The sequence below is a fragment of the Strix uralensis genome, chromosome 1 (assembly GCF_047716275.1).
Source record: "Strix uralensis isolate ZFMK-TIS-50842 chromosome 1, bStrUra1, whole genome shotgun sequence".
NCBI lineage: Eukaryota > Metazoa > Chordata > Aves > Strigiformes > Strigidae > Strix > Strix uralensis.
Genome location: NC_133972.1, coordinates 120,955,548 through 121,099,163, shown reverse-complemented (window position 1 = coordinate 121,099,163; position 143,616 = coordinate 120,955,548). Strand labels below are relative to the sequence as shown.

General features: G+C 38.4%; 2 protein-coding genes across 9 annotated transcripts; both read right to left on the bottom strand.

Annotated features, from left to right (window-relative positions):
* Window positions 1–2,866: 2,866 nt before the first annotated feature.
* LPIN2 (lipin 2) lies at window positions 2,867–48,892 on the bottom strand. Of its 4 annotated transcripts, none has more exons than XM_074878897.1 (20): window positions 48,743–48,892; window positions 34,334–34,534; window positions 31,057–31,152; window positions 27,382–27,680; window positions 24,012–24,119; window positions 19,968–20,091; window positions 18,998–19,319; window positions 18,657–18,756; window positions 17,333–17,520; window positions 16,063–16,156; window positions 15,622–15,691; window positions 15,431–15,520; window positions 14,603–14,685; window positions 13,344–13,488; window positions 12,313–12,461; window positions 11,402–11,488; window positions 9,482–9,634; window positions 8,345–8,459; window positions 7,565–7,668; window positions 2,867–7,241 (listed from the first exon to the last, which is right to left on the bottom strand). In XM_074878897.1, exons 2-20 carry the CDS (start codon window positions 34,523–34,525, stop codon window positions 7,097–7,099), a joined length of 2,664 nt encoding a protein of 887 aa, XP_074734998.1. In that variant the 5' UTR covers window positions 34,526–34,534; window positions 48,743–48,892; the 3' UTR covers window positions 2,867–7,096. The 4 variants fall into 4 exon arrangements, with proteins under 4 accessions (XP_074734998.1, XP_074734990.1, XP_074735006.1 ...); XM_074878889.1 differs by lacking the exon at window positions 48,743–48,892 and adding an exon at window positions 40,335–40,665; XM_074878905.1 differs by lacking the exons at window positions 8,345–8,459; window positions 48,743–48,892 and adding an exon at window positions 40,335–40,665.
* A 5,104-nt stretch (window positions 48,893–53,996) lies between these two features.
* Window positions 53,997–133,001, bottom strand: MYOM1 (myomesin 1). Of its 5 annotated transcripts, none has more exons than XM_074878842.1 (40): window positions 132,861–133,001; window positions 128,863–129,341; window positions 119,402–119,539; window positions 114,989–115,199; window positions 113,133–113,290; window positions 109,136–109,228; window positions 108,108–108,196; window positions 107,924–107,983; window positions 106,165–106,329; window positions 105,413–105,574; window positions 101,810–101,951; window positions 99,717–99,916; window positions 98,021–98,077; window positions 97,523–97,647; window positions 95,810–95,993; window positions 94,625–94,799; window positions 92,232–92,353; window positions 90,969–91,295; window positions 89,203–89,399; window positions 88,300–88,426; window positions 87,368–87,552; window positions 86,208–86,322; window positions 81,236–81,392; window positions 80,212–80,318; window positions 80,056–80,100; window positions 76,248–76,384; window positions 75,218–75,362; window positions 74,543–74,602; window positions 74,219–74,286; window positions 73,547–73,660; window positions 72,780–72,867; window positions 71,997–72,035; window positions 71,798–71,903; window positions 69,842–70,005; window positions 68,392–68,428; window positions 68,058–68,080; window positions 66,414–66,469; window positions 61,154–61,369; window positions 58,147–58,270; window positions 53,997–56,953 (listed from the first exon to the last, which is right to left on the bottom strand). In XM_074878842.1, exons 2-40 carry the CDS (start codon window positions 129,285–129,287, stop codon window positions 56,742–56,744), a joined length of 5,355 nt encoding a protein of 1,784 aa, XP_074734943.1. In that variant the 5' UTR covers window positions 129,288–129,341; window positions 132,861–133,001; the 3' UTR covers window positions 53,997–56,741. The 5 variants fall into 5 exon arrangements, with proteins under 5 accessions (XP_074734943.1, XP_074734961.1, XP_074734969.1 ...); XM_074878860.1 differs by having other exon boundaries at window positions 91,278–91,295; XM_074878868.1 differs by lacking the exon at window positions 90,969–91,295.
* Between the last annotated feature and the right edge of the window lie 10,615 nt (window positions 133,002–143,616).

Sequence of the window (143,616 nt, the reverse complement as noted above, 5' to 3'; positions counted from 1 at the left end):
TCTCTAGGAAGCCTGTTCCAGTGTTTGACTGCCCTCTCGGTAAAGAAATGCTTCCTAAGGTCCAGTCTAAACTTCCCCTGGCACAGCTTTGAACCATTCCCATGCATCCTGTCACTGGATACCCAGGGAGAAGACATCAGCACCTCCCTCTCCCCTTCCCCTCCTCAGGAAGCCGCGGAGAGCAATGAGGTTGCCCCTCAGCCTCCTTTTCTCCAAACTAGACAAGTCCAAAGTCCTCAGCCTCTCCTCACAGGACATGCCTTCCAGCCCTTTCACCAGCTTTGTTGCCCTCCTCTGGACGCATTCAAGGACCTTCACGTCCTTCCTAAATTGTGGGGCCCAGAACTGCACACAATATTCAAGGTGAGGCCGCACCAACGCTGAATACAGCGGGATAATCACCTCTTTTGATCGGCTGGTTTTTGATGCGCCCCAGGATAAGATTTGCCCTCTGGGCTGCCAGGGCATGACAGTCCTGACTCATATTGAGCCTGCTGCTGACCAGCACCCCCAGATCCCTTTCTGCAGGGCTGTTCTCCAGGCACTCTTCTCCCACTTTATACTTGTGCCCAGCATTACTTCATCCTAGGTGCAGAATCCAGCATTTAGACTTGTTAAATTTCATCCCATTAATTGTTGCCCAATGCTCCAATCTATCTAGATCCTTCTGCAAGGCCTCTTGTCCCTCAAGAGAGTCAACAGCACCTCCCACTTTGGTATCATGGCAAACTTAGTAATGGTGCATTCAACTCCTGCACCCAGATTGCTGATAAATATACTGAGCAGAACTGGGCCTAGAATTGAACCCTGAGGAACACTGCTGGTGAGCAGTCCCCAGCCAGATGTAGCCCAAATCACCACAACCCTTTCAGCCCTGCCCTTCAGCCAGTTCTAGACTGAACAGTTCAGGCTACGTTGCTTATTCTCACCAGAACACATACAGATGAAGTACCATCGGAAGTGGGGAATGTAAGATCAAAGAACAGTGAGATAGGAAGGAGAAGGGAAAGAAGGCAGAAAAAGACTAGAAAAAAATAAATGCCTAAGAAAACATAAGGTGCACCAGCAATCAGTGCTGGGGTAAGCGAGACTGGCAGCCACCCAGTCCTTCAAGCAGAATTCAGATGAAATCAGAAAAAAAATGAACATTTAGTCAAAACCATATCTGGCATACTTCCTTACAAGCAAAGGCTTCTGTAGCACTCCTGAGGAGGTGGCTTTGCATCGTTTGTAATTAGCCCAACACACAGTTAATTGTGCCCCGTTCAAAGCACTATACTCGCTCTGGTCCTCGGCCAGCAGCCACTTTGGCCATGAAGGAAAATACTGCGTGGGGTTATAGCGCTGGAGTCTTTCTGCTACTCTTTGCGGCAGCCCCCTGCATGATTAGAGGGGTCTTGGGCATCTCTGGTATGGGGCAGAAACATCACTGTGGGTTTGATTAATTTGTCTAAGGCGAGGGGAGAGGAGGAAATGCTGCTGGTATTGTCATGCTTAGAAAACACATTGCATGGAAGTGGCTGCCCCTGACAGGCCCTTGCTGTGAAACAGTGAAAACCTTCAGAAGCTCTGAACCATCCCCCTCCCTCCCATGCAGGACATCTGCCCAGAAAACCCTTCTGAGCAGCCAGCTGACTCACAGCTCAGCTCACCCCTGGTCCGACAGCTCGGCTGGCAACTGCAACAAGTGCGAGTGCACACGTACTTCCCACCCACGTGGTGCAGGGATGCACACGCAGCCCCCAGGCCCCTCGGTGTCCAAACTGCAGGGCACAACTCTAGACACGGTGCCCTGCACACACACAGGAAAGTCCCCATTCTTGGAAACTGTGGTTCTATTCTTTATGCATTTAAGACAGTTGCTTCAAGACCAAAAAATCCATCCACCATGACCAAGATTACCCCCAGTAGGAGTCCAACGGTAAGATGGACACAGGAGAGACAACACCAGCTCAGAAATGTTTTTGCAACAGATCCGAACATTTGGCATGCACAGGACACGCCACCCTTCTCCTGCTTGCACTGGCATAGTTGCTCACTGCAGGGCAAGCAAGTAGACAGGCAGTGAAGAGAGTGTGGTGTGAGGAGTGGAGTGCCCCCGGTGTGAATCAGAATCACAGGGGAAACCCAACAGAAATGCAGGAGATGATAAAACACCAGCAGAAAGCTCTGTCTAGGCACAAGGAAAGCAAATGGGTGCTGGGAGTAGCAACACAAGTGACACACACTGCAGAAGGATCAAAAGGTACAACACAGTTTACACTTCATGCAGATCTGCCATACTTTTATGTGTTACTGAAATGGTTGAAATTTCTAAGGTAGGCTGCTAATTAGTTGCATTTACCAACAGCAGCAAGAGACCAGGAAGAATAAGTTTCTACTGAAAGCTTGAGGCCCCTTTTTCAAGATGGTCTCACAGTAATTGCCTTAAGCAATTTAACTGTAATGGAAGACAACACTCTCTGCCTTGAAAGGAAAAAGTTAACTTTGAAGGAATTAGGATAAAACTCCAAATAAGGGCAGATGCACAAGAGCTCAAACTGTGCAGTTGCAAGATTTTTTTCAAGGCAGCTTGTGTATTCCCAAACCATGCATCTGTTACCTGATAATCTGTAGTATTAAAACATGTTTGCTTTTCTTTATAGTTATAATCCAGTATTGGTACTGGCACACAATGTAAATTTGATGACAGCAATTATTTATCAGTTGTATCAATACTCTGAAAAAAGTAAATCGAGTGCGAGAGAAAGCAAGTGTATCATAGTCCTTAGAAGAGCAACTTGAATTCCATGTAAAATTTAAATAACCCCACATTTATTAAATTAGCAATACAAGAACGGAATTCGCAAGTACAAGAGAAGAAATATTTTAGTTTATGTTTGTTTATTGTGATAACATTGTTCTGAACATCAATAAACATTGCACTGAAGTGTGGGTTACTGTACCCAAGGTAGTCCAGTCTTAACAAAAACCACTGTATTGGTATGATCACAGATTTGACAATTTTAAACACACTATCTTATTAGTGATTGGGTTGCTTAACAATCAAATATTCCACATCTTCAACATAAAAATGAAACAAATGATTGAAGAGAGTTTTCCCACCCTCAAAATAAACCAACATTTTAACTTTCATCTGGAAGTAATTAACACTGTAAAAAAAATTCAAAACAATTCCATTCTATTCAGCAGATTTTCACTTTGGAAACTAAAACTTCTTCAGGCAAAAGTGACACTTCAAAGGCATCTCAGATTCACTGTGTATTTTTGATGTTTCATTATGAATTTGCATTACAGTCATTTAAACAACTCTCATTCATATGACAGCATTTTCTAGAAGACTTGTATGAAATATTAACATGAAATCTTATCTCTTTTGTCTTTACCATAAGCGGATTCAGAGTTTGCTTCAGAAGTTCCATAACGGAGTTGACACAAGTGTTAAAACTTCTCCAGTTGACAAAAGAAAAAAAGTTTTAGAAGGAATATACTGATGACAGGAAGCTAAGGATACGTGAGCCAAGATTGCACGTGCAATTGTATACTGTTAGGGATGAGAGCCCCACCTGTCGAAGTGCAAACATGCTCGGTACAATAAAAAAAATAAATATCCAGAAATGTGTACCACTTAAGTTACTGATCATTAAATCATTATAGAAATGGGTAATGTCCAAGTCTCTAAAGTTTTGAATTGCAATGTTTCTCGTTTATTTCCAGATAGGTATCATTGACTCAGCCTTTGACATGGTTCCAATGCTAAGAGGATCTGCATCTTCAACAACACAGTCTTAACAGGGGTGTGCATGTGCCTACAGGCACATACACTTAGAAGTTCCTCTTTCACAGAAAGAATGATTTAGCTTGCGCTGATTTTAAGTAAGCGTAGCACAACTTGTTCTCAAACATCAGTTTCAGGCCACTTCTCTCGGCTAAGGTAACAAAGGGCAGGCTAATGCATAATTCTTTCTTACTCCAATTCATATTAATATTGCAGCACAAGCCTACGGGTTGATAGTAATGAGATGTCTTTTCTAGAGTCAGTAAAGTGCCCAGCAGTCCAAATTACATAGGTATGCAATGACAGGTACAGTGCCCCCCTATTCTGTCCCTAAACAGGGTTAACAAACAATCTGAAAAGCTTCAAATACAAGCCAGATTTAGAAAAACAAAACAAAACCCCGCCCTACTCATATCAGAAATACTAAAGAACACCATTACATTTTATCAAAAAACATATATCAAAACTGTAGCTGTTACAGAGCAGAAAAAGCAAAATTTTAAACTAAGCAACTTGTTGGACATCCCTATAATGCAAAATAACAGGTTAGCAGAATGGGGAGCTCTCTACAACCACCCAACCCCCGTATTCAGACCATCTTAAATTAGATGTGTTTTGGGATACACCTGATACTATTTTTCTACACTGCTCATTTACTCAAGTGCCCATCTTAAAATCCACAGCTTGCCTTTATGACAAGCTGAAAAGATGAATGGAACTGAAGAGAAAAAAATTAACCAAGAAAAATACAGACAAATCTTGGTAATAATCTGTCCCATTTGGAAACTCATCCCAGTTTCATGAAGTGCTCTTATTTTTAGAAAAACCCCAGGTAATATCAGGGCCACCAAGAAGAAGTTAAGCGCAGTAAAGAAAATTTTGACATCCACTGTTTTAGGAGAGGCAGCTTCACTCCCTTTATGTAAAATATAATCTTTAGATAGAATATTTCATCTTGTAATTAAAATATTTTATGTTGGATTCCTATTTAAAGTATTTAAATGACTTAAAAGCTCAAATCCCATTGATATTCAAAGCACTTGGTGATCATGAAAATTTCAGTTTCTAATGAAATCTATGGAATAAAAGGTAAGAAAAGGAAAAAAAAAAGGAATTATGTTTGTAAGGAAAAAAAGAAGCAGTAAGAGCAAAATATCCTTTGAGTTGAATCCTGTGAAATCCACTTGAACACTGAGTAGATTGGTGACAGGACCAAGAATATGCTGAAACAGTCACAGGAAGTATTGTTCTCACTGTACAAGAACAATGATGCCTTTCAACCCACACCATGACAGATAGGTATGTTTTCTTTCCCACTCTCATACTCCTGCTTTGAAAAAGAGGTTCCATGTTGGTTTTGCTTGCCCCCATTCTTTATTTAATGTTATATAACCACAGGAATACACTAGAGTTTTAGAATGGGGGGGGGGGGGAAGTTATTTCATTTATATAGTGATCTAAAAATTACCCCCCCGAGCAGTTCACCAATTGTCTAGCACTAGCTGGTGTTACAACAGAACTGTGGGTTAAGACTACTCGGCCTGATAGAAGAAAAATATTCCTGGGGCTGCGGTGGGGGGGGTAAAATCCTCTAAATGTGCCCTTTTGCAGGTAGTGAAACGGAGAGCTCCTTTCCTACATTCAGCCCAAGTAAGCTGAAGCAGAAGGGCCTGCTCAAGCTGTTTCCAAGAAGAGCAGCCCTGGTGCAGGCACCGCAGCAGGTAACCATACAAATGCCCTCTAACGATCACTCGTACTTCCCTGCTCCCACTGGGAGGTGCATATGGGGAGCAGTGGGGAAGGTCGCCCCAGAGCCTGGTGAAAATTCTGGGTGTTGCCCCTGGAAGGATCTTTAATGTATGGCCCCAGCAACTTGCTTAAGGAGCGACAGAAAAGACTGTGTGCCCAGAAAGCCCAGGATTGATGTTTAAATGACTGTAGTCCTTAAACACTCTAGGCTGGTGGAATGATACATTCTCACCATAGATTTGTCCAAAGGAGGTTAAATGCACTAACTCAACTTAAAAAGCAGAACTACCTTTGACTTCAACTATTTTTGGAAAGAGAAATGCTAGCTGCTTTTACAGCTGATAAACACTAGACTTGGAATGCAGTTTGTTCACAGGCTCTGATCTGAACCTGAGGAATGACCAGCACAATGTTTATGAATAACCCAAAACTCTTTTAAAAAAAAAAGAAAAAAAAAGGAAAAAAAAGAAAAAAAAAAGGTTTATTCTGCTCTGCAGCATTTAACCATTCTCATACCTGGAATCTCACTATTGAGCTGTATTTCCTTCCAGCTACTGAAAACCTGCAATACAGAATTCTGGAAAGACCTGCAGTAGACAATTAAAAAATTAAATACATAATTTTTTTAGTATTACAATTCCCTGAATATAATCTGTACATACGTTTTACTGGCCTACACAGCATACACACACATATGCATCAGCTCTGTGTTGAAAAAGGAAATAAAAATGCCAGCTCCCCAACTCTTACAGAAATGTTCAAGATTTTTCTTGATGGAAATTTTACATGACATAGTGCAGCCTGAAAACAAAAGCCATACAAGTATCTGAAGACAACTTCCATTTTAACAAGCTCATGAAATAGTTTAAACACTGCATGTAAAAAAAGCAATAAGCAGAGTTAGTTTGAGCGTGAATTGTAAAAGCACAGTCTTGTACATGTGACAAAAGGTATATTTACATTTAAAGAGGCATTTTATGTCTTCAGAGTCTGTCAGGCTAGTAACCTCTACACATTTTCTGTATTTTAGCTGAGAAAGAGCACACTGGTCTTAGGTTCTGGCTCCTTTCAAAAATGGCCTAATTGCCCACCTGAACATTAGACCACACTTTTTGTTAATAGGTCTGACATTCTATTTGGCAGTTTCCATACACTTTTTGGCTTCATTTTAGAAAATACACTATTAAGACTAATAAAAAAAAATAAAATCTATGTTTACAATAAGGTCTGTATTGATGAAAATGCAAAATCATAGTTTACCTCAGCATTTCGTTGCCTTAAAGCACTTGGGTACCATGACCATCAATGACAGGCCAATCTCAAGTGCCTTAGAACAGGTATATAAAGACAAGCGATAAACAAACAAACAAAAAAAAACCCCATACACAAAAAAATAAGACAGTAGCTTTGCATTTTCTTTGTTTTAAACCAACGGGGTTAAAGTGATTTCTTTAGTAAGACTTACGGTACCAGTATATAAATTAGCATCTTCATTAAGAAAGTTCTTCACATTTAAACTGAAGTTGAGTAGCTGAATATGAAATTCCATCTCTAGGTGAGAAGTATTTTTCAGGCCAGGTCGTCCATGTTAAGGTCAGGAAGAGGCTCTCTCCAGTAGCAAAAGGAGCTGAATTCTGGGCACGGAAATGCAGAACTCTGTTCTTTATTAAGCAATGGGAACACATGTTCCACAAGCTCACTTAGTCTGTAATACCTATATTAAAAAAGAAGAAAGACCAATATTTAACAGTCTGGTCACTGTTCAACTGTAGCCAAAAAGGAGCTTTAGAAGTCTAGACCAGAAAGCTATAGTCAAATAAGGCATCACTACTGCAGAAGCAATTTTCAATTTTATTTTGCCAGTTTACTTTTCTTTTTGAAAACTTTCAGTCAAGTATCCAAAGCTGTAAGTCTCTGGCAAATAAGATTTTCATGTGTTGTATGTAATAGATCAAATCACCACAGTCACAAATGCAATTATTTTGTGATCTCATTCCTAAATACTTTCTTTAGTTGAAATAACAAAAATGATCTTACGAAGATTTGTTTCCCTTAGTCCGTTCTTGGATCAGTTCACCCTTTGGATTCACAGTGAATATTCTGCAGTCTGGAACTCCCACTTGCATGTAGGCATACACATCCTGCAAAAAGCATGAACAACAGCACACGCTTCAACATCTCCTTATTGAATGTATATCACAAACAATTTCTTGAAGGAATGAAAAAAGCTGATCCAAAAGGGGTGCAGTAAAACTGCCCCTTAAATAAAAGTCCCCTAAACAACAGCCAAAAAACAAAACAAAAAAACCCCAAACATCATACACACACCATAACAAAACAATCCCCCCGCCTCCAAACATTTAATTCCTGTTCCCAAGCCTGGGACCACAAATGCACCCAAAATCTATACCACACAATACTATTCCTTCTGATAATATTCCTCTTACAATTACGAAAGCATTGAGCTGCAGAAAAAATACAGGAACCGTACAATAGGAAAAAGGATTTGAGACTGAAGAGCATTGAATTAATACGCTTAGGTTATAAGGCTGTCAAAAATGCTGGAAAAGAATATGGCATATATTTAATAAAATTCTGAGAACACTATCACATCCTTGTAACCTGTCTCACATAAGCAGTTCTAGCAGCTTTTATTTAAGGTATCTGCATGTGGGCTTTCCTGACCAAACCCATAAGAGCACCAGTGTCCTATTTCCTTATTCAAATTTAAATAGAAACAAAAAGAAAAGCTTATTTCTTTTGCTTCCCAAGTACTTCATGCATTTTAACCCTTCAATTAGAAAGGGGCAGACTTACATTGGGTCTGTTTCCAAAAGCAGCATAGAAAGGCTGTTTACTGGGAGCAAACAAATTCTTGATATCATTCAAACATTCGATTTTGAACTTTTCAGGCTTCTTTTCTATTACTTCCCTAAAATAAAATTTCAACAGTCAAATTGTAAATCATGATTTTATAGAGGGTATCCTCCTTCCCCCATTTATCTGACATTTATAGTCTCATTGCTTCCTGTTGCTAGTGTTGGTAGTTATATAGACATTGGTCAGTAGTTATCCAAGAATGATACGAGACAATGAAACAATAAAACATTTGCTGTTTTCCAACATCCATAGTGAAAAAAATAGGTGAACAACCTGTGCGTAGGCTACATAAATGGGATGAAATTCCCAGTTGTGAATGCAGTTTGTGAACAGCTTTTATTGTAGATGACCATATGAATCAGAAGACCTGATCAAGTACGTGTAAGCTCGTTACACCTTCTGTCTCTGACAATAGTACGGAAGGCCTTAGTGACTTTAACAGAAGTTGCTGTTATTGCTAGCCATGAATCAGTTGTTTTTACTAAAAATCAAGCAAAACCAAAAAGACTTTTCCCCTATTAGCTCTTCCCATCAAGAACAGTTGACTATGACTGATTCAAAAGATCAGCTGAGTTGAACCATAGCTAAACTCCATATTGCTTTTTAAGTAGTCATATACAGAGCACTCCCAATACTGCAAGATCATTTAGTATGACAGTCTATAATATTCCCGAGCTTTTCTTCTTTTCCCTCTATCTTGTGTAGTAGCACTGCACTACAATCCTTACAGCTATGCTTAAAAGGACAAATTTGTACTGATATAAACAGAACCTAACAGTAATCAGTCATGGACTGGAAAAATGAATAAAAGGGAAAATGAGCTGCTCTACGATATTTTGTGTTTTGTGGCCACTTCTAACATGCCCTCAGAAACAGAAGTACACAACAAGGGAAATTCAGACAAAACAAAGAGCTTATAAATGATCACTAGAGGCACATCAAGTCTCAGTAGCAAATCTAGCACTGAGTGGAACGTTTGGTTACAGCTGTAATGGTCAGCATGCCAAATCTTTTTATTTTGCTTCTTTCTCTGAGATGGGGAGGAAACGGATGTATGAAATCCCACATGCTTACCTATGCAAGGCAGAAAACAAACTGCTGGGGGACAACATGAGAGGGCCCCTGGGGAGAATTGTTCCTTTGTCATTCACCCAGTGTAGGTATCCTCTGGTCATATCTGCCATCCCAATGGCACGAGCAGAACAGTACAGAAACTTGTAGCCATTTCTAGAAACGAATTATCAACTTAGTTCATATTCCTGCTGAAGAATTTCTTTGCAACTAAGTATACGGTTATATCAATGTCCAGAGGCACCAGTTTAGGTATTGACCCATTGCAGTGCTCTGCACACACACAAGGAAAAGACTGTTTCACTGTTAAAAAATCTGCAAGGCATATAATAGTTTAAATGCATAACTCAATCAAAACCAAAAAACAGGAAAGTAAAAACAAAACCAAAAAAACCCACAAAAAACCACCCAAAAAAACCCAGCCAGGGATGGTAATATTCAGATGACACAATTAGATGGACTAAATTGTGTTTAAACAAGTGCCACATTGGTTTTATCCTGCTTCTTTCAGCCCAGCTGCAGGATGATAGCAATTTTTTAAATTATCTGCATCACATAATATTGGATGCCAGATCTCCTGTCTTGGTTGTTGGACTTTTTTCAGCTTGTTGGCAGAATTCGCAGTGCAGAGTGAAGTATGGATAACAAGAAGCATTCATCAAGCCCCTAAATTTTTCCTGCAGACTTCATAGGTTCATCTGTTACCCAGATTTGTACAGTTACTTTATGCACAAAAGTCTTGAGTGTTATGTGAATTTTCAAAGACTTGATTCAATTTGTCAAATAATTCCAAAACTACTCTTCTATTATGCACTGAAAACAAAAAAAAAGTTCAGGTTATCTCCCATGGACTGCAAGGAGCCACAGCTGAAATTTAGCCACAGAATGAAGGCCAACAATAGATTCTAAGATCCCAAATATTTTTGGGGGAAAGAAAGACTACTAAACCTAAAAACAAAGATAAGAGTTGATTGTTTCAAGTGGATCATTAAGTGTTTAACAGTTGATCATCCTGTGATCATCGTCAGTAGCAGGTATTATTTCTGGCATCACTATATTTTCGAAAAAAAGTTTTCTAAAGGATCAAAGCTGAAGGGGAGGAAATATGTAAGTCTATTCTGCCCTGAGTTACTGGACATAAATATTACAAGGCTCTTAGATGAACAGTACATTTATCAGGGTGTGGTTCACGACACTTTCGAACTAAGCAAACACCTCACCACTGCTGCAAGGGCACATGGGCTGCCTCTGCAGGTTCTTGCAGATCACAAGGTGAGCACTTTCACTTGACTAACCCAGAGTGGGGAAGGGGAAATTGCCATTTTGCTGAGTTACTTTTCTACTGTTTTACTGAACTGCACAAGTGACAGAAAACTTGAGTCAGGTCACCAACCCTCCCTTTGTGGCAGTGGCAAGTTGTTCTGAAACAAGCCTAATTAGGAAAGTTTTCATGTTAAGGAGCATTCAACTTGAGTTTGGTAGCAAACACATTAAAACATAGAACATTTATGCATTGGAAGGACACAATTTAGGTTTGAATTTACACTGTATCATGTTTGTAATAGGCTTTGTGATCAATCCGAGCTGGTGGAAACAGAGATATGCATGACTGTCCAAGAAATTATTGCTATTATGGTTCTCTTCTGTAGTCACACCAATATTACACACAGATTTTAAGAACTAAAATGCAGAATCAAACATTTGAGAAGGGAACTAGTAGAAGTGGTGGCTTCCATTCCTGTAGAAGTATACATCTGGGGAAAGAACTTAGTTTTGTTTGTGAGTGACAGAAGTAGCTCACTTCCCCACATTTAGACCAACAAATTGTAATAAATTGCATAATTATTAACAACAATCCAATTACCTGCCCATTAATTCCCAAATTCCAGAAAACCCTATCTGTTTCATAGATTACATACTCACTCATTTATGGAATGATAGAGTTTTGCAATGCCCTGATGAGTCCAGTCCTTGCCAAGCTGAGGGAGGATCTGTCCTAAAGCATCAGACCTAAAAGCAAAATCAGAGATAGCTGATACTAAGTATATGAGTTTTGTTAAAGACAACCACTAATGAATATACAATTTATAATAAGTATTTCTGGAAATATCTCTGCAGACAGTCCTAATGATTTCAAGTAACTACTCCAGACAGAGCAATTAGTGGGGCCATACAACACAGGTCAGTTTCCAAGTTAACCTATGGCTGCTAAACCTGGAGAAGTCTAACTGAAAGGGCAATAGTCACATAGTAAACATTATCTCCTTTGCACTATTCTTTTAAAAGACATTTTCTAGTTTGCTGTAAATGCAAGTACAAATTAAAATCAAAGCAGTAAGTTTCTTTCATGACTGTTAATGAACATTCTTTAATAGTCTTCTTAAATCAAGTTTCTTTAAGTTGTGGTGGTTTAGCCCCTGCCGGGGTCTGAGACCACGGGGCCGCTGCCCCTCCCCCACAAAGGGAGTGAAATACAAAGCCCCGAGGCTGAGATAAGGAGAGGTTTAATACAACAGTGCAACAGCAACACAACAAACAACAACAATAACAATAAGAATAACAGTAATAACAATGAACAGAGCAAAATATCTACCAATACAGCAGTGAGAATAGAGCAAATCCCACAGTACACACGGTAACCCCTTGTCCCGCTTCGGCACCAGGATGTGAATATGGTATCTGAATAACCTGGCTAGAACCACCCCCCCACTGCTGGGGAAACTTAACCCTATCCTGGCTAAACCAGGACAATCTTATTTTGAAAAGCAGGATAGGATCAATAAAGCAAGATTTTAAAAAAATCAAAGAAAAGAAAAAAAAGCAATGATACTTACTTGGTTATTGTTCCATCAATGTCTGATATGATGATTTTATCATTCCAGTTCCAGAGATATATTGTTCCTGCACAACGGCAGGTCCCTTGATACTGGGTTGTAATACTAAAAACAACATCATTAGGGCCATCTCTGAGCTTCAACTTTGCCTTTAGAATAAATCAAAATAATTGAAAAATATAAGTTACCCTTACTATAAAATTGTTAGAATCATAAATGATCTACAGAAAATGGCTCATATACTCTTCCTTGTCTATTTTAACTCATCAAAAAGTGAACCATAATTTAACGCTGGCACAGCTTTGCTAGCAAAGTCTGTTTTGTAGATTGGGAACATGTATTTGTCCATAGTTCCTATATCTGCTTACAGCAGCAGATATTTGACTCTCTGCTACTGTAATTCTTGCTATTACAAGAGACTTACAGAACTATCAAATGGAACTCCTAGTTTGCTATAGGATGCAATAGTATTTTCTACTTAGTGGATGCTTTCCTCAAAATTCTTCCCTGATGAAAGTCACATTTACACAGTAGCAGAACTAACTTGTAAATTAGACTGCAATGAATAAACTGCATACCAATTTAAATGTACATTATTGGAATGTTCAGAACCCAGGATATCCAAATTGTAGAAGCCAATAATGCCACTTTTTTGGCAACATCTATTGTAAAGTTTGATTATAGAACTTTGTAAGAAATTATTATTTTAAATCAAAAATTAAGAAACTAATAAATTATTATTTTTAAACCCAGAATCCAGATTCTTGAAAAACACAAAAGAAAAAATTAATCAAAAATTCCCTGCAGCTGCCCACACTAGCACAGGAAAATCCTTTAAATTTTTTAAATTTTAAGTTTCCCTATTCTTTTTTCCTACCGCTGTCACATCCCTTAGGAGAGTAACCCAAAGATCGTTTTTTACTTTGTGAAACGTACTTATGTACCACTTCTAAAAAGTGGAAAAAGTCCAACTCTTAGAACCAGAGTGGAATTATGAAGCATCCTATGTACAAGAAAGGCATGCCACTTACTATTTGGTCTGAAGAGAGTCTAAGTGACTTCTTATAAGATGTAATGTTTCCATGGGTTGGATGCTCTACTGGGGCAGAATCTATTTTCAGGGATTCCTTCAACTCCTGTGATGCTTCATCACTAGAAGAGTCATCTTCTGGAGGTCTAATGTGACATCAACCAGAACAAATATAAGCTACAGAAAATCCTTTAATGGTGTAACATTCTCATGCAAGAGTAATTTCTGCTTATGTTGAGGATGTGCTACTAGCCTGATAGCACAGATTAACAAAGTCCATGGTCTAGTGAATGCCCAGATAAAGCTAATATATGCCAGTAAGCAAGTAAGACTTGTAATGCACACTAGTATTGGTGGAGCTCTAAACATTACTACTACTAGCTGGCTCCACACATGATGGGTTTAGTAAAGACACAGAGGTCACAAATACTGTATTGATGAATTAGGTAAGCTACAGATGAAAAGGGATACTGAATAAGTAAGTGTTTTGTTTTTTAAAAAAAGCTGCCAGTTACTACATAATTTAAACTGTGGGTGATAAGTTAGTGGAGTAGCTCACCTTTTAAGGTTATTCACAGACTTATTTTTCTGCTAATTAGAGATTTCAAGATTAAAAGCAGCATTTAATTTCCCTAAAGTATTCAATCACAATATATTTAGTTTTTTAAATCTTTAAGACACCAACAACATTTACAAGTATCTTCATAAAATCAGGGGAGAATATGAATATGCATAATAAATTACCTAGACTGGGACAGTTGTGTGCTAAATACTGCTAGTTTTCAACCACAATCTTGGGCAACTTGTGCACTGTAATTAATACTATTTTATTGTTTCGATTATTTAATGTTACAAAAAATTTCACATGGTTTAAATTATTCATACAATATTAAGCTTTTTTTTTTTTTTTAAGACAAACAGTATCTCAGAAACAATACCACTATATTTACAGAGTAGTGGCCCATTGCTAAAGGTTACCATATATGTCTTTGTTGTTCTGTTAGTTATGTTATGATTTAAAAAGTAAACACAATAGGATTTAGGAAATAACTGTAGTGTATCTGTAGTTCCTACAGTGTTTGCTGCCACATTATTTTGCTGAATGTTTGCTAAACACATCTGGTTTGTCTTCGGTATCTTAGAGGCAAAGTTTCTTCCCACAGTAAAGTCCTACTGAATTCTTCATTCAAAAAAAAAGAGAAAGAAACAGAAAAAAAGATGCTATTCAGTCCACAAAATAGTCTTCAGACAGGAACACACCTACTATTAACTTGCTCTTTTATAGTTGCTGGCAGCTCATTTGCTCTTTGCGTCTCAGCTTTCCCCTCTTTTGCCTCTGGTATCTAAAGCAACACGATAATAAAAAACATATTGACATTTTAAGCATTTTAAACCAAACCAAGTGAATTCATAGTACACACTTAAACAAACACTTATCAATATAGTACATAAACTATATTAAGTCTCAGAACCGTTCATTCTGTAAATTATTGAACAAAAGGATGCTTAAGAAGGAATGACCCATTACAGCTTTTTATTATTTCAGGAAACACAACTCTGCATGCCAGAAATTGAGAACTGCTAGTTTAACGTGATGAATTTAGCAGTAAAGGAGCTGTCAAACTCTAAGCTTATAAAATTCACTTTTTTGGGGGGCAAGTAAATTTAAGGCATATACAAGTTTAGCAAACTTAATTTAGTCTAAAATGGGGTGTCTCAGTATAACATCTATTATGCAGCACAGCACCTAATTACTTACTTGTGTATACATTCCTAAAATATACTGCAGTGAGTGAAAAGTAGCTCTGAAAACTGCTTATGGCTTAAAAGAAAGAATTTTAAGAATATTGTGCAACAGCTGAATGCAATAAATTTTGTTGAAGCAATCAGTAACAGCAAATAAAGATGTGGTGTTTAAGACTAAATATACAGAAGCAGGTACAGCAACACTGAGTAACTCTCAGCTGGCAATCAGTGACACGGAGCTGTATGAGCAGTGTTCTGAGGCATTTCTGACAAATTACAATTTTTTCATCTTTTAACATCTAAGGAAGGAAAAAAAAAAAAAAATCAAAATAGGCCTGTTACCTGTTTAGTCATGCTTTCTCTCTTGCGCCAGAACCACCACCTTCCAGACTTCTTTGGCATCTTTTCTTTGACCCAGGACTCAACAGTAGCCTGAAAAATTAGGTATGTTTTTAAACAAAAACAAAATAAAGAGATAATAATTTGTTACTACATACAAAAATCTTAAAAAAAGTATACATGTATCTATTTACCTTAGGCAAACTCTTCTGAAACACCTGCAAACTCAGAATCATTGGAGCAGCCAACGCCCAGTTATAATACCTGTTTTAAAACATGTTATTGATAAGATATTACAAAACCTGACTAGAGGTCAATGAATATCAGTGTGCAAACTGCCCTTTCATTGATGAAAATATGTATTTGCTGCCAACAACTAATATTTACATTTTCTGCAACCAGGGTTATTTTAAATATATACAATTCAACATCAGTGGTAATTGCTGAAAAATATCTAAATTCAGTTAAAGCTAAATTTACTGCAAGTCTTCAGTTCAAAATTATTCTCTTTGAGACTGAGAAACAGATCCATCAAAAACACGAATTGCAATGGAAGCTGAGAAATGCACTCACTTTAAAGGGCAGATTTTAAATGAGACCCTCTATGACCTAATTACATGATATAGAGAATTTACCTGTTATAAATCCTTATTACCAAATTAGGATTGTCTATGAGTCCAGGGTTTTCAGCAAATTCATGATAAGTAATAATATGTTCCATGAATTTTTCTGCAATAGAAGCAGATTTTAATTAAAAATAATAATATAAAATCCCAAGATGCCTGATTAGTTTCTATCTAGGAAAATGCTTTCTGTCATTTCAGAGTCTTTGCTGATCCTGCAACATCACTCAAGATATGTTAATATGGCCTACCTGTCAAGAGTCTTGTGACTGCCTCCTCAGTGACAGGGAAAGCCTTGTACTACTTCAACACTCACAGTAATGAAAAATAAGGAATTAGAAGAGGGAGGATAAGGAGGAGGTGGGAACTTATTCAGTTCGCAGGCTGGAAAAAGAGAGCCATGGTTGTCTAAGCAAGTTTTCTTCAAAAATTATGGCAGGTAAGGGGCCTACATAGTGCAATAAAAGGGGAGGGGGAAGGATGTTGTCAGCTTTTCACGTTTGTTTAATCACTGACTACTAATAGCATTTTCACAACTAGCAACTACAAGTTTGCAGAAATTCATGATTTACTGTAAGACTCCTGCAAGGAAGACATAATTTTTTCAAATCAAATCCAGTATTACTGTCACATTACAAAGAGAGCTATTCTGAGCCTTTATTAATAAGTATTTAAATTTCACTTGATGCATTAGAGACTGGATGACCATTAAAAAAGTAATACTAAAAATGTTGCAGTTCATGAAGATTATGTGCTCTAAAAGCTCCCTCAAAAATGCATACAACTTCAATATCATGATTAACCAGAGCATTAAGAAAGAAGAATCAGCTGGTAAAAATGTAAAGGTTAACAAACATTTAGGATAGGAAAAGTACAGCAGGAGAAAACATAGTCCAACACAATAGTAAAACTTTTTTTAATCGCTTAAAAAAAACTAGGAAAGAAAAATTATCAGGCATTTGGAAAGAATATGAATTGTGAAGATTTATATAGGACTAAGCAACTAACTGCAGTCAGAAACGAGTCATTGGTCAGATACGTAATATGTGGTGCAAAAAAGGAGACAGAAAGCTTCTCAAGACATCAAGTGCTCTTGATTAATTTGAGGTTAAATTCTGCTATCTCTGCTTGAGAATTTCAGAAAATGCAAGATTATCCATTCCCTTTTTTCAACAGGAGCATAATAATAAGCCAAAGCTTTGCTAGTTAGAAGTCAAACCATTCAAGCCACTTCATTTGTTTGCCTGCCTGAGCTTTATTACTGTCATAGTCTTTCACATACCTTTAGAAATCTCTCCATTTTCATTGAGACCTCCACAAAGTGAAAGTGTAACATCAGGCAAGTCCATAGCAGAATCAGACATGCACTCGGTACCACTATCAGCAGCAGCACTTCCCACTGATTGGGGTGACTGGGAGCCAGAAAGGGTATCTGACTCTGTCCACTGCCTGAAGCCTGGATCAGAATCACTAAAGAAAAGAAGTCCACATTTTCCATAAGTATTTCACTTGCAAAAAAAGGTAAAGATTTTGGGTTAAAGAACACACTATATGATTACCCCAAAAAAATCACCTTGCTGTTGCTTTTCTTTTAAGAACTACATCATTTTACAACATAAATTTAAAACTAACCAAATAAAAACCAGATACAAACACACACACCCAACCCTTCATAATACTGGCAGATTGACAGTTTCCAGTTCTCCTAACATGAACTTAAATTGGAAAATAATTACATTTCTCTTGTCTGTAACAAAATTGATTTAAATGAGGAAAAGATCCTCTACATCCTATTTTTGCAGAACAATACTATGCTCCTCAATCTTTACCAGAAAGCTGTAGAATAAGAATAAAAGGAAAAAGTACATTGCTTGATGTTTTTAGAACACTGTGTGTTTGGAAAAACTACAATAGAAAAGAAAGATGGGCTTTTAAATAAAAAACATCACATGTCATCTGAGGTTAGAGTTAGTTTGATCCCAAGTAATGTAATCAGTAAGTACTGAAAAGTTTACAATTTTAGTTTCAACCGACACTTCTTCCTTATTAACCTGTATTTTTACAAAGGTCTTCCCAGACAGTTATTGTTTTGGAGAGTATTTTAGGAGTATAAAATGCTTTGACTTCATTAAAAAGACCAAACAAGAGTGGATTTTAAACTGAGCTGCCTTGCATGAAGACCTTGTGGGATATTTTTTTTGTGGGTCTTTTTTGACATTAAAAAAAAAGTTGGAATGGAGGTACAGGGCAAGCAAACAATAAACTGATGTGTGCTTATCTAGAGCTAGCAATATGCCAAAATTGAGTATTGCTGCAAAAGTAGTGTGCAGTTTAAATTTACCCCCTCTCTATATTTGGAGAACATACAGGTTCCACAAAGATGAAATCTCTCAGTAGTGACCTCCCATGTGATCTTTCAATATGTTTCTTGTCAAATCAGAAACAGATTTTCATAATGAGATCAGTACTGATTACTCCACAAAAGCCTAGAAGTTCAATTCTTTTTATCAGAACTGGTGCATAAACACCTAAATCATACATGTTGTAACTCACATAGTGCAACTGCAGTATAACCCTAAATCCATAGAACCTTAATTCAAAATTACCTTTTGGGAAAGTAGAGTGCTGCAACTTCAGGTTCCAAAGCCTTTAGGTCCTCCAAGTAAATATCGTCAGGCCCCTGATGATGACTTCGCTTGTGCACCCCTGTTAATTTTAAGAATAAAGATTACTAAGATGAAGCTATGGAGACACGTTAAATACAAACATAATTGTGGAAGATTCAGACTTACTTGTAGTATTTATAAATCCAAGAGTTTAATTATAGTTTTAGTCAGATAAGACTTTAAATAGGAAAAATTGAAAAGGCACATACATACTTTTTCCTCTATGGCCTCAAATTTGGTAGATCACACTGAAGGAAAGAATCAACAGGTTTATAATATACCTTTCTTTTTTGAAGGAGAGTCAATTTTTGCTGTTGGCTTTGTTTCTGGTAAAGGGTCCACCAACAGTCTGGAATGATGATCAGCATCTAATGGCAACGGATCTTGTGGTTCTATGATTGCAGAAGCAAGGGAATCTTTAACATCCATCTGCTTAAGCAGAGGATGAGTTCTTGGCTCAGGTTTCAGTACTGTACAGACAGAATCTTTCACATCATCATCATCTTCAACTTCATCAGAGCTGAGGATAACCCTAAAATGAGTCTTCTCTGATGGAGTAATGGTAGCTGTTCTCGGATGTTCCAGTTTCTCTTTCTTGCTTATCTGAAAAACAAAACTCTAGTCAAACCTTTCACTTCACATGTTTGTTTTATTCTGGTCTAAACATTAAACTTGTACTCATGGTACAAGTCCTGGTCACAAGTAAACTGAGTAAGAATTTAAACATGTATTTTAGGAACATAAAACATGTCCCATCTAATTAGCAAAGTTCCTTGCAACAGAAGCTTTGTACTAGCTTATTTACAAGTTCAGTAAAGACACTGGCATAGAGGAAGTGCTGACTTGAACAAACCATGGCAAGAAAAAGGCATAAATGTGGACGTACCATGGCTTCTGAAAGCAGCTGTCCTGTTAGATACCAAATTTACATTATCAAGGTTACAATTCCTCTGGGATGAACTAGAACTTAGCCTAAAATAAAGGAAATCAGTTTCTAAAGTTGTTTTCTTCAATTTCTACCTGAAAATTCAAAAATTTCAGATTTTTACTGCTAGGTTTTCTGGAATTACTTTGCTGACCAGCTTTTGAACCCAAAAATCCGACTACCTGCCAACCACAAGGGGGTGCTACTTCCCTATTGCAGCTCAATTATTCTGCAGAACAGCAGCAGATTTCCAATCCGCTCTTAGGACAAGATTTTAGATATGCCAAAACTCATTTCACAGAGTTAGAGACAATAAATAAAGTTACCTTGGTTGATTCTGGGAATCCTCCCCATGTCCATTCCATGTGAGATTCAGATCTGAGCAAGCTCTCAGCAGGTTTAACTTCTAGTTCTGAATCACTTTTAGGGCAGACTGGCTCAGAGAAAGGGCTAGCAAATCAACAAGAACAAAAAAAAAAAAAGCTACAGTGTTTAAAATGCATTTGTTGTACAGCTACTGTCGGTAGAGTTTTCTACAGCTTAACAGAGCTTCAATTATTCGACAACATGGCAAGAAGCCCAGCAGGGTTTTCAGACAGTGAGAAATTAGGTTAAAACTAAAATCACATTAAAGGACTTACATAGTGATCACCCTAAACAGATTCCTCCACTGTATCTGCAGTGTAGGTATAAGCTCTCCCTTCATGCCATGTTGTATTTGTCAAAAAAAACAGAACAAAACAAAAAAGTTTCTCTAAAAGTAAGACACAAATTAGCTTTAAGTTCCCTTCCTCTATAAAAATACAGAACTTAAGCTTGCTATGCCAAGACTTGAGTAACATAAGTCCTGCAAATCTAACTCTCAAATGCACAAAACACCACCAATTCCCAATGAAGGGAAAACAGCATTAATAAGATAACTTAGGAGAGGGAAGGGAGATTACTTGAAAACTTCCTTCAGATGTGTTTGGACTAAATGACCTTTTAAAATCCATTCTATTTTTCCTACAGTGGTTATTATCCATAAATCAGAAACAGACATTTGAAATTTACCTTAGCCAAGACTACTTTTAAACCAGAAAGAACTCAATCTACAAAATGTTAGAAAGGTGTGATTTCAAAATCACTTTGCTCTTATGATCTTAGGGAGGAAAGGAAATACAAGAGGTTGTTTTGCAGTAGCATTTAGTGTTGGGACAGGTCCAAGTCTATCTTTGTTGAACAGGGCAATTATATTGCATATTATAGAAATGCTGCTCTTTTTACACTTTGACATTCATAGTGTATTTTGGTTTGAGGTTTGGGGGGGTTTTTTAAATATATATATAAACATCAGTATTTGAATTTGAATTGTAAGGACTAGAACTGGACACAGCACTCCAGGTGTGGCCTGACCAGTGCTGAGTAGAGCAGGATGATCACATCTCTCTCTCTGCTAGTAACACCCCTGGGCATGCAGCCCAGGATCCAGTTTGCCTTTGTTGCTGCAGCAGTGCTCTGCTGACTCACGTTCAGCTCGTTGCCCACCAGCACCCCCAGGTCAGCAAGGCTGCTGCCCAGCCACACAGATCCAAGCCTGTACTGGGCTCCTTGGTTATGTTGGCCCAGGTGGGGGACTTTGTGCTTGTTTTTGCACTTGTTGCACCAGGAGATGTTTCATCTTGATGTAAGAAAGAATTTTGCAGTGAGAATAATCATTCACTGGAACAACTTTTCCAGGAAAGTGGTCCCCATCACAGGAGGTTTTCAATTTGTCACTGGTCAGGGTGTTAGATAATCTTATCTAGTCTCCCTTTCTCATAAAAGGTTGGACAAGATGATCTATTAAGGTCCCTCCCAACTTGGGCTGTTCTATGATTTAATACTGAAAATTTTACAGTAACCCCTACAGGTATTTAATTTCTGGATTTTTTTTTTTTTTTTGTTACAAAATTCCTTAAAGAATTAGTTATCTAATGTAGTATAATATCTGAAGCTTTCTGGAGGCTTGCAGACCCAGAGTTTTGCAATATCATACAAGACTAAACTGATCATAATTCAGACTGTAAAAATAGATCCAAACAGTAAGAATCCCTCATATTACTCTGAGGGACACCACAAAATCCAAGATAGCGGGGCATTTAAACATGTCTACAGTGGCGATTCACCATCTCACTGTCAACTTCCAGCCTTCATCACCCAGGGACACAAAAAGGAAACCATTTAGAGATTTCCCCCCTCAGTTCTCCTTTAACAATTTCCTACAGAAATTACATTTTCTGTGCTGTTAGAAGGGCTTATTTGAAGTAACACATTGACGAAAATACATGTACATATTTGTTGTCAGGAAGAATATGAATTCATTTTCCCTGTGTGCCAACTAATTTGTTCTGCCTATATCACAAGTCAGCTGGAAGCCACACAGACATATTAACCTGTTTCTAAGCCTAATTCTTAATATTCAGCAGTACTTGCAAAAGAATGAATACTTCAGGGCTTTGAGAACCTAAGTCTGTTGCACTCTCCCCAAGGCATAAGTTTTCCATTGTCATTCTCAGGGAGAAATCTTTAGTTAAAAGGCCCATGCCTGTAGCAGTGATCTAGTCATGCTAACATTGATTGTTGAAGCAGGAAGAACATTGATAGTATTAGGTATCAAACAATTAATGGTTATGCTTTTTGGTTTTATTATAGTGAGTAGGACAAACAGAAGTGTCCTCATTGAAAAGACTTAGGCTATTATGTTCCCTTCTGAAGAGCAAGACAACCAACCTCAACTAAAAGTCAGGTAGCTTTTTCAGCTCTCCAAGGACGTTAGTAAAACCTCCCACTTCTCTTTCACTGTACAATGGTTACATTATAGAATCTTTCTTTGGTGGCTTAGGAGAAATAATTACATGCAAAATTTCTCTTCTTCTAAAGAGAGAATCCCCCACCTAACATCCCTCCACCCCTAAGAGGGAAAGGAAAATTGCCAATTTCTCTGTTACACCACAACCTGTACTGGATAGCTTCTTGTTTAAAACAAACAAACAACAAAAAATAAATGTAAAGAGACTAGGTATCTCACATGATACACAGTCAAGTTGTTAGAGCAGAATATCCCCTAAATATATAAGCAAGAGGAGACAGCACTGAAAGGGATGAATGATGTCTCCCAGATATAACCTGCTAGTGTATGTTAGCTAGAGTTTTATAAACTGAAAAGGAATATCAGCCTACCTGGATGAAGGACTCTATGCTACAATTAGCTGGGTGATATAATCCATACAACGCCATGTCAATCCTCAGGGTCAAACACTGTGACTGATTTTCAGTCACAAACCACAAACCTTTGGGGAACATTTGAAGACTACATCTCATTAAGTACAATTGAGGATGTGGTTGTCAGCCCAAAACATAAAAAGGAATGATAATGGGATTTCCTGTCCAACTGCTTCGGTTCATTAACAAGCTATGCACTGGGGGAATTAGCAGGCACCAAGCATGGTGTGGTACATTCGCTCTACAGAAGAACAGGCACCTGTGCACTGAGCAGCTAATATGCAACAACGGATATCACACAAGGCTGACCAGTAATCCTCACTGACACTGTGAATGTATCTGCTATGAGGTAGATTCCTCAGTCAAACTGAAAAGCAGTAGAACTAGACACTCACCAAAGAGTTAAGATTAATCAAGATACTGCTCAGCATGTTATGTATTTTATATATATATGTCCTTTCTTATGCCAAATGTTCAGAAAAAGTATGAAATTTACCTCAAGTACTACCGCATACAGACAGAATGCTTTCTTACACAAATAGAGACTGATGTTAGAGTGGTGCAACCCAAAGCATGAGCTTTGGAAAAAATCTAGAAACTGAATGCAAGAGGAATATCCAGAGATACCAGAACTCCAAGAACTAGCAAATTCTCTCTTCTGAAGTACAATATGATTCAAATTTAGGACCTAGCTTTACATTGAGTAATTTACATTATTTCACCTGGCAAATTCTAACTTACATACTCAACAATTCTCCTTCATGGCAGATCAAGTGTTACTTATGCTAGGGTGAATCATAAGGAACATATTCATTTTCCATACTCTTCTCAGCCTAAGGAAATCTTATTAACTGTATTCTCTTTCTTTAATAGTGAATTTTAATAAGAAGTGGGCAGTTTTTATTTGAGGGGAAAAAGAAAAAAAGACAAATTTTGTTTAATACATAGAGTGGAGAGAAAAGTTCCCAAAGTTCCAAGTAAGTATCAAACGCTGCATTTGATATCACAAAAGTTAAGCATGCTTGATAGTTTTACAGATCAGGGGGAAAAAAAAAATAATTAAAAGGCACATTATTTTTTTTAATAGTCATTCATGATTATATATATGACATCACAAAGTGACTTACTTCTCCAGAGGGGACCAGTCTCCATCAGATAAAGGGTAATGATCCTTCGAGTGATAAATCAAAGATTCTTTTTGTTCTTCACCCTTTGGTGATGAATTTGATGATCCTCTGTGGAGATACATGAGACATTACATAAGCCAGCTATAAGAAATCTGCATTATTAATCCAGTTAGAAAAGTTACTTATATGTTATTAAAAATCCAAGATCAAAAGAAAAAAGTGTATAGCTTAAAAAAATTCATTGCTTGCAACACACCTTTATACAAATTTAAATGTATATAAAAATATTAATACTTGAAAATAATACAAGAATTCAAAAACCTACTACTCTTGACACGTAGTAAATTAATATTGAAGAAGTCACAATAGCATAAGTGGTATCATTCTATATAGCCAGCTAATACTACCAAACCCCAAAGATGAACATAAATACTTACACATAACCTTCACTATGTAAACCTCAGGATCACAGCAGTTAAATCGAAAAGGTAGTTTTGACGATGCACTTTGACTGCACATTTCACAAATTAAAAACAGTAAGAAAACAGGGGTAGGTACTAGCCCCAATTTACCCATGAGTTTACAAATTAACACAAACGACAACAAGTAGCTAGAAGTACTATACTGTTCTGAAAAGTGTAGTACTCCTATACACTCCTATACAAAACCAAAAGTTTTAGTTGGGTTTTTTTTTTTTTTTTGCACTGGGAATTCTACTCACTGTCTGTAACAACACAAAAAAACTCAACAAACAAAAAACCCCAAACAAAACCCAAACAGTAAGACCCTTTGAGCAGGCATGCACTGCACTTTACCCAGAAGTTCCTTTTAAATATTTCCATCATAAGTACCTCAGATCCTTTAACAGCTTTTTGAATTTAATTGAATAAATACCTATTCTCAGGATACAACTAACTTGTTTTGAGGTTAGATCAAGGGCATCATGACTACACACTGGATGGAATACAAGGAAGACAAGCCTGGAATTTGAGTGTAAAATGCAATATAAATTATTTTAAGCTGATATTATGAAAGAAAAAAGAAAAATTATTTTTCTTCCATTAGCAGCACAGTTGCACTGGACTTATTTGGGAATACTAATGCTAATTTCTCTTATGGATGGAGAAAAGGAAAGATTTTAACATTATCTATTCAAATATGTAAATATTTAGATTTTACTAACATATCTAAATCATAGCTAGGAAAAACAAAGGACATATTTTAAGAAAAGTTGCAAAAACACTTGGAAATGGATTTTCCCAAGGAACAGGAAACAGCTTGTTTTCTGGTTTATAAGAATAGAACTAGATAAGACATTACATACTGGTACCTGTGCCTAAATTTTTGACCTTCCTGTTGGAACATCAGACTCCCTCTTCCTTTCCCAGTTTCAATTTGAAATCTGAAGCTATGTCTAATAATAGCTAAGTTTCTATTTCTTTTTTTTTGTTTGTTTTTTTCCCCAGAGCCACACATTTGTAACTAAAAAAACCCAGACCAAAACCCAAACCAAAACAAACTTGCTGATATCACCTTACATCCTTACAGGATGTGAAAAGAAAGCTTATGAACTTTTTTCCACGACTGTATCTTTAGCTAGGTAGAAAATGGTGTATATCTATCGCAAGGCATTTTATTTCCTGCCTTGGTAGCCTACTGGAATGACTGGGTATGAACTGCACTAACAGATACAATAGCCATGAAACTACTGTCTCTGGGCTTCTGTTACCACAATGTAATTTTTCAGTCCCGCATTTACTTGCTACTCACAAGAAAACAGCATTCTTTCCCAAAATGCATTTCTATTGTTGTTTCTGGGTTTTTATATATATATATATATATATATAAATGTGGTTTAAAAATAAAAAACCTTTTAAATCTTTCATTCTAAAGGGTACAAAAAATAAAACCAGAGTAACCTTTATGGAGACACCATAGTCTGTTCAGCAATGACTAAATATTTGACATTTCAGTCAAACCTACAATTTTTTATTCATCTCTAGTCAAATTAAGATAATTGCTAGAATAGCAATTTGAATTCTAAATGCTGGATGAAGACAGCCATTACTGGCATAACATCCCTAAATTCTTCATATGTTTGTAATAATTTATTAAATAAAGAATAAACAATTAATGGGTTTTTTTTCCTGTACTTGATGGTTATTTTTATTTTTGATGGTTTCACTATAACAAGTTATTGTTGTCTTAATACTCTCACACTGAAGGCTGAACAAAGCTCTTACTTTTCTTAAACTGGGAAAGAAGGAAAAATCTTAAACCAAACAAAATGCCAAACCAAACAAAACAGAGCAGTAAATAGCTAAATGACAATTCCTTGACATACATATGACAATAAAAAAATAAGGTAAATTAATTCAGAAAGTCACAGACATTCTAGAAAACACTTTAAAAACTGAATTTTGTTTGTTGTGTTTTATTGATCATTGTTGTGATAACAGTTAGATTGTTTTTCTGTTGCACTGACCTTTGTGACTCGTACTTATTAAATTTGAGACTCCCTTGAAGACCCATACTGAAGTTTTTTCAGTTATACTTTGTTCTCTTATACCAAAGCATTCTTCTAATTCCCAGACCAGATCTTGAATTTATTCAGACAGCACCACATTTAACAGTAATGCTGTCCAATAAAGTAGGTAGTTTTGTTTAAAAACTAAGTCCACTTCTTTTGTTAAGCAGGCTAAGAAACTTCCACAGAAGTAGAGCAGGCCTTTCCCTGGATTTTAAGCATTTATATGCTTGATAGCTCCCTTCTATTACTATAATCTTTCCTACTACTCATATAAAAGCTTCTTCAGCTTATTAGTATGTGCTACCACTTTACCACAAATTCCACTTTACTAACAGTTTATCCCCTTCAAACTACAGGACTGATTTTTTCTTTTCCCCCTTTATGACTACACACACATAAAGAATCCTCTTTACTAATGTAAAGGAGCATTCATTTATGCAGTTTTCAGTTACCAAATTAAACTTCAAGTTACAGAGAAGTCAAATTCAGGCATTCCACACTGGAGTTTAAGTAGAGGTTACCAAACATGCTAAAAGGCCACTCTGCCTCAAGAGAGAAACTATGCTGAAACTTCTTCTCAGTCACACAACAGATCATGACAACACTTCGTTACCAGAATGGGCTTAATTGGATTTCATGTGCATAACAAAATGGCCAAACTGAAAGGATTCTGTAGAGATGTGGAAGATAATGGTTTGGAGTTTTGTTTGCCAGTCTGAAGAAAAGCCTATCCAGAGTCTACTGAGACTTATGCATGTCTTACATAGAGGAAAGGTACAAACCACCTTTTAGAAGTCAGTGATAACAGTGAAAGCAGTCAGCAAGTATTTGATAGTTTACCTTAGGGGTTGAACACTTTTTTCATCATCTGAGCTTATTTCCATTTCAAAAATCTCTTCGGTCCCAGCAGAAGAGATCTGATCTTCCTTCCTGCTATCCTGTTTGTATTTCTTTCTTCTTCTTTTTTTCTTTTTCACAGAACCTGGAGTGAATACAGTCTCTGTTTCTACAGAGTGTGGAATTTCTGAGTTTGCACATGTCCTCTCATTTTCACCTGATTTCAAATGATTGTCAGTGTCTTTAAAAAACTGGTCTTCAGTGGGTATTGGAGATGTTGCCAAATATGCAGGAACTTTTTCCTAAGCGGAAAAAAAAGAAAATAGAGAACAGACTAATTTGTTTACTTTGTTTTGTGCATACAGGATAGTTGTGGGCTACAGATTAATCCTTGCATCTATATTTAGACATGAAACCATACAATAGCCTAGTGGTATGAGGCTGATACCCAGAAAGGAACCAAGTTCACTATAGGGATTATAAAGTTCAGAAAAATGAATGTTAGTATTCTTACAGTTTCAGACATACACAATTGATTTTGCTAGCAAAACAAATACCCAGTCAGAGGAATGTTTTTGAAATAATCTGCCCTTGAGCATACCAGTTCTATTCATGTTTAGTAAATGTGTTAATAAAAATAGGCTCATTAAATCCACTGCTGTCTATTTTGAAACAGATAGATAGAAAGGTGGAGGTTGGAAGGGACATCTGGAAATCATCTGGTCAAATCTTCTGTTAAAAATAGGGCCTTAGGTTATGTTATCCAGGGCCCTGTCAAGCCAAATGTTGAGTATTTCCAGTGAGGGAGAGTCTCCCATTTCTTAGGCAATCTATTCCTGTGTTATATTGTTCTCATAGTGAAGGATTTTTCTCATATCCAGATGGAATTTCCTCCTTATACCCTTTGCCCCTTATCACCAGGCATCCTTGTGAAGGGAGTGCCTCCGTCTGCTCTATAACTACCTTGTAGGTATTGCAAGACTGTGGTTAGAACCCCCTGAGTTTTCTAGGCTGAGCACAGCCAATTCCAGCAATCATTCTTCCTATGTCAACTTCTCCAAACCTCTGATCATCTTGGTGGCTCTCCACTGCACTCCATCCAATTTTCCATGTCTCTACTGAACTGGGGAGACCAGAAGTTGGTAGACCAGAACTGTGTCCCTGGTTTGGCCTAACAAGTACTAGGTTGAGTGGGACAATACCACATCCCTCCATCTGCTGGCTGTACTCCTGCTGATGCAGCCTGGGACACATTTGCCTTTGCTGCTGCCAGGGCACACTGCCAGCCTTTACAGCAGAGCTGTATTTCATCCTGTCAGACCCCAGCATGTACCGCTGTGTGGGATTCTTCCAAACTAGATGCAAGCCTTCACGTGTATCTTGGTTAAACACTGTGTGAATCTTGCCTGCCAAGTTGTCTCTATGTGGTGGCTCTTTGTCTGGCCTGTCTACCTCTCCTCTCAGTTCAGTGTTACCCACAGAATTGGGGAAGGTGCATTCATCTTGTCACCCATGTCAGACACTACTTATGCAAAGTATCTTTCAAAAAGAAAAACTCAACTATAATTTACTCACATTAAAACCAACAAACAACCCTCAATTAATTACAACCCATTGCCCTTTGAAGGAACAATTCAAATGAAGGAAAAACTTTACCAATGGACTGGGGTTTATTTACATCATAACAAGAAACTTAAAGATATTGACACCTAGACTGAAAGAATTTGCATAGCAAGGAGAGTAAGTTATGGAGCTCAATTTCATGGTAAGAATAGAACTAATTACAAGATGTCTGTTATTTTTACAGGATTCTTATGCAGAAGATCAGTCAGGAACTACACTGATCAGAAACAGCCAGAGCATTGATACTACTTTTGATGTGTTTGAAGTCTGAACTGCTATTATTTAATATTAATTTTTCCATTGAGTTAAGAGTTATAGACCAAGTCTTGTTCCACTGGTTGTAAAGTAAAGAAAAGTGGAGAAAGGACAACAGCCTTATAAAGCACTAGTGACACACAGATTTTGAAAAACCTGAAAATAAAATGATAGCACCTAAAATAGTTAATATTCTATAAAATTAGTGATAAGTAATCCAGAATAACAAGACAAAAAAAAAATCAGAGGAAATGTTACAAGAAAACTGGCTGAAAAATCATGTCTGAAAGTTACATAGTCCTGATTTACGTGAATTGAGGCATGGTGTTACTTCTGAATGTCAAGATGTGAAAACAGCAAAGACTGACCACTTGAAAGAACTTTTCTGAATCCATTGAGAACTCGATGAGAGCTTTATCATTTATTTATACCTTAAGCATAGCTTCAAGAGGTGACAGCAAGGACATGTTGATCAGTAGCAGAAATACTGAGAAAAAAATGTCTAAAAGCACTAAAGCAACTCAGCCTTCTGCTTTGTAGCCAACTCTATAGTTTCAGCATGAACTACCAGCTTTCCAGAACACATTATACACAGATAAGGCACTCCTGTTATAAATTAAAATATACTAAGCAAGTGCACTAGCTCCTTTAAAACACTGTACTGGGGACAAAGGCAGTGCTAATCACCCTTGCTTTCTGAAGGTCTTAAGACTGCTCAGTTCCCATCAATGGCTGACACAGCCTACATTTATAAAAAATTGCTTTCAGTTTTGATTTTAATCATGGAGTATGCTAAAACAGAACCCAACCTTCCTTTCTCCTAAACGGTATGAATCCCTAACCCCAAGTTATCATTTAAGTTCTTAATGCTTATATAGTCCTTCCACTTGAAAATTTATTTAACTCCTTTCAAAATGAGAGCTTCCTCCATCTCTCACAGTAAACAAGTGGCATCCTAAACTAAAAAGTGGATCAAACTCATTTCCTTAAAAGACTCGGGTTACTACTAACAACAGGAAATTAACACTTCATCTTTTACTTCACTGAGACAAAGTTTTTTTCCCTCTCCTCTAGCTGACTGTTTTCATTAAACCTTTTGGAACTTTGTATTTAGAACTTTTTGCCTTCTGTCTTGCTGAAAAATGCCAACAGATTCAAAAGTGATCAAGATCAAAGATCAGGACTGACAAATGTGATTACATAGGTCCCACATCCTTAGGAAATCAGACTAAAAATGAATCATTATTCCTGTTTTTCAGAGGCTCATTAGCTTCCAGCTGCAATAAGTTCTTGGGAAATTAATTACTGTATTATAATACAAGAAGAATTATCAAGTTGAAGAAGTTATGGTTAACTGGTGAAAGTTTCATAGCTAAAATTGTGAAAAACTGTGCTAAAAATTATAAGACAAATTAAAAATATGCCAAAATACAAAACCTTTATTAGTACAGAAGTCAGTAGCACAAGCTATAAGAACTTAAGGCAAGGATTATTATAAGGCACTGCAATCTGTATAATTGAAGTCAACAAGAATAAATATACTAAAACAAATTTTAAAAATTCAACAAATCTTTCAAAGAATGCTCTAATATAAAAGAGAATTAGTTACTTTATTATTACGGGTAGCAGAATTGTACAAAGTACCATGCATCTTGGCAGCATATGAAAGTGATGTTAAGATTCAGACACAGAAAATCTAGCTTTCATAAAAGTTACAATATTAACAACACTATATTAAGCATTTTTAACACATTACTCTTAATACTGCATTGTAGCCTTCATGAAGCACAAAGTCCTTACATTTTCCTCCTCAGTTTCTTGTACAAAGAAAGCTTCTCCATTGTCACCCAGTTTCATATGAAGATCAACAGCATCACCATTAATTTCTATATCAATCTGTGGAAAGAGACAGTTTAATGTAAGTAATTCATCATAGGGGAAAGCATTGACTTTAAGGCCCACTTAGCTCTGACAGTAAACTTTGTTCCATTGTATAATCATGATTTTTTCTCCTCCCTCTGCTTTTTGAAAGAAGTCTGTTATAATAAAGGTCTTTACTTGGTTAACCTGCAAAATACATCATGCTCCTAGCAGAGACCCTAACACCTACAAGAAAAATGGGAAAAAAAATAAAAAACATCTGAAGATTGAATCTTGTTCAACTAATTTGGAAAGCTAGTAGCATAAATAATAATCACTAATCTAGTCTTTATTTTCTGGAAGAATGATTGAAACTGTTCAAGTCCATATATTTAAAGCTCAACCTGAACTGGGGCCTGGTATAAATCCGAGTCCTTAATATCAAAAGTTCAAGACAACAACCTGGAAGCCTCCTGGAGGCAGGCTTTGTCTCAAAGGGATAGAGATTTGCCGCAATTATTTCTGCAACTCAGTTAACGTTGTTTCAGATTCTCCTGCTTGTGAGTTTATGGGAATATGACATAGGACCACAACCCTTCTGTAACCATAGTGCTTTCATCAGAGAAAGAATGTATTTATTCTCATAAAGGTACTTTAGCTTAGATTATACTGCACAGGAGGGAGAAATTACCCTTCTCCACATGTATGAAATAAAAGAAAAAAACACAAATGTCTTTCTAAAACCAAGATACAATTATTTTACTTCCTCTTCTTTGTGAAATCTTGGGCATCCAGTTAAGTTCCATTCCAAATTTTTCCAAACAAAATGTGTTCACTCATCAGATAAAATTACCTTATTTTTCAGTAAATATGTTTATCTAATGGTATCTGTATATCTGCATTTAGCCTAGCTAATTAAAAATAATCAAATACATGTCAGATGGAAACACAATGAACTTGCCTTACTGCAGAAAATTCCAATAACATTTCAGGTTATATATAGTTTAAGCACTTTTATCAAAAGGACACCAAGTTAAATACTGTAATTGCTATGAGATATCCAATATGTACATTACTCAAGTTCTAGTTTACTGCCAATACAAAAGAAAAAATTATATCCCAAGCCATACAGCTAGTATTTGTGATATGAACATTCATATTCATAGTTAGTTATTGTGATATGAAATGGCCAGTCAAAAAGAGGACTAATTTAATATTAGCACATGGACTGACAAGAAAAAAAATACCAACACAGTGCTAAGACAGTATCTATGTATCCTAATACACTCTGTTATTTGCCCGCTTATGAGAATAAAACCATTAGCCAAGGAAGCCCAGTCATAGGAGACAATAAATTACAGGTAGATAACCAAACATGCATGGACACTATACCTAAATCCTTAAGATAACAGCTTTTCTTTTTCCCCACAAGAACTGAATGGTTTTGATCTGTTAATCATATTTATTTCACTACTAAACACAGTTTATTCTTAAAGTATTTTCTTGAATTTCCAATTCAGTAACATGAGTTTAAAAAAACACCCCAAAACTTACCTTAGTGTTTCTTTTTTTTCAACCTTTCCTTTATGCTGATTTAGACAAACATCCCAAATTTTAGCACCTGTACCTCATACTGGTCTCTGGAAACTTCAGCATATATCTTAAGTACAGCATTGAAGCACAGATATGTGTATTCTGTGTTCCCATACATCCTTAGACTACCAATTGATTTTAGCTTCCTAACATGACAGAGAAAAATGGATACACAACGCAGTAATAAACCTTCAGTTGACTACTGAGAGAACACTCAAATGCAGAACGGCAACTCCAAGGATGAAGGGAGCAAGAAAGAGCAGCCATCCTCCACTCAAGCAAAAGCTGAGAACTACACTGACAGCCTAGTACAGCAAGTACCACAAGTAGATGTTTCTACTGTTCAACAGCTTTTCAGAGATACACAGAAGCTGAAGTCCTCTCAAATTTGGCTCAGCTTCTCAGAACTGTAAAGACATTTAGCAAACTCAAGTTTCAGATCAATCCTGTTGTAAGTGTATTTTGTTTAGACATCAGAAAAAGTGCAGCTATTCCACCTCTCTTGTACCTTGCAGAAAAACTGTAAAGTGTTGCAGAATTGTTAAGAAAATTCAACTTTGTCATCAGCGTGCTTATTGAAAAACACTAGCAAGTGGAAAATCAAAACAAAAAGTGAAATAACTGCTGTTAGCCTGTTACGATGATAAACTTGCAACTTTAATGTGTGAAACTCCCAGTAGGGACTGTTAACAAAAAAAATGCCCTAACATAACCACTCTTTTAGTTGTGCTTTATTCTCCTTTTACAACCAAAATATAAAGATGGGGGTAGTTTCCTGCAGTGCCTTTTCACTTCTTAGAAAAGCAGCATATAATCCCGAGGTTTTATGATCTGTTTAAATCAATCCATCCTTTGGTAGCACACCCCCAGGCAGTACTGCCATACACAGTACTCCTTACTGACAGTAAAGTCCCCCCACAATAGGTCCATTTTCAGTCAAATTTACAACCCAATCCAACTCACTCCCTAGGAACAATTACTAAAGCCTATGGAGAGGGGATAGCAGGACAATCTGCTCAGGTAGCACCATGGTCCCAGGCTGGCTGGACAGGGAATTGTACCAGGCTCTTTTTCAAATACACCCACACAGGAACTAAGCTTCAGTCCCAGTTTTTATTTGCTTGTGGATATTAACAACTGCATTTTCTACTGCATATCAGCCTTGAACAGAGCTAACAGGGAGTAATATTTATGACAGGTCACCAACCCTTAAGACATGCTCTGTTTGTCCTCCACCCATTCCAAAAATAGCTGCTTGCAACATCAGAGACCAGTAAATGGCATTAAGCATTTCTTTCCCAGCATACTTAAATAAGTAAATAAATAGCCATGTAAACATTGTAAGACTGTGAAGTCTATATGTTGTACTGTTCTTTCAGCAGAGCTCAAAAGCTGTCAAGGCTTTTCTTTCACAGTATTTTTTTGCAGACTCCTTAGATTACCACAGGAAGTTCTGTTTTGCATTCCAAAACTATCACTCCATACAGCATATACAAGAAACTGCTCTGTACTAAATCAGCCTGTTAACTGGGTATGTGGAGGGCTGAGGAAGGAAGGAAGAGGGGGAAAAAAAGGGAATGCATTGGTATTCAAAACTTTGTTTTGGCCCACTTTCTGAACTTACCACTTTTTCTTTAGAGCGCAATACACCAAGCTTCCCAAATCGGACATGAAAAGGAGAACACTGGTATGTACCATCCTGCTGCCGGACCACAATGACATCAATGCATCCTGAAAGGGTTGCCTGATTAATGCCTTTGTACAGCTCCTTCACAGTAACCAGGACTTGTCCTGCAAGTTGTCCTACGTAGTTCATAGTCTGAGACTAAGGGAGAGGAAGAAAAAAAAAGTAAAGAAATTTTAAAAACGTAAGAAGTTTTTAAAAGTCATTTTAAAAAAACCACCTAAATATATGCGCAATGTCATTTACCAATTACTGATTACTGTAACAAGTTTTACAAAAATGCCTTCAAGAGTCAACAGAATTTTGAGCCAATTCTTATATTACTAAGTCTTCAGAGTAATAAAACCTATTCTTAATAGTTTATCAACTTTAATCTATGACTATTTAAATATTTTAAAGTAAATCTTGAAGCATGTCATTTTTAAACGCCAAAGCCTAGATTCAAGTGATACTTAATTACTCAGATAAGCTAAAAAGAGAAATTAATTCTCTGAAGACTGCTTATTTAGTACAACTGATACTCTACTGAAAATGGAGATAACTATATATATAAGGGTACAAAAAAAAAAAAGTCAGTCAGGAAAAGTTACAGAGTGTGCGCTACGTGTAACTTCCTTTATAGCTCTATATCTTAAAAATGGCAGAGTCACCTTAAAGAAGTTATCAAAAGATCTAACGGGCGACAGAGGAGTTTGAGAATGAGTGTGGAGAAAACATACAGAAGAAATCCAGTTTTCTTCCTATAGAAGGAAAGCACAACACCAGCGAATTTATTCGCCACGACAAAAGTACTAAAACCTCTTGCAACATAAAAATCATGAGCTTGTAAAAGCCTTTCTTGAAAATCCCTGCCATTGACCTTCAGAATATAAAACTGAGATGAGCAAGACTTGCACCTGTGGTAGGTGATGACAGATTACTCGAATTTACTGAGACTCTCTCATTGACCTTTGATTAAATAAAACTACAATAAGTATCATCTATAGTTACAATGTATACTTCTCTAAACAGTCTAATGAAACTTGTGGGTACCTACATTTAAAACAGCTGCTGAAGTAAAATTTGCTCTGTGAAAACAGTAAACCTAGCAACATGACCTTGTCCTGAACACACCTCCCATCCACAAGAAGCAGATGAGTTACCAGGGAACAACCATTATTTCCACAGAAACTACACCTAAAGAATAAACACGAAATTCCAAATGCTACACTTTTATGTGTGAAAAGCAAGTCTTAACCAAGTTTACACACTCATGCAATATATTATTTTAAGTGTAAAGAGTTATCTTACCCACTACCTATTTTTCACAGGTTTTAAAAAGTTCCAGTCAACAGAAAAGAAATGTTACAGTTTTTTTGTGGTTGTTCATACTCCTGACACCAGAAAATTGAAAAAGAACAATATATAGTCTAGGTGAAGGAATCTTACTAGATGAGAGTGGGGAGTTCAGGACAGAATACAAGGAAAGGAAGATGCCCACAACAAGGTTGTGCTATAGGTAAACAAGATAACACATAGAATCACTTATCAAACATTCTGTTTAATCCATCAAAAATACTTAAGTGAATGAATTTTGAACGACTGCAAGTCTTTCAGACTAAGAATCCAATGTGAACTATGACCGCCAATAAGAAATGAAGTCCAAAGATTTCTCAGAACATCTGAGCTTTAACAGAAAGAGGAGGGAAAACTGTGAAGGTCTTCTAATGGAAACCTACATGCAACCTTCCTCAATCTGCCCTCTCCTGCCTCCCACCCAAAAGACTGCTACAAGCTCATTTCAAATATATCCAAGCAATTGCATGCCTCTGAAGTTAAAGGTATTATTTGGGAGAACAAAGAGCCACTGCAAACAAGCAAACCACGCAACACTGAACACAAAACAAGGCTTAAATTATAAACATTCTATTTGGGGATAATATTTTTACAAAACAGTGTATTTGTCTATTCACTAATCTATTTTATTAGCCTCTGAACAAGGTTTAGGATTTTTCTTAATGCCTCTAAATAAAACCATATTGCACTACAAGAGTTCTCCCTCCTGATACTGCTTTCATTATCTAGGTAATTAATTATTTCCGTTGTGAGCCTTCAAAGTCTTCCTTACAGTAATGCAGAGTATATTGCATTCATTCAAAAGGAAGCTACTTTTGTAGCATCTAACAGTACCAATATAATTGTAAACATGCAGGAAATCTAAAACTACTTTCACAGACTTAGAGCAGCTATGGAAGTATTTTCTCCATCTCAGGCTTCTCAGGCCTAACATACATTACCTAATCATATTTAGAATTTTGGGAAGAAAAAAATAAAAACCTTTCCTCTCCAAAAGACTTAAAAAGGAAGATGGGGGTTTTCCAATACAGATTTAAAAATGTTTTGAAATTATCCACAGATTTACTGAGCTAGGTAATGTGCAAGAGAATTTGCTCCCGTTGTTTCTGTACAATGAGGTTGATGAAGACAAAAAGAGCAGTGTCATTGCGTGACTAATGAGATTAGCAGAATGGACTCCCTATCAATACTAGTGATTAATAAAATTCAGTTACATCTCTAAGTAGTTCCATGTACAACTATAAAATTGACTGCTTGCTAATGAAATAATAGCTCACTTGCTAAAAAGAGGAGGTCTCACTTCAACCTTTCTTCATCTGACCCTCTTAATGAGCTGATTTTAGCTCACTGACACAGCTGGAAGAAGTCTTCACATTTTGTTGTTGTTGTTTGTTTCAGTGGGTTAGTAAATTAGATTAGCTCACAAAGAAGAACATGACAAACACCAGAGAGTCATGAGGCACAACAGCAGCACCAGAGAGCTAGGAAAAAAAAAAAAAAAAAAAAAAATGCTAGGGCAGGGAACTGAACATCTTCCTTTTGACAAGTGAGAGAGATATTTGCTCCATTTCATGGAACTGTAACCCAAGACAGAAAGGTAGCAATATCTCTGCTTTACTGTTTAAGCAATTGGTCTTCCCCTACAATGACAGTCCTCTTTATTCTCAATCTTAGGAAAAATTCTCTAACGCATAGTCATTATCATTCATGGCTATACCTTGGCTGCTTCCAAGAGAAGTCTATGGTATTGGTTTACAAAGAAAAGTTGATTTCATGTCACCAAGGAGACTGAATTTGTTAAATGTTTGGCACAATCAGGAATAGAAGTCCTTATTAGAGTCTCCATTCCATATATTTCATTTCAGTGAATAGGACTTGAGAAGTAGACATTAGCAAGGAATTCTCTATCATTTAAGTAGCAACTGTTTAAAAGATCAGAATTTCACACCAACTGCTACAAATTGTGTTCATTTGATAAATAATCTCATTTTCCTCACATACATGCTAACTAACCTTGTCTAACCACAGAAAAATCACAAAAAAACCCCCACCCAGGACTGAAGCATTTACCTATTTTACACATATTCTTGGTTTCCTATAGTGAAAGTTATCTCTTTTATAGATCTCACATTTCTGTAGCTCACAGCACAGCCACTTTTATGATCATACATAAACAGAATAATCTGTTACATGTGAAAAAGTTATGAACTTCTGAACCTACTGAGTATTAAAAACAATGCTTATAAGGAAAGAAGTTTTTTATGGTCCAAGTCTTAATGCAAACATTGTTTTGTACATTGTAAGCAAACAAAATTGTAGATCAGAAACTGAGGTATATTATTGCTTATCAGGTTGTAGTTCAGCTTTTAACATAATGTTCACTTTGTAAGATAAACATGTTATTTAAGAAGGTTCAAACTGTAGCAAGCAAATGATCAAATAGAAATAAAGTGTCACTACATACCTGAGAAACATAAGATGTTTAATTTACCTCAAATGTCAATAGAACCCCAGCTAGGAGATTTTAAAATTTTGAGGGTTTTTTTGCGCTAAGTTCTATTGTATATTGTTGGAAAACTTGTGGTGAGCAGTGCTGAATCTGACTATAGCAAGGAACAATGTAAAATGTTATTGTGTTAATCCTTGCAAATGCAATAGAAATAGTCTGATCACAGAATAACCAATAAGACAAAGTATTTCCTCAGTAACACTCTTTATTTCATGCTTAGTAAACATTTGCTAAACGCCATTGTCCTGAAAGCAGAGAAAACCAGAGAGGTGTATGCCTTCATAACCTGCTCTAAGAACCTAAAAAGCATGCCAATTTCAAATGCTACAACTCAAGGCAGAAGTCTGATGTACAAGACAAGCTAAGAAAGGGCAATGCAGCAATATTTCATAATACTGTTTAGCTTTTAAGTTTTATTTATTTTGATATCCAGAGTATATACATTACCTGATGCAGTCAAATTCCAGAATGCTGCATAAAAGCTGAAGTTAATGTAGCTAACTACTGTTTATTCTTCCAGGATAGCAAATTAAAAGGCTATTAACACCTAAGGTCTCACAGCAGAAAAACACTTTTTGTGACTTTTGAGGCTTCAGAGAGATTGATTTTTTAATGTTCGTGCAATACTACCTAGTTTGCAAAAATTGTTATAGTTTAATATATTAATACTACTAAGCTAAGCACAACTGTAATCGGAATGGAGGAAAGGATCTCTGTCCTATATCATAAAAAAGATTTTTTTTCTGGCAAGAAGCCATTACACTGCAAAAGGCAAAAAGTGAAACTGCCTTTTTTTTTTTTTTTTTTGAGAGAGAGAGAGAGAGACCATAACAATAAATACAAAATAAGAAAATATCTACTTTGGAAGTTCAAGAACTAAAAACAGAGTTCTGTGCCCACATCTACAAAATCCTTAAATCAATTAAACTAAAATTAACCCTGCATAGGTTGGTTGACTTCCTCATGTTACAGCAATAAGGAATAGAATGGCTCTCAGAAATAATGACTAAACAGCTACAGCTCAGATTAAGTATCTAACTTGCTCTACATGATAGATGGCCAAATTTTCAAAACTCATCACCAGGAATGCTTACATTATCATAACTTGAACAGGAGGTTTTGTGGATAGGAATTATATCTATGTACCATTAACAAATATGTTATTTTGGCTGCTACAAAACCAACACCTTTTCTTGAACAATTTTATGTTATTCAGTAATATCCATATACAAGTGCAAGATATAATCAAAAGACTGTCCACAAATTTGTGTTTTCTGTGAATTTGGAGTACTGCTTTAGTAAAGGTAAACTGCATTTTTTGTGTTCTTAAAGCCAACATCTTTTATACAGGTGCACCCATGTGAACATGAATACTGCAGATGCCCAGTTCAACAACACAAAAAGAAGAGTGCAAGTTACTCAAAGGTAAGCTATCAGATTGCTCTAGAGCAGAGATACAGCTTTAGAGGGCATAAATTGCTGCATAAAAGAGTTACTTAAATGTAGATCTTTGCTTACAAGAGAATGGGTATTTACACATCCCACTTATTTTGAGATACATTTAGAGGATTAAGAGATAGTCTAATGCCACATGATGTAAACAGTAAAGAAGTTGCATTTGTTTCAAGAGATTAGGTAGGAAAACAAAACAAAAAACATGCATAGCAATGGCTTTCTTCAATTTATCTCATCCTGCCTATATTTGCATGTATATATATTTATGAGGCAGGAGCTTTACTTAACCAGAGAAAACCTTTAGCAAGTGTTTTACTAGTTTCTATTTTGTACCCTGAAAAGATTGGGGCGTGGGGGTGGATAATAACCATGTGAAACAGGACCACTGTAGCATCAGGTCTACTCAGCAAAAACAAGCAAACAAACGTCTTTGCTCCTAAGTAAAGGTTTTAATTGGTGTTTAGGATTGCTCCTAGTACTGCACAGAGCACTTATGGAACAAAAATGGGAAACAAAGTAAGTCTGCTGAATGCCTAAAGTCTTACACATACTATGAAATACAGGCAGTCAATTTTTATATATTTTAACTATGCTATAGGAAATTACATACCCATAACTTAGCAATCAATCTGTCAAACTCACCAAGATTCCAGAAGGAACCCTTTCATGGACAGCAACACTGCTATTGAAGTCATCTTCAAAACCATCCTTTTCTGAGAAATGCATCTCAGAAAACAGAAAACTAACTTTCCACCGTACAGGTAAATGTAAAGCTTACAGCCATAATGGAATGTTGTATCAGCATTTCTTCTCTTTCCATCAAAGCAGAAGAATTATGTAAATCTTCTGGTCTCTTAGAGAAAAATGTTTGCTATACTTTCCCAGGCAGCATGATGATTAAAAAGGAAGTGCTTCTTTAAGAAAGCTCACATAGAAACTCTCTCGCCAATAGGCTTTGCTTGAAATGTCACAGCCCCCTTGCGCTCTTTGAGATAAGTAATAACATGGGCAGACTTTGCCATATGTTTGCACTGATAGGTAATGATCTTGTTTTACATCAGGTCACGTGACTTTAGCTGAGGCTCCCTCGAAAAGAAACAGGGATTTAGTTAATGATTCTTAAGCAAAGTCTACATTAGCTCACTTTTCGCCCACTGTTGCAACTCTACCACCTGTAGCAGCATTCAAAGTCCTAGTTCAGCCTGCTGCACACCTAATTCAAGGGTGCCTGCTGCCACTCCATGTGCCTGCTCCCTCCGCTGATGGTTTTACTGGGATAGCTAGTCCAGTTTTATAGGACAAATCTGGTGACATTTCAGGGTCTGGTATTTGTGGGCTGTTTTTTCCCCTTTTTGAAATTGCATTATAACAGTAAAGAGACAACTGATCTGGTGTCAAGCTTATACTAAACCATACAAAAACAATGCACACCAAAATAAACATCTTTTTCCTGTGGAAGTTTTCCTACTTTCTTTGAACTGAATTGTTACAGCACTATAATTTGGGTGTGTGAACAATACATACAGGCTTATTGTATACCTAGCTCCATGACTGAGAATAAGAATTAATTTTTGATCTGAGCAATTTTGAAATGTCATTACTTCTCTAAACAGTATCATGGATAGGTGAAAGAACTGAGGAAGTATAGTAGTTAAACAAAACAATTCTACCCCTCAATGGGAGAGACATTCTCTGAGGACCATTAATGTTTCCTCAACATAGACATATTCTCATTACCTTAAATCCATGCATCTTCTCTCCACCCCCACAGTGTTATTTTGTGTCTGCTACAGAAGACTGTGAAGGACTACTTCCAGAATTACAAGCTAAAAAATAATCTAGGATCCTACTACCATCTTCATTCTATCTTCTAAATTTTGTAGATTTATTGCACTAGGCTCTGATGCAAGGACAATGAATCACATTATTGGATGCAGACAAACGGCTTGTAGGTTTCCAAAATAATTAATGCGCCACACTTCAGGACAGAACTAAATCACTCTTGATGACAAACTCCTAAACTGAGTGTTGGGACTGTTGTATCTGCAGTAAAGTTGCAACAAGCTCCTACAATCTCTGGGCCCTTTTCTATACACTGAATAAGTTCATATTTAATGTGGCTCTTCACAGGAAAAATTACTGGGTTTGTTAGCAGACCTGACAATATTTTCATAGGATAGTAAGAATTACTAGACCTACTCAATTTTCCTCTGCTTGTTTATCATTCATTTATCACGTGTGTTCTGCTAGAATACAGCAAAAAACACAGTTTTGAGCAGAACAGAAGCCAGCTCTGTAAGACAGTCCTTCTTTTCAATCACTTTTGACTTAGATTTGTGTTATATTTTTGTGTATAATTTTCTGTTTTATCTATTTTATTTGAGTATTTTTCAGTATTTCAGATTGACATTGTTTTCTTCAAAGCTTCTAAAACTGTTTTAGAAAACCAACTTTCTAGAATACAGAAAAAATTGAGGTCACTGCAGTAAGGTAAGATTTAGACAGGTAATAAGCTTTGCACATTTAGTAAGCCTCCTTCTCTTATTTCTCAATAGTAATAAGGTACATAAAATATAATTCCCTCCAAGTAAGTTTAAATACCATTTATTTACATTTTACACAGGAAAATTAGCTTTAGTTTTGAAAAGCAAATACCCCAAATTTGGAAGTACTAGAAGCAATGGTTTTCATTCAACCCTAATCCAGCTTTTTGTCGTGGGTAGATTTTACTGTGGTTTAGCCTCAGAATGCACATATGAGTTTCTTCACTAGCCTCATGCAAGTTAATACTGCTGACAAAGATCACTCATCATCTTATGGTTTGTTTTGGGTTTTTTTTCCCTCTGCTCTTTGTGGGTCTACACATCTTATCCCATTGCTCATTAGTCAAAATCCCTGATGGGAAATATGATTCCATTTTTAAATGGTACTTTTCTATAGTAACCTTCGTAATATATTTGACTGCGTTTATTTAGTTTTACAGCATTCCAGAGATGCAGTATTAATTTTTTCACCTATGCAATGGAAAACTCAGGCCAGGAGATTAGGAATTGAAAATACAGGGGTTTTTAGCACAGTTAAAAATTACATATCCCAGATGCTCATTACAAAAAAAACCCCAAACACATAGTTTCCTTGTGAAAGTTACATTGAAGTGATTTAATTGTACTGTATAGGAACTGTAGAACCAGCATGGCCAGAACACAGCTACAGAACATTCCCCCAGCTTTCATCAGTAGATGTCATTCTAAGTTCTGGAAGGAATGAAGCAGAAATCCTACAGACATGAGCTTCTAAAAACATTTTCCTGTGCCCCAAGTTCTTGATCCTAGCCCTGGTCTGAAACATCTGCTTACTGAAACTGGAAATAAAGCTCTGCTCATTTCACCTTATGGTAAAATATACTCAACACAGTATCTCTGTTACTTTTAATTGCAAAAGTCTATCCATGCTCAATATGGACTTTTAGACCTAATTTAAAGGCTAATAACTTTGCCAAAATAAAATAAATTTAGACATGAATAACAGAAGACATATTGAATGAAGACCATCTGGCCTCAGATCCTTTCTGAGGGACACAAGAATTTTCCTAAGAAAACAGCTAGGGTTTTTGCTCTAGTAGAGAGGAAACATACCATCAAGTTTCACTTCTTATACGAAAATGAATATACCTGCTAAAGTTTTCCACATAAAGGCTGAAGGTGGCTAATATATAACTTTGAATTAAATTTTCAATTTCAGCAAAGTTATGTGCAACTAAAAATCAAGTTCTTCTCAGAAAAGCTGAAAAAAGACTAAAAGGCAGTGTTACTTGCTTTTACCCGCAATTCCCAGCCATCCAAAAAATAAAAATAATGGAAAAACCCTATCACAAGTAATAACAGCATTGTACAAGAATCCAAACAGTTAACAAATGTTAGAGAAACACCAGTGATACAAAAAATTAATAAAATCAAATGTCTAGTTTTCCATCTGTGATGCAAGATGGTAAATTCAATGCTTTCAAGATCTCCTGTCAGGTGGAGGCAAGAGACATTCAAATTAGAATGTTTTTTCAATGCAGCTTACGTATTTTTTTAATCTAAAAAAAAACAATAGCAAGAAAGGAAATCCGCAGTTTATCTGGACTTGGACCTTTTGTAACATGTCAACAGTTACATCTGTATGATCTACTATTAATCACCTCATTCTGGTATTATGGCATCTTTCCTTGTATTAATTTGTGTATTTTTTTTTAAGCCACCTTTTTTTCTGTTTACAAAGGAACTTCAGTGAGAACAAAGAATACTTTAAGAGTCCATAAAGTAAGTTTTACTGTTAAAACTATCAGTTCAATCAAAACCTTAGGTTACATGCACACAGAAAGTTCTTATGCGTGTGAAGACCTTAACTTCTTTCAAGGTACTGAAAAGAAGTAACTGGCTAATCCAAGAGTGCACCTCTTTGGAATCTGTACGACCATATCCCACACAAGTGCCTGCCACACTTGACACAGCTATTTCCAGCAGCACAGACTCTCCTACAGCCACATCATCCTTGGTTGAACTTCTTTCTAGACACATGCCACAGAACCTAAAGTTTCTGAATAGAAATTCCATCCATCTCATTTTTGCATGAGATGAGAGACAGCAGATGAAGCTTTTCCTGTATGTTTCTAGAAAGCCCTAAGCATTTCCCTAATGAGCAATCCCTTATCTTTCCATTTTTTCCATTTAAAAAGGTTTTTTTCCAGGCACTGATCTGTCTCAAGTGTATTTATATTTTCTTACAACCTTCCAGGATTTAAAAGTCAAAGCAAAAAACACAGTCATGTATTTAAGTATGAAATGCATCCTGATCTATTAGTGGTGAATAATTTGTTTACCATATACATGAATATAAGATCTGAGACTAGTACATATCTTCAGGTTGACAAGAAAGAACAGAAATAATCTTATTCTGAGAAATACATATATGGAATACCCAAAAAAATTCTTAATATAGTGTATGTGAACAAGAAACCTTTTTTTACTCAATAGACTCTTCATATTGTTGAACTGATGAACACGTACCAAAACAGAACAACATCCATAAATTTAATTTGCATGTAAGACTTAGATATTTTATTAGAGAATCAGGTAAAAATGCTAGAATTCCCCCATAAATTCCCCCTCATACCATGAGATTAAGGAATGGGGAAAATTAGATATGGCCGAGCAAAATAGCATATGCTTACTCATTCACCAAACACAATCTACTTGCATTATTGAGTTTTAATGAACACAGAGATCACCTGTCTAATGGATGTATCTGTTCATCCCTAGCACACAACAGCATGTCTGCACTGTCTACAGGGGACATGACAAACTTGTAAAGCAGCCTCACAGATTTCTTGTTGGTGTTAACATGCACACTTTTCATTTAGGGAGTCAACAGCTTTAAGTTTGGGGATTTTTTTTTTTAAATCGTATTTCAGTTCACATCACAAACTAAATTCTATTGTTAGCCAAGTGACAGACAATTAATTCCATTTCTAATGGAATCTCAGTTACAATTCATTATTGGAAGCACTACTTTGACAGAATTTTGCAAAGAATCCTTTACACATTTCCTTTAAAAGGCCTTTCATAACCATCAATACAGAAGTACATTTCCCAAGGAGACAGTTATGCAGTCTGAAAAAAAGACAAGTAAACCTAAAGACTTGGCCTAAGACTAGCTTAGCACGTGCTTGTTTTAGCCACATAGACCAATACAAAAATGTCACATGGTACACTGGAGACTTTTCTATTATTGTTTTACACATTTACATTTCTGGTATTGAACTTAGGCACTTTGGATAAAAAAACGGGCCGGATCCTCAGCTAAAAATCTTATCCATTCACTCAGTGCAGCAGCAGCGATGAGGAAGTGTCCCTTAGTGTTAGGAAAAGAGTGACTCGGGACAACTTCCGGTGGTTACTGTCAAATTACATTTCTTTCAGCTTTGCAGTAACTGGCAACAATAAAATACTTAACTAGGAAGGGGAAGCTAGCATCCTTTACCTGGAAATTCCCTTGAAAAGAAAAAAAATAATTTCTATAAAAATTTTAAAAATCCCCCACAAATGCGCTAAGTTTCATCCTCACACAAAGACAATTTGGCTTGACTTGGCATGGCAGTCTCATACTAAATCAGACTGCCTGCACAAACTGAAATGTAAGTAATAATGTTTCCACATACTAGAGTGTTTGTAACAACCAAGATGAGATAGTAGCTAGGCAGAATAAAAACTCATTTTTAAGTGAAACATTCTTTGCAAAAGCAGCAACATTTTTACTATGCTTGAAGTGGGCAATTTTACTTACATTTTTTAAAAAAATTCTCTGCTTACCTATATAACAGTGAGGTATTTACAGAGATGACATCTTTGTGTTACTGTAGAACCTTAAAATGCAACTGCAATGAGATAAAAGGTTCATAAAGGAGTACTCTTGATCAACATCATCAGATGCAAACTTGGGATGCTACTATACTACATTCTCAGAATCTCCCTGGTATGGGATGAAGACATCTAATGTATATGTTTTAGATCTGAATTTGATCACAAACATATCACCTGCTGCTTTGTATAAGTCTAAAAGCTTTTTCTCTGTGGATATATGTAATATGCAGCACTGACTCTCACACCAGGTGTCCTTTCATCCCTTTTCAGACAGTTATGTACAATGTATTTGCATTTCACGATATAAACAATGTTTAGAAGTTACTTTATATATAAGCCAAAGCTATTTTACAAAAACAAAACAAAACAAAAAAGTAGCATTCTAATTCAACACAGATATTCTATGATCACACACAGACCTTCAAGAACTGTCTGGTATCTTATATGCTGTGATCTTGCACTTAAGATGTAAAAGACTGGAAAAGAAGAAAATTGTGATTTGAAGTATTAACCATCTGAGCATCTTCCAGGAAGAAAAAAACAAATGCAACTAATTCAACCTCTAGCTTTTACAAACCTCTAGCTTTTACAGTGTGGCTTTGAACAAAACCCTTTCAGATTTATCTGATCTAGACTGCAAGTTCTCTGGGGCAGAGACCAAGTCATAAAGCATGCAATGCAAAGAAGGGCTACTCTGGGCCTCAAGATACATAAGGAGGTGTCAGGTACGGTAAGTGCATTTTATGTTTTCCCATAGTTGATCATGACTTTACACTAGTGGAAAGAAATGCTGGAACTAGGGAGAAAGGACAAAAAGTTCTCTGCACTGTGGAACTGGAACATTTTACATGTATATTGTCCAAGTAAATAACAAAGAATTTTGTAACAAATCAAAAAGTACTACGACAAGTTCAAACACCACCTCTTTTATAGGCCATTAAAAACCCCAAACATTTTGATATACTTAACTGAAAAGTTATGCTAAGAGTTTAAAAATTAATACTGTAATTGCTTACAAGAGCCTTTCACCACTATCTAGTTATTCCTACTGTAATTAAGAATACCAGATAATACAGCATTTAATTCAAAGTTCCTGACATCCTGAGCTCATTTAGAAACTTCTTAGCTTATCTGTTGAATATTCTGCTATATAGTAGTACCGTGTTTTTACAGAGCACCTCACAGATCATTCCCTTACTCCACTCGAGATCTTCCTTGATTTTTGTAAGAGATGGCAAAACTGTTTACATTCCTGGATGTTCTGGGATGCAACGAAACTGTAGCAGGGGCTAGGAGAGAAGGCACAACTGATGGCCCTGCCTGGAGCTAGTTGCCTAGTACGGCTACAAACAATGGTTAGGTATCTACTGAGTGACTGACAAGCCCACACTCAGTAATACAAAGTGAAGTCATTTTGTGACTTCTGATTTTTCATTCTGACTAATGAATATCTGTACATTCTTAAGACGTGTATTACACTACATTTTTCCCCTCTTTCAATATATTTTGCAAACATTAAGAGCTCAGTATTCAAAATTGTCCAGAGAAATACTATTATAAAGTATGAAGAACCAAAACCAAACAATAAAATGCCCAAACAACCGAGTTCTGTAGGATCGCCTATCATTTCCTCCTTTGATGGTATCCTAAATAATACCATATACGATTATGTTTCTTGTAACAACTACGGGTTTTTGTTTGGAAAAAAAAAGTAATCAGAAGAGGTGCACATGCAGCCAAAACACAGGTATATTTATGACATCATTTTGCTAGATGGAAATGCACACGTTTAAAAAGCATATTCCTTGCTCTATTAAAATCATTGATGTCTGCTACACGTATTCAGTTACCGCTTACGGAGAGCAAAAATCCAGTTCACACAAATTAATTTAGACGTGCACTTGGCAAAACCTCAAATATATACACAAAAAATGCAGACGGTGTACTTACTTCCAGTGATTAATACTTCATATTCCCTACACCAGTAGGGATAAACAGAAAAAACAAAGGAGGAGTGCCCCGCAGGTACACAAGTCAACCGCCTGAGTTTCAGAAATGCATCTCCCTAGATCGGAAGGAGCCGGGGCAGCGCGGCACGTATCGCGATTTTTAACATTTAAGAGTCGCACCGCCAAGCGGAGCCGGTAAACCGCCGTTCCGAAGCGGCACACCGCCCTCGCGGCACCGCAAGGCTGGCTGGCGGCTCCAGGGGTCACCCTGCGCGGCCCGGAGAGTCGCAGCCCCCCACAGCCCGGGTCTATCCACACACCTGGCTGCCAGGGGACGGGCGGGGGTGTTCCCCCTTGCCAGCACACCAGGACGGGCTGCAGGGGACCCAGGGCAGCGGCTGGGCGCGCAGGCAGCGCCGGCGGGCGGGCAGGCCAGGCGGCCCCGCTGCCCAGCGACGGTGAAAGGCGGCGGGGGGGTGGGGGGGTTCAACGGTGACTGCTCGGAGCCTCCTTCGGGGAGGGGAGCGAGGCCGGGCCGGCAGCCGGGGCAGGCCCTCCGCCACCCGCCTTCCCCGGCAGCCGCCCGGGTTCCCTCAGCGCCCCCGTCCACTTCTCTCTCACACACGGGCAAACATCGCGGCCCCGTGCGCGCCCCCTCCCTGAGCCGACTTGGCGGCAGCGGCCCCTTCCCGCTTACCTGGAGCGAGGCCCGGGGGGGCCGGCGCCAGCCGCGGGCAGGCGGACGGTCGGTGGGTCAGTCGGATGAATGGAGGGGGCCAGCCGGGGCAGGGACGCGGGGCCGGGGGAGCGGCGGGCGGGGGAAGCCGCGCTCGGCTGGCGGCGAACTGCGCCAAGTGGCGGCGGGGTTGGCGCAGCGCGTGCACGTCCGCGCGCGCGCGCACTGGGTGGTGGGGGGGGCGGGGGGCGCGCGCCGCCGCGGCGCGGGCGGGCGAGCGCGCGCGCCACCTCAGCGGCGCGGTCCCGCCTCGCCCCGGGCGCCACGTGACCTTGGGGCGACGCAGGGAGGGGGTGGCGGACGCGCGCGTGGCCCCGCGCGCGTGCGCGTGGGGTGGTTGCGCGCGAGCGGCGGCGGCTCAGGCCCAGCGCCCTGTCGGGGGTGGGGGAGCGGGGTGGGGAGTGCGGCCGATCCCGCGTAACTTGCGCCCTGTGGGGCAGCAGGCGGCTGCGGGCATTTTAACCGGCGCCAGCGAAGGGGGATGGAGGAGCAGAGGCTGTGGGCGACAGCGGCCTTGCTGAGGCGGTCACCCCCGGGCCTGCCTTCCTCGCTCGTCCTCCTCCGCCGCCCTTCCCCGGCGCCGCAGAACCTCTCCGGGGGGCGTCGGGAGGCTGTGGCCCGGCCCCGTGTTGCGGTCGTAAGGGCAGAGCGGTCAGGGCTTGGGTGACGCATCCCGGCTACCTACCGCGGTGCTTGGGTAGCCGCCCGTTCCCTCAGGCGCGGGGCTGAGGTGGTCATCAGCAGACTGCTCGGCAGCTGTTTATAGCCATGGTCTGAGCTGTGTCTCCCAATTAACACCTCGTGACAGGGATGTTTCAACAGAAACTCTGCATTCAGGGTGTTTGTGGCTTTATACAACCTGTCACTGCATCCTTTTGAAAGCTACCGCTCTACCCAGAGGAGGCCGGAAAAGAATTTATTGCATGGTATCATGGAATATCAGGTTGGAAGGGATTTCAGGGATCACCTGGTCCAGCCTTTCTTGGCAAAAGCACAGTCTAGACAAGATGGTCCAGCACCCTGTACAGCTGAATCTTAAAAGTGTCCAATGCTGGAGAACATTTATAAATGGAGGACACTTACTTTTTTTAAAAGGAAAGTGTAAAATTGCAAAATCAAAACGTGTCCAGCAAGCCAGGGATGTATTTCAGGTCAGCAGCTTTATTGCCCATTGCTTTTGTGATTCATGCCGCAGCTCAATGAAGTTGGCTTGATGATGTGTTATTATTTACTTGAGTCACACTATTGCCCAGAGGTCCCAGATGATATAGAGACATAATATGTACTAAAACAGGATAATATTCTCACCCCAGACAACTTGCAGTATAAAAAAGGGAAAAGAGAAGTAGCGTAATTGGAAATACAGTCTAGGTTTCACAAATATGAATTAAGTGTTTTATCACTATCCATGTTGCTTCTTTATTTCACTGTACTTTTATTTGTCTACCAATTACTTTTTCATCTGCCAGTCTGTTAACAAGAGTTTTGTTAAAGGCTGGCTTTGCCCCACTTGGTGTTAGAGCCATTTTGGGCTCTCACATAGGTTTTATATAATTGTCATGCAAGAAATCAGGCAAGTTAACAGAGTATTCAGTGCAACTGACAAAAAGACATGCTAGCATGCAAAGTAGTGTATAGACAAAGTTTACTGTGGTAGTCCATGTATCTAAAAAGATCCTTGACGATCTTTTGTACTGGTTCTACAAAGAGAGAAGATCTGTTTATTCATCTGTACCTACTGGGACAAGCTGCCTAAAAGACTGTAGCTGGTGAGTTTGCTTATTTGGAAATAATATAATTAAATCTAGAACTAAAAGAAAATTATCCCTGCATAACATGCAGGCTGGATATTTAAAGAAAATGGTTCATGGAAGAAGACACAAACACAGAATTATGTGGATAGGGTGTCTATATTATACATATGTAAAAAGAAACAAAGGTCCAATTTCACGCCTGCCCATTCTGATGATGTTATTGTTATGTCAGAAATTCTGAGTCAATTTTGGAACCCTTTCTAGGACTCAGGATACGTGGATGCAACACAGACTAAGGGAGCAATTTTCCACCCTTCAGTGCAACCATGTTTCAGCTGCAGCAGTTTTCTGAAGAGGCCTCCCATTTGAATATAATGTCATAATAACAATTACCTAGCCACATTAGCATAACATCTGTCGCAAACATGCAGTCAGCCTAACAGATCATTTCCCTGCTTTACTGAGTTCCTTATTTGGCATCTTAGTTGCTTAGTTCATGAGAGTAACCACATCAGTGGTTGCTCTAACAGAAGTTTTTGTGTTTCCGCGATCTTATCTTTGCTAGTCATAACAGCAAGTGATTTTTTCAGTTGAGTTTCTCCTTTCCAACACCAGACAGCCCTGTTCACAGGGAGGTGAGAGGCAGGGGCTAAATCTATCCTATGTCCTCAAATATCAATTTTAAGCTAGATCCTATTACAAATTTAAACCTAATCCAAAAGCAGGCTAGCTTCTGAGGTGGCAGAAAAATCTTGACTTGAAAAGAGGTAACAAATTGATAAGTCATACTTTTCTATTTCAGACCTGGAATGGGCACTTCTGATTAAACAGCATTTACTTGTTTTCCCTTTAGGTAACGTTTCCCATTCCAAAATTATCATCACCAGACAATCAGAAGGCTACAGAAGTAGACAGCCCTCAGTATTTTCCTTCTGTATCCTCTACTCTTTTGCCCTTATACATGGAAGATTACAATCGAGCTGTAAAAATGGCTTGCATTTTCCACCACTGTATCAAGTGAGATTTGTTTCCATTCTGACTGGGTGGAGTTACACACCGCAGTGGTGTAGATAGGATCTCTCTACACCTATGCATGATTTGTGGTCCTTGTTGAACCATAACTCACTGGTAGTTAAACCAGGGCCTCCAGGCCACAGCAAACCTGCCACCTCATTTACGTTTGTTTTGCCTTTTCACCACAAATGTGGCTATTATTTTCCCCATCAGGGACAGGGGGAAGTGTGATGAGGTGAGCAACTGCTTGCCTTTTTTTTTTTTTCTTTTTTGTCGTGAAGGGAAAATAATTTGAAAGCACGTTACCTAGTGCTATATGTAAATCAGTGCCTCTCTGGCTGTTCAACTGCCAGATCATGACTACCAGCAATTGTGTGTGAGAGAGGAAGCCTGCTTAGGGCTGGGCAAGAAATGATGAAGGGTCTCCAGCAGGTTAGGATACAGAGTGCCAGGGGTAAATCACAGGTCTGGGAGGCTATAGGGTGCTAGGCATGGCTTTGGTGAAGTCTCAGAAAATTTGTGATTCTGAAGATAGTAGAGAGCTTCAGGTGTAGGGATGTAGCACCAACCCCCAGCTCGCACTGGTCCCTGAATGCTCACCATGTTGCTGACATTCATAGATGAAAGAAAAAATGGCCACCTGCTTAGTTGTTACAGCAGTTTTAAAAAAAGTCTGGCCACATAAGGCAAAAAAAGCTGACATCAGTGATGAGATATTATGTCATTTTGCCTGTTTATATGCATACAACACCCAGAAACCATTGTTTGGAGCAGTCATTTATTCCATATCCACCATCAACCCTGCTGATATTACAGCAGTCTGGATATCCTTAAACTTTTTTTAAAATTGTTGTTTACATTCTATCTATTCTGTTTTACCCCTAGTAACCCTGAGAGACTCCTTATCTGCATCTTAGTCATGACTAGCACATGTCCTCTCAGGAGTGTTTCAATAACTTCTCTGAGATCAGAATAACGTTATGACACAAAGTAACAATTTAGTTTATCTTTTTAATCCCATTTAACAGTTGAGAAAAGAATGAAGAAAGTTATTAGCAAGGATTCAGGGCTGTAAGGAACTGTACCCCGAGCCACCAAAATATGTAAGCACACCAATAGTCCTGGTGTAGTTGATGGACTTGTTGGTAGTTTTAGGGTATTTGGTTAAGTCAGCACACTCAGGTCAAGTCTCACGTGAGCAATATTTCTCTGTTCTTTGTCAGTCATTAGCAGGTGTTTCACAAACCATTTTCTGACAGATATGGCAGGGTTTCAGGCCTCCTGTTAAGAGGTTCCGTATCCTTGCCAAAATCACAGCGTAATTAAGTAGGAGGTTTTATTCTGCTCTTGTTAGTATGAGTGATGAAACAGTAAATGGAAATGACTGTATCAAATACGGTGGATGGTAGAAGATGCAAGGTGAGAAAAGAGGGAAGGAAAGGTGTTGCATTTGAAAATATGCAGGAGAAAGATTACGAGAAAGGCATCTTGCATAATGAAATGGGAAATGAGACAAGGGGAAGTCAGCACTGCAGCCTTCCTCTCCTTGCCATCGGTCTTCTCCTCTCACCATCCCTCTCAAGTACCTTCATCTCCAGAAGCCCTTGTGGAACAGAGCAGTTTTCTCTAATGTTTTTCTCTTTACAGCACTTGTTCTCTTTTGCTTCAGTTCTTAAAACTTAGTGTTCTTTTAGCAAGACAAAAAAAAAGCTTGTGTGGAAAGTTTTGTTTCAGATGTCTGGTCAGTCTAAGTGCAGCTTAAATGGAATATCGTTCACGCATTCACCTTATAGTTATTGTTCAAGGATACAGAGCAGAAGTCCACCCTACACTAGTTTAAGGATGAGTTCACTTTGCAACTAGCTGCTTCAAAGATTGTGGCTTTATGTATTACCAAATTATGGTTTGCCAGTCTCAGACCACGACAGATCTTCCTCAATAATTGGCTAATGAATCCAGCACTAATTCTCAGAAGAACTCAAGGACACCTGGAATCACAATGCCTTTACTACAGCGGAAGGCAAAGCCTATTTTTCACCCTTTCTCTCATCTTCAAAAGTCACCCTTTGTCATTTTGGAAGGTGATTAGATAATATGGCTTAATGCAACACTTTCCCACACTGTTAAATACAGTTGTTATAACACAAGAATATGAATTTATAATAGAGTTATAGATTTGAATATGAAGAGTAATGCGTGCTGGAATGGAATATGTAGGTGAGAAAGAAGATATTATCCAGAAGTGGAACTTCAGGTAAACATTACAACCAGTGTCTGATTTTAAATATAGCCAAATGGTTCTGTTTGTTTGATAGGAGATTGTTGCTTCAGAGATTATTTGCATTCCATCATTATGTAATGGACAGAGACAATTTTTCATCGTTATCATGGAGAACAGAATATAAATTATATATTTAGATTGCAAGAAAAATATTATTCAACCATGATAGCATAATAAAATTTAATATACTCAACAATTCTGTTAATATTAATTTTCAACATTTTGTTAAACATTTGCAAACAGCTACAGCTTAAATAATTAAAATTTTAAATTTTTTTTTTTAAATCTTTGATATGTTTATTTGTGTATTTCATTTACCATGCATAACGTTATGCCTCTGGATAGCAAATAGTTTCCAGTAGAACAATACTGATGTGACCGCATTACCACCTTTTTGAGGAACCATCCAAATTTAACAAAAAACCCCCAAACCCTAGTGCATTTTAGTTAACATTTTTAAAAGTATCTCTGATAGGTTTTAATTTAAATATCCAGAAAATATTGATTTTTCTTTCATCAAAAAGCTAAGTCCTGATCTGCTACAATGACACAAAAGAGAGATCTGCCATTAACTTCATGGTGAGCAAAATGGGCTTTGTAATCTGAGATTTGGGACTTTTTTAGAACATTCTTCTGAGATCCAGCTTGTTTTCTATTAAAACTAATGAAAAGACCCCTGTGGTATTTTGCAGGAATTGGATAAGGCTCTCAATGGTACAATCTGTTCTATATATATAACTTACACACTGCCACTGATGTTTGTGGGAGAAAGGCCCCCAACCCGAAGGAGATGTAAGAGGTGATGGATTTTTAGAGAGGTAAGGCAGGTTAAAATAATTGTCATGGCAAAGAGCAGGTAAGAGTTGTGTGAAACAGCCTGAGCTTTGTAACATTTTGAAAGGCCAGACTCTTAACTCTCTGGCAGAGTGATGTAATCACACATCTGTAGATATTTATCATTTTCTGTGACAGTTGCATGACAACCTACGTGTCTTAAGGTTCTCATTTAAAAAGTCTCCTACCATGGAAATGCTCCTTACTACATTTTTGTATGGGACCTACGCTTACATCATTTGCTGCTGGGCTACTCCAGTTTTCTACTAATTTAAACTACAATACATAGAAGTAGAACAAGATGTAATGTAGAACTGAATCGAGCTCTATGTGTCAAATAGTACCTAAGTCCAGTAGGATGATTTTAGTTGTAGTTCAGTCTGTATTTTAAGTCACTCTGACCACGTTTTTGTGTAGCTGTCAATATTTTGATTTGCATTTTTTTTTCTGTTGCATCCTACATCTTTCTGTTGCTCCAAATGGACCACCCAAATTATTTAAATCCTTTACCTTGTTTACAGAAATGTTATTACTCTAATTGCCTCCATATAAGCCCTCTAGGTAGTATTTCATCCAGCAAGAATCTTTCTGTTGGTTTTAAAAAGAATTTAATAGAACTAGGTTGGAATTCTACTGGAAGGAAATGGATTTCTTTCCATCAGAAGTATCAGTGTCAGGTGTTACACATTTACATGCTATTAAGACTCTTCGTTTTCTCATGCTAACAATTCTGTAAGGATCAGTTTCTAATCAGAAACTGATATTTCTTGTGTTTTCAGTATTTCCGCATTTGTCATAGATCTAACACCTGAGAAATATCAGCAGAGTTCAGTAATCTTTCATCACTAATTCACCTGGGAAAAGCCAATATAATATGATTGAGCCTTCTTAGAGTTTAAATCAATAAAAATATTCTCCTAGTAATTAAAATATCTTGGTTTTATTTCTTGTATTTCATAATTTCCAGTCACTTAAAAGTTGAACGCAGCTTGCATATTAACAAAATGGATTCTGACCTTTAGTTTTATTGGTTTGTTTTTCAGCTTGAACTCTGCTTCTTCCAAGGTATCTAAACATCCACAAATGAGTCATATTTTCTTATATCCTCAGTATATAAACATGTGAATGAACACAGTAATGAATGTGAGTGAGCACAGTAATGATTTAAAGCAGGGATTCTTGGCTTATATTTATTTTTCACTTACACGGATCATGAAGCTACACTCTTTTATAAGAAACCAGTAGGTCTGATCCTAGTGCGGGAAGAAGGGATAGTGTTGGGCTGAATCACTGAGGGGAAGGAGGACAGTGGGTTTAGCAGGTCTTGGAAGCAGAGATATGATTGCTGTAGCAAAAAGGGTGGAGAGAAATGAGCATGTGGGGCAGCTGATACTTTATGGGTTAATGCTATATCCATAGTACCTCAGCAAGGCCAGGAGAGAATTAATGGAGAGGACTGAAAAGCAGTCATGTGAGGCTCGGTGATAAGAAATGTCCAGATGTCATCCTGATCCACCTGATGAAAGGGGTATGCATGAAAGAAACTTAATTATGGCCCCCCTGCATCCATAGGAGATGGTTGTATTTCTAGAGATCTTCCCCTGTGGCCAGATTGGTCATGGTGAAAAATACAGCCCACATGGCATTAAGAGGACTGTCTGTATGGTTTCCTTGAGAAAGTAAGCAGGGTCTGCCTCAAGCTGTGATGGCCTAACAAATATCAATTACAGAGCCACATAACTGATATTAGCATTCTTTTCCAGAGTAGTAAATATGTCAGTTTTGGATAGGATAACCTCTGCTTATCATGGACATTTTTTAGGAATTAAAATCACCTTGTCAGTACATGGATCATTATTAAGATACTTAGAAATGACTACAGTGCAACTACTCTTGTACTGCGACATAAGTGCCCATCTACTATGCATTTAAAGTTATGAAGCTTTACAACAAATGTTGTAAAAAAACACTAATAAACTTCTGTGTTAAAATATCATGGCTAGTCTACCACCCATGAAATGTCAGCTTGAACTTATTATCCAGATCACATTCTTCATTCAAGAACAGCAGAGTTTACTCAAGGCTTTTTTTCCAGTAGTTTCTTTCCCTGCTTATCCAAGCTTTCTGTGGGCTGAGGAACCGTTTCTGCTACTGCTGCCTTTCCATCAGTCATCTTTGCTGCTTGCTGCTTGCTTTTTGTATCCTTTTCTGTTTCCGCAGGGGGGATTTCATTTGGATCAGGTGTCTCTTCTGTAGCAATAATTTCTTCTACATGTGGCTTAATAAAATCTGATTTAGGAGAAGTAATAAAATTTCCCTTACATTTACAATGCTCAGCAACACAGAGGTATGTAGAGAAGATTTTTCTTCCACATACCCATATAAAGAGATTCAGCATCACAAATAATGTTACTACCTTTTACAGAGCCAAAACCAAGCCCAAATCTTTATGGTCTCTAATTAAAAAGATAAAGGGGTAGAACCTGAAAAACATTTACAGATGTAAATAATTGTTTCTCACATAAGTCATCTCATTTACAGGACTGCCCAGAAATGCCTAGGTTACCCATACCAGTAAGGCAAGAGAGAAAAGAAATGCAGTTAAATATCTGTTCTTGCCTTAAGAGCAGAAAGGGGAGGGAAATAAGAGTATAAAATGTTCCATCAGCAATGATATGACTTGTATACACCCTGTATACAAAGAAAAAATACTTAGGCAATAACATGTAAAACAGATGTTCTGATAATGTTGCAATTTAAGTCTTATTTGGAGCTAAAATGCTCTACATGAGGGAGTTGTTATTGTGAAGAATAAATCAATGTCCAAGTAGCAATTATATAGTAAGAGTCTAAAAGAACAGTAAAAATCTGTAATATACAAGAATGCTGAATCACCAGAGAGCTTTTCATTTTCCACCCTTTCTCTAAATTGGACAAAAAAACGGTCACTTATAATTCCAACTTTACCATTCAATATGGATGCAAAAGTAAAAGAGAATAATTGATTAATCTCAAATAGTGGCTATACGATCAGGGTTTTCTAAACACTTTGGCATTTAGGGCCCCTTAATTAGCAAGGCCTTTTTTTTTTTTTAAGTGTCAAACATCTAGCTGCTGAAATGAATCTCATTTTGGAAAATAACACCATCTGTGTATATGTACATGCTTAGGAGCTCTTTCCTCTTCATTAAGAAATTTGAAATTATTTATTATGGCTTAAAAAACTGTCATCAGCCAGGTGAGCCAAGGTGAGAACTCACAAACCAGTGGAAAGGTGATTTAAAAGTGTTGATTTAAATCTCTTTCACTGAGGTTTAACCTGGCAATTCATACTTCGCATTTGTTGTTGATTAAGAGCATACATACTGTAAACTTGATTGTTTGAGACCTGAGAAATATTGATTGGCACAGACTATTAACTGCATAATGTTTAACAATTTTTTCATTGGAGTAGAAGACCATAAAGGTGAAAGAGCTCTTACCTTTCTTTTCCACTTCCTTCCATTTGCTTGCTGTCATTGTTTTTTTCTTTTTAGATACAGTTAGATTATTTTGATCATGTCCTTGGACTGTGTCAGTCAGTCCTGACACAGAAATCACAATCACCTGAAGCAAAGCAAGAACAAAAAAGTGCACAAGCAAGAAATGTGGATGCATCACAATTTCAGTTTGAAACCACCATAACTAATCCCTGGCAGCAATATGTTTAGAAGCAGCTATTACTCTAACTTTCAGGGACACGTACATCTTCTGAAGTAAAGAAAAGAAGTATCCAGCCTGTTATCTGGGAGATAGCCCACTTGTATTCCCTCACAGTTCTGCCAAAAGGAGTAAGGCAGGAGGACAGATTTTCGTAAATAAAGTAGTAGAAATAATTGCTGCCAAAATGCAATCATTATTAAAAATATGCTAATGCTAAGTAAGAAATATCATTTATGAGGTATTGCGAAGAGCAAGTCACAGGGTCGACATAGCGCTTAGGGATACGTTGTAGTTGGGAACTGTCAGTGCTAGGTTAACAGTTGGACTAGGTGATCTTCAAGGTCCTTTCCAACCTAGATGATTCTGTGATTCTGTGATATTCTTGTTTGCACTCTGGAGGATGGATGAAATGAGACACTTGTTTTTAAGGTCTATGTCTTGGGAGCAAGATGGAGTGATGTGCTTATCATCCTTGAATGGCTTTGTGTCATACTAAGAAAAATTATCAAATAATTTTACATTAGATCATTAATCTCAGAAAGCTTGCTGTATCTCAGATTACAGATATTCTCATGATATTTTTAAATTTTAAAATTAAACTGTTTTACTTTGATATGCAGCTGTTGTGACTAAATAGTCTGAACTTTTTTTATAACACATCGACTCATTAATGTACATAATTACATAGTTAAACCTTAAAATTGCAATAATGTCATCAAGTTTGATACTTGAGTTTTAACTCTTTTAGGAGATAAGGCTGTGTGAACACATACACTGTTTATGTGAAATGCTGAAAACACATTCGTTTTACATAATTTCATGTTAAAATCCCCATGATGTGAAATCTATTCTGGAAGAAAAAAGATTTATACCAGATAAACAACATGTTCCTTGAAACCAGTGGTACTATTCATGCATAAAGTTAAGCACATGCTAACATATTTTGGTAGATCATAAATCTGATCGAAATCTGGATTTCTTTTTTTAATTGTAAGATCATAATCATTAGCCCTTTATAGAAACTGATTTGTAAAAGTATTAAAAAATTGCAAAACCCACCACTTTCACCATTGATAACTGAATCTATTGTTACCTGAGCCATTAAGAATTCCCTCATGCTTCCACTTCACCTTTAATGCTAGCTGACAGTAAACCTCGGATGGCAAGGGTTTAAGTGAGATTAACTGTACAGCAGTTACTAGTGGCATCCTCACAGAAATGCCAATGCTGCAGCAGCAAAATGAGTGCCTGGGAAACAGCACTATCTCTGCAGTCACAGTAGCTAAAAATGACAAGAGTATGTGAAATGTGCACACAGATCATGCTTATACTGAAAATACATTAGTTCTTTAGATTTTGATGTGAAGAATTGTGCTGCTGTGAGACTAGTAATGAAAATAATTAGCAAGTGGGTATATATCATAGATCTGTCCAGCAGGATGGACATATATCTACATTCTGTTGTTCTTTCTCAGCTAATAATAATTAGTGGCACTGTGAAATAGCTGACATTTTTAATCTGTATAAGTGTGTTCAAAGATCTGGACAAATGGGTTTTGTCTGAAACATTTTTATCTTTAAAAAACCCACATTTTTTTTCAATGTTCCAGTGAAAATTCTTTTTGTAACTTTAAAAGATCTTGACAAAATATGCCATTTTTGATATCCAGTGTTAAGTTTGGATGAAATTAACTGAGGTCTCAGTCTAATAATATACTTACCTACCCTTAAATCAAAATTCATGAGCATGTCCACTGAATTGCATGAGACTACTCCTGTGTCTGAATTTGCAAAAATACCTTGTTGAGTTGAGATATGAAGTAGTGAAGGTCCGGACCAAAAGGTGTGAAGAGATGCCATTGTGGGTTTTGTCGTGAACAGTAAAGTGAAGATTAACAGGGATCTAAAGGGAAGCTAGAGGTAACAGAAGTGGTGAAAGCATTAAGACTAAGATACTGTGCACAACTACCAAACCATGGCTAGTAAAACAAGACACGGTGAAACAAGCACATGTGGAAGGAAAGAAGTGAATTCAGTTTATTTGTGAACATAGAGGAGAGTTCATACATTTTTGCAGACACACACACATTAGTATTCTGGCCTCCTAAGCCTAATTTTCATTTATGTTACAGTACTTTTACCCCAATTGGGCAGATTAAACAATATTTATGGATGTAAATGACACCCATCTTAAGGCCTCTTTAAATTAACACAACAATACAAAGAGGCCTTAATGTAGACAAAACCCGGTGCTAATTCCTCCATTATTTAATTCTCTATCACATTCCATCTATTCTACCTTACCAAAGTTGGAACAAATCTAAACTGCTGCTCAGAAATGCCTCGATCATTTTTTGTCTTTCCATCTACCTCATCAGTTGCCTCCACTGAAATGATTCTTCACCCTTTTCATTTTTGTTGTAGGGTCAAATGCTCCAAGAAGAGAGTCAAATGGCAGACCTGTGTTTACAGGCAGCATGCATTTGGCCTGGCTGAAGATGCTACAACTAGGTTCTGTGAAGTTAGCAGTAAGAAAATATTTAGAAAAGGCCCTTTTTTCCCTGGCACAATTAAGTGTATTAGAAGCAAAAGTGAAGTGAATGGAAAAATCCAAGGCTGCCTGCTAAAGCAGAAAGCCATTTACACACACAGATTATGTCAGCCTATCATCCAAAATCTCCCCCATACTTCTGTTTTCTAGTCTTAAATTCAGGCTTTCGATTTCTTATCTTCTTTCTCATTCGCTTGCTCAGACTGTCTCTCTTCCTCAGGTATGAACACACTTACAGTGACGTCACTGGTCTCTGTGCCATACTTGTTCTTCACCACAAGGCTGTACTTCCCAGAGTCGAGTGTGGACACAGCAGAAATGGTAAAGCTGACTTTTTTCCCAGATTCAAATTTCAGGGTGCAATTAGCATCTGATACAAATGATTTTTCGTTCTTCAGCCATGAGACCTCTGGGGTAGGATCTCCCCAGACAGTGCAAGAAAGATTAAGTGCCTATAGAAAAAGTACAAAAGGATTATAAGTAAGAATCAGTCAACATTTCCTGTGTTTTTTGATGCCTGACTCTCCAAATGTTCCAACTCCCCATTTAGCTTTCTGCTTTTAGTAAATGGATGCGTATCTTCATCAGTAATCAATAAATTTTGTCAGAGTCTTCTGTATCATAAAGGAAAGGAAGAAACTCAGTTAATTCAAAAACTCCATTAAAACCTTTTAATATTTTATAGACCTTCTTTTCTACTCTCATAATCATTAATAGAGCTTTGTCCATGCATACTGTTTAATATAAAATTAGATATTATCTGCATTTGAGTGTTAGACCTGAAATGAGAACTTAAGGAACAATCAGATGGATTTGTTCATGTTAAGCTCACTATATATTTATCCCAGAAGTAGACAGTGTGCCTGCCTTTTTAAACAACTAAGAACAAAGTGTGGCTGGAATATTTTGTTTAATTTAGAATCTTTTTAAACTATGCCCTGACAGCTCTTCCAACAGACCTGAATTGTTTTACGCACTCTTGTAAAACTATTTTTAACTGAAATCAATACAGTCTGTACCCATTCTTTGGTGTTTGTGTACGTATTTCCCTTTGATGTTAGTAATGGTCCTAAGGGCTGTATTCAGTCCCATCAGACTGAAGGAAGTATCTTCATTGTCAGAGAGTCAGTTGTGGGAGCGATCACTGGCAGTTGGATACTTTCTGTAAGCTGGCAAGTCTATTGTACACACAATGTTCAGGCCTCCTCTTTTTGTTGTCAGCTGAGAAATTCACGTTTGGGAGATAGCGATGCATATAAATGATACCCTCCTCTGGTCACAGTGCCATGGGAATCTTCTCAAAAGAGTTTGCAAAAGTGTATATCACATTGCGAGTCAGATGTGAAAAATGTTCACATGAAACTTCAGTGGTACATAGGCCTTTCTCTGGACCTTTATTAAGGAAGGAATCCATTTATATCTAAGTATTAAATAGTATGTTGGTCTGAATTTAAATTGTTATTCAAAACACAATCTAATTTTTTCTCAATTTGAAATTGAACTTTTACTGCAGAGAAAATGGTTTTCAGTGGTTCATTAAGAATGGACTAAGTGATACATAAGGAATGGACAAGCTTCCACTTGACTGCAATCAAATTTCTCTTCCTTTTTTTGATAAAAATACATCAAAAATAGAGACAACTGAAGAACATTCATATTGTTGACCCTATAGGCTGTCATGGTTAAAATCTACGGTGGGAAATCTATTTAACAAGCTACCTTCCCTTCACCTCTCTGCTTCTTATCTGGTAGTGTGATGGTGGAAGATGGGACAGAGAGAGAGACCCAGAAGGCTGTGGAAATGAGCAGATAGAAAAAATGGATACCTCTATAAAAATGAAAATTTTTTGTACCTCTGAGAACAAAATAAAAAATAAATCCCACATGCCCCTAAGGACCAAAATGAGAACAAAAGGGAGGTGGAAGAACAACACATAATTCTTGATACCAAAGGAGAAGCAGATTCCAAGTGAGAGGTGGTTACAACATGGTAGAAATGGCCTCTATCTGATTTCCTGCAGCACCTACAGCTGGTGACTGTGTGGGGCTGTTGACTGCCTTCTCTCATAGGCCACTGGTGTGAATGTGAATGTGGTTTTGATTGCCATATCAGTCCATCTTTTTGAAAAACAAGGGGAAAACAAGAGGTCTTACATTTCCCCCTCTTCCTTATCGCTCTTGATACAGACATGTCCTCAGCCTTGGCCAGGCACTGCATATGGGCCCCTTCAGGTGCTTGGTATTTCTTTATTGTCTTTTGATTCTCTAGCAAGCAAGAGGTCACCACCGAGTGGCCCCAGTTGCCACTCCAAGATGCTAATGATCTGATGTCTATGTCCAGACAGCTCTATTAGTGGCATCATTCAAACCTCGGGTGTCTGAAGTAGTGTCGGTACTCCTTAATTCAAAGAGATTCAAGCTGCAGTGATGACTCTTTTCTTCTTCTAAATCTTTCTTAAAATAGCTCATTTTGCTTAACCTTGCATCACTAGCTGCTGTTTGACATCGGTGCTTCTCTTGATGTCCCCAGGTCTTATTATTTATTTTCCAGCTAATAATGTGCAGAGATGTATCTTATCATTCACTATGTAGATGGTGAGGTCTTTGGTTTTCTGGAAGGTAATTCCATAATTATGGAGCTTTAGCCAAGGAGAATTCATTCCCCATTCAAACTGAATCTGTCTGTTTCAGATTTTCTGTTCTTTGGGCAGGAGAGTGTCTTTGCTCATGTATGTCTTTATCACTCACTGAAACCCCTGATTATAATGTTGTATTCAACCTTATCCTGGTAAAAAAAGTGTGTCCGGTACTCCTGGGGGGGAAATGGCACCTTTCCCCTTTTCCAGAAGTTGTCTGGCTCTGATGATTGTCTGGGGCAGGGGGGTGGGGAAAAGAACTGGAAACCTGTCTAGATGTTGTGGTTAGTGAGTGAAATCTATCAGGAAATCTGATCTATCTCAAGAACGCTGGATGAGTAGACCCCATCTCTTTGAGCTGGATCTCAGTATTTCAGGGTTCCACACAGAAGTTCCCATAACAAGTCTGGATTTGGGGCATTGAGGCATATGCACTTGGAGCAACCAGCAGCTGCAAGTCCAGACCCTTTGTGCTCCCCACTACCTTTTCTGCCTTTCACTGCAGATTATCATGAGTAGGGTAGTACAGGTGGCAGAGGGAAATGTGTCGTTGTATTTCAAGTATTGCCATTCCTCTTGCATATTAGCACAAACTCACATTCATGGGTGGTTTGGGCTAAGATGCCAGTAAGTGAATTGAAGCAGCTCAATCAGGGAAACCTGCTCCCTTCTTCCAGCCTATCTGTGAGAGCACCTACCCCTGGCAGAAGGGTAGAATGGGGAGTTGGTGGGCAGAAGGATGTAACGTGTTGCTGTCTGTCAGAATCCTAAGCCTCTCCTTCTATAAATAAAACCCCCTTACTCACTTACAGACCTTCATTAAAACAGCCACTTAGGTTAGTTAATTTGGCCAGTTGTACACAAAACTTATGCTAGTATTCTCTGTCAGGTCAAATTCCTCCCTAATATGAACTGACACTTAGCCTTTTCCAATTATATCACACTGCTGAAGAGCATTTATGTCTATCAGTGGAAGCCTCTTAGGCCATCTGGAATGCTGTTTGATTAACACTGGGTGAACACTGGTTCATTCGTTCTCACACATATCCTTCAGCTCACATGTAAAAAGCTAATAAAAAGCATCACAGTCACGGTGTTAACTTTAGGTTTGAGATATGCATATGCTTGGAAGTTCAATCTAGGGACACCAATCTGTTCATATAACTCTGTAATTATGGCTGCACTGGTATTCAGAATCAAAGTTTGCAATTGCCAGTCCTCTGCTACCTCATTTACTGTTTTTCAAAATCCTTGATGATTGTGCAATTTGCATGAATTACACAACAGAGAACTGCTTTCCCCTCTCTCCAGCATATATGCAAACAATAGACACCACCACCCAAACAAGCACTGTTTTCCCTGATCACTTTCTGTCCTACTCCCTGTCTCAAAATGACCATCAGCTGAATCCAGAAACATAAGGTCAAGGATATTTGTCTCGAGTTCTGGGAGTTTTTCAGTCACTTATTCAAACATTACAAACGTCCTTGCTGTCAAGGACAATGTGTGTCTGGGCAAGATTTTGGAACTCATTTTCTACAAACTCCCTTTTTATAACCACTACAAATTTTGCTTTAGTGAGCTCATACTCAACTTCATGTGAACTCTTTTAGGAAACCTTAAAACTGGTAATAACCACCCAAATTTATCCCCTGCCAAAGCAGGATGAGAATCTTGTCTCCAAGCACAAGCACTATTAGCTGAGAATCTGCAAATTCATTGTTTCTTTGTGTCTTCCACCTACAGTTACAATGCTCACATGAGTGCTTCTTCTACAGCATTTCCCAAACTGCCAAATCCTTTAACAAAAGGTTTAATCAAATGTTATTTCATTTTGTAATGCCAACATACTTAATTTTCCCAGAACTGCTGCAGTCTACTATCTGTCAGCTGTGCTATATCTTACATTGTTAAGCGATTCAGACAAAGATTTTAGATTCTTTACACTTCTGCTCAGTTTATAATATTTTAACCCAGCTGACCTACTGCTAGATAAAGCCAGAAATATCAGGAAGCTGCTTTTCTGTAGTTGTCTTGTTACAAGTTTCCAATTACATTCACGTGCCCTATTTCAATGTTCTCACACACTGTAAAGAGGAAGTGGCTAGCAGCAGACCAGCGGGAAGTAAAGAGCAGGCCCTTCTTGGTCTCAGTACTATTAAGCAGCAACTTGTAGGAGCAGTGTGCTGGGAAAAGGTTGTGAGATTGAGAACTGACTTTCTGGGTCATCTGTTCTGTGCTCAAGCGTCAATGTAGCCCTGTTCCTCTGGGAGTGCCTTACAATAATCTTTCAGCCAAACTCTGTTAATATAATCTAGTGTAACACCAGTGATTTATTTTGACTTCCTTCTCATTTACCCTGATGAAATAGAGAAAACTTTCTCCTTTTGTCTGGACGAGAATTGAGTTGTTATCATTTACTACTTTTACACCATTTAAAAGCCATCCTTGACAGGTGTGACTATCTTACCACATTGCAAGGAAGTTAACTGCAAAAGACATAGAATGACTAGCTATCTTGCAAAAAAAAAGAATTAAACTTCCTTGATACCCTGTTACAAAAAAATCTAACTGTGAAACCTGTGCATGAATTTTTAAAGAGATGGTTATATAAGGAGTTTTAGTCTCAACTCACATTGTCATCTCACTTTTATCTAATGCTTAAGAAAAGACACTGCCCTGAATACATAAACCCATCTGTGCAAGACTGTTGAATTATGTTCAGAAGGCAGGGGATGAATAAATAATGTAGCAGATTTTAAAGATGGCATCTTTAAAAAAAAAGGTGAATACTTTCCCATTGTTGAAAGGCATTCAAGCTGTTGGGCTGTTGTGTAAAGCTTCAGTTAATTTACTGTACCTTGCCCTCCTGGATGGTGACAACATCGGGCAAACCTCCAAGTACCCGTGCACGATCTGGAAATAAATAAGCGTAATTTTCTTTAGAGTCTCAAAATCAACTGTGTCCCAGATTCTGTTTCCCCTCTAGTTCTTTTATCTTATTTATGTGCAACTTGTTTCTGATATCTGCGCTAGCAGAGAACTATTCGGCATTCTTAGCACACCATTTGGATTTTTAAAAACGTTGAATTCACAGAAAAAGATGTGTTAATAGCTGGTGTCAATCATTTACAGAGGGGAATTAAAGTACATGTGCTGTGTCCTGCAGATTTTGCCATCAATTCAGTGTTACTTCTGAGTGCACAAAAAAATTTGAATTTTTGAGATCTGGTGCTCTAAATTTTTAGTGTCATAAACTACAAACATCGTGTTTCCAAAAGGAAATTAATGACACCTAATGAAGTGGTGGAGATTAGGTTTTAATCTAATTACAAAGAGAGACTTCAGTGAAATTCCACCACTTTGTATGTATCTGGATGTAAATGAGATCTATATCTGGTCTAGTTTTAAGCTCAGAGTCCCGTAGGAATCTTATACAAATACAAATAAACTGATCACATGCAGGCTTTGGTGCACTTATTCTGGAATATGGATTTTGTTTCTTATACATCTTAGTGGAGCCTGGCAGAGAAAGGAAATGACTATACAGAATGTTCCCCTCTAATGTATTCTGTAAAAGATGTGTTCTGGAGCATAGAGATAACAACCTTATGAGAGCAGGAATGGCACTGTATTATGTCAGTTAACATGCCATGAATGGTCCAGGGTTAGAAATGAAATGCCCAGGGCAGGGCTATTACTGATCCCTTCATGCTGTCTCAGCTGGGTTGTGTAGGGATCACTGCATATATCCAAGCCCTTCTCTGTTTGGAGTATATGTCCAGGAGGAGTTAGGTCAGATCTCTCTACACAATTTTCTCCAATAACTTTTCAAATGCCAGTTCTGCCTTAATTTTTATACAAGTCTGAAAGTCATCTGCAGTGGGAGAACTTTTTGATGTGTTACATTTTTTCCATGCATCATTCTGTAAATAGGGAGAATATTGAGATTAATAATTCAAGTTGACTTCTAATGGTTTATTCCTTAAGTAGTTAACACATACTTTTGTTTTAGTTGCGATGTTGGGATTGACACCCAGGCAAAATTAGGAGGAGATTCAGGGATCTGTCTTTTAGCAATGCAAAAGCTACTGTTGCTTTCTTACCCATTTCTGTATGTAACGCAGAGTCATTTGACATTTTAGATAGTTCAAAACTAGCCAAGTGATTTCCTCCATCTTTGAAAACAAAGTGACTTTTGTATACAGAACATGCATGAGAGATCTCAGCAATACAGCTAATTTTTAGAGAAGGCTAACTGGTAATGAGAACAGGAGCTCAGATGGGAAAAGTCAACGTAACTATAATGTGATTAGCTGCAATGTGCACCAATGTTAAATCACTAAAAGATCACCCTCCTGCTTCTCCTTGGTGTAAAGACAAACTCGTTTTAGGATGAGCACATGCACATACTCATGTATACATGCCCTCTCTTTCCCAACACACAACCTTCCCGGAGAGGAAGAAAACCTTCATAAACCATTGTCAAAGAAGTCCCACTTACTTTTCTCTGCAATCGCAGCTTGCCTGAAGTTGAAAGGAAGAAAAAGAAAGTCCAATTTCAGTTAAGGTTTACTTAGAGTGATTGAAAAATAGCTTACCTTTTTAACTGCCTTTAATCCATTAAGGAATATTTCATCATTTGGCAGAACTGATTTTTCTTTGTTACTTAACAGTTATATAAGAGTTACACTGAAGAAGTCACATGCAAAACTCCTACAGGCTTCTGTAGGACTAGGATTTGTTTCATAGGATATAGTTAGCTCCAGCACAACACAAACAAATACTATTATTATTTTATGGCTGCCACTACTGTATTTAGATAGCATGATACTTACTTTAATCTCTGGAACTCAGCAAAGGCTTCATCAAATGCTTTGTAAAGAGAAAAGTTGATTTTAAAGGTAGGTTCAGAGATAAATCATCACAAGTTTAAAATGTAGAAATACATTTTAAATGTAGACAACATTAAAGAAATATTAATGGATGGATGCATGTATATTGTATAAGCCCTTAAATGCTGAATGGTTCAACTAATAAAGGTCATCTTGTATATGGCAGCTATTATATATACATATGAATGCATAAGCACACTTTTTTCTTCTAAAAGTCAGGCTTTAAGACAAAGAGGTAGCAGGAGAGCAATAGACTGAAATCATTTTACAAACCAGAGGAAGAAACCCACAATACACCACCTAAAACATAGCTTACAGCAGTGGTCTCCCCAACTTTTTTGATCGTACACCCCTATGTGAAAATTTTTTGAGCACGCACAGCCAATATATGTGTACTTATTTATAAATTATGTAGATGTACTACTGAAGTTCTCGTATTTTCTTCCCACACCCCAGCAGATCATCTTGCACGCACCTCACTTTGGAGACCACTTGCCTATGGAATACAAGAGATCTGTTTTTCCCAAATGCAAAAGCATTTGAAGAAGCATCACACCGATGGCCACAAACAAACCAAACAGCAAACTGTTGTCTTCCTTGTAATTTGTAAATTCAGGCTAAACTATCATGTGGGTCGTCAACCTCTCCTGCTTCAAAAGAGAAGAAGAAATCTCTTTTCTCAGAAAGTGGAGATAGAGTACAGAAGGAGCAACATGGAGATGATTATGGGGTTATTGCCCTTACACAGAGCTTGCAGACCCAAAGTGAAGCTTTAGGGGTGGGAATGGCTGGGGATGTAAACTGAGCAGTTTGGAAGGAGTTAACCTGTTCTCTAGGATCTGAGAGGTCTCTCAGAGTAAAAGCTTCCAACAGTCAATCCAAATAATTTTAGCTGTTCCCCTAACAGTCCTTCATCATGCTGATGAAAGGTCTTGACATCTCTGAAGAATAAGGAGCCCTATTATATCCATCAAAGAAATACAGTAGGAAAGTAACAGAACAAACTTGTCCCTCACTTCCTCTGCCAAATATTACTTGGGAGGGAGAGATACCAAAGGCATTCAGTGCTACAACTTGTATTTAAAACTGCCAATCAATGCCAACAACACAAAAGGTTCTGTAAGATAGCTCAGAAACTGGGGTGACATCTCAGTAGGCAAACTGTAAGCTGGTTTGGAATAGGAAAAAGCTGTTCGTAATTTATGACCCGAGAGCACAGGCTGGGAAAAACAAATTGCACTGTCCCCACAAACACTGCCAGGCTGCTGGGTTCACACATAGACCCTACCACCCAAAGGGTAGCAGGTCTGTAGCAAGATCCTGCTGTAGACACTCCTACCCTACCACAGTATAATGCCCAGTACAGAGGATGTTAGCAGAGGGAATGGCCTACCTTGTCCTGAAAGATCCACTGTCTTTTTGTGTCCTGTTTTACCATCAAAGAGTTCCATTGTGTATTTGCCTTTGTCCTGTGGTGTCGGCTCGTTGATCTGCAACCAGATCTGCTCCCCAGTGACACCAGTCTTCACTCGGTCTGTAAATCTAATCTGGGTATCGCTGAAAAATACAAAACAACGTTACCCTTTTGTTTTACTGGAGTATAAATGGGGTTTGCTCATGTTGAGTCACTGAGTACATCTGCAGTTACTAAATGATTTCCAAGGTGTTATGGTATGCCACCATATTTTAAATCTTTTGAAATCAAATTCTTGCTAAAGCTGTGGCCCAGCTGGGCAGAACTGGTATGACAGTCTTTCCCTGTTCAAGGACCAGCTCTCCTCAAAGCTTGCAGAAATGTTATGCATCTTAGTCTACGACCTGAAGCCGTACAAGAGTTATACAAATTTAAAAGCCAGATCTCTGAAGGGTAATGAATGCATCCTCAAATGTTCATGTTCTTTTTTTAGCATAGGTTTATTTCTGCTTGGGCAAAACAAAACTGTACAGGGCTGTACCTGCAAAAAACCACACTTTTGTCACAAATGGTGTTTGCCCAGTTGGAATGTTTTCTGATGCTCTGCTATGCTTTGGCATTTACAGTTAAACATACTTTGACATAAGTACATCTTCCAGAAAAAAATACCAATTTCTCAGCTTCCTAGCTCAGCAGTTCATTGCCTTGGATGAGGCAAAATATATTTGTCAAATAAGCTACTCATTTTCTTTTTATCTTTAGACTGATTACTTTGAATATACTGGATGGACAAAGAACATTTTTTCTAGATTAATTTCATGTGCTTCAAGATGAAACTAGTTTCTAAAAATTAAATAGACAAATGAGAGAGGGGGGGTGGGGGTAAGGGTGGGAGGGAGATTTAAGAGAGGGGAAAAAAAACAGAATACTTCATATTCACTTCCAGTTTTGAAATATTTAGGACTTCTAGTGATACCAGGTCAAAATGGGTGCCAAGAAACAGGAAAACCTCAAACTGCTTTCATTTCTCTGATGGGGTTGCTGGTTAGCATCAGTGTCAATAATTACAGCCAGATTGACACAGCACATCCTGGGTATTCTGTGCCTCATTTACATAAGTTTTATTGAGAGATCAGTAACTCAGATTCCATCCTAAAGACTAACTACTACCATGTCCACAGGAAGTGAAACAGCAAGAATAGTAATAATAGATTTGAAGCTATCATGAAGTTGTTTACTTCTCTGGGCTTTCCAGTGCATGCTGTTTGTGCTGGCTGAGTATTCAAAGCTGTCTGGTGGATTTGGGTATGCAACTCCCATTAATTTTATGGGGAGCTGGGCATTCAAATTCTTTTTAAAAATCTCAGTTCTTCTGTCTGACTTGGTTAGGTTTGTAGAGCTCACAGGAGGGGCTGTCTGGATTTTACTGCCTCAGGCACACGCTGGAACTTGCTTTGGCTCCTAAGCATGAACCCACGTGTTAAGAGGACGTGCCTGCTTGTTCCAGTTCCTGTGAACTGCAGCTTCTAGACAAACAGACCTCCAGGCTAGGTATATCTGAATGTGTGGTGCTGGCCTCTTTAAAGCTTGTCGGTCTCTCACGTTATATTTGCATCATTCCTTAAAACTGATTCAGGGAAAGGTGCAGCCCCCATCCAGGAGGTGGGAAGCACTGAAGCAACATGGTCCTGACAGCATCCCCTGGCAATGGGACTGCCTGTCTCACGAGGAAAATGACAGAAGGGCCCTGCACCACCAACACCTGTCTCGTACTGGTTTCACCTGGGTGTAATTCACTGAAACTAACTCATAGGAGAGAAGGACTCATGAGAGATGAGAGGAAACTTGGGCCTCGTCTCTCTCATATATCCAGCCTCTTCCTGAGTCTATAAAAACAAAATTGCACTGACTTCTGCAAAGATTTTGCATACTTACTTGTGCACCCAGCCTACTCTCAGATCTTCCACATAATAAGTAACATAGGAATACAGTCTGATACCCTCAGCTGTACTCCGAATTTTCAGGTCTGTCGCAGATAAAGCTGAAAGAAGAGCACATGGTTTTATGCAGCCATGCAGCCATTCATTGAGCGTCACAATGAGTCATTCATTTGAAAAAAGAATTAAGTGCTTACCAATCCTTCTGCATACTTCATTCATCAGATCTGCAAAAGCTGTGGAAATAAAATCCAGAGACTAAGACTTTGTGTCTGCAGCTCAAGCAGAGTCAATAATAGGACAAGTACTGGCTCTGAAACATTCTCCCCAGTAGGTTTGAAAAAGAAACTGGACCTACCTTATAAAGCACATTAGAAATCTAAGTAGTGCAGAAATATAGCCTGTTATTCCATGACTTCCAGATTTTATTTAACTGCAGCCTGCTGCAGCTGAACAAAACTCTATTTTTTTTAAATTTTTTTTTTTGGTAAATTACACTATTCAGTTGGAATGCTAACCCATCTATATACATTGTAATGGATGGGGCTTTTCTCCACTTGCTTGGAAACATATGTGAAATTTTAAAAATAGAGTAACCACAATGAGTGGAAAGGCCCCTAACTAAATGAAAGGCAAAACTTAATAAAAATGTGAAATCTTTTAAAATTATCTAGTTCTATAATTTCTTTCTATACTTGTAGACTTCCACTACTGATGGCCACCTGAGGAAACCTGTTATCATTTTGCTTAGCGTTAGTCATCATATTCTCCCAAAATTATACAGAATCTGGACGCAATAAACTGTATTCAAACATTATTTGAACTGAAAAATCTGTTTTTCTATGAGATGATCATACAGTAGGAACACAGCCACAGGAAGGTGACACATGCAGTTGCCTGCATTACCCTGAACCCACTTGCAGGCAAGCAGTCAGGCTGTCAGCTGGCGTGGCTGACAGCGTGCAGAAGATGGCTCTGACCTGTGTCCTTAAGCTTTAGCTCACTGGAGTCCTTTCCTCTGTCGTCCTTCAGTATGACTTCATAAGTGCCAGCATCTTTCTTAGAAAACTGCAATATTGTAACAGTAAAACCAGTTTTTAGAACAGTTACTGTAGAAAAATCTAGATTTTACTCCTGAACCCAGCTCATGTCCTGTCCCCATCCCCAGGGAGGTGCCCGATATCTGGGGCTGGGTCTGCCCAGATGCCCCCCAACTGCCCTACTCCTGGCTGGGGTGGTGGGACAGGCCTTGGCTGGGGAGTCCTGGCCTGCAGCCATGGGGAGCCCCCAGCCCCAGGGGTCCCTGACACTTCTTCCCTTCCTCAGCCAAAGAACGAAGAGCAAAGAGATGAAGTGGTGAATGCAGGTCACCTCCCGAGTCTGCAGCAAGGTTGGGTATGGACCAGACCTCTTTGGTGACTCTGAGAGGGTGGCACTCTGAAAGCCTGAGTGACAAACACTTTCCAAATGCCATTCGAGAAGTAAATGTGGTCTCATTCTGCTGTTAAACTCACATGTAAAGGAAGTGACAAGCTTATCTCTTCTACCATCATTTCCTGAAAATCTGAACGAGCAGTTATAGATAGACATTTGCTTTAGCTAAAGCACAGACACCTCATGAGTTTTTCCATTTTTAAAACCCACTTCCTTTTTTGATTGTTCTGCTGAAATATCAGATTAGATCGTATCATTCATCTGAATTCGTAACGCTAATTTCAGCTGAGGGCTAACAGGGACAGTCACTCACCTCTGATATCAGCAGTGTACACACACCATCTTTAAAGTCATGTTCTTCATCTACCATTATCTCCCTGTCATCTTTGTACCATACAATGTGTGTTTCCTTCTTAATATTAGCCACCTAAAATGGATGAAAACCACATCGTAATTATTCTCTTCATTTGAGCAGGGGAACTTAGTGTCACATAGGTTAGCCTGTTCAAGTCTCTCATAAAAGAAAGCTTTACAACTTGGTCACAGTGAGTCATTGTGGGCCTGCATTTAAAAATGAGGGATGCAAGAGGGAAAACAGCAGGAAAAAGGACTGCTGACAGCTTCAGGGAGCCCAGGGAATGAATGTATCCTGCCCAGGGGATTGCTACACAAATAAACTGGCCAAAAATGATAAAGTCCCAGGATTTGCAAAGACCTGTCATTCCTATTCAGGTGCCTTTTCCTGGGTGGGTGGCTGACAGACCTGAAGAAAAACGTTCAAGCTATTTTTCCAAGGTGTTTTGTTACACGCAACGAGCAGTCACCCCAACAGGATTAGCCTTCAGAGGCTTTGCCACTATCCAATATGCAGTTGGGAGTACAAAAGCAAAGGGTGTGTCTTTAGTCCCTTCCCACCCTCACCATCTAAGTAGTGGTAGGTCAAAGTGCTTTGAACATTGTACTCAATGTTTTCCTTGCACCTTACCTTACATTTCAACATCACGTTACAGTCATCAGTAACTTCCCATCCCAGTTTATCCACAAAATGAGGACCTGTTTAAAATTACAAATGTATTTTTAAAGATCACATCAATGGTATACATGATATAAAACCAAAGACAAATATGTTTTTCTTGACAAGAATAATGTTATATTTTAATGTGGTTTTATTTTTCCTATTTCTCCTTCAGAAGGTAAGCAACCTTAAAACAGAACAAAATCCATCTATTTCAAATTAACATATATAAAGATAAACAAACTCTTAACAGACTAACATATATGTGATTCTTATAAATATCCATATTATCACCTTGTTTCCTGTGCCACTCTTTTCTCTGGAAATCTGCTTCATCCTGCAGTTTCTTGAATACTAGGAATTAAAACCAGCAAGAAATACAAGGTTAAACATCATGTGCCATTTGTACAGTACTGAATATCACTGTAATGGTTAGGTGCAACCCTGTCCCTTGGAGGTCAACAAGAATCCTGCCATAGGGTCAGGTTTTCACTGAACATTTCAAAGTGTCAGAAGCTGATTATGGCTAACCCAACTTTCCCAGCTGCTTGCAGCCATCAGGAGTTTAATGTGTCATGTCTGATGAAGCGTAATCCCTGATCATACAGCTACTTTCTGCTCTCAATAAGAAGGCAAATGAGCAGCAGCAGAGTCAGCAAGCTGCTCAAGCTCTAAGAGGTGCAGCCACTTGTTCCCGGCTGAATGGGCTTTTTATATGGGAAATTTTCATTCCACCCATAGAAAAGCAAACCATGACAGGCTGCAATATTTCACAATTCTATAACAATTCCCCTTCCTCCCAGCACTTTAAAAATTTCAGTTCACACAACATGACCTGTCCTATATGAGGCAGGCAAACACTGTGACTGGAACATCTATTGGTACTGAAAACAATGGAAAGTGAAAATGACAACCAAGGTAACCTCAGTATAATTTTTCCAGCCTACTGTGTAATATAGATTAGCTCACCATCACCAATGAGGACAAGGCTGGATTGATTGGTTGCTTTTCCATCCTGCAGTTGGAAAGTGTAAGTCCCTTCATCCTTGTCCTCAAGTTTATCCATAATCATTTCAACAAGGCCGGTCTTCTGGTCCACCTTCATTTTATATTTCTTCAGGAATGGAAAGTAAAGCAACAATTAATGGATATCAGAGTCAGAAAATATTTGTCAAATGTTATATGGTATCTTTAGGAGAAATTCTGTTTTCTTTATTCAGGTTCCTACTTATTCAGATTCCCACTATCACTAGCTCCAGCTCTAAATATATAACTAAATAAATAAGAAATCTGTTAAAGGTGAAGCCTATTTAGTGATGCTATACAAGCATGTGACATGCCTGTTGTATGGTGAGTACTGTGTTCTTTTTCATTAGAAATGTTTATATTTGCATCTCTTCAGAATAACACTTTCTTTGAGGATGATTATATTTTTATAAGGTTTTGTGTAGAATGCTCCATCTCTGCCTTCTACATAATAGCAGTGTTGCAACAAAAGGATGCCATGTCATATCTTTCAGAGTAACAAGTTCTGCTGCTGGAAATAACCACTTGGAAATTTTCTCTTGGTGTAATAAATTCCTCCAAACAGCAAAGAGAGGTGAGAACCAAGAACAGGGGTATGCTAGGGCCATAGATGAAAGAGATAGGATGAATCTGGGCTACTGCAGTGACTCCTTGAAGACCACAGTAGCTGCTTACCTGGGACTACCTCAGTGCAGGAACTCCTGTGGTCCCTACAAGTTAACAGAGTGCGTGGTACTCACAAAGGTGACAGGAAGTCATTTAACTCCACTTTATAAACTGCATCCAGTAGAATTCATCTGGAGCTCAGAACTACAGATAAAATCTTTCTAATGATGCTTTCACAGACATATGTTATTCCTCATGAAAATGCATTAGAGTGGAACACTAGTTGGAAGTATATTGGAGACAGACACATTAATACTTATTGATACTCATAAAAATGCAAATGCATGTAAGCAATGAAAAGGCTTACCTCTCCATTGAAAATCTCCTTATCATTAAATACAAAGTTGGCCTTTGCATTGCCAGACAGTTTTTCAGCTTGCAACCAGAATCTCACTTCTCCTTTTTCTAAAATTTCCACTGCCAACTCAGAGGCAAGCGGGACAGCTACAAAGAATAAAGAAAATAATGATTCATATACTTTGCCTGTTCTCCCAAAACTATTTTATTTTATAATCAGAAAGCCACTTCTTCCTTTCAAACTTGGATCCTGTATGCAAGGTAACTAGCTTATGATAGTTCTTCATTAGACAGAATGCCTCTCCACCCACATATACATAGGATGACAGACAAGATGTAATCTTTTGATCCTTCAATCACTAGGTCTGTACAGACTGGTACTGTTTAGGACTTGAGTTATGCTCCATTCTAATACAAGGCCAGTTCAAAGGTAAGCTGCAAGTATCTCTGCAGCATGATGTGAGTCTGTATGGCACAGACCCATGTTTAATGAGTTGCCTAACAATATTACTGTAAGACAGTCAACCAACTAAGTGGAAAAATCCCCAACCACGAAGCAAGATTAGAAAGTCAGCTGCTGAGCTACAGGTTTGGATATTTTTGTAAGCACTCTGATCCTTTGCTGAGTGGAATCTCTGTCTCCAGAATTCACCAAGTATCACAACAGACCCTCAGTCTCCCCAGTACGTTCTGTTTACCTATGAATAATGAAAATCCCCCACATAGACAAATTTCTTGTGTTAGCAGGAAAAAAACTAGTGTAAAGGGTACTATACCATAGGTAACATTAGTCTATTTTTTAATTTTTCCTTGTTCTTGTTAGTAAAAGTCCTCAGCTTGCTTTCACTTTAACTTTTTGTTAAGCTAACTTAATAAGTAACATTAAACATGAGCATTTAGACTCTGATATTGGGGCTTATTGCTCATTTTATTGGCTTCCATCATTTTTAGCTGTCTTAGTGGATGCTCATATTCCCAACAAAAATCAACTCTGGGGAGTACGTATGCTGTATGTGAACTCTCCCCCAATCCCCACTTTCACAGCAGTGTAAAGTCTGCATTGCTAGGGTGTAACATGGAACAGCTGAAGACAGTGTACAAACGGATTGCAAAATGCTTGATGACATAGTCTGGTGATAGTGTAAAGACACACCTCTTCCCAGACAAATCCCAGGGCAGGGTTGTTTCTTTAGTTCCATATATGCAAAGGCCCAGATACAGCAGGAGAGGGCTGGGGCTGAGGTAGTGTCCAATTTCTCTCATCTTTCTATTTGCACCATCCTGAACAACTGGGGTGCCTTCTGGAGCCACCTCACTGCCAAACAAATTTAGGGGATGAGGACCCCCCATGTCTTCCTTTCCCACACTCACCCCTTCCCCACACCTATGCTCTCCCACACCTGCATGTATGCTTTTGGTGCCTGAGCAGCACAGGACCTGTCTCTGGTGAAAATAAGGCTTCTGGGAGGTGAGGCAACAGTCACAGGAAAAAAAGAGAATTATGAAAAAGACACAGGCTTAACCAGAGAGAGGAAAGCCGGGAGCCTGAAGGGACAGCATTGCTGTGAGAGAGCAGGGCAAAAGAACAACCCCATCGGAGTGTGCCCCAGCAGTGTAAATGGTCCGTGTGAAGCTTCCTCACCCAGCACATCCCTTTGCTTGTAAGAAACAAAAGGAATCTCAGGTCTTGCATAATTTCTCAAAACAAAGCGACTGAAATGCTACAGGAACCAGTGAAAGCAAGAGGGAGAGGGTGTGAATAGGCATCAGGCTGTACTGCTTTTGTCTCACTGTCAGCTCTATGGCAATTTTAAACCCCCACTTGATTTGCATGTAATTAACTATGAATATCTTAGTTTAACATGGAAGAGAGGAAAATATCTCAGAAACTGTTAAATAAAGGGCTGAAAGGATGCAAAAATATTCTTTTTGGGAAAAGGCCATTCACTCCTCAGCCCAAAGGAACTGGACAAATCTGCGTTATAGCTGTCCATGAGCAAAAACCTTATTTTAAAATATTTCCATAAGCACCAGCTGACAGCTACATTAGGCATTTTCCAGCCATCATGCTTACAAGGTTTTACATTCTATTTGTACAGCATCACAAATTACCACGAGCACTTGACAGGGAGTCCTCGGGCAATTGCTAAATTGAAGAGTTGAAACAATTTTTACCTAGCACCAATACACTATCGCACCCATACATAGTTGCATTCTGTAAGGCTGCAATATTCAAGCAACCCATTTTCCCATGGAGTTACTGGATGCAGATGTTTCTATGTAGAAGTTATAATTAAATGCCGCTCAGAAGTACAAACAAAGCAACATGCAAGAGCTCATGTTGAATCAGAAATGCCTAGCAATTAATAATTTTTTTAAGAATTTGGGTAATTTTCAAACAGATTATCTGGAGATATGACTAAGGTTTCATGTTGATCCATAAAAGTTCATTATTTATTATTTTTCTAGCCTCATAGGCATAGCCAGATGAATCTCAAACCCTTTTTTTTTTTTTTTTTTCATGTCCACAGGGCCTAGAGTGGCCAAAGCAAGTCAGACAGTTTTCTCCTTAAGGATACGTTCTGCAGTGATCTCCCTTTTTGCCTGTGCCTCCTGGAAGCTCATGCACAACTAGAAGTGTACTGTTACCTAATACAGTGCAAGAAAGAAGACATGACCTGTGTCCTGAGGAGCTTATTACATGACATTAGTTATGAACACAGAGCATGGAAGAACACTTAGAAGAGAAGGGTCAGGGCAAGTAAGGACATGCGACAACAGTAAGGTTTTGTGATGACTAACTTTCAGTGTGAAGATAAAATTAAGAGAAAAGAACTGGGAGGAGCAAACAAGGGGATGCTTGGGCTGTCATTAAGCTGTCAAAAGGTGATACAATATTTTGAGAAGAGTAGAGCTGATATGGAAAGACACAGAAGGAAATGAGAAAGAGAGATGATGTGGGCAAAAAGACAGGCCATTTCTGCAGCCAAGTGTTGACTGGGCTGAGAGGCACAATGTGGGCTGAGTTGGCAGAGGTGCCAGCAGTGCACACACAAAGCTGAAGAAGTTAAAACATAGGCAAGAGTTTTAGTGCCTGACATGAAAAAGAAGAGCATGTTGTGGGAGAAGATGAGACCGGGTTTAGGTCTTATCTCATTGTGTGTAATAGGATTCATTATATAATCCAGTATTATTTTATTCCCAATTATTCAAGTTACATTCCAGTGAAAAGAACCAAGTTGTGCTACTACCAGGATATCACAAAGGTATGGGAGGTCTGTGGAGTTGACAAAAATACCATTCCAAGCAGGAGGAAGGATGTTCATATTGTCAAGTGTTACAGGAAAGAGTGAGGGAATTAATTTCAGCAGGAAAATTCTGTATATATAGATCATTACAGCTGAATTTACTACAGCTGCCTGCTTTGTTAACCTTAAATTTAACTTATGCTAACCTCAGAGAATTAATTCAGTTAGAGAATTTTTCAAATTCTGTTTTCAAATCAGGTTAGGTATGCTGAGTAAGTACAAAAAGCTGTTCTGGAGAAGAAACAAAGCCAATGGGATGTTTATTTTCCAACTGTTATATAGACGACTTATATGCCTAGACCAGTAGCCTGCAACAGATCATGAAGAACAACAGTAATACACAAATGTACTGAAAGAAAGAGAAAAAAATAAAGGAATCTTGGATTTTCACTTCAAAACCACTTTCACTTGAAATTACTATAGTGACTTCCCTACCTGATAGTGGCAGGAGCTTTGTGATACCCCACTGCATGCAAAACTTTCCCCTAGAGACATGTTTGATTCACTTACTTGGGAATTTGCGTTCATGGCTCAGAGCAAGCAGGCGTTTCATTTCTGCAAAAGATATAAAAGAAGTAATATAAGGTGTGCATGCTTATGGATCTGAGAGTTACAGCATCAGGGAAAAACAGATGTGAAAGCATGCTTAACAGACATTGTGTCTACCTTCTTCATCAATTGTGTGGCTTGATGAAACTCCATCAGTGTCTGTAACAACACAAGAGTAAACTCCCAAATCATCTTCTCCAAGATCCTTAAAGGTAGCTTTTGACCTTTAGGAAAAAAAAAAAAAAGCATTTTGATAAAAAAGATTAGATCAGTCTGAACCAAACCTCTCCTTTATAACACCAGATAAAAGTAGTCTTGTATTAGTTTTTGCTGACTGAACAGGCAAATGTAGGGCTCTGGCCAGCATAAACCAGGGTAGGTCCTACCATGTGTGGTACAAATGGAGATGGCACAACTCTCAGATAGTCCCAAAAGCACTGGAGATAGCCAGTTTAACCTAGCTTAAGAATGCTTAAAAACATGTTGTCAAGTCTTTAATGAGCGTGAAAGGATACTGTAAGTACAGACTGATTCAATTTTCATATGCGATACCATGAGTATGGTGAGACACTGTTTCTTTCTGTATGGTTTCTATAACTGAAGAGCGCATAGGCACTTCACAGAGTGAACCTGTTCATGTGCCATTTCTTCCTCTCTGTTTAAAGCCTGAATAAACAGAGCAGGCTTGTAGAGCGTTAGAAGTTACCAAATCAGACTGTGATGAAGCCATCAGAAGAGAGTCCTGCTTACTCCAGCACCTCAAAGATTGCAGGAGTGTTACATGGCAAGAACATTTTGCAAGCAGTCAGATAATTTTATCCTTTGGACACTTAATAACAATAGGAATAATAATAATTTGCCTTGATTGACAGGTTGTAAGATGACAGAGCACAGATTTTCTCTCCCTATGCCTAAGCATAACTAAATTGCCTAAACAGGAGGTCTGACTCACTCTGTGCAAGCTACAGTTTCCAAATGGTCTGCATATGGACTTGCTGGAGAACAGCATACTCATGAAGTAGCCTTCCAGTAACAGAGGCAGATGTAACTCTTACTGGGGTCATACATCCAAAGGATGGATTTCTGTCACCAGTCTAGATCCCTCAAACATGAGACTATTGCTACCCCTGAGGGTTCTTACTTCCCGCCTTTGGCATCAATGTTCAGTCGAGAGTCATCCTCAATTGGTTCATAATTCTTGGACCAAACAAACTTAGAGTTTGGAGACATCTGATCACATTCAAAGTTCAAGGAAATTACTCCATTGTCATCTACATCAACCACCACTTCCTTGGTTCCTGGAAGAGCAGAACAAAACAACTCCGCTTTCTCAGAGAAGCCAGCAAACAAATTTATATAGATATCATCCACAGGGTGGATTAAACACATCTTTGCCATTTTCTCAGTTGGCACATAAATTGCTGCAAACATTGGCATCCTTGCTCTTTGATTCATAAGAAAAGTTCTTATTCTAATCCACAGATTAAAGAGCATCATAAATCAACTGATTTATTTGAGCAAGTCTAAGCACACATTAGAGTTATGTTATTTGCTCTGTAAAAACCTGAAGGGGAAAAAAAAAAGCAAGCCTCTAAATCCATGTTTGAAATATTAAATAGCAATATTTTCCATGGTAAGGAGTAGTCAGAGCTTTCATTATGCAGCATGAATTTCTTATTCCCTAACAAGATAAGAGCTCTAAAGGGAATACTGTGTGCAAATGTGGGTGTTTGAAGAGGTGCAAGAGGACACCATCGAATTGCCCCAGCAGTGCACACTTGTGCAACTGAGGCACATTTTCAGTGACACTGGCGTCACTCTGGGAGGTTGGTTTAATTGCTGTGCTTGGCATCCAGCCCTGCCGCTGTCTGCAGCATTCATCCTGGGCCCACAAAGGGAGTGAATATTTGCAATTAGCTGCTTAAGTCGCCCACCCTGTTTTGCCAGTACCTACAGTCCTTGAGCTGGATAAGGTGACCCAGTTTGTCCTTTGAAAGACCCTGAGGTGAATCCCAGATCAGAAACCTGGAGGCCCCTCTATCCTGCCCCTCGCACCCCAGTAGAGCTGAGGGAATTTCATCTGGGATTTGGGCGGCAAAACGAGCTCGTCGTCTGTGGCGTGAACTTTCATTTCAACAACTTGTCTGAGAGTGTCAGGGTGAGCGTGTGCACTGAGAGGTGCTGGAGAACATCCAGCCTCCTTTTCTGAACAGCTCTGAGCTGGATCTCGCATCTGAATAGGGCACTCGTGTTATATTACTTAGCTTAAGACAATTCTGAGCTGCCCAGAATGCTAATGACACACTTTCTCCACAAAGTATTGTACCTTAAAGACAAGAGCCTTATTCCTGACATTGAGATTAAATGCTCTATTTTCAGCATAATTCTTAATAAGCCTCAAGCATACAAGGAGATTTCTGTGTTTCATCATCCTAATACTATGCACGTCCTTCCCAGCACTGTGAGTAGCTCCTGTAATGACAATTTGTGTACATGCAGTTTTCTTAGTCTTTATAATTTGCCATAACCATTTAATGAAAAATGAAACTGATATTCCCATTTTGGTGCTTGTTATTTACCAGCTCTCACAGTAATGAAGCACATAAGCACCAATATATGATAAATGAAGTATAAGGTCTACAAATATTTTACTAGGCAGCAACATATTTGCAAGTTTTTTATAATTGAATTTATTATATGCAAATTCATCACAACATTTCATTAGTGTTTAGTTTCTTGTAGATCATTAGCACATGAATCTTTTGATGGCAGTTTATGCAATGTGCAAAGAATTACAGCCAGAAGGTTCATTTTAAGGACAGAATCTTTTGTATTTGTTTTAAAGTATTCTCACTATGATAAAAATGCATAGCATTTATTTCCAGAAGTGATGATGGTGTTTACCTCTAATATTTATATGAGTAAAAAAAAACTTTTAAAATTACTGACCAGAGGTCTCCATCTATAGTACAAATGGGAACCAAAGAGGCTGCCATAGTAGTAGCAGTCAATTTCCCTCCTCCAAATAGCTTGGTGGTTTCAACGTATCATCCAGAGACTCTCTTAAAGTCATCATAAGAAATAAAATACTTAGATGTCATATCAAATCTCGATTTATCTGAGCTTTTTATTGCATTGAAAGGAAAGAAATAACATGAAGATAAAGCAGACATCTTCAAAACACTAGAGTTAATTGCATCATTTTGAATACAGCTAGTCAGAAAAGTTGAATGGGACAGGGTTTCATTAATTTCTGAGATTCAAGCCCTTCTCAAGTGACTGATGCAGGATCAGAATCTAATTTTGGTTTGCACCAAGATGCACAAGGACTAAGGGCAGCAGTGGGGAAGAGTTGCAGTCTGTTCTTGGGTTTCCCCTGCTTCCTGTGAGATCTACACACACTGAAATGCTTTTGTCTAAAGACAAAGTTACACTTCAAAAGTAGCCTGGATTGGTATTTGTTTATATGGGCAGGTTTTTTAATTTAATTTTAGAAGATAACTGTAAAAAATAAATGTGGTTTTCAAACAAGAAAAGGTAGATGCAAAGTATCACATCATTATATTTACACATTCTTCTGGATAAAGACAATTGGTACCATTCGTATTAAAGCAAATATTTTCATTCAGGACATTATTTACTTACATTCTTTGATTAGAAAGTTCAGTTATCTTGCGATTTTACACATTTGGCAAAAGCAACATTCCAGCAGGAATTGTCTAGAGAGACCTGACAATATTTTGTCTCCATTGAAGATGGTAATAAAGGCAGCATTCATCGGGCAACACCAAAAGACTTGTGGTAATTTTTAAAAAATGGTATGATTGTTCTTGAGATTTGTGTGGTTTGAGTGAGAAAGGTGGAAGCCTGCCCAAGAGACTGCTTTCTGAAATATTTTTTTTATAATAAGCCTTTTGTCCTTTCTGAACACTTTTAAGAAGCTTGGCTTGGTGGATGCCATATCTGCAGATCTCAGCTCAAAATATGCGTCAAGTAGATTTGTACAAATAAAACATTTTCAGCTTCCCTGAGATTTCACTGGGCCAAACCCTGACTTTCCTGTGATCCCTCAGACATTACACCTATGAACCCAAGCCTCACTTGCAAAAAGGCCATGATCCTGAGATGAACCTCCTTCTCTAACAGTGAGGTCTGTAAACCAAATGTTCTGCTCCAGTTCATTGCCAAGTGGGCATGCGCCTCATTTGAGTGAACATTGAAAACACTGTGCAAATTTCTTTTGTCATGACGATCATCTTCACAAGAGTTTATGTTCTTTTATTTTTAATTGTAATGACATGACCAATCTTTTATTTAGTACACTTGAAGATTGTTCTCATAACAAGGTTTTATCAAAAGTCTGACAGATAGATATTAATCCTCAAAGAAAATGGATTAGTAAAGCCAGAAGTTTAGTACTAATACTGATTTGATTCTCCTTTTAGAAGTGTTTGCTGTATATTAGCTGTTTTCAAGAATAAGTTTCTAAGTTTTGCCTTACTCACTTTCAGGTATGGTATGGAAAGAGCTCTAGTGCTTCAGCGGCTTGCAGATCTGAACTTATGGCTACTGTGTTTTTGAAAGATCCTGGTCCCAAGCCCTTCTTACTCACACACTTACTCTATTTGTCCTCGTATCCCAATCTTACACCCTCTCAACTTACCATCTACTCCTTCCAGTCCCTTCTTCCCATCACAGCCTCACTAGCAGTTGCCCCAGACTTCCCAATCTGAGTTTTCCAGTTCTTTTACACCCCCAGTTTCAGACCTCCTTTTTTAGATTTTCTTGACTTATAGCCTCACTGAGAGCTAACTCAAGACTTCTTAGGATTTTTGTTACCCTGGTCATAAGGACCAGGCATTTATGAGAGCTGTGCCAGTGCTGCTGCAGGAATAGGAGGTATAAAAATGGACCTGGGAGTCAGAAACAGGGAAAGGATCTTGGGAAAATGCTCCTGAGGGAGCTGGGGTGGGAATGGGAACTGATGATTGCTGGTGATATCTGCTCAACACCTCACACTTAATACCATCCCAAATAAACCCTGACTATTTCTCCAGGCAGGAGCAGCTGTCAACCTGATTGCTACTCATGGTCCCTGTGCCTGGCTGCCCCAGGGCCCCATGCTGTCCTGCCTGCCCACTGCCTGCCTTTGTTCCTGTTCTTTTAGGGTTTTTAGAAACCTTCCCGCGTGGGATCAGGTATGAGAGTCTGCAGGTGGAGGAAGGGGACTTGTCAGAGGAAAAGAGGGTGTATGGTAGATCCAGGCTGGGTTGTACCCCTGTACCTTCTTAGATCATATTAACCTTATACTAGATTTGTTTAAAATATCTGGGAGTTTGTTTTTCCACCTTGTAGGACCCTCTGCTTCTAAAATAGTCTATAGATGAGTAAGCCACAAGCCCATGCTTGTGTTTTCTGTTAGGCACTTAGTGACAAAAAGGTGCTGACTCCAATCAAAGTCACCTATGTTACCTGTATAGCTAAATAAAACTCAGGGGGTTTCTGAAGTTCCAGGTATGGATATTCTGCCTCTGCACTCATTCCCATGTTTCTTGCTAGCATTATAGACACACTGGAGCCAGCCTTCAAAGATGACTCCAGAAAACAGTTGCACTTGAATGTGAGAAAGTGAGAAAGTGGTCTCCAGACTGACCTCATTATGTTTTTAAAGCCTTTATTTTAAAGGCCAAGGGAAAAAAGTAATTTCTTTTACCCTTTCCTCAGGCACATTATGTAAGTTAAAGAAAGGAGAATGATAAAGCATAAAGAACTGGTTTACTGCAGAAAGGGCAAAATCTACATCTGTAGCATTTTTTGTTTGAGCTGATCTTAGTGGGTCCTCTGTTTATGCATCTATCTATAGATATATGCAAATCTTACAACTTTGTTGTATTTTTATATTCCTGAACCTGTAGTTATGGTAAGAAAATCTATTCTGACCTTAATATATACCAGGCAAGAAAGTAAGATACGACCCTCAACTCATTTCCTGCTTAGTGAAACGTTTGACTTGAGAGGGGTCAGCCTGTTCACATGCAGCCTGTATGTAAACACATCGCACAAACAGGAACCTGTTTAAATATGATGAAATAGAGGAAGTATTTCTAACAAACCTGGTCGTGTTTCAGCTACGACAGGATCTGTGACATTTGATGGTTTCCCAACACCAGCCTGGTTTGTTGCTCGCACACGAAACACGTAGCTCACACCTTGTTTTAGGCCACCTATCTGGAGGAACCAAATATACATACACGATGTGTTACAAAACACTGATTTTAACGTCACACTTATTATAGGTCAGTCTGGATACTTGATGATTATATTTCCTTACTTTTTTCATTTTGCTTCTTTTCCAGTTGACAAATATTTCTTCCTCTTTTTTTTTCAATTCCAGAGTGACATGAGTAATCTGTATGGCTTGCACCTTCCTTGTATGCATAGCTAACATTTATACAGCGTCATTACTGTCATTGATTTCTTTGCAAAAGGAACACTGTTATTGGAACAGGATGTTTTTAACTCATGTACATTGACCTCTGAAACATCATAGTCTTTTACTGCAGGTAAATTCTGGCTTTTAAAAATGAAATTATCAGGGTAATAAGTGCAAGCCACACCTATTTAGAAACAGGAGGGCATTTAATTGTACAGATTTAATTGTAGTGACTTGAGGAATCATATTGACATTATAATACCTGCAAATACTCCTTTAAGACATATATGAAAGGATCACACCTTAAAGTGAGTTGTCTTTCAAATATTCTGAAAAGCATAAAAATAGCAAACCTACTTCAGATGTATCTCTAGAACTGAGATACTGCTGATCCCTTATTTAAAGGTCATTCCACAAAACTATGTAGCAAAATAGTGCAAAAAGCTTGGGTTTAACTTGCTGTGAAATGTGAGGAGAAGGTACTTTGTATTAGAAAGAATCACCTGCCACATTATCACAACATCTGGTTTTGTGTCATCTATTTTTGCATAGTAATACCTATCTTGCCCTTTGAGCCAGAAAATGCTAGGGATGCCTTCTGTGTTACAAGAATGGTATTTGGTTTTAGCAGTGCTTTCTTTTATTTTTAGGCTTGTCATACCAGATTGTCTTCTGAGTTACTGTCTTGTCTGACTATACAGGCATTACATGCATGTATCCTTGGCACAACACAGCCTACTAAATATTTCATTAAATGGAACCATGATCAGCACAGGATGATGCTATTGAGGGCTGACTTCCTCAGCTGTTATACCAGTATCTGAATCTTAAGCTATTTACCTTCAAGAATTTCTTCTGAAGTGGCTTCTCATTGACACTTCTCCAGCGTTCCTCCTTTGCTTCGGTTTCCTTCATATCAACATAATAACCAGCTATGGGACTACGACCAGTATAAACTGGTTCCTTCCACAGTAAAACCAACGAGTCCTTCCTAACTTCTGTGCATGTGACATCGTGGGGTGGCCCTGAAAGATAACAGTAAAAGTTGGAGTTGTGGTATCAAAATAAATCCCAAAGGGGCCAATGCATAAGACCAGAAACCAAAACCAGACACCATGTTGTACACCCAGAGCTGACCTAACACATGCCGCTCCTCTGTATCATATCTAAACCCAATATAGATACAACCCATGCCTATTAAAAAGACTAACCCCCAAACCAATCCGATTTGTTGAGATTTGTATCTTGATCAAATATTCATGAACAAACAAAAATGACAAATAATCTCCAAACTCAGGAAAATAAGTTAATTATTAAGCTAATGTACTGCTTCACGGACTGCTCTAAAGTCCACTGAAGTCAATAGAGGTTGTTTTCATCCATTTCAATGAGTGTGAAAAGGCCAGTGATCTGGCCTTGAAGTGATACATTTAGACAAGGGTTACAGGACCTCATTCTTCTCTGCCTTGTACCTTAGACAGGTATTTATGTCTACCATTTAAACTAGCAAGCAAAGTGTCAGACCCAGTACAGGAACCGAGCATGAAAGATAAAGAAAATACAAGCTGCTTGTAAAATGCTATTGATTAAATAGGGATTGTTTAATGCATCATTGTAAATGTACGAAATCAAAGTGATGGAGGTTCAAGCCTGGGTATGAACTTCAGTGACTGTTGACACCCCTGGAAACTGAAGGCATTGAGAACTTAGATAATCTGTCACAGAGTACCCCTGGAGTGGGAGTAACCTTCACCCCCCACCCCAGCTCCTACCAGGTACAGCAATGGTCCATTCTTCACATTTGAAGGGCTGGCTGGGTAGAGAGGGTGTCCCAACCCCAGCCAGGTTAGCAGCAGCCACCTGGAACTGGTACACCATGTTTTCCTTCAGGTTTTGAATCTGCAGAATCAGTAAAATGGTACTTATTAATTTTGGATTAAGGCTTTAGAAGAAAGTCAGAATGACAACTATTGAACGCATGACCATGCTTTTAAGTGCCTGAAGAGATGAAAGCATTATCGACATCATATATAAGGTGGTAACTATCTTGGCTTTTCCTCTAATCTGTGGTGAAGCATACACGAGTCGTCTTAGCACGCTCAAATTGTAAACCACTTTTCCTATTGATAGACACTTTGGCAGTCAAGGAGGGAGCAGGGTATTGCTCAACAATCATATTAATCTGTCTCGTGATACAGAGCAAGTTCACTTAAGGCAAGAGTTGACCTCACATTGGGGTGAAATTCAGTCCTGGCATTGCTTTTCATTTGTAAAGCAGCTCAGCGAGGTTGTAACTAGCACTATCTCTAAATCAGGTCAAGAACTGATCACAAAACTGCAGCTGGCATGGAGCTGGTTCCAGCACCAGAAAGCACTGGGGTAGGTTCACCAGGCCCAGTAGAAATGCCATTTGTTGTGAGGGCATGACTTACAAAAAATCAGGCTATGTCTAGAGTAGTGGATTCACAGATGACAGTTGGTGCCAGACTAACAGATAAGTGTACAAATAATTTTGCAGAGAAGTTTAACAGAGCTAAATAAATTTATCATCACGGATATAAAACCCTCTGAACAGCAATCTGTACACTGAATCACAATTCATCCCAATTTGTCTTCAAGATCTGTTTTGGAAATATTGTCTGCACCCACAGCAATAACAGAAGTTAACCTCTTACCCTGTATGCCCTCTCACTAATGGCCTTAATGTTGGCCTCCATCCATTTCCCAGGAACTCCATCAACCACTTCACGATAGTTCACGTAGTAGCCGGTAATTTCAGTTCCACCAATGACTTTAGGTTGTTTCCATCCTAATACCATTGAGTCACGAACACTCTCAAGTACCATGATGTCATAAGGTGGAGAGGGAGCAGCTGTTTCAATGTGAATAACACATAGGAAGGAAGTAATATTTCAATAGTCAGACTGGCATTCAATCACCATATTCAGTGGCTCCCATCCTGCATTTCCTAATTGGGACAATATTTATGTGGTCAAGGGAAGTTTCTGGAGTTGGAATAAGAAATGCAGAATAAAAGCTTCCATAAACCAAATGAAGAAGTCCAAACTGGATAGGAATTAGTTTTCAGGATCATTTGTTTTTTAAGAAGCAAGCTGATATACAGTGAAAGAATGTGTTGCAATTGCAGCTCTGATGTAAGTGATCAGGACTCACTTTAAAACTGAAAAATGAGGAACTAAAATTGACATTACAGGAAAAATAAAAAAATTGGAGATGCAATGATGTGTTTTCTTTAGCTGAAAGCAAACCCTTTTTCACATATACAATATTTGTTCTAGTTTTTTTTTTAAATAGGCCCACATTCTTCTGGTCCAAGAATGGAATTGATCTGTTCTTTTTTTTTTCTTTTAAATTTATACATGTGCAAATTTTATCATTGCACCCATCACATGATCTTACCTTAATGGAGGGAAGCGTGATCATAGGCACTGTAGACTGACCAGAAATGGAACATGTCTGTTACTGGAACTTACATTTAAAAAATAGTGGCACAATCCTCTTAAATTTCTTTTTTAACAATACAGAAATAATTAACTTCATCCCAACCCATTTTCTTATAAAGTCTTTCTGTATCTAGTGAGGAAATGCTTGCCCACACCCAATATATCATGCACCAGTGAAAAGCCCTACTTGTGACCCTGAAGTCCTACTTTTGATAGAAATCCTACATCATATATGTTTCCTTTAGTCTTTAATGTTTTATATCAATGTCAGCTAGCTCCAGGTGCCTCTACTTTGTTTTCTGTTCAACACTTTGCACAAGCCTTTTGAGTCTCACTTCAGAGGCCTGGGGAAGAATTCAGTTCACTGGCCAGGTACCAGGACTTAAATGAAATTCAAGCCCCACATTTCTCGGGCACAGTGGGTGTTTAGGTGTTGACAACATAAAACATGATTTTGTGCATGTGCCGTCAACTTGATAGGTTTTTCTTGTTACATATTGCTGTCAGTCAGAGATACAACACAACATTCATTAGCACTGTCTCAGAGGATAAACTGTAGCTTAGGCATAAATCCACAAAGGATCTTCATATATCCTAATATAAGACAGATTTTCATCCTTACCATCATAATCAGATTTTGTTTCCTTCACACGTGCATAACCCAGAGACTAGGTAACAAGACTCCTAACAAATTACTGAAGTGATTTAGAAATAATACAGTATCTTGTATACATTAATATGTCATCAAACAAGCTATTAATGTTTCACTTTCAGTAACCACTAAGTTTGTAAAGTGGTCTCCAATACCATTACATGCATCATGATCTTAATGGAGAGTTGAGCATATAATTAATGGGTCTGAGGGAAGATGCATCACTGGAGAGAGCGTTCACCTGTGCCGTGGACAAGCAGAGGTTACAACCATCTGATGTGGATGTACCAAAGCAGTGAAATCTATTTATTTTATCAACTCTCACCTGTATCTTTCTTCTTTGTCACTTTTTCCAGTGTCAAAAGATCCCCATGTCGAGACTTACTTGCCTGCTTAGCAGCATCTTTTTGTGGTGCAGATGTTACAGTGTCCTTAACCATTTCTCTCATGCTATTGTCTCCTCTACTCCCCCGTTTGTCAGAGCTACAGGGTAGTGTGTCTCTATTAAATTTAGCATTGCATTTTAGCAAAGCATCTGTGTCAAAGATAGGCTGGGAGGACTCATGCATGCCTTCCCAGCTGGTAGTGCGGTCTGTTAGTCCACCAGCTTTACCACTCAGTTCAGGACACACACCATGAAGCAATCCTCCCCCTATAATTGCCAGAAAACAGCAAAGACATTTTGAATTAGAATACATTCTTTTTTCTTCATTTAGTCAACAGAATGAAGAAATGCGTACAGAGAACAATACAGCCCCAGTATGACAAATCACAGGTTTTACACACAAAATGTTAAGCCTGAATTCACAAAAATTTAAAATGCATAGAATACCTCTCAACCTGCTCACAAGTAATGGTCTTCTAATAATGTCTACTTTTCAGAGCAGAAGAAATATGGAAAGTTAATAGTAATCTTCATTGGCTACAATTATTTTAGTATTAGATCTTCCAAGCCATATTTCTGATCTTTTCAAGATGATCACACAAAATTGCCCTAGGCCACATCTCTCTGCTCTAAGGTTGTGAGGTATGCAGTTTTGATACATATGACAGTGAGGACGTTGCAGACATACAATTTATTCTAGCCCAATGATCTCATTAATCTTTATGGATTAGTTCAGGCAGTGGCAAACAGAAATAATCCATCAGCAAAGGGAGAACACACAGGGTTACAGAAGGTGTACAAAAGACACATTGCACTGATTATTAGGTTTAGGTATGGAAACAAACTTCTTAGGAACTGGCTGTATATAGGATGGTGTGCATTAGAGTTGATAAATACCACATTGCGGAATCAGAATGACATTCCATTTTCTGGGATACCTATGAAGTGAACTTGGCAGTGCTCTCTTACAGTGGTTGACAAGAAACACCTGAAGAAGACTGGATGGTGAAGGTGAACAGTCTACAAGAGTGCAGTGACTGTGAAACTATGGCTGTGAGACCACAGGATCTATGGATAAATTATTATTTGTGGACAGAGTTGTAAAACAAAACAATTAGTTACAAATAGTTGCTGAAAACATCTTCACTTGTTTAAAAAAAACCCCATATTTATCACTGAAAAGAGCAATGGAAAATAGCTTACCAATGGCTGCTTGCACTTCTATAGGCTCCGAATCCTGTGAAAATTCACTGAGCCCTGCTGCATTAACAGCTCTGACTCTGAAAATGTACTTCTCACCATTGATGAGCCCATGGCAAATGAATCTAAAACAAAACAGTGAAGGAATACTTAGAAAGTATTATGAAGGAAATAAAAATCTTGAGGGGGAAAAGAAAGCATTTCTTCCATCAAATTTATTCTGGTTTCTGAAAACTGAGGATAAAACATGACCCCAGTCACTTAAATGATGGTCAGAGAATGCAGAATGCCTCTAAACACCTCATTCGTGCAACAAAGATAATGTCTAAAACCATGTCTTTTTAGACATATCCTTTACCAGCACTCTTTCCTTCTTAAGACTACACAAGTTTTTCTGTTATCAGAGGGTCTACCTTACTTCTACCAGTATAGAAAATCCATACTTCCTAGTGGAAACAATGCAAAAGTCTGCAGAGATAAGGTCTATATTTGCTTGTGGGATATCTTCATGGCATAAGTAAAAGACACCTGTAGCACATGTTCCCATAATTCCTTTCCAATCATAAATGAAAAATTGCAGTGTTCAAAAAAATTACAGGGCATTGTACAAGATCTAAAAAAAAGTGTCCAATTTTTTATTTCACTTTCTTGCTTCTATACATGACACAAAGTCTAAGTCAGACTAACTCTTTTATTAGAATAGATTTTCTACTGGATTACCTGATGATCACATAAAAAACCTCATAGATTTTCTCTGGTGTCCACCCTGAAAACACAAAATTTCCCAGGACAGGAATAATTTATTTTGGAAAAATTGTATTTTGGAAATTTAAATATTTTGTTTAAAAGAACATTTATTTTTCAATAGACATTTTAAGTTTATTTAATTTCATGTTACTTTTGTTCTACCTCGAAATGTCATGTCTTGCACTACTAATGCTGACATCATGCAATGATGTATGAAGCAAATATAATGTGGAAAACAAAATGTATTTCAAAATCAAAATTTTATTTTGGGGAAAAAAAAAAAAAACTGAATCAAAATTTTCAGAGCACCATTTTCCCTACCTGTTCTACCAGACTTTTCCAAATCATTTGCTTTCACCGGGACGTGTGCAGAAAACAAATTTCAAAAGATCAAAATATACTGCATAATGCAAACTATGAGCTACAGCTAATGCTTTGAGATTGACTCAACCAAAAAAGCCAGGAGTTAACAGACAGCCTGTGCCTGACTGCATCATACATTATATCGCATTGACTAAAAATGCAGTGATAGGAGCCTAAGCAGTGTACTTACATCACAATATATAGTAACGCAGAACAATGTTTTTATTTCTATAGTGAATAAAGATCACATTTAATATTTTAAAATAAGCAAACAGCACAAAACTTCACCAGCACTTGATGTAACCACAATATAAATCATAGAAATATATATGAAAGTATACAATATTGGCACATACAGCTGTTGCAATATAAATACACAAAATACTTAAAGGAAATTGTTGTGTTTGTTCAGGCAAGTGGGGTTTGAGGTGCTTTTGATAAACTAAGCATTTACAATGCCCTTCTAAACAACAAAGTTGGTCCAAGAGTGTTTAACAAAACCTCATTTACTGTAATGAGGTTTGTCATGGATAGCAATTACAAAGAGCATAATCAGTCACAGCAAGCAGGTACTGCTTCTGGATTGACATCAATCCACTTGAGATCAAGTCCTGCAATTACTCCTTTAGACTCTGAAGATTACATCCTTATTCAAACAAAACCAAATCTGATTTAGCTTACAAATTTTTAAATCTTGATTATTTTTCTGACTAGAGACTGAGCTTCATGTCGGTAAGAAATGTGAGTTTATACCCAATATTTAAGAGTGTCCAATAATATCTTGATAATTGCAAGTGAAAGAGCAGTTAGAGAGTAATATTGTTAGCATGATATAGTCCACATGTCCTCCTGACATTCTAGATGTTTAAAAAATGTTTACAGCAGTCTTCCAAAACAAAGGACTTTGCTTCCAAACATTATGCAGTTTAGTTTTCCACATTTATAACATCCACCATTGCTCGCTGGACTGCTTTTCATCAAACTGATAGTCTGTACAATAGCCAGAACTAGCAAGCTGCTTCTCTTTTCTTCACTAGCAATGTCCACATTTTCTCCCCCTTGACTAATTGTTTCTAATATAAGGTTGATTATAAATTCCTTTTGGACAAGACTCACAGTTTGAAATATGTTTTTATAACTTCTTGTGAACTTCACCAGCAAGAGTGATTCCAGCCTGCTGGCTATCATGGAACAATTAACTCTACTACCACTAATGGCTGGAAAGCACATATATCCAGTAAATCAAAAACTCATGACCATAATTTCCATGCTTTAAAATCCATTACCTTGTGCCTTTCACTGGATTGTTGTTGCATGGTTCCCAACGACCAGATCCAACTACACTTGACTCAATATAGTACCCAACCAGCTCTTTGGCATCTGGGGGCTCTGTCCAAGTGACAACAACTGAGGTATCTGTATTCCTAGTAGGCATAATCCGGCCAGGAGCTTTGGGAATATCTGTGGGAGAGAAACAAATAAATTAGTGACCAGACAGTCAAAATTTACAAATAAAGTATGACATTCTATTCTTGATTATATTAGCACGTTTAATACAGATTTAACTCTCAAAAAACTCTTCTGATTTAAATTAAGTAATCTGGCACAACAGGACAGAATCAGTAGGTTCAAGGCTTTGGTGGTGAGGTTCCTCACTTCTCCATTGCCAATGATTCAAGACATTTCCTTCAAATTAGATTTAGTTTATTCTCTTGTGCTGAACATCTGCACCAGAGATGGGATTTAGAGCTTTCTAAAAGGGAAAATATGTTAGGTGCATATTGAAGATTTTGTGCAGCCCACAGAATGTTGAAACCAGTGCCCTTGATAAATAGCAAAACGCATTTAAAGTGTTTTTTGAGAAGAGCTGTTTTACTGTTCTGAAAGAATGTAGTTCATGTGCATCAAACTGCTCTGAGAACTGAACCAATATGAAGTAAACAGAGACAATCTGGGAATTGGATTGAAATCTGCTTTGTTGTTTGGAAACAAATTGCTACTGTAGGTGTAGCTACTGATGCTTTACTGTGGTGAACATCTTGGCTTCTCTTCCAGTGGAAATAGTCTCTGCATTCAAGTAAGTATTAAATTTTTCACTTTTGTTTAATTTGGCAAACAAGGAAGGTTAAACTCTGATGATGTCTGGGCTTATATTCAATAAAGACTCTAAGTAAAACAAAACATTTTTGTACTTCCTTGAGTTTTCATTTTCTTTCACTATTTGCAGCCTTTGCAGTTCTTGGCATTGTTATTTGCAGCTTAATTCCCTTGGTTTGCATCTGTCATTTGACTATACATTAAAGGTTCAACAACAGAAACCAAAATTATTTTAGCTAAAGGCAATAAATCACCAACTACTTTTCATACTTGAATTATTTACTGGGCAGCTATCTGTCTTCAGACAAAACAATTACATCATAAACTGAAAAGATACCATGGAGGTAATTTAATACACATGACCACACATTTACCGAGTTTGTCGCCCACTACAGTGGCTTCAGTTGCTTCTGAAGGTTCACCAATTCCAGCTGAGTTGCAACAGCGAACTCGGAAGCAGTAGGATTTGCCTTCAGCCAAATCAAAAACTGCAAAGCGAGGAGACTTCACTGGGATCTCGGTGTTCACCCTTTGCCAGTCCTCTGTGCCAGCAACGCACTGCAGTCAAACCCAGAAACCGTATTTGGAACAGAAGTCTCGGAAAGTTGTGTGCCTAACCCGACAAGACTTTCTACCCAGACCACCAAATGCATGTCTGCTATGGAGAACAGGGAGTCACATTGCTTTTTTGTGCCTTTCCACAGAACGAGCATGTTTCAAAGCTTATGAATCTGCCAGATATCCACCTACTCCAGAAAACGTACATAAAAGCTTGCTGGTTTTAATATATCAGAGCTAAACTCCTCTCCACCACAAGGAACTGATGTTATTATTAACTGCATCCAGTTCTGGACCACTTTCAAAATAAGTTCTGCAGACATTCAACATCATCCAAAGAACAAAACTCTAACATTACCACATTGCTTCTAGATGTTCTTGTGTCACTCTTAATGTTTTTGGGGTGGCTTCCAGAATTAATAAGGATCTGACCTTCATTTTCCAGAAAAAAAAAACGGTGCAATTAATTTGTGAATTATTTTTATTTCTGGGGCTAGAAGCTCTACATGCCATGATCACTTATACCATTAATATTAGTGATTAATTTTTGCCTGTGATTTACATTAAGGATAATTTCAAGTAATGGTTCTGGTTTCTGAGGGATTTCAAATTCTCAGGAGAACATTATCTGTGACATTATCACTACGTGACATTAGTGCTCAGTACTCAGCATGCAATAGGTTATTAAAAAGCTTTCTTATATGGAAACTCAAAATTCATGTATTCATCCTCTCTAAGCCTGTTGCTAAGTGAAACTCATTTATTTAGACCAGATTTTGTAAGAGAGATGAAAAACACATAATGGGAAGATATTTATGTCTCCCTTGATGACACCTCTAGACTGATAGGGAAAAGCATTGATAAAAAAGTTTGTGAGCCATGAGATACAAGTAAAAAGGGTGATGGTGTGAAGAATTTTCTAGGCTAGCAGCCATGCAAAAACATCTCAGAAAAGCAGGACACTGAAATTAAAACTGATTCTGTTCTAGAAAAGAAATTTTGTCATCTTTGTTGAGTTGGTGAAGCAAATGGAAAGTTAATGTAGAGGATAAATATGAAAAGGCAGCTGGAGGAGAAAGTGCTGATGCCAAGAAACTCTTGCAGAATGCCTCCATTTAAAATGTTAACAATCTGTCCCACCAGACAAGTTTCATTTATACAAATTTTAATTTTTTATATATTTATGTATATATCTTTAAACATATAGTTTATATATATAAACATGTGACTTTGCTCTATGCTTTCTCGTTATAGAGGGAGTTCATCAGCCTGTCTACTCTAGAGTAGGTCAATGACACAATTCATAAAAGGTATTACATTGTGTGACACATTCTGCATCTACTTTCCTATTTCCCGTCTTTCTTCCTAATTTATCTTAATCTACAGTAACAGTTATCTTGATGAAGTTCTAGTCCTGGCCATAATTTGAAAGTCTCAGGTGAAAATGAAAGTTAACTAAAGTCCATAAGAGATACCAAAACAAATGTAAAATATTGCCATAATATGATTCTGGTTTTGTCCAATTTTACCTTTTCCACAAAGTACATGATACCCTCATGGCCCCGCTGTCCAGGGGGTTTCCAGCTGAGCACAACATAGTTCTTGGTGGCTTCAATAACTTGGAGGTCTGTAGGTGGACCAGGAACAACACCCTCTGAAGAAAAGAAGAACAGGAAAAGGAATTGGGATTTAGTTCCTTCATATTTGTATCAGAATTAGTGCCATAATTAAATATAGAAAAAGTATTAATATACCTTGGCGCCTGACATTTTTTTAAAACATAGAATTAAAAGTCTTCTAAATACTGGTTTTAAATGCCCTTCTTTTAACTCTAAGCATGTTTATTTGTTAGGTCCTGAATAATGAAACCTCACCTCCACAACCAAGTTGAGAGTTATTCAAGGTCGAGTGACTCTGAGAACAACAAATTTGGGTGCGTGCCAAAGTCCACTGAACTCCCTGGGAGTTTTCCTAATTACTCAACCAGCTTCACATTAGACTTTTGTAGGCAAAAGGGCTGTGTTTACCTGCAGGTTCTTCCTCTGTGACAATAATCTGGCCAGTCCAGGGAGCAGAAGGGTGACCTGAAACAAATATCAGAGGTATCATGGAAATGAACACTTCAGGAACTTTTGAAATAACAAGAAAACCGACTCTTCTGTGGTTCAAAACTAACATTTGCAAGATTCATGTGAGCTCCATTTTTGGTTACTGCTGTGACTGTTGCTCATGTAGCAAGCTAGTTACCCAAGCTAGTTGTAGGCTTACCAGCTTGAATATTGAGAGCATCTCAGCAATCAATATAACTAGAAAATTTAATCCACTGAAACATCTATTCCTTCCTGAAATGTCACTGAAGTCACCTAGGTGACAAGCAAAGGTATTTGGCTCACTCAGCTCATTGTTTTCAGAGAATTAACTTCAACTTTATTTTCCATACTCTATTCATTTGCTTTAACAGCTCACTCATAAAGGAACAGCCAAATTCCTGCGGGCTGCTCTTTGCCTCTTTTTAATCACTTTCCCTCACATTACCACCTTTCAAATCATGGGTCACAGTCACGAACAGAAACAGCTCAGCCTGACTCAACATATCCACTTGATATGATGTAGGAGGCTCTCTCAGTGCTTCTACGTTACCATATTATTGCAGTTATGCATCCAGCTACCAACCAGGCCAATGCACTTTCAGAGATGATTTTTGCAAATGCCGTTCTCCACCTCGCGTGCTCACCTTACTGATCTGTTTTGGAGATGAGAGCAGAGAGGGAGCAGGTGGGGAGAAAAGAGGATCATGAGGGATGAGAGGAGGAGATAAATGGGAATAGGCCACCAAGACCACACTTCATCTCCTGACACAGCTTCCATGCTCCCCATTGAGAAGAAGAGACCTCCCCCAGACTTCAGGTTTCACATGTCTGTCGGAACACAATGTTTCCTAACAGTGCGAAACCTCCTTCCTCCGGCCTTCTGGTTTTATTTTGAATGGGAACCTTGATCATCTGACAGCAGACTGTAGCTTTCAGCATTATATACAGTAAGACATACCAGCTGGGACTGTGGGAGCCCTGTAGCTTTGCATACAATACCCCTTCACATTGGACCATTTTAAATAGTAAAACTTCAGAAACAAGTAGAAATATTTGGAGTTCAGGCATATGATTTTGGCATATGGGTAGAGAGGTGGATTTGGAAGCAAAATGTCTGGGACGTTGCCAGGCCACAGGAGATATATCCTTGACTTGCCAAATGTTAACACTTTAAAGCAGAGAGCTTGGGATCTGTTGGGCTACCGTGGTATTATGCTGATGTTATTGCAAGACTTTGATTGTCACATGAACACAGAATCAGCCACCCTTGTCTGTGGCTCAGAGAGAAACTATTCACAGGATCTGTTCAGCTATTTTGTTGGCTGAACAAAAGCAAGTCTCTTTAGGCAATTAGCTCCCCTGTGCCTTTTCCCCACTTCCTCTAAGTTCAGAGCGTAGCACCGCAGCCAGCCAAAGCCATTTCAGCAGATAGAGCACTTTGTGCACAGAGCACAGAGATGATTTCTCTTGGCAAAGCTGTCTCCAAATATTTTGGTTTTGCATTGCTCCCTCTAGTGGGATTTCGAAGGTTTGTGAGTAGATAGTTACTTTTTTTTTTTTTTTTTTTTTTTTTTTTTAAAATGAGTTGTGACTTCTTAAACCTCTCAGGCAACCTGCAAAAAGCACATCTTACTTCTAAGCCTGGCTCTGTCAGCAGGATCCAGAGCAGCCACAGGCTCTGACACCCGGGACGGTAGGCTGATGCCAGCTTTATTCACAGCTCGGACTCGGAAAATGTAGGAACGGCCTTCAATCAGACCAGTGACAGGAAAACGAGCAAACTTCACAGGAGTCTCATTGCATTGGGTCCAGTGGGTGGTGCCAACCTCACACCTGAAAAATACAAAGAGCAAGAGCAGTGCTGGGAAGGGAAAAACACAAACTCGGGGCACCCACCCCCCTTTACAGCTTCACCATCTGTTCATGTTCATTGGCTAGTCCATACCAGTTTCCTGAGCAGCATTATATACTGGTGACACCAAAGCAGCTGCACCGAGGGGTCAGGGCTGAAATACCGTCTGGGCATGCACTAAATCCCTCGCAGCTGCACCCCTTCTTTCCTGAACTGAGGAAGGGACAGGAGCAGAACTCACTTTACTGTTTAAACCCTCCAAAGTATGCTTAGGGAGTGTCAGCTTTAGCATACTTCAAGGGACATGAAATGCATGCATCTTTTGCAGTTGCCAGAAGATGACTAGTTCATCTTTCATGCACTGTTCTCCACTGTACATCCCCCAAAATGATGAGCTTTATGGGGCGTGGAGACCTCCGTTGTGAGTTCTGTGACCAGCCCAACGCACAGATGGCTGTGAACAGAGATGAAGTCGGGGACTCAGCCAGACTCTGCTTTAAACACAGCTGGGGCTGCCAAGGGAGCCTGCAGTGCGTTACCGTGCCTACCCAGATTTCTTGGCACATGCGAGCATCTCTTTTCTGGGAATTGTTACTGTCTCTCTCAGTGCAGTTTTGTGGTTCTGGTTTCTGTTTGGGGTGAAGGATGCCCAAGCTTTGCCTCTAGCATTAGCACAGACTAGTCCTGCTGCCTCAGGCAACCTGCTCACTCTACAAGGCAGTTAGGGTGTCTAAATACCTTTGGTCGGATCGAATACTGGAGAGCCGTAACACAGCTTTGAATTTAGGAGCAAATGTAGAATTAAGGAGGTGAACATAAGAGAAAAAGCAAAATACCATTTGTCTTGAAGTTATTCTCAGTGCTGACATCCCTCAGTAGCCTAGTTTTAAAATGAGGTATTATTTTTAATAGTCTAGTCCTGTCTTTTGTTTAGGATTTTTCAATGAATGTTAAAGAGCTGTAGCTTAGACCTAGCACAGCACAGTTTCAGCAGCAGCTGACACTCAGAAGTTATGAAACCAGTAAAATTATATTTGAATTGAATGTACTGATGTTAGATTTGTTTCCCAAAGCAATACCCTCTTTTTACACATATATAATTTAGGTATATACAATGGCATAATATAGTGACATATTTGTTGGATATACATAATGTTTGGGGATTTTTTATATGCATCTGAATAAGCCCACAGTAACTCCATATTACTAATGATGTATTCTGTTACTGAAATTCAAACAAATATTACCAGCTCTGAAGATCATTGCAAGTCTCAAAATACTGACTGAATTTCTTAAATACCAAGCTTCTGGAATCCTGCCACTGTGTGACGCATTCAGGTTTCACATTTTTAAAAATTATTTCCAATTCTTATGGTTGCAGAGAAAAACACATAAGTGCGATCGGCATGAAGCTTGTGAATCTAAGAGATTGGGAAACAACAGCATGTAAAAGAAATCCAAGTTCCTTTGAGATAATATTTTGCTTTCTGGTATGTAGTAACTATTTGGAAAGAGGCTGGAGAGCACTGATACAGAAGGAGCCACAGCTGCCTGATGAACGAGCCGATCCTGTAAGCTACTAAACACTGCAAAGCCCAAGGCCCCTCAAGCCTCACAGGAAGCAGCGAGGGCTGAGCTATGCAGCATCTCACAGAATCCTTTCTATGTAGTTAGATGAAGCAGGACGTAATTATTTCCATGCAAGTTAGATCAGGCCCAGCCAATCTAAAACAAAAAAAGTTACTTTCTTCTGGCCAGCAACAAGAATGAAAATAAAAAATGACCATTTTATCTCATGCTTTTCAGTGTGCTTTTAGGTTTTTGAGTTAGAGTGAGCAGCAATACAAACTCTCCAGTCTGGCATGCCCACTGACCTGTCAATGAAATATCCAAGGATGGGGTTTCCTCCATCGACAGCAGGCTGCTTCCAGGAGACGATGACATAATCTTTGTTGGCATCTAAGCACTGCACATCCAGCGGTGCACCAGGAGCTCCAGGGATTTCAGCATCAGCATCTGTGAGGATGGAGACATACGTTTCCAAACGTGAACCGTAGTTCTTTCACAGTTACTAACCTCTAAGGACCAAACTCTGTTCCTACTGAGCCAAAAAAAGAAGTTCCACTACTGGCTTCAAAAAGTATCTGTTTTTATATTGCTAGTGTTTTTCTAGGTTTTGGGTTTCTCTTTGCCACATTTACAAATACTTAATAAGTTACAGCATACTGTAAATGTAGTTCACCTAAGCATTTTAAATAAAATTAGTAACATGCATTCTGGTTAGGTAGCTGCCAGAGCCATAGCTGAACTAAAAACTTGGCAGACTGTATATTTACCTGCTGTTCTACTTAGGAGAAGAGGCCTTACAGATCTTGCCTTACAGCCAGGCAATATCTCAATCAGAAGTATTCACCCATTGGATATACACCACTGAATTAAATATCTTATCTCCACACATAGTCCTTCATTGTTTGTTTTTGGTTAGCTATGAACTGCAAAGGTATCAAAACCTTTTGAAGTTTAATTATATTACACATACATTATCACTGTGGAATATAACCTTCATAAGGATGAGCATATTGTACCTTTCAAGTGTTTATCACAAATCTGTGACTGCTGGTGTCAAATGGTCTTGACTCCAGCATCCGCTTCAGGACATAGCTTATCTAAAGCTTTAAAAAGCAGAGCATGGTGCTGGGCACTGGGGAATTTTACTGTTTACACAGTCAGAGTATGATTTGTGAGATGGGGTAGTTTTCACGTAGAGCAAAATAACTTTTGCAGGAAGATTTTATGAAAGACTTTCAAAGTAAAGAGGTTTTTTCTCCGCAGAATAACACCAATTTGTACAATTACATGTAGCATTTTTCAAGCCTTGTTGTGAGCACTTCAAAAGAGGACCTGACTTAGACAAGGATGTATATACCTGGAGAAAAAAATATTTTGCTAATAAATATTATTCATACATTCCACCTAAACCCCAGAGTTCTTAAAAAGGTTTGAAGTTTCAAGGCATTACAGGATTTTGTATTACAGTAAGCCTTGTTTTTCATGCTTTTGGCTTTCAGGAAAAAATTACTTATAAGAGTCCTTAACATGCTTCATTAAGTAAAAGAGTACTCTTCAGAAAAAAAAAGAACACACTTTATACTGTGTCTTCTCTTATAGTCAGAGTAGCATCAAATGGAGCTTTTGAAGTTGCACCAAAGTTACTGAGTCCAGGTTCTAATTACAGCTAACTCAATGCATTTTTAAAAACAGTAACGTACAGAGTAGGCAATCCAGTTAACATAACAAAATAATACGAACATTAAGAGTCATAAAAATATGTCTTCAGTGATCTCTGTACAAAAAGTTTTAATTGCCCATATTTGCTGCCTGACGAAACATGAGACACCACAGTTTCTTTCCAAAACAGACTGGGAAATAGCTGGGACAGCCAGCGTTGCTGATCAGTCTCCAGGAGGCTAGGATTTCATCCCTGATGGCTTGCTGACAAATGCTGACCCGTAGCCATGGCAGAAGAGTCACACACACTCTCTAAGCCTGTCTAAAGACCTAATGCTATGAGCCTGATTAGTGCATTGCTCACTTCCATTGATACACAGGGATTTCTATGCATGACACAGAAAGACAACTGCATGTGCTTAAATGCCATAGCTAGCCATTTATAGCAAATTTGTCTACACTTTAGGAGGAGCAGTGAGGAATATACTAACCAACTGAGACTGTGGGGACCATTTAATTAGGAATGGAGAATATAATTAATCTAGTTTGAATTTGGCAAACACACTGATTCCTAGCAAGATGATTATCTCTGGTGAAAGGGGCGGTGGGTTCACAGTCAGGTCATACTTGCATTGCTAGAAGATGTAACAGGAATGAGGGTGATCATTTACTTATATGGCAGCACAATTTAAAACAAAGCAAGAAAGACAAGTCCTATTTCTTTTCACAGATGATCATTTCAGTAGACTCTTTCTTCAAGTGATGAAAACATCTGCTTCAGTCATATTTTCTGAGCGGGCTGTTATCTCACGCAGCTCTGCTGGACTTGGCAACACTGTGCCATTCTGGGCATGGTCTCAGAGCCAAGAATTTCCAGAGCCTTTTGAACTGGCATTACACACTTCAGCTGCTTTTAGCAGCTGGGACAGATATAGAATCAGCACACAACCTGATAGCCATGGTTCCTTTTAAAGAAATATTTCTCTAATAGAAATTCAAGGAAGTTTTTCATGGTACAAGCAAACAACACCCAGAGAAATGACATTTTAATTCTACACTTAGCTGTTTTATTTTAGAGAATCACGGAATGGTTGGGATTGGCATACAACTCCAGAGATTGCCTAGTCCAACCCTCAGCCCAAAGCAGGGTCAACTAGAGCTGGTTACCCAGGACCATGTCAAATCAGGTTTTGGATATCTCCAAGGATGGAGGCTCCACAGCCTGTCTGGGTAACCTGCTCCACTCTTCAACCACCCTTGCAGTAAAAAAAGTGTTTTCTTATGTTTAAATGAGCTTTCCTGTATTTTAATTTGTGTACATTGCCTCTTGTCCTGGCAGTGGGCACCACTGAAAAGAGCCTGGGTCTGTCTTCTTTACTCCCCTCCACCAAGTATTTAGACACGTGGATAAACTCCCCCTAAGCCCTCTCTTCTCTAGGCTGAACAGTCCCACCTCTCTCAGTCCTTCCTCATATGAGAGATGCTCAAAGCCCTTAATTACTTTCACAGCCCTTCACTGGACTCACTCCAGTGAGTCCATGTCTCTCTTGTACTGGGTAGCCTGGAACTGGATCCAGCACTCCAGATGAGTCTCACCAGTGCTGAGTACAGGGGAAGGACCACCTCCTCACCCTGCTGGCAGTGCTCTTCCTAGTGCAGCCCAGGATGCCACTGTCCTTTGTGACAAGGGCACACGTTCACCTTGGTGTCCACCAGCACCCCCAGGGTGTTTTCTGAAAAGTGGTTTTCCAGCCAGTCAGCCCCCAGCCTACACAGGTGCATGAAGTTATTCTTCCCCAGGTGCAGATCTTTGTGTTTCCCTTGCACTGTATTTTTTCCTGCATTGTGCATTAAGGAGAATCCCTCAAATGGTGCACAAAATCTTGATCAAAACAGTGCAGTTTAGCTAGCAGTGAGATGGTTATAAAAATACATTTTTAAGTTATTATGTAGATTTTTCCTATTCACAGGCTGAAATTGAGAAAGAGTATTGAAGTTACATCAATATCCTAAATTTCATCCTCAGAATGCCAATGAAGTTTAGAAGTCTTCTAGCACATGACACCAAAACATGAGCTATGCATTTTTCCAGAGATAACAACTGGAAGCTATATTGCTAGAATCTATTAATAGAAAATAACTATTCTCTTTTTATTGGGAAAAAAAGCACCTCAGATGTCTGAGACTGATTTTGCCAGCATGTTTTCCTCATTTCTGTAGTGAGTTTCATTCACAAGACAGTATCCTACCTCGAACAAAGACATAACCACTGTACTCTTCATAGTAGTCTCCCATCACCACTCGTAGAGTGTAAAGACCTTCATCCTCCTTGTTTGCATGAGTCAGTGTTAATGAAGCTCGCTCCCCACTCCAGTGCATCTGGACCCATTTGGATGGTGTAATAAGAACACCTAGAAATTAGATAATTTCATTATGAGAACTAGCTGGATCTACTGAGGAATAGATTATGAATACAAAGAATATATTGGAATAGATTGGACATACACGAGACCATTCTTATTATGCAACTTTCTGTTTTTGAACACAATCATAAATTACAGCTAATTCTGCTCTCATGCCAATTTTGTCTTCACTTTCAAAGTGTAACTTCAGAAAGCAACAGCTTTTATATCAGCTGCTGCACAAAACACTTGTGCAACTACTTAAGAACTGTGTTGGCATATAAATAAATATTAAAAGCTATGTGGTGTATGTAGATGGACCGCATAGATGTTGGAGCTGATCAAAATGCTCCTGATTTAAAAATTTTTTTAAGAAAGAAAAAATCCCTAGAAGACATTTTCACAGTGCTTTGTCAGTTTTCTAACTGTGGTTCCATTTCAAAAAGCTAAATTTTGAAAAACTTTTAATTGAAAAAAAGAAAATATTACTGTTTGGAAATCTGAGAAAGTGATGACCAAATCATAACATTCACATATGCTGAAATAAATAAAGATTTACATGAAAGAAGTTTATATTTCTTCTTGTCAAACATTCTCACCATTTCTGTACCATTCAATGTCTGGTTTGAAACGCTTGATATCGGGACTGATGACAACTGTGCAGCCCAGACTCATTGTCTCGCCTTCTCTCCCAAAGGCTACATCAAACTTGTCGACAAATCTGATTTCAAACCTGGAAGCATAGCCATGAGGGGTAACGCCAACTGTATAAGGGAAAAAAAAATCTGGCTGTTTACTTTTTCTTTCCTTTTGTGACAAAAGTAGGATGCAAAAGTACCCAATGATTATGAATATAATCTCAGGTGAAGTTTAAGGTATAAACAGGAACAATATATATCCAGTCATCATCTTCAGAGATAATTGCAGTATTAAATAATCCAAGCCCTTACTACCATAGAGAATCAACTATTTCTTTATTCATACAACTCTAGTTCTTACAGATAGTTCATTTTATCAGGGAGAGGCTCCTGCAGAATTTCATTCCAGAATTTCCAAAATTTCAGATCCAGTGTTTTATCATTTTATCATAGGGTTTGTTTTATAACTTAAAAATACTTATATTTATGATTAATGATTTGTTCAGGTCAAGCTGATTTTTAGCTTACATGATTCTTCTCTTTCCCTGTTTTAACTCCTTGCTCCACCTCAGGGCAGTCATGTGTCAACTCAGTCTTCATTTTTATAAGATAAATAACCTGGGGCAGAGGGAGGGGGGCAGAGGGAGCTCTTAATATAAAATGAGCTCTCCATTCCCCAGGCATTCAGGTAGCCTGCTTCTGTACTTGCTTCTGAATTTATCTTTCCTGATGCTGTGTGACCCAAGTTGTGCAGTATTCCAGACAGAATATCCTAAGTGCCTTACACTTGTACTGCACATACGTGGCACAGAGGCTTCCATGTTTATTTTGAAAATAAGCTCAGCTGATAAAACCTATGGTCCCATTTTCCTTTTCCACAACTTCCCTACACCATAGTTCTCAGTCTTCCTGTGATCAATGAATATACGCAAATCATCGTCTTCCTTTCCCATAACCAAGTAATAAATCCCAAACTATATTGGAAATGTGTGGTCTTGCATTTTGCAATGTGGTACATAATCTTGTTTCTATTATTTCAGAGCTTTGGTATATAAATGCCAGCTAGTTTGCCTTTGCAGCATACCTCTGATTCTATTTGTGCTGCTACAATAAAAGAAATGTCTGTTAGTCTCATCTGTCAAGCCTTCCATGCACAGGGCCCCTAGGGCACTTCACCCACATGGCATAGGTAGGTGGACTGTCTTAACATCTTGGAAGTATCTATGTGATAAATCACTTAAAAATGTGAGGTTTTCAGGTAAAACAAACTACATTTTTTACCTTGATATATCCAAAATATTCAAATTAGGTTCTGGTTATTTGATCTTTTCTATGCATTTTCGCAATACATGGAATCGTGTAGCTGCAGATGAGAATGATTAAGTCAACTACTCTACTTATGCACATGCACTCCTTGCTTTTTTTCTAGGCCATGTTTTGCATATTGCAAAATGCAAGTGTCCCTCTCTTCGATAGATTTTATTCCACAGCGAAGTGTGATATTAAAAGGATGTTTCTTATATAAGAAAATAACCATAGACCTAGAAGGCACCTCACCCTATAGGTGAGGCTAACACCATCTGAAATTGTAGAGCTCAGTACCTTTGTAAATCAGACCTGCTTCCTTTTTAAATAATGTTACAAAGTATTCTGCTGAGTCATTTGTCATGATGTGGCAACTGTAAATGGATGCATCAAACAAACATATATTGCAACTTACAGCCCAGAGGCATGGAAGTTCCAGCATACAAAAGACTTGCATCAATTTCTCCTTTGTACCCTAGACAGAAAAAGAACAATTTCTGTCACTATCACCAAGAGGTAAAGGCTCTCTGAGCCACAAAACCAGAATGGTAATGTGCATCTTCACAAAAAAACTCAAAGGAAATATTTTGCAAACCTACTCTTTACCACGAGGGAAGCATAAGCCGAAATTTCTCCTTTAACATTCATAGCAGAGGCCCGATACTGAGCAGTGTCATCAAAATCACATCTAAAATGATAGAAATGATTAGGCAGGGCACCCATTTACACCTTGGCATAGCCTCTTCTATGTTTTAGATTAAAGAAACTCTCAGAAATCTGGATAAAATCTATAAAGAAGTAAAAGCTTGGGAGACAGACACACTGGACACTGTGGACTGATTGTAGCCATTAAGTTTTTATCAATGTTAAAAATCCAATGTTTGAAATAAATGTCTCTTTTCAAATATCACTTACAGATTTGAAATTGAGAATACAGCAGAAGTAGTAAAAAACTGTCTGATAATATTTGTGTAAGTTATCTCTAAGTTATCTCTAATTTACTGTTTCCAGTGGAGAGATGCCTAATGTGGAAGCTGTAGAAATGGTAGATATCATAAAATATTTTCAAAGGGCACCTACCAGTATCTAAATTGACAAATACAGATTGTTGCTGATTGTCAAATTAGTTGATTGGGTCTCATGTTTTCAGTGTTTTTTAATGCAAAGTGACTTCAAAAATTTCCCATTTGGAGGATGAGTACTGTTAAAGATCTTTCTTGTGTGGGAGGACATCTCAGTTCTGTTCCTCATTTCAGTAAGAATCAGGAACTTTGCTGTATTTGAAAAACAGTTAACTCACATATTTTTATCCTGAACTAAATTTTTCTCATGGTTAACTGTACTCATGTAACAGACAAATGGAAAAAGTAATCACAAATGTCCCACATGTTCCTGACTCAGCCATAAATAGAATAATAATCCAGACAAATTACTCACTTAGGTAAATTGCATATCCTCTACTGAGGAAAACCAGAACTGCTTCAAAATTTAGTAGACAACATTCTCCTCAGCTGTACAAACTTGGTATCTCTTACATCCCCAAGAGATACATTCACATTTTTCAGGACTCAATCTATAGCAACATTTCATCTTAAGATATCTGTTAAATTATCTAGTATCCCCTTACGTGCTAATCTCCAGTGAGTGCAGCCCATATCGACTTTCAATTATATACTTGTCAGGGTGGGTCTGTACATCAATGGGCACGTTGTTTTTGTACCTATGGAAAACAAAGGAACAGTGTGTCACAAATGGAAGTGTATAATTATATACTTTGAAAGGTCAAGTGCTTGATGTTTGAAATATAACATCAGTTTCTGCATGTTTCTCCTAGATAAACTGTAGTCTAATTTCCTGCGAAGACATTACATATCTTTGGAAGCTTAACCTCTCTCTCTCTTTGACCCACCCCAGGTGCATTTTATTTTCTAATTCAAAGGAGAAAACAGTCTTGAATGGTGGTACTACTACTTGTATTACTACTACTTGTAAAGGAACAGAGGAGTCACATGAGCAACATCTCAGAGTTTTGTGCACTGCAAACAATGAAAAATCTGTAGCATCCTTACCTACTAGGTATCGTACACATTTTGTTTGGTTTGCATACTTGATCTACTTTTAAAACCTGCATATTCACAAAAATGTCAGGTAGAAAGTTAACTTTTTTTTTACTTGCATAGCTAGGTTGACAGAAGCCCTGAAGGGGTTAGACTGGTAAAGAAAAGTTGTCTTGCTGGTAAAGTGCATTGCAGCGAGGGATCTGGCAAAAGCTGTGCTACCACAAACTTCTCTGCCTTTACAGGTATGACTGTAACTATGGCTGTTTTCTGGTAGAAGTATATATTCAGGTAGGAAAATTTTGATGTTCAAAATTCCCAGTAAATAATTTGACGGAATGAACAAGTACTGATCAGCAGTGAGCTGGTACTGCTAATTTCAGAATTTATATAAACAGCTTGAGACTCACAGAGGGAGACTTCAGAGGTTCATGATAAATTCTTCCTCACCAATTGTTGCATAAAAAGTCACTCATTCTGGACAATACATGGTGTAACCAAGTAAATGCTCTAGTGAATCCTGTCTTAAGTAAGCACTAGTAATATGGAACAAACTGGCAATGGGATCCTAATAAAATTACATACTGAATTGTATTCAGTACATTTGGGATTCATTTGAGGGCTATAAAGAAAGAATGTTTCTTAAGAAAGTGTCTTCCTCTAACATAACTTTCCCTGTGCTCCATAAAGTTTGTATAAAAGGGAAGAGGAAATATAAATTATCATAGGTAAAAGTATCTTTATCTCTTACTTTGATGTAGCTTAAATAAACCTTTCTCTTCATAAGCTGTAACAGACATCCATCCAAAGAGCTTTGCTTCTTCATTTCGGATTTTACATTTTAAATCTCTCATGATTTTCAGGAACTGATCTGGTGTCAGTGGCTTGCCCCACTTCACCAAACAAGTCAATAATAAGCAATTTTATTTTTACCAAGAATATTATTAGTTTAATATGTCTCAAGATCAAGCTATACCTGCAATAAATCTGAAAATTGCCTTTCAGCATTTTCAGTGTTGTGGAATAAAGAATATTTCCCTGGCTACAAATATTTGGGCACAGTAATACACTGGGATTTTTCCAGGTGCCAAAGTGAGCAAGAATCATAAATCCTGATGTTTTTCATCCTCATCTTCCTCTCAGCAAGACATCTATGAAAGGGGACTCAATGCAGGGCAATACTCTGTATTCTGGACTTCAAACAGTTGCAGAGGTGCTTGACCTCATTAGAGATCTCCTACTGCTTTTTCCTGACTTATAGCAAAAAATAATACATGGATCCGATAAGAGTAATCCATTCGCCACCACTCTTAACCTCATCTGTGCAATGGTGACCCCCAGACTGATCTGCCTGGGAACATCTGGGCATCTTTACATTCCATGTAGTGTGTCAAATGGTTCAGAAAATAGAATAATGCCATCAGTTCCTAATATCTTCCAGGGAATATGAAATCCTGTGAAACAGGATGTGATTTCATAATCTCTTTAATTTTTCTTCAAAAGGCTGGGCAACCCTTGGATCCTGTTGGCAGCAAAGGCATTTGGTAGCATGTGGTACTGTGCAGAAACAAGCTTTAACTGAGTCATGCCAGCAGCAAGAAGTACTTTCACTTCTTTTGTCTTCATTATCAGGTAAGCAAAACATAATTGATTCAATTATTGTTTATTTATATTCATCTATGGAAAGAATAGGGCTCATGTGTTAGAAGGACCACTTGTTATTTCTGGAAACGCAAATTCCAGAACCACCAAGTCATTAGCTAATGTTGGACTGCAACCTCCCACTGTCATTATGCACTGATACGCTTTCTGCTACTGGTTTCAAATGTCCTGGGTTTTCCATATACTTTTTCCAAGGGAGTCAGAACAGCTGCATCAGAAAATAACGTTTTCTTTAGAGAAAGTTCATGAAGCTTTGTAATTTTTCAGGCACAGCATGAAAAAAAGGTCTTCACTGCTTATACAAAGAATGACTGTTTGGAATACATGACTGACATTTCATTAGAAACGCTGAATGAAAGCTGACAGATCCAGGTCAGCAGTATTCTTTGTCTCAGAGAAAAGACACCTGCTGAAATGGCTGTAAACCCTTTTTTACCACTAGTAGCCTGTGGCAAACTGAAATCCCTTTGGAATTCAGATGTATGTTTAACATCAGGTTTTTGGGATAAGGTGAATCTCAAAGTGAAAATGGTTCAGCTCTTGTGTAAGTGGTTAGGATTCAGGTTACAGAGCTGGGTTACAGCCATGAGCGTAGCTGACCATTCCTTATGTCCAGCTGAGACCAGACCTGAAAGGTTGATCTGGAATCCTCTCTAGGAGGAATGTCAAAACAGGGCACTAGCAACCCTTACGTGATGGGAAAAATGTGTCTGTGCAGAGCCTGGCTATTGGTTTTCATAGTCTAAGAAGAGAGATCAAGTGACTTCGTGGGCACCAGCTCTGGCCTATTAATGTACCTCTTAGTAGCACTTTTTATCAAGTCCTGAGATTAAGGTTTTTAAGATATAAATAAACACAGAGTCCATGAAGCAATTCAAGTAGTAAATTGCAAAATATGAGTATTACTTAACATCATGATATAGTAGATGTTTACTGTTGTCTCCACACATAGAATCTCCATAGGACTTATTCCTAACTAATGTTTAACGCTGAACACAGGCTTATTCTTTGTTCATTTTATAAACACATACATACATTTTATATACACATTCTAGAAGAATATTTTAAATTAAATAATGAGCATCAAATTTCATTTTATGTTTGAAAAAAGTTATTACCTATTATCTTAACAAATTGATGGCATCTCTGTAGCATGAAACAGATAAGAAAGATCAGCTCAATAGATGGTGAGACAGTAAAGCTTCACAAGTCACTGTTAGTTAAGCTAAGTTCAATTCCAGTCAGGGTAAAGTTTAACCCAAAAGTCAAATTAGACCTTCATCTATGACTAAGAGCGTATTTTGGAGTTCCCACAGTAAAGATTTAGTCCAAAGATCATTCAAGTGTATAGAAGGTTTCCAATAGCCTCCAAAGTTTTCAGAAGATTTGGATGGTCCTGGATCTATCTGCAGTCTTCCACTTTGAATAATTATGATGTGTCTGCTATGAACACCCTGCATCATGAGACTTCAGTTTCATGGAGATTCAGTACTATAACTGCTCAGCAGTCAAGCAGCTAGTTCTTAACCAAAGCATGCTTTAATGCTTCAGGGACATTAATGGCATTTGTAGACTAAACAGAAGCATTTGGAAAACATTATTTTAAGGATAGTACTGATGATAACTTAAACTGCTATTTTTCCTTCATCACCAGACAGAAAGAATGTATTGGATGTCTCTATGAAAAAAAAAAATCTATGTATTCCCATTGCTACATAAAGTACTATTTCGCCTTTTAATACTTTGCTTTCTTTTTGTACAAGGTGAATTGCAAGGTGTTTGACAGGCCTTTGTACCTGACTTTCTTATTGAACTTATATCTTTCCAGAAAAAATACCACATTCACTGAGATGACTTCAGATATTGGTTATGTGATGACTTTCAGTGCTAGAGATACAAACTTACCATGTAACACGGGGTGCTGGCCAGCCAGCCACAGAACAATGGAATTTGACATTTTGCTTTTCCCAGATAGTGTGGGAACGAGGCTCAATAATAAACTCAGGAGCATGCAAAAGTTTATCTTGATTCAACTTCTTGTGGAATGCCTGAGTGTCTTCTAGCTGAAAAAGAAACATTTGATTATAAACTCCAGCAGTTATAAGTGCAAATTATTAATACGTAAAAACCATACTTTTTTAAAGAGCAGTAAGAAAATATGCAATTTTTATTTAAAAATCCAGACAGACATACTTAATGTATTTATCTCACCTGGACACTGAAAACAAAGTTTTCATCTTCAAGAAGTTCCCCTTCCCAAATAGCTAGAAATTTTTTTTTCCTTAAAACTATTCTAAGTAAAATCATTTTCCACATTTAATGATTTCTTTTAATAGAGAGTGAAAGGTGAAATAGGTCTGAAACTCAAATGTCTTCTTTACTTTTTCTCTAATGCAAGATCGTATATGCCTAGATCATCTCTGGCAGACCTGCTCTCAAACCTTTCCTGCTGATGGGATCATTCATCCTCCCAGGGTAACTGTTTCAACTGCTTGGCTATCCACAGAGCTGGAAAAAAAATCGTAATATACTATAAATCTTGCTTTCTGCAAACTAAACTATTTATTTTCTGCCTTAACTTTCACATATATGGAGAATGACAGGTCCCTGTATTAAGGTTATTAAAAGAAGACAGCTTCCGTAATCCTCTCAGTCTTTTAAAAACTGTGCAAAACCAGTTTTCCTTCCAATTGTTGTTTCTCAGTTCTGGGCAGGTTCTACTTGTCCTCAGTGTTCATAAGACAGTAACTACTCATTATTAGAAGTCCAACAATCTCTGACACAATTAAATAATTGTCCCTATGTTTTAATGACAATACTTTTGTTAACACACTCTAGAATGGCATTTGTTTTTATACAACGACTGACAATAAATTGACTGACATTAAATTTGTGACCTAACTTCCAGATCCTCAGGTACTTCTACCTAGCCAGGCATTCCTCATTTACTTGTTCTTTTCTTTCTGTGTGTAGTAATTTCCATTGGTTGTTAACAAATTTTACCTTCATTGTTTCTCAATTTTTTGAGATTATTTTGAATTCTTACCTTTCCTTCAAAGTGTTTACACCCTTTCCAGCCTCACATCATGAGGATATTTTATAAGCATATCACTAAATCTTTTTCTCAAAACATTAATTTGCTAAATTAAACATATTTGCACTTGATATATTCTGCCAGTCTACTCATAACATACTTGTATATTTTTCAAGAAGTTACACCAAAGCTACCCACAATTAGAGATTAAGTTCCAGATGTTTTTGGCAAATCCCTCCCTAATTTACACCCTGTGATTAAAACTCTGGGGTAAACACTTTGGACAAGCTTATTCTCAGGCCATAAAAATCCAGAAATTACCCCATCACCTTCTTATTGGCAAGGTACATATATATTGGCACCTTTTCTCTCTGCCCAGCAACTGCCTCATCGTCCAGGTGAAGGGTGCTGTGCTATTTAACTAGGTGTGGGCATGACCAGAGAGTGTTCCCTGGCCTCATTCTCCCTCCCTTTCTCCCAGCACAACAGACACATTCCTGGTGCCTACCTCAGGCACAGTGCCTCTTTTCTTATCCACCTAACAGGAAGATAACAAGACTTTAAGTCATTGAAAAGGTTTCCATTAAAAGTACTTTGGTGTTTTACTACGATTTTTGTGATTGCCCATGGTGTAAATCAGGGCCCTGTTGTGCTAGGCACTTTACAAACACCAAACAAAGAACACCCATGCTGTTTACAGCCTAGGTGTTAGTTTCTACTCTTTTACCGTTTTCTTCAGGGCCACACGTTCAGCAGACTCCCGGATTGCTACTTTCCTTGATTTTTTTTCACGATGTTGCTCTTCAGAAGTTGACTTGGCCACCTTGCTGACACTAACTCCTTCACCTGTGGCAAAAAGATTCCTCTTGGCAACATAGGCAGCACTTTCTTTAATTCTTTCTTCTTCCGTGTCTGTGATCCCACTGATACTCACTTCTCTGAAAGAATTTTCAAAAAGCAGAATCCCATTGGAAAATGCTGAGAACATAATCCATTTATATTTTACATCAAATTAGCAAACTACAGTGGCCAACACTCTTATATATTTCTGCTATTACAGTCTCATATGTATTCAAAGCAGAAACATGGAAGGACACTGCAGAATGACTATTTCATTCTCTAAAGTCATGGCTGTTTTCAGTGCCTCTCTGCATAAGTATGCCATACACATTTTCAGTTTAGCCATTATCCTGCTGTGGTCTTATATCTCCATTGCTATAAAGATTAGTGTAAGGAATACCCACAGATCTCCAGTTATTGACTTACAGCTGCAGCATTCATAATAACACTACCAAAGGGGCAGGAGATAATTGTAGCTAATTGATAGTTGTATAACAATGTCCTCATTTATGATTTATACAAAAAGCCACATTACTATCTATCACAAAAAGTTGTCTTTATTCATAGAAAATTCAATCCCGTAACGTTTGTAGGGTAACTGTTCTTCCAAATGTTTTCAAGAAGATGATTAAGGATTTCCTTGAAGCATCCTCCTCAGGATTTCTACAGAGGCAAGATGCAAGGAATGGTTACTCTCAGTGGGTACAATCCTGTTTCCATACGCACAGTAAAAGTACCCTTGCAGTCATATTGTTTGGGCACTCTCAGAACATTATAGCTGCTATAGCAGTGCATGTACAATGAGAGTTCACTGGCTTAAGGAGAAACATTAACATCCTTCTGCTGAGTTTAGTTACTTTAGGGTAACATTAGATGGCACACTGAAAAGAGGTTCTGTTTAAGTTCTTGTTAAGTGCCATCTTGCAAGCACTATAGAGAAAGCAGCCTCTGTTTATTTCCATGATGCACTCAAGCACAGCCTTACTATCTTATCATAAAATTCTCACTACTGCTACAAAGCAAAAAGATTAGGAAGAACGAATTTTTTGTTTTCTTTTAAATTGTTAATATTATGCATTTGATAGCACATCTCAACACTCAAGAAAATTTGGATTCAAGCCCATAATTAACTGTCCAGCCCCTTATCTTTGAGCTATGAAATCAGTTCAGTGAGATGCAAGACAGCCAAGCAGTGGCATGTGCTGTAAACTTAATTACACATCAAGATTGCTCTAAAGACTAAAAAAGCTTAATTAACAGCATAGAGCTTTGACCTCCCTCATGCATTCAAATTCTGCGTTGAACTTTGTGTTTCAGGCTGCTTTAACAGGATGATCCTTTAAAGTATCAGTGGGATGATTGATTGTCCTCACTTAGGCACATCAGCTACCCCACAAATGTCTTCTGAAGGTGCAGATATATGGCAGAGATTTCTAAAGACAATCTTGAAAACTCATTTTAATGAATATGAATGTAGCTGTCTACATTCAGTTTAAATGGATCAGTGGCGTTTTCCTTTAAAGGAAAGCTGACATTATTTCCTCCTTAATTATAGTAGTTATGATCTCAGCAACTTCACAGTATGGACCCGCTCCTCAAGGCATAAAGCATCTTCTGGGAGCTGATGAATATCCTCAGACTAATATAGGACTTGGCCTAGTAATCTGCAGTAGTGGTCCCCAGATGCTTTTGATCAACCGTATTAAATATTTAGATTTGTTAATCATTTCTTCCTGTTATAATCTTCCCAGATCAAAGAGAAACATGTTCCCTGAAACGATGAATGCATCAGAAACAGCACACAGTACCATTTAAGAATTTATTCTGCAGGGGTTTCAGTAGAAAACATTTTTCAAACAGAAACAATGGGATCAAACCCCAAATGACACACACAAAATATTATTTAAAGGGTATCTGCCATCTGCAGTCTTTTGGCATAGGCTTATTAGTGGTTGCAAATAGATCCACAAGACACATCCAGTACCTTTAGCACCTATGGTATTAAATCAAGCTCTGGGTGTTTTATTACCTAGAATACTGGCCATCTGTCCTTAATTTTATCTTGCAAGGATTAGGCTAGGTGTTTAAGAAGAACAGTTTTGAAGTGAATAATCTGAGCAAGGGGGTTTTTTTACAGCAGAACCTGAGGGCTCCAAAATAGAACCAAATAATGGAAATGGTGACACGGCACTGAAGGTCATCCAGCAGCACAAGCAACAGCTCCAATGAACCCACAGAAAGCTGACCTTTATAAATAACTATTCCTTGTAAAACCTATCTGCCCATGGGTAACAACACATCAATTTCACAGGGGAATTTGGGAATGACATAGAACATGCACATGGTTCAATGGGCTTCAGCTGTTATCTTTCAAACAAAAATAAATATCTGTTAGGAATGTGGCATGCAAATTCCATAGTCTTGGCATGTGGTCATGAACATGATGCCAACAGAAAAAAAGCCTAAAACAGATACCCCAACCAGTTCATGCCATGTTGAGTTGGGCACCCTAACAATCATCATATGACCTTTTTGTATTTTTTAACAAATAAACTGCCCCTATTTGGGTCATTTCAGTGGCACAAAAGCACACACAACTTCCTGAGTTGCCATGTGCAAAAAGTAAGATCAATACTGACAATTGTACATTGTACAATAGTAAGAAGAAGAAGAATAGTAACAATGATGTAAGAATCCAACAGTGTCTTTTAATATAGGATCCCAAAGTATTGCACAGACACAAGCAAATGAAGATACACACCATCACACTGAGTTAGATATTACTGTATGCATTTTACAAAAAAGTAAAATGAGAAAAGATTATTTGTTAGGATTTCTTAAGATGTTAACATGATGTGATAAGATCACAGGGGTCTGTAAAGAAGCTAAGATCATCAACCAGGAGTACTAGTCATGATTTTCAACTATTGACCAACACTATAAATTTTATTTTTGTATACTCAAGACACAATAAAGAGGAAGGATATTTGTGCTTGAGGGCATGGGAGACAGGTGATGGTGACCTGCAAATCTACTGCTACATAAGCAGAAACACCAGGTGAAACGCAAAGGTAGTGGGAAACCTTGAAAATATGTTACCACCAGTTTTGTGTGAGACATATTTATGTGTTTCTGTCACAGAAGATATAGCTGAAACTCCAAAACAATGGTTTAAAAAGGCAACGGTGTGTGTTTCTGATTGTTGGTTGGATCAAAGAGTAGTGAATCCGACACAGAAATGTACAAAGGGTGAGAAAAAAATTACTCTGGGATAGTGGGAGGGAATTAATGAAAACCAAAACTGCTGGTCTCATCACAAAAGCATCACAAATGCTCAAAAGGCCAAAGCAATAGCATCTCCCACTGACAAGGGGGAACTCAGTTTCACATGAAAGCACAAGTCTGGACACAAAGCAGAAGTGACATTGGGTGTTGATTAAGCAGTAGACAGAAAAGCACTGGCTCCCAGAAGCTTGGAAGTGTCCCATGAAAAGTGCTGCAGAAAAAAGACAAGTTGAAGGAAGATTTCTATTCAACTGCAGGTGGGCAAGGAATTTTTCTCCTGGCCTCCAGTCAGGAAACAGTTTTCCACACCACACCCCAGTATGTGTTAATCTGAACAAGTGACTATGCTCGAACTGCCAAAGACTCCTAATAAAATCAGTATGCCATACCCCAAAAAGGGCAGGGGAGCCTCCTTGCTCCTGTTGGTTCTGGCTTCCACATAAAGTTCACATTCAGCTTTACTGAGGACATTGCTGCAGTAAAATGTATTACATCAGTAGTAACCATGCAATAAATACCACCAACACGTGAGATCAGCATGAATCATTACGATGGATTTGAGAAAGTATTTGGTTTAATTCCAGGTGTTCCCTGTGCCAGGACAAAACATTATCACATCATTTCATTGTTTCCATGTTTAATGCTTGGTAAGAGACATTGAATTACAGGACAAGGCTTCAAACCAAAAGAATAAGCTAAATAACATGGACAAGATACTTGTCTGGTTCCCAATAATCAGAGTTATAATTATATCTTAATTTCATAGAAAGTGGCCCTGGCAATGTTTTCAAAACAAACTCCAGACACCTAGGTTCATTTGTCCTGGCTCTGGATGATCAACGTCTGATTTTCTGCCAGTCAGATGACTTGTCTTTGTCTTTTTATCACTCATGTGAAGTGCAAACAATCACCTTGAGATCCATTAGTGTAAAAAGAGATTAATGGATTTGTTATTTTATACTTTGTTAATAAAATGTCAGAAATAAGATATCAAACAAAAGTAAAAAGAACATACCGTCCTGTGAATATGGGCACTGAGTAGTCTATGGCTTTGTTCTCTTTGTCCTCAGATACCAAACTGTGTTTTGCTCTCTTTGCTTTGGGACTCATCTTATAGGATTGATCTTCAATCATTAAATTGGAATCTTTCAGTCTGAAATAAAAATAATATTGTTAAACTCAGAAAAAAAAGCTGTTAAGAAACTCTCCAAAATAAGATTAAAGTACTAAAAATTTTTGCTCTCTTGTTTGATAAGCAAGAAAATATAATTTTTATGAGTCATGGCTTCAGAGTTATTAAACACATAACTAAATGCACTTTTGACAAACTCATCATTACAAATATAACACTGATGCCCCTTGATATTAAATTTAAAGAGAGAGAATAAGCAATATACCTGATAACAATGCACATTTAATAGCTTCTTGGTTTGGGACTTGGAGAGTTTGTATACCCAGTTTTGGTAGATCCTGAAGTCACTGAGACCACTCAGTAATTCTGAAGATTGTATCTGAACTCATAACCTCTACTTTACCAAAATTTACAGTCCTGAAATTGTCTGGTCCCCAATTAAAATGTTGGTGTGCAAATATATTCAAAGTAATAATGCATTTAAGTGTCTCTACAGAAATTGTAGGTCAGCGTATTGCTCAGTAGCCAGTGTTGCCATGCCCACTGCTCTCCCATACTACCCCAGTCCATTGAAAGTGTAAAGCTGAGTGAGTAACGCCATTTAACATAGCACAGATAAATGATGAGTGGAAAGACAGAAGAGCAAACCAAATGGAAGGCTTCCCTCCCCACCAGCCTGGGAGGGATTCTGAAGAGTGTGAAGCATATTTGAGGCAGTTATTTTGGGTTCATTTTTAACATGGTTACCAGTTGTGTTAACAAAGTTCCAGATACCTCCCTCCTCCTTTCCCAATACAACACATCTCTAACTCCCAGATCTATGGAATATCCTAATTAGCTGTCAGCCTTTTATAAATCCCAAAAGTATCTATTCATCTCTGTCTCAACATCACCAAGGGAAATCATATGTGAGTCTGCTTCTGGTCTGGACATTTGTCTATACAGCAGAAGCTTACCACTTACATGCACAGATTGAGGAGGAGAGTTAAGGCACATGGTTTCTCAACAAGACTCATTAGCCCAGACTTGTACTACTAATGTGGCTAACCTGCTTCCCATACCCTGGGTAGCTTACACTGGTGGCTCTATGCAGCATGCTGTACACATATAATCAAAACTCATGCTAGCACGGGGCCTCTGAGAATGTTACACATGTATAATATAAGATTACAGATACATACTTGGGCTAATGTTTCCCTTAGGCTGCAACCGTGCAAAAGTACCAAGTTCCAGAGGTGCCACCAACACAAGTCATACCAAGAGAAGTGCTTGATTTCCAAAATACGTGTTGATCTATCCATGTGAGGCTGTGTGTGAGAGATCACATGGGTCCAGTTTCACTCTCCTACCTTTCTTTCCTTTGTTTCTTTGTGCCTGTTCCTTTGCTCAGACTGAGTTCTCTCCCTACCCAATGCCTGTTAAATCTGTCTCCCGTTCTCCAGCTCTCTTAATGTCTTTCTTACTGTCATGTCTTCTCCTTCTCCACCTAGTTCCTTGCCTGAACTTCACATCCCCTCCCACATCTGCTTTCCAGCCCTCATCTCTTTGCCCTGCCACTCCCAGCACCATCAGTCAGAGTTTTCCCCTCCCTTCTGATTAGTGCCCATCTCATCAGACTTGGCTGTATTTGGCTCACCCGGCATCGCAGTGAGGCAGCCCTCTCCTCTGTGCTCCCCAGGTGCCCACTTTATATCCACTATCACCAACCCTACAGCACCACTGCCGAGAAACGCTTGGTCCAAAGGATAAAAGCAACCGTGCACCAGTTCCTCCTTCCTCCTCCCCCTGTATCCTGGTTTCCATGCAAAAAAAAAGCACAGTCAGAGAGCAGCTGTGGCACACACCGCAGGACTGGGGCCAAGGGTTTACCACGTCAGGCACCACTGGGTCAGCCAAGGCACAGACCAAGTCTACAGGAGAGAGGCGCTGTCTCCTCCAGGGTCCGATGCCAGGCATTACCCAAAACAGCCCAGGAGAGAGTCCAAGGGAGGCGGATCCAGCTTTAGGGATGGAAATCCAAGCAGAAAACACTTGGGAACCATCCAAACAGAGTAAAATAAAAAGGAAGAGACAGAGTGAAACAAGGTATGCAATGGCCTCACTCCTGGGTTGGACAACGGTGTAGTACAATCACTAAGGCCAACCACAAATGCATTGGGAGAACTTGTCGTCAAATAAGTGGCAGGAAACATCAAAGCAAAGTATTTTCATTATTTTTCATAATTGAACTATAGTCTGTAAGGAGCTGCAGTTCTTTACTTAGCAGGTGACTCTTATTCCTGTCCTATTTTAAAATGGGACAAACCTGGAATTTTGACTCTGCCATCAGATTTCCTAGGGGCTTTAGGCTGAACCCTTTAGGAGGCCATTTGATTCCTGCTTTGTTTCTAGATCAAGAAGGATCACAGTATCATTTGAACTTCAGTTTAAATGTCAACAAGTTTCTATTTTCTTAAAAGTAGATGAAATGTGGTGAAAATTTCAGTTCAGGCATTTTCAGCACCGTTAAATCCAGACTAACTCTTTGTTCCGAAAGGAGAATTTGGCTGTTCTGTAAATTTAGTTTTCAGTTAAAGTCCAGATTACACGCTTATGTAGAGAATTAATGGGGAGCATACATAGCAGTTCCCATCACTCTCCGCTAGGACTTTCATTGATGTCTTTCCTACATGGTTGGTTTTTTCCCTATCTTTCACTTATAGCTCTCTAAAATTTTGTGAAAAGGAAAGAATAAATTGCTATACTTTTTATTTGTTTAATGATTGTTTTTTTAATCAAACACTCCAAGAGTTTGAAGTTGAATATCTTTCATCTTTTCTGCCTTCCACAGCTGGCTTTATTAAAATATCCCCCCAGATCCTTCAGATTAATGCCAGAGATCTCCAACACAATGGAGCCTGAGAAACAGGGATGGAACTAGGACTTTTATTGAGATATGGTACTAGGACTTTTATTGAGATATGATGACTAGGATGAAAACATCATACATGCACAGCTGATTCCCACTCTCTTCCAAGTTTTCTAAGCCATATATCTCTTGACTGAGGCACCTTTTGCTGCAGCCACCTGATTATTTTCTGGATTACTACTCCTGAATCCTTCATGTTATTGCATCCTTTGGTCGGCCCTTGTGTGTATGTGCCCAGGACCAGAAAAGCACCTTTCTAGATACCTTTTCCTCTCTTCTTCTTTCTCTGGAAGGGGCAGCTGCAGTGACAGTTGTTGTGCTATCTTCAAAGAGCAACAGTTGCATCCCAATACTTTATAGTGGTACAGAAGAGGGAGCACTCAGCTACCAAAAGTGCAGATGATAACTGTGAGCTGAATAATGGATCCATGTGGATCCTGTAATTTTCTACCATTCTCATATTGCTAACGCAATGCTCCAACCAATTTATTTCAGTCATCTGCTCTTCCAGAAACTTGACCTGGACTAAGCAAGGCCCTGGTGAGAAATGTTTCATTGAATAATGCTAATGGTGCTTTTAGATCAGTTTCCTATTCCAGCAATTGTCAAGAGCAGGTAAGAAGAAGGTTTATGTAGAGAAATATCTCCCTTGACAAATCCTTTTGGTTTCAAGCAAAGGCCTAGGACATCCTGAGCCAGAGGTTGCATCCTGGCTGCAGCAGTGAGCTTAACAATTTATTTGTATATGAAAATAGTACTTTCTTTTGAACCTGTTTTAATCTGCCAATTTATAATCTCTTTTGTGCTCACTTGCCGCTCTGTGTGAAAAATCGTTCCTTGTTCACTCTCTGAACATCTTTCACTATTTTATACATCAGTGTTACATGCCCATGTTTGCCTCCTTCCCAAGGTGAGAGCCCTGGTGTCTTACCTTCTCCTGACGGAAGGTATTCCACACCTCCTACTACCCTCCTTGCTGATATCTGACCCTTTCCTAGTTTCAGACTGTATTTTTTGACGTGAGATGACCAGAACTGCAGCTAGTATTTCAGCTACGAGCAGACCTTGGATTAACACACAGACACAATATGCTTTCTGTTTTGTTTTCACTTTCTCTCACAGCTGTTGCTAAATTTCTAATTGCTTCATGACCACATCAGAGCATCCGGCTGGTGTTTTCAGAGAGGTATCCAGAGTCACTCCAAAATCTTTTTAGAATTGCTCTGCATAAACCAAGAGCTGAGATAGAAATTTGAAGCAGCAGAAATTTTTTTCCTTTCCAAATCCTCTTATCATTTGCTTCCACTCAGGCAGAGCTATATGGAGGCTAGTAGAAATGCATATTCAAATGGAGCTCTTTGCATCAGAAAACAAGTTGATCACTATTTCTATCATGAGGTTTATTTCCCCTTTTTCCTTTTTTCTTATTACAATTTCTTCCTGTATAACACAGAAACCAAACCCTGCCTACAACCATTATTTAGGTAGCCCAAAGGAGGATTCTGCTTTCTTGAACCAGAATCTAAAATCTTGCCCTTTATTTTAAAATGTTCCAACCGTTTACCTGATATGTGGAACAGAATCTTCCTGGAGGAGAAGGAGCAGGGTATCGGTGCTCTCTAGTTTCACAGGGAGGAACAGTATCATGACCTTTTAACAGCTTTCAGCCTCACTTGATACGCCCAGCTAGCATATGTGTGTTTTTTTCCAGGCCAGATACTATCTGTACTGTCTTATCAAGGTTGGTGACCCAAGCCTACTGTCCTCATTTCTTGATGGTTTTCAGCACATTAAAATATCAGTGTCAACATTTTCCCAGTTTCTCAGTAGAGTCACTGAAGTGGGCATTGGATGGCTATAAATGCTAAAGGCACAGGCATTGTCCTGTAGAGATGTAATAAACAGATAAACACTATTAGCTTTTCCCTCTAGCCCAGCAGAGGAACTAAAGACAACAACACTGTGAAACTCTGAAACTCCCAAACAGAGGTTTTGTTTCAATGGCTTATTCTCAGATAGAACTCTACTTCAATATGTTAGCACTGCCCTTGTTTCTGTGCTGAAAAACCTGAAGGGACAGGTTTTCCACTCTGAACAAAGAAAGTCTGAGTCCAGTGGATGTAGAAATGTGTTCTAGGAGTGGACCACAACACCCTATTCCTTAGTTATTCCACCCCTGCATGAAAAGGCACATGTAAGCTCTTTTACACCTCTAGAAAATCATGTATCTTGTCCTTAGCATGCTTTTGTTATGTCTCTCTCTCACTTTATTCTGACAGCAGAAAGGGATGCATTTGGTATACACACACAGCTGTACCAGCTGTACCTGCCAGAGCTCCATTAGCCAAGAGGCATTTACCAGTTTTCCAGGCTCTCTTTCTAGCAGCTGCTTCTTTCCTAATATGCAGTGTTTGAATTTACTCACTGTAAAGAGGAGAGAGTGGATTGGCAAACCCAGTTACAGGAAAGAAAAGAAAAAAATTTCAGAAGAGAGCTTTTTAAAACCAGCCTCTAAAGATGAGAAGCACTCTCTGCTGACTATATTCATTTTAAGTTGCTGACAGATTTGCCACAAGCCCAGGCAATATCGCTGGCAATAATGGCACTGTTCACTAACACAGCTTCCACAACAGATTTTTCAAGGGGAATTGTTTCCACATAGCAGGTCTCATTAAAACAATTTCCATGCTTGGCTATGATGTTTGGACGCCACCGTCTTATCCCTCACCTATAATAAACCAAAGGATAAACAGTGCCAAGATCATGGTCTTCTCATGTTTCTTAAAGTTTATTATTTACTCAGCCCTGTCCCAATCCTGGTTACACTATTGCTAGAAGAACATTCATTCTTACTGTCTGGCAGCCTAATTAATTGCAATTTAGTAAGGCACCTCTCCTCTGTTTGCTTGGTTCACCTGTATTATGCCATGTCTTCTCTGTTATTTCACTTGACCTGCAAAATATATGCCAAATACCTGAGCCGCACCAATAACTTGTTTTGTCTCTAAGCAAATCTCTGGCCCATTTGCTGGCAGATAAATTGTGACACAATGGGATTATCTGATGCTGCTGACCAGGAAAATAACACATGGAAAAGGAGTGAAAGTCTGAACAAAGGTTAATGACAGAGCTTCCAAAAAAAGAGGTACACGGGTTTAATCCAGCAGTCCCTTGTGACAGGTCTGTAGTGCTATGAGTAGTTTTGGCAGACTTGACTCAAAGCTTCTCAGAAGCACACGGAGGATGGAGCTGTGCTGGGGGAAGAACTGCACAGGAGCTGTAACCTCCCCATGCTGGCAGCCCCTGAGGATGGGACAGAGAAGAGGACAGGTGGCCACAATGGCTTTTTGGAGAAAGCTGCCACCCCTCACCTGTACAGACCCTGCCTGCTCCTCGGAGGAAGCAACACACCCCACTCGTCCTGGCTCTGCGGAAGCCAAAGAAGCAGCATATGGCTGGACCCATGAGCTGGTAGGGAGGGAGGGCTAGGGGTGAAGTGGAAACCTTTACACAGTACCACTGGCTGTCTTTTAGGAGCCCAAGGTTTTGCAGCTTTGGCAAACTGTAGCCAGCAAAACTTCAAGCTTCTGTACTTGCTCTTGGTTTTGCCAGTTTTCATTTCTCTCACTTCTTCAAGCTGTCATGGTGTGAAGAAGACTTGAAATGTGGGAAAGGGACAGACCACTTGCAAACAGAGACTTTTTTTTGTCCTCATGAAAAAGCAAGCTGCAGCTCCTTCAAGCTGTCTACAATGTTGAAGCTCTCCTTCAAGTGAGGCTTCAACATCAGAGAATTGGGTTGACATCAAGGTCTTGCAGTTTACCTAGTCCACTTCTCCACTGTTTTCCCGTGATGAATTCCTCACATAACACTAACTGCATGTTAACACCATTGCTTTATGAACACCCTCTTCTGTACGGTGGATACAGAAAAGGATGAGTCTTAAATTCTGCAAGTATAGTAAAGTTTAGCAGAAGCTACTTTAGGTAAAGTGACCTGAATAAAAGCTTAATATTTGAATAGTATACTTTTCATGTTGGGCTTAATGGGGGTTTATCCACAAAAATATATCCATAATACATAAATATATATTTGATGTTAAAATTCAGTGATATGCAATAATAGTTAGCTGAAGAATTTTATCTGGATTTGGATTCATGTGGCCATTCAGGTTTCAAGCAACCACTACTGTTGTAGGTCATTTAGATACAGCATTTCAGTTCAAGGCCCTTTCTAGTTTTTGAAAATTGAACGGGTCTGAAGACTCATTTTCTTTTTTTGTTGTTACTACACCATTCCTTTCATATGGATGAAAACAGAAGGTTTTTGATTTGCCCAATTTATTTTAATAACACTTCTTTTCTCCACATTATCCCTTCAAGTGTTTTGGGCTATCTGGGGAAAACAGTACAAACTTGAAAACAATTACTTAAAACTGGCACTACATTTAACCGTATAGTCACATTATTTGGTCTACTTTACCTCTTGCAAATTGCAGCAAAATGGGCTGCAAAAACCAAATAAATACCAACATAGATGCCATATTAACCATAGATTTAGTTAAATATTGAAATTATCATTCAGAACCATATTCTCTCTTGTATTAATTAAGTTTTGTGCAACAGATTTAAATTGCATGGGTCTAATCTCCTGAGTCCTAGTCTTACATAGCAGCACTGAGTTTCTCAAACCTCCAACACATGCACAAGATCACAATAAAAAAGAAGTTACAGCTGAGACATTCTCATCTCTGATTACCAGGGTAGTATATCAATCTGTTGGCAACTCTTGCACTACAGAGTAGCTTGGAAATATGACCAAATACTCTATTTTAAAACAAAAGCTATTATCTCAACCAAAACCTCAGGAAACCTGGAAATGTTTTAGGTTCTCTCCCAGTTAAGAAATTCCCTTTCCTTTAATATTACTTTTCTGATATTAGAGTTCTTCTTGGTGAGAATATACAGGTTTCAGAAGCAACTAATCTGAGATAGCAGAGCCACTGAAGTGTTTGTAACTGGGACTCAGAAGCAGGTTTTGTAAATAATTTTTTGCAACTTTAAGTAATGTTCCCATTTCTTATGGGAAATTTTCTATGAGGAGGAGGCAGCTTTGGGTTAGGGTCAGCAACAGTATGTAGGCACAGCTGCATCACTGCAAAAATTTAGAATATCTTCCCCTACCCAACTCCATCTGGAAACATAACCCTCAGTCCCAGCATCTCCAGTTTGCTTCCCTTCATCAGATTATAAATGACCTTCTCGCTGCTCCACTCAGTAGTTAATTATCTGCACAAGTGAAATTGTTTCAACAGCAAAGACTGGGTATTACGCAGCCTAAGACAGTCAAGTGGTCAAGTCATTCATCTGGCCTCTAACAGCCTGACGTTCAAATTCCTGAGCAGACCTTGGCAAATAGAGACTTGACCCTGAACTTTCTGAAAACCAAGTGAAGGCTGTAATCACAAGGATTGTTTACTGCAGTACAGGTAGTCTTTCCCTCAGTGGTTTTGGCCAAAATTCCATCTTTATCCACAATCCTTGGAGGATATTCTGTTTCCAAAATTTAAATTTTCTGATGGACAAGTCTTGTTCAGTTCTGCTAATAATACTCTAAATTTTGTATTAATATAACAGTGAGCAGATGTTTTGGGCTATAATTTGTTGATCTTTTCCTCTATTGCTACAAGCTGCTCTAATCTTACTTTAATACTCCCCTAATTTCTGTAAATCTCTGAGATACATACAAATAATGTGAGGCTATGATATCTAAAAAATTCTGTTAATGTAATTGCTTGAGCAATTTTATCTTAATTAAACAAAAAACATGGCAGCTAAGCATAGGTGCTCTTCTAGTGCAAGATGGACACTTCAGGGTATTCCTACTTTGGAAATAGTATGCCTTAACCTGTATATGGTGTGAAAACTTCAATTTGAATCACTCAGCATAAAAGTGAAACCATTAGGCCAAAGCAGAATTGTTTAATGATGTATAGACATGTCAGCTCAAACTTGCGTGAACAGCCCTAAGTTCTTTTACTGCTCCAACCTGGCCAGATAAGAACCACCCTCAACTCAAAAGCTTTCTCAGCACTGCATATTAAATTCAGCTGTAAAAATACAGCTAAACAACTTGGAAGGAGAGGTGGCTCATGCCTAACCAGTTTGGAGCATGAATATGTCATCATTCAGCCACATCAGCATCGCCAGTGCTCTGCTTATGCCAATCCAACCATCACACATGAATTAGTCCAACAAACTAAGCTGTCCTTCCCATTGCCAAAGTCCAAGGAAAACACCAAGCCTGGAAAATACATTAACACCAAGTTACAGAGACAATTTCTGTGGAAGAGGAGGAGAGTTTTGCCATTGATTTCAATGAGAGGTGGTTGGATATTTTTGTTTTGGAATATTGTTCCAAAGACAGATTTACTTACCCGAGACTATAGGCTTCAGATCCCAGCCTGTAGGCTGCAGCCAGCTTGTTGATGGATTCAGATCCATGCCTGTAGGCAGCTGAGCTCTTGCTGAGGGATTCAGAGTCAAGACTGTAGGCAGCAGATCTTTTGCTTTGTGCTGCAGAGTGATCATAGGCTGTAGATCCATAGCTGTAGGCTGCTGACTCAAGGTCATAGGCTGAAGAGCCATGACTATATGCTGTTGAAGAGTCAAGGCTGAAGTCTGCTGCAGATGCATGGCGATAGGCTGCAGAGCCCCTAGAGTAAGCTGTAGATCCTTGAGCATAGACAGCAGATTTGCTCTTTGCTTCCTTTTGGTACTGGCTTACAGTGGACTGCAGTGCTTTATGGCGGTATGCACGGTCATAGTGCTCATGGTGTCTTTGGTAGAAAGGTAAAGACATTATGGGCGTCTTCTAATTTTGTTTTTTACTGAATGTAAATAAACAGGACAGTGTCTGAAAAAGAACAGATCAAACATAAGGACTACTGTCAAAGAAACTTCTGAGTTAGCATACAAATAATACGCAACTTAATACAAACTAACACAGAACTTAAAACTTCAAAAATCAAATGCAATAAATTTAGGGTTATCTTTTTATGATGTGTTTTAGACTTTAAGCTAGGTTTGTATTTAAGTTTCAAGAAGTTCATGTCATTCATCATGAACACAAAACCTCGCACTATTGTCTGTTCATTTGTAGTTGGTCTCCCTGTTACTGCAAACTATTCAAGTATTACACGCTCCAGTTCTCCACTCATTACTGTGAACTAATGAAATTTTATGTGGCCAGCTTCTTCAGAGATAGTGTAAATATTTTTTGTTAGATTATAAAAGAGATGATAAACTAATAAATTATTTTAAAAGGTATGAGAAATTCCAACAAGGTTATATAAGCTGAAATAAAAATATATGAAAATTTAATTAATTCTTGTAATCCAGTTTTCAGATTGAATTTAATATTCTGTTTAATATCTTAACAGTGAATTAAAAACATTAAGATTGAGAAAGATGTCACTTCTTCTGTAAGCGGCATTACATTGATTATTTTGTATGTGCTACCAGAGATCCATTTAAAATGGCTTATCATACTTTTACAGTTTAATCAGGGATATAGACTGTATGCAGTGAGTAAAATAATATCACGCTCCTCCGTCTAAATGACCCTTTTTTTTTAACCTAGAATGCTATGTTCAAGATCATCAAGAAACTTCCTCCAGATGATAGCCCCATCTAAGTTTTACTTTGCACAGTCATCAGTAGATTGTCTTGCAGTTGCTTGTAGTAGGAAATTTGATCAGGTGAAAGGTAGTTCCCCTCTCAAAATGGGATGAGGGTTGAGTGCAGAAAGGGTTTCCCTTGCTTTTTTTAAGATGGCAATTCAGTCTTTATTTTGCTAATGTTTTATTTTGCTGATGTTAAAACTGACTTTTTCTTCTTTGACATGCAAGCTTACCTCTACCAATTCCTGTGATAACTTTTCTTTCTCTTATGAGTGGTGATTAGGCCTACAACATGGCTAGGATTGTCCCTAAAAAGGTACATGATTGTGAATAGAAATGAGCTACAGTGGGAAAATGTTTAGAAGAATTTAAAGAAGATCCAAAAACAATGGTGAGAGGTGTTTGTTACTGTTTTTTTTTTTAATATCAATCACAACAATAACAGACTTGTTCTACTTCTGTTTTTTTTCATGTTGATGAAAAATGATCTGCTGTTTTGACATAACATACACTTACAGAGCTGGAGTGTAATCATGATTTCATGAAAATCAATATATTTTTTCCCTGGTCCTTATGCTTCCTAGATTTCAGTCCTTGGCTGCTTCTTTAGTATTTGGTTCTGATAGCAAGTCAACAAATTGCAAACTATTCTCTTTGGTAACTGTTCAGGTACTCACACTGACTAAGACAAATTTTGAAAAAAACCCCAATGTTTCAACTTTCTTATATTTCAGGAGTTTCTCGGGGGAACTGCTCTTTGTGTGATAACAGAACAGATCACTTGTTTGCAGAAAGTCAACAAGAAAGTCATTCAGAAGTCTTTAAGTATGTAAAATGAAATTGCTGGTATCTTGACCACAGTGAAACTGTGACTTCAAGGAGACCAGTTTATATGTTTACTTTATTTTTATCTGAGAAAGGGGGAGGAATGGGAAAAAGTGGTAGCCCATTGTTCTCTATGGCAAAAACTGATGTTCCTTTTTAATTCCTTTATTTCTCCTGCTGGCCATTTTTTCATGTAAGTCTAAAGAACACAATTATTCTGACTAACAGCCTTGTCCCTAATACCTATCAATATTTTGCGTTGTTATTATTTCACTTTGTTAGCTTCCAGTAGTACATAGTTCCTCTTAATTTCCCTAGTTTCAGAAGATTTCTTCTCTGTTTTTCTTCATTGCTTTCTCTCCCAGCTCCTCAGAGCTAGGTTTAGGGTTTGCAAGCCATTGTAATCTCTGCTGAGCAAAGTTAAGGTGTACAGATGAGTATTGTCTTGCACACTGAAAGGGAAAGAACATGAGAACATCCTGTTTTCCTTCTGAGAGTACTACAGTTGTCTCTCTTCATCTTCACCAGCTTTATTTGCAGTGTTGGCTGGCTTCATCATGGATACAACAGCCACAATGCTAACAGACATTCATTCAATCCCATCCCTTGGGGATTCCCACAACCTTCCAGGCTTCAGAGTAATGAAGATGATCTAAAAGTACAAAGCACTGCGTGTGTTGCCCATTGAGGAGAAATTAAATGAGGCATTTCATTTACATCTTATAAGAGCAAAAGAACAAGCAGCAGACTTAAAGTCAGCATGCTTAAAATGTACAAAGGCAACCTTTTTCTTCCAAACATAAAAGGTCCAGACCTCACTGTCCTCAGTGGAGGACTCTATGATAAGAATAAGAATAAGGCAGTAAGAGAGGAGCTGAACACCAACTCAGCTCTTCTGGTTCAAATCAAAGGCCAACTCTGGCTCACGTCATATAAGAGGAAACTCCTTTTATAGATATTTTATCACACTATGAGTTATGTTTTATATTTCCTCTGAAACATCAAGCATTGCTCACAGGTCAGGATCAGATAGTTGCACTAGTCTGAGCAGATATAGTAGTCTGACACTATCGGAGACAACAAGAAACTCTGAACCTTATAACAATTTTGCTCCTATTTGGAGCACTCTCTTATTATTGGATTGACTCCCATCTCTTAAGTTTTATAAAATCCATGCTACCTGCACCTACTTAGTTTGTGTCCTCCCTTTAGTGTGAGGGTAACACTCCCTCTCAAGATCTGTGTAGCATTTCATAACCACAGAGCTTGGCTTAAAAATATTAGTGGCCATAGTTAGATGAATATACAGTTTTTGGAGCTATATGTTAGCAGCTGTTGACCCAAATTTTCAAAACAACTACTGAGCACACAGACAGTTCTGTACTTCTTCATAAGTCGTAGTTACACATTAAAGGATTTTATTTTTTAAAAATTTTATTGGCATTACCTCTTGCATTTTTTACCATTTTGTGTAATTCTTTAAATATCCACTCCATCAATCAGTGAAAATAGTGAAACAGATAAAATATAGAAACTCTTACAAGCAGGAAAAAAAATTATAACATTTCCTTCAGCTCAGGCAATGGCTTTACAAATCACAGGATATCCTATGCAACTAGAAAATATTTAGATTATTTACACATTCTGTAAGCCCAAAGGAGGTTACATGACAAATTCCTCCTGTATCTCAGTAACCCATGCTTCATTTGAGAGTACTGTGACAATATGCAAGGATAGTTGAGTTGGTAATGAGTGAACCCTTGCACTACTTTGCTTTGTTTGACAGCTGAACCCTCAGAGGTCTTCAGTCCATTTCCACAAGTCGCTCAAATAACTGCTGAGCTGAGAGCTACTATCAACTCAACATTACAGAGTCAGATTAAAAATAATTGAACACATAAAATCTCCTGTCATAAAGGAAGACTTACCAGAGCCCAAATGACCAGCAGCAAATGGAATAGCTCTCAAGTGGATGAATAGCAGAAAAATACAGCAACGATGAAGCTAGCAAAGAAAGAGGTAGTCAGGACGAGGGGTAAGGACTGGACTTCAAGGTCCAGAACAAAAATAATGCCTGCAGTCAGTGGAATGTCAGAGCCCCAGTCCAGGCCTTTTATGGCCATGGGGGTGATAAATATAGCATCGAAGAGGGAGAGACACAGAGACAGATACCGATACCCTGTGCTATCTCTGTGCAAAGACACGATGACAGCAGCTTCAGACTGAGAGTTCTCCCTTTTAAGTATCTTCGCTAAATTCCATATAAAATCCATATTCCAATTCAAAATTATTTCTAGGATTTTTTTCCTTAGTTAAATCAGATTTAGGAGAGAAAAAAAAAATATTGTGTCATGAACCAGAAACAAGGAAAGATCAGTTCCTATATTGACCTTTGACACAGTTCAAGAATATGAATATTTCATGGTATCTTTTTTTTTTTTTAATGTCAAGCCACAGTGCATGTAATGTAGATATTTCAAGTTAATGACAATCTAGAGAAGCAGTTAGCAAAATTCTATAAAGCCATACAATGTGTTACAATTAAATAAAAATGTACTTTCTTTGTTCTGTTGAAAAAGTGTTAGTTTTTTATTATATTATTTAAGATAAAATACTGCATTAAGAACATTACCTCATGAGGTATTTAAGTAGATATAAACAATGCAGCTCTAAGACCTAACTTTTTGTTTCTAAATTAAAGAGTATTACCTCTAGGGATGATTAAATGGGCTTGTCTTCCTTCATTTTGGTCATAACATTTTGGCACAGAAATGTACGATCAGCGTGGCTGAATATTACATCAGAACAATTTCCATCACCTGAGCTCTAATATGTGGAACGCACTGTGACTTCACTGTAGATACAAATTTTGCTCTGCACTGTACATTTAACTTTCAATACAAGTGATTAGTCCACTTTATTTTGTCCATTTGCATTGACAGAACATTATCCCTCTCAGTTCTGCTATAGCCCTTTCCACCACACCCACCATGTGACACAACTGAGAACTTTCCAGATCCTTCTCCTCTGCTGAGGCCTTCCCCCTTATGAGTGGAACCACCAGCAGAAGGTCTGGAAGAGACCAGCAGGTCCCAGGCTTTTCTGTACAATGGTACACCAGTATCCTCTTCTTCACCTCACTGCCTTGATTCCACCTGAAATCTCTTTGTTCTCCCTACTAGCTACTTGTTCCCTGGGGAGTCGCTACTTCCTGCCTTATGCTACACCATGGAGTAAGTTCACATGCCCCTTCATCTCCTACACCGGGAGCTGCTCAACTACATTAACCATATGGGCTTTTTTGGTCTTTGCTCCCAAGCACAGAAAGTATGCCCAGCAAAAAGTTGTACAGTCATAGAAACTGTATCTTGGCTCAGGAAACTGGCCAAACCTGCAACAGAGAGAATGAAAAATGTGAACCCTAATATAACTTTTTCTTTGCCCCAGAATTCTGTGCCAATGGCAGTGCCACTGAGCTATAGAATCTGGCCTATAATGTACATTTTTAATTAGAGAAGGTAGGGGCCTCAGTGGATGGACTCCTGGATTCTATTACAGACTCCTGATCCACTCGTTCAATGTGGGTTATTTGCACTCACATCTTAAAAGACTTAATGACATGCAAATTGTTTTTTTAAAAATTCAGAGATGTAGAGAAATTAAAATAATTAAACATCCTGTTTCTCTGCTCTCATTGCAATGCAATTGTATGGCTCACAGATGGGATATAAAAATCTAAACAACATTTTCAGTGTTTTTCTGGATATAATGGTACTACCAAGTCCAATACAGTTTTCAAATTCTGTGCTGCCTCTCTTTATTCTGTAAATAAAATGGAGATAGAGTGTGACAGCAAAATCTTTTGGGTTCTTTCATTATTTTGGCACTTAAATTTACACACTTTTATCTGGTTTTAAAATGAGATAATATCCACAGCTAATTTTAAACCACTTAACTCCTATTTGAATGTCAAGTACATGTTTCAAACCACTTGGAGCTCTGTAAGTCTCAGAATCCCTGCAGCACTGTGCATCCACGTGTATTTAGTCACACTGGTCCTGGGAGAGATACTCTTTGGAAATTTCAGTTCTGTCTTCTGCTAATTAGAATTACATAGTGCCAGAGACCAGTTTGGTTTTCTGAATGGGAAAGCTTGGGGATTAATTTAGAATCTGACACAGTGGAAAAAAAGAGCTTTCTAGACTGTTTGTCCACTGAAGCTTTGAGAGCTCCAGCACCCTGTAGCTGTGGGTATTAGTCAAATTCCACATCATCCAAGACCATCTATTTCACTAGAGTCGAGTCCTAAGTAAAACTAGCAAAACATTTTTTGGAGGACAGAGTTTTTGAGTATGTGTGTTGCCTTCTGGAATTTATTTTCAAACTTTGGTCCAGACATTTTTTCTCCAGAAAAAATATCACTTTGTGAAGATGTGCTATTCTCCATTATACCCTAACTAGGCATCTTCACAGACCACTGAAGACAAGGGAGATCTGTGTTTCCTTACCACCCATGAGAAGGTCTTAATCTCCAGGTAAAGTCAATCTCTGTTTCAGTTTATTCTCTGCATCACTCTCAGTTCATGTCTTTCATGTGGAGTCAGACATGTAACAGAAGGGACTAGGAGCAGCCTACTGCAGCTTCAGAGTCTGGCCTCACACCTGGAATACCAAGCGTAAGACCACTTTCTCCTTGCTATGGATAGATATTACATTCAAAGCTTCCTGTAGCTCTGATCAGAGCGTTTCTCCTCACTGATGTGGAGGCTGGGTTGGATAAAGAGGAGGACATTGCCATTTCCTCCACTGCCAATCTGATTCTAAGCCCTCCTATTGTTTCTCTACATGAAAACAAAGGTTAAATAAGAAAGCTATTTCTCAGATTTTATTTTAGCATGCAAAAGTAAGGGGAAATAAATTAGGTATGAAATGAACCAACACTGGTGCAAGTTTTTCACTAGGAGTGCTGAATCAGGAGGTGCTGGTCCATTATTATTCCAGAAAGAAAGGCACACAGACTCTGTAAGGTATTAGTCAAAATGTAATGTATTAGTGCTAACACTGTAAGAAAAAAATAGTAAAGATAATCTTACATCCCCTTATATGCTGGGGGCTCCAAGCAGTGTAGCATCAAACAGGACTCCAAACCATATGCAGCACACCATGCAGACCCTGTCAGGAGAAAAGGATCCCTCATTTCAGTCATTTGAGCTATTATAGGATTTTCTTACAAGAAAACAACTCTATTTATCATTTCTACTCTCAAACAGAAAGGATGTTCACAAGAGAACTTCTTGCTGCACTCTTGGATACAGGCAAGGCCATGCAGGTGGTGTCGTCGCTGGTACTGAGCAGGAGATGCCTGCAGGTTCCTCTGTGCGACTAGCTGGCAAAGTTTATCCTTCAGCCAAGGGATATGTGCAGCACAACACAGCCTGAAGGCCACACCGTACCTGCAGTGCAGCCTGGCACAGCACAGCACAGGCCCGGGCGTGCTGTGTGGATCGCTGACTCCTCCAGGTACAGAGGTCTCCCGTCAGGCCGACTGCATGGCTCCACCTCTGGTCCCAGCTTCCTCACTGCCAACGCACGCACAGGAGACACCAGTCTGCGCTCCTTCCTTCTGCCTGCTGACAGGCAATGGTGGAAAACAATTTTTTCATAAACATAGCAAAGCCCACCTGTATCTGGTCCTGCTTGAAGTTCTCTTTCTGCACCATGGGTGGCCTGAACTACACACAGTACTCCAGAGGAAGTTTCATTAGAGACGGTTACTCTCATACTGTGACACATTTCTGTCTCTGCTGGAAAAAAACCTTAACCAATAGACTTTAGAATTGCATTGGCCTTTTTCACACATACATTACATTGGCATTTTACAGTCATCCTGGCTGATTAATGTCTTCAGATCTCTTTAGTCCTCTGTCACTCCCAGCTGAGGCAATCTGGTCACATCTTACATCTTATGACCTTACACTTTGTACTACTGAATTTCATCTATACTACTCTAAGCCTTAATCCTATATAATATTCTAATCCTTCTTTGCAGGGCGGATGCCCCTCAATGTTATGTAGTCAGCAAATTACATTAGCACCTATTTTTTGATAATAAGATCACCAGCAAAAACATTAACTATCATTTCCAAGACTGTTCCTTTGCTACTAAAATCTCTCCTCCAATTCTTCCCTTCTCAACAAAACCTGGTATCGTTTGTCTAGCTACTGAGCTAGTGTAGTGCTTGGCTGCCCTATACGTCTCGTGTAAAGACTCCATTTTAACTAACAGTTTTCCAGGTGTTAAAATATCAAATCCAGATGGAATCAATCAGTTGCATTTCTATTGTTTGGGAAATGATTTATCATGTTATTAAAAAAGTAAAATGTTACTTGATCTGTTCTTCCTGATTTTGTTCTTGCTCTAGATGGGTTACATGATTTATTTGTACTGAGCACATTCCACCCATATTTCCATTTCCCTCCAAATGTTTGATAACTTTTTCTTCAAAACTTGTTTTAAAGCAAAATTTTTCCAAAAGCCTTTCAAGCTATTGACTGTTGGTGCCTAGATTGATTTTTCATTGTACAGAAATATTTGCCTTACCATTATTAGTAACATTTATTCCGCAGTATCTCTCTGGAACTAGAAGTGTCCCATAACAAGTTTGTTGCTGGCAGGATTTATTTTCCTTCCTAACATCTTAAAGGTTTCTGTTCATATTAAAACCTCATCCTGAGAGCCTATAGCAGACTCCTAGAGCTATTCCAACACAAAATTCTTATCATTTCTTTAAGTGCCTTTGGCACTTACATGGGTTTTTGATCCATAGTATCTCCTGTCATCTTAAATTACATATCAAAACAAATGGTTGTTAAACGTTGTCCCATAGTGTATGTGTCAGACTTTCCTAAACACCACAGATCCTTTAATACCTTTATTCCAATAACAACAGATAGTTTCTGTGCCCTCACTCTGTTTAGTTTTGCATCTTGGAAAGACTGGCCAAAACACCTTGACACATGGCTGCTGAAGGACCAGAGAGTCACTCCAACCACAGATAACCTAAAGCCAGAAAACCTGACTGAGGTATAATATTTGAGCTCTTGTAATTTAGTTATGCAGCATTTAGAAGCAGATAATATGCTTCAAAAATATGAGTTAAGTAGTTTGGCCAAGATATTGGCCCAACAAATGTGCCCCATTGCTGCCCCAGTGCCCCCCAGCTGCTCTGCTCCTGGCTGGGGCAGTGGGACTGGTCCCCGCTGCCAGGACCTGCCCTGAGGGGCCCCATGGGCAGAACCTGTGGCCCTCAGAGAGCCCAGACACTTAAACACTTAAACTTGTATTGATTACTTTCCCCTTTCCTGTTATCAAAAGTCTGTTTAACTAACTGCACTATTTCATTACAAAGAAAACGATCTGTAGATACCATCTCACTCAGATTTAAGCCACTATTGCAATAATAGAAAGAAATTGCCTCAGGTATCATAAGAATCATTACCACAGTCATTCAGGCATAGCTAACACAAATTTACCACCCAGTACGCAATAACAACTTTCATTTTCCTTGTCCTCGTATTGATTGATGAAATGCTTTTGAATCAATCAAATGTTTCCATTAGATGAAAGGATAGTGGCCTAATAGAAAAAAAAAGGCTTTAGCTATCACACTTGGAAATTATTTCCAATATAATAATTAAGCTGAACAAATTTTCAAGGAAGATTTGCATCAGAAATTTACAAATTGATTGTTTTATTCAATACTCCCTGCAGGACAGAGCCATCAAATTTAAAACATCAGTTATGAATGAAAAACTCTTCCAGAAGTTGGGGACGTAATGCAAAAAGACCTCAGTATTTGAAGAGAAGGAGATACACTGAAGAAAAGAAGGAACTGAGATTAGAAGGATCTGATGGGTGAAGGAACAAGTCAGAGATAATTCTGGTGATTATTTGCCACTAGGAGTGCTAGTTTAGCTTTAGCTAATCTAGTTTAGCTTTAGTAGATTTAGCTTTAAATAAAGTATCAACATCAATAGCATAAATTACAGTAGCAAAGGATTTTGAGACAACTGCCAAACCCATCAGGACTTTTTATAAATATTTAGACAGTTAATCAAATTATTTGAACATTTTTTTCCAGTTACTTAAAACACCTGCTGGTGGCTTCAGGCTGTAGTGCAGTTATATTCAACAAGGGCAGCAGCATATTTACCTTTGAAATAGATCAGTTCTGATTTTTATGTGATGGGACGGTACACTTGTTTCTCCATCCATGTTGTAGGACAAGTTTCCTACGTTTCTGAGCAAGTTCAAGTTTGGAGTCTCAGCAAAAGGGACCAGCTTCAGCTGAAATAAGATGCTTCAAAGACTGGAGAATGTATGAATTTGCAGGGCAAGATCAGTCCAGTTTCCTGACTGATGGTGGTCAGTACTAGATGGTTCAGGAAAAGATGCAAGAAGTCCCACAGTGGACAGGTTTGCAATATCCTTTCTAAGGGGATGTTTCACCTTATCATTTGTTGTTTATCAGTTATTTTATGATCTTATCACTCATGTGACTTATAGGAGAAGTTGTGGTGGCTTAACAAAGTCCTTTATTAAAAAAAAGAATATTTGGAGTAGCTGCTTATAGTAAAACTGCAGAATTCAATATAATGCTAGTCCTACAGATGACAGCTCAACCTTTACTGACTCTCTGAAAATCAATTTGGATTTGGGTACTTTATAAGCTGTCAAAAGTTACTAGTTCCCATCTGTCTTTTTCTTGCTATAGCTTGTTCATGGCTTTCTACCAGAAGCTGTCAATGTCCTGTTAGCACATCCGTGCCTCTTCCTCTGAAATCTCCTTCAGCAGGACACGCCAGCAAGGTGGCGGTAGTCTTCCCCCACAGAAACTGGAAAGGAGCAGAGGACCACTGCCTCATTTCTAAAAACTGCGATTCACAACTCACTATCTTTCTACCCAAAGCAAGCCTCCTAACTCACCGTAAGGTTAAAAAACAGCAGTGGCAAAATACAAATCCTAATCTAGCAAACCCATCCCCACTGGGTCATTTAGCCACACTAAATTTCAGAAGTGCTCCTCCAAAATACAGTGCATGCCAGCAGTGAAAAATACTTACTTCTGGATGTGTCATTTACACCTCTTTTTGGTATTCCCACCGTGCAAGTTGCAGCAATGTTGAGTGGGAGACATACACCATATGGGCAAGAGATGTGCCCGAACCCCACTGACTGCTGTGGCTCCTGAGGAAAAGGGACCACAGGTTCACTGCCAGAGAAAGAAATCTCTGTGACTGCACGTAGGGGAACTAAGAGGACGTACCAAAAGCAACTTACAGGGCAGGGGAGGGCCAAGCAGGGAGTGAGTTTCAGCTATTAAAATACCCTCCTCTGCCTATAGAAGCAGCTGGCTTAAAAAGCAGAACATCTGTTTTTTTCCTGATAACAGCTATCACAAAGTATAGATTTATCCATGCTAGATTTAACTAGCTAAATCCAGCATCAGTGATGGTGTAGCTCTGGCAACACAAAGCTCAGCATAGGACATTTTCACCTGCTATTTACTGAGCTAATCAGTTTGGGGTGAGTTTTTCAGTCAGCTCTGATCTCAGCAGTGCTGCAGGTGTACAGGTAGCTCAAATGAACTAGTTAGTTTAAGGTGCTCTCAGATATATCTTTAGAAAATGGCTGTGTGGACAAATCATTAACTATTTTTTCAGTGAGAGAACTTGAGGTCACCAAGCCTCTGTTCAAAACCCAGATGAGTCATTTCACAACCGCACATAATGAAAAAGCCCTGTCTCCTAATGAAAACAACAAAGTACCTACCCAACACAAAGAGTGCTATTAAGTCAAGGCTGTGCTTATACAGCCTTAATTCCATCCCTGTGCCTGGTTACATGTCTATAATTTCTATCACTTCTCCCAGTACACAGCAGATCCACACTACTTGGATGTGGATGCACACCGATCACCTCTTCCTCTCTCTCTCTCTTCTTCTTGAGCTATTCTTAACATCTCTACTCTTGTTTACTTTTCATCCCCAAGTTTTCATCCTTCTGCATGCCAATGTTGTTCCTCACAATTTGAGATAAAATATTAAACCAGGATATTTGGCATGCTTTATTTGGTCTCAGAAATATATACGTAAAGTTACCATTCAACATGCTGTCAAACAGGTAAATAGTATCCCAGGAGCTCAATTTCTGAAATCTTAAATAAGGTCTTAAAAGGCTGAGATATGACATAATATGGCAGAAACAAGAGACATATGGACCATTTCTGTTGTGCAAAGCACAGGCTGTAGCACTGATGAGTGCACAGCCTGGCCCATTCTGCGTACTCAGCTTCTCATCTACAGTATTTTTTGTTTAGTGCTTCAGTCATTTTAAGCAGATGCTGAAAACAAATCATCGTCCAACTGAGCTAAAAATCCTTCTAGTAAAAATCTTTGTACTCTTTCACACCAACTACTTTGAATCTCTTCCATGCTTTGTCACTGCTCACTGTTTTCTCTGTGTGGAAACTGTACAAAGATTTTATATGTGCTTGTAAATTTGACAGGCATATGTAATACAAATTTATTCAGAATATGCAAATTGTTAAGGAGAAACATTCTCTCACTCTTTTTTTTTTTTTTCCTAACTCTGATGATGATTACTGTTGCTTTGCATGAATGACAGCAGAGCTGTTGGGAGCTGGAGATGCAAGATTCAAGCTTCCTGTGTGAAGTCATTTGTCAAAAATCTTCTGCATGCTGATGTGCTTTCAAAAGAATCACTATTTTAGATTTAAGATATGTATCTCACATCTCCCAGTTGTTTTATACTTTAAATATTGCTTCATTTAACCTTTATTTATGGATTTTCATCAGTTATTTATGGACTTTCATCAGTTCTTAGTTTTTTATGTCAAAACTTTTGCATGTAGTACCTGTCATGGCCATCTCAGCTAAACTGGAATTCCCTATGTTTTAAATTAGACCTCTTTCCATTTGAAAGAACAGTTGGGCATTTTTTTATCCATTTGTTTAATTTTTAAATAAAGAATTTCTGAATGTTGACCCATAAAGTACTATATTCTTGCCATATTTGAAAACAGGCAGGAAGACTGCAAAAATAAATGAAATTTATTTACAATCATTTTTATTTTAAAATGTCTTTTATTCAAACCCATCAAAGATCACTCTAGCAGACAAAGAAAATAATTTTGTGTGTAATCTGAAAGAAAAGCCAGCTGCAATTTGGTTTGCAAAAGGAAAAACTGATTTTCTCCATGCCTGTGGGTCCTGTTCTTGCAGCCACTGGCTATTCTAAAGCACTGAGCTGGAGAAACCCTGCTGGAAGCTCTCACAGATGAGTAACTCTCAAGTGCTGCTAGCAGACTGAGACAAAAACTTTCTCAGCACCAGATTAAAAAATTAACCTTGAGAATGTGATTAAATTCCTATTCTTTTCTGAAGTCCAAGAGGTCAAACTCACCCAATGACTGTGGCAAAACACCCACATTTTCCTGGCCAACTTGGTAATTTGGTACTGCCCACTTTACCAAACTGTAGGAATTTGGGAAATTTTCCCAGTCTGTAACCATTACCGCTGCGTGCTACCCACAGAATAAGAATCAGAACACTTTGGTTCATAGTTCTTCTTTTTTATAGAACTTTGTCTTGTTATTATGTGTTCTTCATGTATTTTCTTCTCTTTTTCCTCTTTCCCCTGAGTATTTTGCTCTTCACAGGATCTTAGTATTGCTTGACTGCACAAGACACTGCTTTCTAAATTTTCCTTACACCAGAGGGAATTACTGTTTAAAACAATGCACCACCAGCAGAATTTCTAAATCTAACTCTACTTCAGTTGTGGTTTCAATCACACTTCTAACAAGTCTGAATTACGTGCAACAATATAAGAACAGCCTTTTAAGCTACTCTGGTTTGCATGTCTGAAGTAAAATAAAAGAGTGGTTACTACTTTTATTGGATAGCATTTACACACTTGGAACAATATTCAGTTGCTAAGAAAGACATTACTGATCTTAAGCAGAGAAAAATCTCTCTTGGAAAAAATTAAGGCTATGTGTAAGTGAAGGACTTCAGAAATCGGTCATGTATTTTTGTAAGATTATACTGATGGTGTTAGACAGAGGACAAGTGCCCCATCATTTTCCTGTGATCTCTCTATTGGCCATCATTTCTAAATGACCTTACATTTGTAGAAATTTCTGTACTCTTTTCCATCTCAGGGTACCATACAGCTAGTCCAGCTAATCATTTCTAGCAATGAGTTTACTATCAACGTACAGTAAAGCACATCTGAATAGCAATTTGGATCTACAATGAGAATCACAGAATCACAAAATAATTCAGGTTGGAAGAGACTTGGGAGGTCTCTTGTCAAACCTCTGGCCCAAAGCAGGGTCAGCTGTAAGATTCCCCTGTGAGATTGTCAACAGCTTTGTTGAGTTGCATCTTGAAAACCTCCAGCGATGGAGACTGCACAACCTCTCTGAGCAACCTGTCCTAGTCCTTGACTATTCTAACAGCTGAAAGACAGGATCATCATCTATAGATGCTCACAAATTTGGGGTTTCCCCTCCAGAATCATAGTCTGATTCTTTGTTTGCATTTTTTTAAAAAGTCTGGCATCTGAACTCCTTCAGGTAACCCCAATGCACACAGGTTG

Bases quoted from the DNA above. Each gene is read 5' to 3' on its own strand.
- MYOM1 (XM_074878842.1), bottom strand. From the start codon at position 129,287: ATGTCTTTACCTTTCTACCAAAGACACCATGAGCACTATGACCGTGCA. The intron at 76,385-80,055 runs GTAAGTGAATCA...TATTCTTTGTAG, and splicing joins CCATGAACGCAAATTCCCAA to CTGTCCCGCTTGCCTCTGAG. The intron at 73,661-74,218 runs GTAAGGTGCAAG...CATCCATTTTAG, and splicing joins ACGTGATGTTGAAATGTAAG to GTGGCTAATATTAAGAAGGA.
- LPIN2 (XM_074878889.1), bottom strand. From the start codon at position 40,418: ATGCATTTCTCAGAAAAGGATGGTTTTGAAGATGACTTCAATAGCAGT. The intron at 27,681-31,056 runs GTAAGGACTTTG...TTTTCCGCTTAG, and splicing joins AAGAAACTGAGGAGGAAAAT to GAAAAAGTTCCTGCATATTT. The intron at 9,635-11,401 runs GTGAGTATGTAA...ATTCGTTTCTAG, and splicing joins CTCTATCATTCCATAAATGA to AAATGGCTACAAGTTTCTGT.